At 37.9% G+C, this 144,179-nt stretch overlaps 5 protein-coding genes across 6 annotated transcripts in view; 2 read left to right on the top strand and 3 right to left on the bottom strand.

Annotated features, from left to right (window-relative positions):
- Positions 1-7,181: 7,181 nt before the first annotated feature.
- LOC140137708 (ketimine reductase mu-crystallin-like) lies at positions 7,182-17,478 on the bottom strand. The gene is made up of 7 exons (XM_072159472.1): positions 17,323-17,478; positions 12,375-12,437; positions 11,589-11,690; positions 10,757-10,934; positions 8,083-8,204; positions 7,828-7,912; positions 7,182-7,284 (listed from the first exon to the last, which is right to left on the bottom strand). Exons 1-7 carry the CDS (start codon positions 17,452-17,454, stop codon positions 7,214-7,216), a joined length of 753 nt encoding a protein of 250 aa, XP_072015573.1. The 5' UTR covers positions 17,455-17,478; the 3' UTR covers positions 7,182-7,213.
- Positions 17,479-22,743: 5,265 nt separating this feature from the next.
- On the top strand, positions 22,744-23,924 carry LOC140145022 (uncharacterized). The gene is made up of 2 exons (XM_072166813.1): positions 22,744-22,917; positions 23,418-23,924. The coding sequence occupies exons 1-2, from the start codon at positions 22,744-22,746 to the stop codon at positions 23,922-23,924; spliced, it is 681 nt and encodes a 226-aa protein (XP_072022914.1).
- Positions 23,925-32,842: 8,918 nt separating this feature from the next.
- Positions 32,843-53,285, bottom strand: LOC140172139 (monocarboxylate transporter 13-like). The gene is made up of 4 exons (XM_072195480.1): positions 53,102-53,285; positions 44,728-44,868; positions 37,029-38,012; positions 32,843-32,964 (listed from the first exon to the last, which is right to left on the bottom strand). Exons 1-4 carry the CDS (start codon positions 53,283-53,285, stop codon positions 32,843-32,845), a joined length of 1,431 nt encoding a protein of 476 aa, XP_072051581.1.
- Positions 53,286-53,843: 558 nt separating this feature from the next.
- Positions 53,844-83,273, top strand: LOC140172127 (sodium- and chloride-dependent taurine transporter-like). The gene is made up of 10 exons (XM_072195471.1): positions 53,844-53,985; positions 55,692-55,823; positions 57,080-57,380; positions 58,292-58,430; positions 62,220-62,354; positions 65,091-65,194; positions 77,820-77,944; positions 80,091-80,203; positions 81,460-81,597; positions 83,157-83,273. The coding sequence occupies exons 1-10, from the start codon at positions 53,844-53,846 to the stop codon at positions 83,271-83,273; spliced, it is 1,446 nt and encodes a 481-aa protein (XP_072051572.1).
- Positions 83,274-140,511: 57,238 nt separating this feature from the next.
- Positions 140,512-144,179, bottom strand: part of LOC140137693 (uncharacterized) — a 6,114-nt gene continuing 2,446 nt past the window's right edge. For both annotated transcript variants that reach the window (XM_072159461.1, XM_072159452.1), the window contains exon 4: positions 140,512-142,439. In XM_072159461.1, coding sequence (XP_072015562.1) covers positions 142,281-142,439 — 159 coding nt within the window. In that variant the 3' untranslated portion in view covers positions 140,512-142,280. The remainder of the gene's footprint in view (positions 142,440-144,179) is intronic.

Below are 144,179 nucleotides of genomic sequence, written 5' to 3'. Positions count from 1 at the left end.
CTTTTAAAAACGTTTTATATGAACAAAAAATTATTGCAAAATATTTTTTGATATTTAACACAATGATGAAATGTTTGCAGCAAGTTTTCAAAAATGTTTATGAATATGATTAAAACGTTTTATACCCTCTGTATACTCCGATATTTAAAAGTTTAAATTAAACGTTTTGTGTTTGCTGGGTGCGTGAAACTACGCGAGGGAAAATCGGGGGGAAAATGTGCAAATTTCGAAAGAAATTGGTCAAATATCGGTTTTGAATTTAACATGCCTTTGAACCCTGTGATATGTGTCACAAGCATAACATTTCATTTTACATGTTAGAATATCTGCTTGTTTTCTGTTGACAAGGGGCAATCTTCAGTGAACGGCTCTTTTCAGAGCCACCAAATCTTTAATTTAGCAGATAGGCGAGTTCTGCTTGTTTGTTCTCTGTTGGCAAGGGTAGTCTTCAGTGAACGGCTCTTTTCAGAGCCACCAGTAGGCAAGTGGCGGCCTACATGTCTCATTCTTAGGTACTTTGTCCTGAAGAAGCCGGAGCTACTCCTGACGAAAGCTTGATAGTTTTAAACTTGTCCGACGGCGAACCCGCTAAAAACCCATTAATTGTTATGAACTCCCGTCGTAAAAGCCTATCCCACAATTCAATTAAAATATCCTTTATTTGACGAATTTGCTGAAAATGTAAATTTCAGTGCCGAAAATAATCATTGTGCAGAAAAAATACCAAATGCTGCATGCGCGAAAATCATTACTGCATTACTTATACCTGAAAACTATCACGATTACTTTAAATTTAGCTTATAAATAAACACATCAAAAGAAATAAGTCCCCCTCAGAACATGTCGTCATAACATTGTAAGGTTTTGTTTTTTACCAATAAAACTAACTTTGAAATAATTATATGACTGTTTACTAAGTGCTGTGTGAAAATGAGAGATTTCCATGAATTCAGGGCTGAATGAGCCTAAATTGAAGGCAAAACTGCCCTTTTCAAAAGTCACAAAGTAGGCCTATGCTTGTCACAAAAGTTGATTCATGGCTTGTTACTAATGGGAAACCCCATGTGTTTGAGTGCAGTTTAAAATCCTCACCAAGTGAACATTTACTGTAATGTGTATAGATTCTTGATCATTCAGCCATGCAAATCCCCTTGGTGCAGAGTTCAGCATAGTGAGTTGTAAGATGGCCAGTTCCATTCCTTGTCCCAATACGCCTTGCAGTTAACAAGCATAGGCCTACTTTGTGACTTTTAGAAAGGGCAGTTTTTGTCTTCAATTTGGGTTCATTCAGCCATGAAGCCATGGACATCTTTAATTTTCACAAAACACTTAGTAAACATTCATATAATTATTTCTAAGTAAGTTTTATTGGTACAAAGTTTTACTTTACGATGTTATGACGTAATTTTCAGAGGGGGACTTATTTCTTTTGATGTGTTTATGTGTTACTAGTCAGTGACTATAGTACTTTGTGCGAGTATACATAATTCAGAATGAGTTTTGACAAATTATTTTGTTAACTTGATTTTCTCCACTCATTGATGACAATGTGTGCTGTGTATTAAGTTTTCTTGTAAGCCGAGGTGGGGGTGTACTGTACATGTATAGTGGTGGGAGGGGTTATGGGGGTGTTTATTTTTGTTTCACCTACCTGAATTCGTTTTCCAAAGTATGATGACAGATTATATCTATCTTGTATTGCCTTCACAGCTTCCCGTTTGTGTTGAGAATGACTTGGCGAATTGTTCCCGTTCATTTTGAGAATATATGAGAATTGCCAATTGGTCAATATTTTAGTTGTTTAAACTACATTTGTATATACATGATCACAGAAACGGCGCTTATGGTTGGTGTTTAAAAGAAATTGAATATTGTGTCCAGTATTTTATAGAGTTGTCTTTTTTGTGCTAAATTTATCCACTTTCTATCTTAGTAAACTTCCTGCTGCATGTATTCCCCTGTACCATAGTGTGAACAAAGTATTACAGTGTATTAAAGTTTTGATCTGGATCTGGATCTGAATGAAGTTGATATGATTCTGATTTAAGCGATGATCACATCAGAGTCGTTGGCAATATGGCCGTTACTGATGGTTGATAGGTTGTGAGTCCCGGTTGTGAGTACTTCTTTCTTCTCTTCTTCCTTCTTTCAGTGTCCCAGAGTCCTTTGTTTGGATCTGTATAATTTGATTCGATTTCCAACTAAACAGATCTACCCTCACACATCAGCTATCAGAGTTGTTGTAGATCTATTGTACCGCTGTGGTTTTAGACCCAACTGAAGACTGTTAAACTGGTTGTTGATGGACCGCAATTCGATTATTAAAGTCTTGTTTACCGGTTTACCGGTTGGTCCGGTTACACTGTGCCAAGGTTGGCCAAAGTTTCCAACACCGCAACACGAAATGATCACACTTGATCCGAGTGTGTATTTGGTTTTATTTTGTGTTTAATTACTTAGGTTTCTGAAGTAAATTTTCCGCTGCATGTATTAATTTTGTTCGTATCTTCCCGGGGTATCTTCTCAACTACATTAACACAACAAGAAGAACACGATCATGACCAGTTAAAACATAGTAAGTTATGCTTATTCTTATATGAGCCAATTTTCAATGTTTCAACCACAGGTTTCAACACAACAAATCGAAATGATCAAATAGTTACTGATTGGAAAACACTTGAGTTATCTGACATACTTGAAGTGAGGGATTGCAGCTGGCAATAGCTGGATATAGCTGCCTCGTGAATGACGTTCACTTAACACTAACAGTGGCTCCTGAACCGGGGTCCGCCCCCCTCAATACTTTTGGTGGGGTGAAGTAACCATTAGCTTTCTTAAGAATAAGTGCTATTACACCTTGCTTTTGGGAGTTGGTTAGCTCACCTTCATTGTAAGTAGTGTTAAGACTAACCTAACCCACCCCCTCCCCATAATCTAAGGTAAATTTCATAATTTTCGGGTAAAATTTTATTATGATAAAATTCAAAGTTTTAAGGTAACATTCATAATTTTAGAGTATAATTCAAAATGTAATTCATGTAAAAATGTACCGGTATATGCATTTCAAAAGCTTTCGCGCTTCCGCACCCACCCCTTTCAGCGTTTCGCCAAAAATTGCCAATTTCAGAGCCCACAGAAGTGTCAGCAAAACTAAAGTACACTGGAGCAGACAAACAAAGCCAGTGTTGTCTGCTCCGTTGTACTTTTGTACTGTTTTGCTGACATTAATGTGGGCTCTGAAATTCGAACTTTGCCTGTTTTTGTGCCTAAATTGGTTGTTTGATTTACCGAGTCTGTGTAGTGATTTTCATCACTTGTTCTAGAGTACCTTGTTGTCGGCAAAAAATCTAATTTTTTTGATTTAATTTTCAATTGGACAATTTAAGAGAGCATTATTCGAACGGACAGTATTCTCATTGAAATCCATACACTCCATGTGGATAACATGACCTTAATCTCCCAAGGTCATGTTTTCCATAGGGGGTGTATAATGGATTTCAACTGGAATAGTCTGATTTGTGAAGTTTATCCCATCGGACTATGGGCTGCGGCGGTACCTTCAACTATTTTTGTCCATAATTACAGAAAGCAGCCTTATCGTGCGCGATAGCTTTTGGTGAACTAAATTTAACAGTTAAAAGTCGCTGTCCTTTTCTAGTAAACAAATATTCGATATAGCCTCATCCATTTATATTGCTGTGCACGGTTCCAGCACTTTTAAAAGGTCCATGAAATATCGAAACGAGCAAACAATTTCGGATGTGGGGTCGCGGTTTTTATATACGCCGGCCTTAATGTAGAGTAGCCTGCCTGTGCAAAGGTGTTTTTGCCCATTCAATGAAGTATCAAGAAAGTCAAATATTATATGATCGATCATCACGCCCTGAGTGTAGTCGTATTCAAGCGAGTGTTTGAGGTGCTCTTATGTAAATCGAAATAAGCAAATGAATTTGAATCAATATATGTTTTCTTATAGCGATTAATTGACAACTAATTGCTTGACAAGATGACAGGGAGGTAATAACAGGTTAACTGGGTGGGCAACATGCGGCATGCCCATCCTTATTTTGCCCACCAAGTATAAGTTCAATGTGGCCTATATAATTGCCCAGCCAGTATAATATTTGCCTACAAAAATGGGCACCGATGGGACCGCATAATTCAAAAACAGGTCTCATTTTGCCCTAAACTTTGAAAAATAAAATGAAACGAAGAAAAAAAAACCGCGGCAAGGTTAGTCATAACACGTAAATAGAGAAAACACTATTTACTACAAATCTATTGAAATCTACCATTGTATTTATGTTCAGGTTTTAACGCTATGCTCGATTGTACTTAATCGCCCGGGTTTGGCCACTTTTTTTTACCAATTTCGCACATCAATTTTGTACCGCGTAAAATGAACTCTCATCCTTATATTCCAGAACAAAAGTAGAGATTTTCCACATTTTTCTTTCAATCATAAATTAGAATACCACTGACTTCAAATACCCCATTGTTTAAAATTACCCATCATAAGAGCACCGACCAGATGGTTCATGATTCAACGCAATTACCCATCATAAGAGCACCGACCAGATGGTTCATGATTCAACGCAATTACCCATCATAAGAGCACCGACCAGATGCTTCATGATTCAACGCAATTACCCATCATAAGAGCACCGACCAGATGGTTCATGATTCAACTCAATTACCCATCATAAGAGCACCGACCAGATGGTTCATGATTCAACGCAATTACCCATCATAAGAGCACCGACCAGATGCTTCATGATTCAACGCAATTACCCATCATAAGAGCACCGACCAGATGGTTCATGATTCAACTCAATTACCCATCATAAGAGCACCGACCAGATGCTTCATGATTCAACGCAATTACCCATCATAAGAGCACCGACCAGATGGTTCATGATTCAACTCAATTACCCATCATAAGAGCACCGACCAGATGCTTCATGATTCAACGCAATTACCCATCATAAGAGCACCGACCAGATGCTTCATGATTCAACGCAATTACCCATCATAAGAGCACCGACCAGATGGTTCATGATTCAACGCAATTACCCATCATAAGAGCACCGACCAGATGGTTCATGATTCAACGCAATTACCCATCATAAGAGCACCGACCAGATGCTTCATGATTCAACGCAATTACCCATCATAAGAGCACCGACCAGATGCTTCATGATTCAACGCAATTACCCATCATAAGAGCACCGACCAGATGGTTCATGATTCAACGCAATTACCCATCATAAGAGCACCGACCAGATGGTTCATGATTCAACGCAATTACCCATCATAAGAGCACCGACCAGATGGTTCATGATTCAACTCAATTACCCATCATAAGAGCACCGACCAGATGGTTCATGATTCAACGCAATTACCCATCATAAGAGCACCGACCAGATGCTTCATGATTCAACGCAATTACCCATCATAAGAGCACCGACCAGATGGTTCATGATTCAACGCAATTACCCATCATAAGAGCACCGACCAGATGGTTCATGATTCAACGCAATTACCCATCATAAGAGCACCGACCAGATGCTTCATGATTCAACGCAATTACCCATCATAAGAGCACCGACCAGATGGTTCATGATTCAACTCAATTACCCATCATAAGATCACCGACCAGATGCTTCATGATTCAACGCAATTACCCATCATAAGAGCACCGACCAGATGGTTCATGATTCAACTCAATTACCCATCATAAGAGCACCGACCAGATGCTTCATGATTCAACTCAATTACCCATCATAAGAGCACCGACCAGATGCTTCATGATTCAACGCAATTACCCATCATAAGAGCACCGACCAGATGGTTCATGATTCAACGCAATTACCCATCATAAGAGCACCGACCAGATGGTTCATGATTCAACGGAATTACCCATCATAAGAGCACCGACCAGATGCTTCATGATTCAACGCAATTACCCATCATAAGAGCACCGACCAGATGCTTCATGATTCAACGCAATTACCCATCATAAGAGCACCGACCAGATGCTTCATGATTCAACTCAATTACCCATCATAAGAGCACCGACCAGATGGTTCATGATTCAACTCAATTACCCATCATAAGAGCACCGACCAGATGGTTCATGATTCAACGCAATTACCCATCATAAGAGCACCGACCAGATGCTTCATGATTCAACGCAATTACCCATCATAAGAGCACCGACCAGATGCTTCATGATTCAACGCAATTACCCATCATAAGAGCACCGACCAGATGGTTCATGATTCAACTCAATTCAGTCACTTGCTACACAAAGACACGAGAGTGGCCCAAGCTGTTTTAGGACTACTTTACACAATTGGCCAAAATGAATATTGTGTCCAATTTTGAACCAATCATGGAGGGTTCTTGCCCCGGGTTCTTGCTCATTTCGGCAACACGGTTTTCACTGAGCCTACTGATCGCACTATGCCCCGGCCTTTTAATTTCGAGCCAAACAAATGAGGTAAAACGAAGGAAACTGGTATTTCACTCCAGCGCCTACAATGCGTGTATTTAGCTCGCCGATTATAATATCATGATTAGGCGACGAAAAAAAGAAACCCTGTTTTACGTGCGGACGGACCTTTCAAGTAGGGTCGGTCGGTCGGTCGGCCATATTTATTTATTTATTTATTTTGGAAATGACCCCAAATTTTTCCCAAATTTTTTCGAAATCTGGGGCGGACGGGTCCGTAGAACAGGGTTTTCTTTTTTGTCGCGTCTTATCGGGAGCTTCACGCAGCTGACGGGATTCAAACAAGACGTATTTAGACGAAATGGCGATAAACACACAGTTTACGCACAGCTCCTATAATGCGTGTATAATCTCGTCCAATCGTATTATTTATCATTATGCATACAGTATACGGTACGTCACTTATTCAATGATTCAATATACACACGCAGGCGACGTATTTATTTAGCATTCGATCGGTGAGCTCAGAATAAAACCGGGATACCCGGTTTTATTATAAATGTTAATATTTACTGTAATTAAAGCACTTCAGGTTTAGTCTTCACAGGGCATTTATGTACACCAATGGCCATTACAATGATGCAAAAAGTAGAAATTCGAAAAATTGAGGGCGTTGTGAGCAAATCACACATTATGGCTCCAAGGTATAGTTATGTGCCACTAATGTCACAGAAGGATATTCCCCCTTTCTCTCCTACTTCACAGATTTGGTTTGGTGAGACTTTTATCGTATATCAGTTTCGAACAGGCGACATCTTCAACGGCCATGCCTAAAATTGAAAGAGAAAAATAAATCATCGTTTTTATCTTAATTATAAGTACTGATAACCATGGTATGATAATCAAAAGGAATGCTGTATCTTGATTACTTGCAGCATTATTATTATTCACCCCGCCAATACAACTCTTCTGGGGTGAACTAAACCTGCCTGGTAATCAAATTAATCAGTGACAATCTCTGAATTTGACAAGTGCTAATACGCGGATGTAGGGTTTCTCTACCGGAAGTAAATTTGTACCGAAATTCCTTCCCACAATGCAATAAGCATATTGCATAACAATAGATACAGTTCGGAGGTTAATCCATCTCCTTTGTTATGCAATACGCATATTGCATTGTGGGAAGGAATTTCGGCACAAATTGACTTCCGGTAGAGAAATCATATGATCCGCGTATTGATGAGTTGCATCAATTAGTACCTGTCAAATTCAGAGATAACATTGTCACTAATTAATTTGATAACCAGGCAGGTTTGGTTCACCCCAGAAGAACCGCTCTGATGGGGCTTCCTCTTTTAGATTTAAATACGCACCCATAGATTTAAAGACAATGGTAGCATTCCTATCAACAGTCTTATTCCCCAGAATCAGTTCGCCAACTTCACCTTTGATATCAACCTTCGCATAAAAAACAGGGAAAAATTAAAGCAATTCATTTTATTCTAAATGTATATATTCACACATGCTAAAATGAGCCAAAATACTCTACCGGACAGTGGCTTGCCACTGTCAGACAAGGTGGGGTTGACTTCAATACTATCATTCTAAAAAAATACTAATACACTCACTCCCGACAGGATAATATCGCCTGATCCTTTCAGTGCTTCTTCTTTAGTATCAACATAAACATCCGCCATTTTCATAAGGTCTGGGTCCAGTTCCTGCCAATCTTCGACTACTGCACCGACACCTATAAACAAACCAGCCAAACAATGTGATTATTTCACAGGAATTATAGGAGGCGGTTAAAGACATACCCCAACAAGCACATATTAGGAATACACCCAATGTAAAAGCAATACACCCAAATGTATTAGAAATACACGCAAATGTATTAGGAATACACCCCAAATGCATTAGGAATACACCCAAATGTATTAAGAATACACCCAACTGTATTAGGAATACACCCAAATGTATTTGATATACACCCAAATGTATTAGGAATACACGCAAATGTATAAGGAATGCACCCAAATGTATTAGGAATACACCCAACTGTATTTGATATACACCCAAATGTATTAGGAATACACCCAAATGCATTAGGAACACACCCGAATGTATTAAGAATACACCCAACTGTATTAGGAATACACACAAATGTATTTGTAATACACCCAAATGTATTTGTAATACACCCAAATGTATTTGTAATACACCCAAATGTATTTGTAATACACCCAAATGTATAAGGAATACACCCAATTGTATAAGAAATACACCCTAATGTATTAGGAATACACCCAAAATGTATTAAGAATACACCCAAAATGTGTGAATTTTCGTTTTGAACGATTTACTCACGTTTTAGTGACGTTTCACCACTACACTAGTGGTTTCATCAGACTGGCAACTCATCACATATGACTGCTTCCTTTTATAGGCAACAGGATGTACCGTAGAGGGTGTGATGAGATGTTGTTGAGTGTGTAAGCCCCCTCGTTCTTCGGATGAACGAGCATACCGCGGATGGTACGGTGTGGCTTCATGGCTTTGGAAAACCCGTGTTTTTTAAACACCCGGGAGACTCGCTCGGGTACGCCCTCTACATAGGGGACCACAACCATGCATTTGTTTTTTTCCACTGTCAACTTTTCGTTTTGAGAATATTCCATCAACCCTACCAACAGTGTCAAGTTTACTTACGAGCAAGAACAAGAAGGTTCGATTCCATTCCTCGACACCCTAATCACCAGAAAACCGGATGGATCAGGGAAAATCTGCATCTACCGAAAAAAAACGCACAATGACCGATATCTTCAGTTTTGCTCCCACCACCCCTTACATCAAAAGTGTTGTTAGAATGCTGCTAGACAGGAGTGACGCGTTAGTAACCGAGGAAGCGGACAGAAAAAAAGAGGAGGGTAACATCCGGGAAGCGTTGACACGTGAGGTTACCCGGATTGGTCAATCAAGAAAATAATAAAAGACAGATCTGCTCCTAATAAAATTTTCCTCAAAACGAAAAGATGACAGTGAATAAACCAAAGGCATGGTTGTGGTCCCCTATATAGAGGGCGTATCCGAGCGAATCTCCGGGATGTTTTCGGGTTTTCCACAGCCATAAAGCCACACAGTACCATCCGCAGTATGCCCGTTCATCCGAAGAATAAACTTCTCCCTCAATAAAAAGCGGAAGCCATTAAGAGATCCCCTGCGGACAAATCGCAAATCTTCTGTCACAGACATTCACAAACTTGCCATCACTGATCACGTGGCCTCTACAAATCACTCCATCAATTGGGAGGACTCTAACGCTATTAATTGTGAAGCCGATAAGACCACCAGGTGGCTGAATGAAGCCATTTGGATCCGCCAAAAAGGACACGACACTCTAAACAAGGACGAGGGGGCCTACGCACTCAACAACATCTTTGACCAACTCATCGCGCCCTCTACGGTGTATCCTGTTGCATATAAAAGGAAGTAGTCAGATGTGATGAGTTGCCAGTCTGATGAAACCACTAGTGTAGTGATGAAACGTCACTAAAACGTGAGTAAATCACCATCGTTTTTGTTGGAATTGTTCAAAACGAACAAAATTCACAGTTTAAATCGACATTCCTGATGAACTTGTTCAAAGACCCCCCTATTTATTAGCAATACACCCAAATGCAGTAGGAATATTGGTATACAACCATTTTGTCAAGATTTAGGCTAAAACTAAAATACGTTTTACCGTTTTACATTTGTGTTTGCCGACAAGGACAGTATAATGAGAAAGTTACACTTAATTTAAGTGTACTGTATCAAATGCCAAAATTCAAATCTGTACCACTAACAACTGTAACAATCCGCCCACACTTGGTTTTGTTATGTCCCATTTGGAAGGAATGATTCAAGACCACGAACCCTAACAAGGTGCTATGCCGTGACAAAATTGGTAAGTAACATGATGACAAGCTGGCAATGTGAATTTGCTTCATTTGCATATTCATTACAGACATGACAGATGCGGTTGAGTTAGTTGACAAGCTTGGCTGAAATGGTAGCAGGTGAGTTGACTTCTGACGTCAATGCCTGGCAGTATGCGCACGCATCATCACAATTTCCATTGTGGTTTACCTGCTATTGAACAGTGTAGTGATTGCATGGGGTTTACTTAAGCATATCGATCTACCAGTCCATTGCCTTTGTTGATAAACATTGAAGTCAACTCATCTCTACGGTAGCATGCCGTGTGTTCGTACGTTCGGACGGACGGCCCAAAGGCGTAATGCAAAAATGAACAATAATTACAATTAACTAGTGCGCCCTTCTTAACCCATCTGGCAGCAAGTATTGGTGTCTTGGAATACGTGGCTGTAACGATGACGTCAGCATTCATGGCAGCCTCTTCGACAGTCTCACAAGGTACGCAATCATGTACATTAGCAAAGTCTTTTGCATTTTGATAGTTTCTGCTCCATACACGAACCTATTGACGGAAATAAAGACACGAACATACTTGTATTGCATTCATAGATTGGGTACTTTTTTTTCAAAATCGAAGAAACAAAATACTTACACAGGAGCTCGTTTTCGAACACCATTGGATTAAGAATGGATAAATATTTTGTCATAACATTTCACATTCCTAGAATATTTGGCTTTGTATTTTCACGTTTAACCAATGGCGAATTCAAAATGTGTAAATATCGTGTCCTGTACCGCCTGCTTCGTCAGTGGCTCTTAATAAATAAGCTCTTAATCGGAGCCCTTATGAGACGACACAAATCTAGACTAGAGCCACTGACCCTAGAAAAAGACTAAAAAGGGGACGCAACTCCTCAGTCGCTGAAGTTCCGTGACTGCCCTTGATTAAACAAGTCCATTGATTGATCTTTATGACAAATCCTATTACCTGCACATCGACGTGACGTCAAATAATGACGACATCTCAGGTCTATGGAATTTACCGAAAAAGCCAATTGCGAAAGTTCAGTGCCCACTATCCAGCACAGCTTGATTCCGACTGGATCGTACACCTCAGAGAGGTGTGCCACCCGGATTTAAGAGAACTTTATTTCATCACATTTAATTTTATGGTGTGATCCTTGGGCATTGTGTTGGCATGAAAAAAATATCTTACCTGCTTAAATTGGCAAACATGACGAAGAGCTTGCACATGAGCTATACCTTGTTTACCAGCACCGATGATGGCCAAAATGCTGCTGTTATCAGGGGCTAACAACTGTAATGTAATATGCAAAGACATTGATTAGAGAGCTCGCGAACTAAATATACAAGCACTACAACAAATCCGCCATTGTGAGCTATTATGACGCATGGCGATCAATTTCTCTACCGAATGGCCCGTTTCGGGTCAATTAGACCCGAAATCTTACGATTGGTGTTTAACGTAACTTACAAAGGCGAAACACTAGTATATACAATTCATATCTGAGACGAATATACCAACAGGGATCGGAAAGCGCAGTGTATATTCATCTCAGGTTCATAATGAGCGACATAGGCTGAAGACGATAAAAAGACGATACTGCATCTTCTTTTTAAGGTATTTGCTGCCTGCAGAATGAGTGCTCAGAAGGAGGCCTACTGACACTCAACAAAAGGCAAACGTTATTATAATAGTATTAGCCTAACTGTAATATCATTTGCCCCTGAGAGAAGGCAACTTTTAAAACATTTAATGATTTTAAAATACGATGCTGCTAGCGCATTGCAAACAAGGAAATTATGCTTAGGGCTTATATATATATTTTGTACTTCTTTTTAAAGCGTAAAAATAAAATCGTGATCCTCCCGCCTTGTGAAAGATATTTTACCATCCCCAATTTTACCCTCCCCTATTTTGTACACTCCACAAATTAACGTCCCCAATTTATACATTTTGTACTCAATATGGCAACCTTACTTTGGTAGCTGCTGCTGTTGCCGCCGCAGTTCTCATAGCATTCAGATGGCCGCTGTCCATAACCTTACACGGTATTCAGAAATAAAAAACAGGAATAAAGAAATATAAGAAATATATTATGCATAGCGCAATAAATGTGTGCTGATGAGTTGTAATATTGTTGTTTTGAACACACAATTAAACGTTTACGAGGGCACTTATACTCAGGTATTTCCTATTCACTGCCAGGGAGGGAGGGTAATAAGGATAATTTACTGGTGAGCATTAATAGTTTATGTTTGCCCTCAAATCAGGGAAAATGATTTACTGGATGGGCAGTTGTAATTAATGCACCAGCGTTTAGATATTTCCAAATGTAGTCACTTGCGGAAAATCGACATCGGCTTCGATGTGAAAAAAAAGTTTACCCCCCTAAATGGACCGTTCGTGGCTCTTTTTATCATAATATCCTCAAGGAATAGATACCTTTTGTGTATGTTACTTTTTGCAGGTGGTAAAAGTGGGTAATGGTGAATCCAACGGACGAAGACATAAAACGCATCAAGGATCAATAAATAAAGAGGATACATTGAATATACGAACAACTGGAAGGGAAAAGAGCAAGGTACAGGTACAGACGAATCCAATTTCACGTATTCCTACACCTCAATGGCAGCCATAGCTGGGTCCCTGTCGGGTATATCAGATATCGATTTTTAAGCGGCTTTAATCTACCCAATTGGGCAATCACAACACCAGTTTGGTGCGCCGGGGACTCAGTCATGGCCGACTAAATTATGATTATCTGCACTTGGCTCGTTGGATTCGTCTTATACTTCAGTTACTGTCTGTTTTCCTATACACAATACACAGTGCTCTCACCATTGACGCGTGACCTCTACAAACAGTGTATGTTAGAAGTATAGGCAATTGCCTAGTTAACGAATGTGTGAAAATAACCGGCCAATATTTAAAGTATTCTCTGAAATTCTAGAAAATATAGTTTTGTAACATGTCCTAAATTTTAGCTAATTTAGGTGTTTGGAAATATTCGCACTTTTGTGTTTTAGGAAGGATATGTAAACGACAGATAACGCCAAAAATATGAAGAAATTATTTCCAAACCGTGTTAAGCCTGCAACCATTATGCTCCTCATTTTCAAGAATGCTGGTTAACAATAAGCAGACTATTGTCTCATTTCGTAAACAAAAGCCCACACAGTATTGTTACCTTTCGTTTGCTTTATAATCGTTCACCCAACTAAAACTATAATACCAGCTCATTGCTCAGGTAAAACAGTGTGGATTTAACCAAAAGATCTGATTTAATCAATTGAGCTGTCTTCAATGGGTGTTATCTTGGTTTAATAGCTTTTAATGGGGTTTAAGTCCTGCAAAGGTCGTGGTGAATTCTACTGTAGGCACATTCTCCGATAAAGTGTTCAAAAAGCCAAATATGTGTCGCCCATAGTTTCAAGTCGTATTCAGACTTGTTTCATCAGAAAGAAATGACTTTTATTAATATAACTAATACTTAGGAGTTGCTTTCTAAAATGTGTGGGGCTAGAGGATGTAACATGCCTAGAAAGTATAAAACAATAAAGCTGATTATGCATATCCAATGTTTTCCTCCATGTCGCCAGCCAAGGTGCGTTCCGTATAATGTGTCCCTGTTCGCTATACATGCGCGCATAGTAATGGATTATAGGTACTTTTCATTAGCTGGTATCATGCCCTAATTATAAAGTATAAAACATCACAACGCAGGTTATTAAATTTTTCCAACAGGTATTTGAGACTGTGTCGCCAATATTGTTCACAGATACGTTACCATATTTCTAATGGATAGCAATCTGTCAAAATAACTAGCTATATGAATGTTCTCATATGTGATGGATCAAGCAGGCTCCATAGTTATATTATATATGTGGTACATAACACAATGGTTTCAAAGTAAAAAAAATCAGGTCTATTAATGGCAAAAAATCCTGACGTTACGTTCATGTCGTCACAGATACGTTACCTACATTTTACTCCCCTCGGAAAAAACGCTGTGATAAATGAAGCCAAATACCATACCAGACTTTAGTACATTGGGTGATGACTGATCAAGTATCAGTATTAAGTCGGTAAGTTTTTACACTTGCACGATTAAGACAAAAGTGTGAAAGGGCTTCACAGATACGTTACCACTGATACGTTACCACCGATGCGTACAAGTAATATTGCTCAAAAATGAAGTATTGTTGAAAAATCACCCATGCATTGTTTTATGCTCTGAAACTATTAAAGTTTACGATTCTGAATGATTTTCATGAATTCTTCGTGGTTGGAATTTTGCAATTACCGAGACCAAACTTGAACGCTTTATCGGAGAATGAGCCTATAATATTAATGCATCATTTGCTTTGGTAGATTATTAGATGACCTTTTCTTGATCTCAAATGAAATTTCTATTTACATGCATGCGAAATACAGTACCTAAAAATTAAAGTCTATGCAGGATGGTAATCCAACATGAAAGTCTACAGAGGTTTTGCCATTGAAGCAATTTTTGATGGTCATTTAGTTGAAACTTTTTAATAATCAGATATTCCCTAGATTTGAGAGGTCCCTAGTGATATAATATGAATTCAACCTTCGGAAGTCCAAAAGCAAAAAATTAAAGTTGGTAAACATAACCAAAAAACATTCTTGACTTGAATATCTAAAAGTTGATTTCCTTGGTTTAAAAAGGTAGAAAGGTGTAAAAAGTAATGAAAAATATTCACAACAGACAATATCAATGTATTCTTTCATCATTTATAGTGAAGATCGATTGCAGAAAAACTATTGTCACAATAATAATATCATAATTATAGTTTTGCATAATCAAAGACTTCAAAATGAGCAATATATAGTGCAATAAGATTGAAATAATGTTTCAAATCTATTAAAAAAACACATCTATGCAATATGTGTACTGTGTGATATTTATTCCTGCTCCGAAGTTGTAACATACAATACTTTAAACAAGAACGTTGAATTCAAGAGATGCACCATGCTACTTGTTTTATGGTAATGTTTATAATGGTGCCCAATGTTTTGTGAGTGGACATTTTTGGCATAGTGCAGTTATATCTACAGTAAATTTTCCATGACCTTTACAACACTTACCGGGTTTTTAAAAGTGCTGTTCGTCAAGTGCCAACAATAACCCAGTGATAAACTAGTTCCATCTACCACAGTCACAGCCAATTAGCGCCTAGAATGGGCCACTTGACTGCCATGGTTACCATTTCCGGTTGGCTTCACACTGGTTTGGGCTCTCTCTGACTTGAGTTTCACATGATGCAGTCATGTCTACAGTAGAATTCATCTCGACCTTTGCAGGACTTAAACCCCATTAAAAACTATTAAACCAAGATAACACTCATTGAAACAGCTCAACTGATTAAATCGGATCTTCTCTGGTTGTGCACATGTGTCTGTTTTACATGTGCGATATCGCAATAAAGCTGGTATTATAGCTTCAGTTGGGTAACCGATTATAAAGGAAACGGCAGGACACGATGGTATGTGGACCTTTGTTCACGAAATGAGACAATGTCCTGCTTTTTGTTAACCAGCATTCTTGAAAATGAGCAACATAATGACTGTTGACTTAACACGGTTTGGAAACAATTTCTTTATATTTTTGGTGTTATCTGTCGTTTACATATCCTTCCTAAAACACAAAAGTGCGACCCTCTCCAAACACCTAAATTAGCTAAAAATTTAGGACATGTTACAAAACTATATTTTCTAGAATTTCATAGAATAGTTTAAATGTAGCTTGTACCGTTTTTTTGTGGCATCCTTCAGAACGGAGCGGTCCGTTACCAATATAGCTCAATGTTTTCGGTCAAATCTCCATTCAATTAACACGGGGAGTTGGCTAGCTATGAGCTAGCTATGCTTTGCCCTCACTCATATTCTACGAAAGTGCGACCCCTTCTGAACATCTAACCTAGCTGTAATTTTAGGTCATGTTAGAGAAATATATTTGCTAGAAGTTTGGAGAATAGTTTAAATATTGGCCGGTTATTTTTCACACAGTGATGTTAACTAGGCAAATGCAATATACTTCTAACATAGACTATTTGTAAAGGTCGCGCGTCAATGGTGAGAGCACTGTGTATTGCGTATAGGAAAACGGACAGTAACTGCAGTATGATGCGATCTCCTGTCATTTTACTTATCAAGGCGGTCCCCCGTTATTATAATGAATATGCCAATGAATTAAAGGCTGGCATAAAGAGTATAGATCAAGCTTGATTGACAGAAAGTACTAAATTCGCACCTCAAACAGTTTCGCGACACCCGTCTCCCTCCAACTGCGGCAAACCCAGGGCGGTTCGGTTAGGTAAAATTAGCATTGAATTTGCACGGGACTTTGGACAAGATTTGGGTTTTCCTTTCTCACACAAATGTATGGTCCCCGTTACCAAAACTATACATGTATACTGAGTATGAATGCTCCAAGCCTGCGGCTTCAAGTTAATCACGACTTTATACAGGGCTAAAACAAAAATCATTCAGACTAATTACATGAGCCATTACTTCAAAACAGTTATAGGCCTAATTATATAAAAAAAGGAAAAAATACATCATACAAAGGGTAAAAATTTGGAGAAAATCATAGACGGTCTATCTATTTCTTTGGGATACATGATAAAAAAGAGCCACTAAAGGCCCATTTAGAGCGAGGGGGCGTAAAGTAAATTATGTTCCCTGATTTTGAGGCAAAAAATAAATTTATAGGTTGCCCACATTGTATATTATCCTTATTTACCTCCCTGTCCCTCACAGGGGCGCGTGTAGATTACAAATCACGTATAAATCCCAATTGCAATACACACTCCCTGTGTGGAAGATAAGGTCATATCATCCACAGGGGGTGTATGGATTCCAACTGGAATAGCCCAAAAATAATAGAGCATACACTTACAGCCAAAGGTTTGCCAGTGTCTAGATCCGAGTATATCAGAAGCTTATGGGTCGGTGGAAATTGTTTTGGACATCTCGTCACGATTTTGGTAACCAGTGCATTCGATTTGACGCTCAAAGCAGACATCACCATACAAAAACTGAAAGAAGGTGGTACCGTAGTCATTTATGATTAAATGTTTTGCTTTTGTGATCGGGACAACTATCACGTCAATTTGACCTAGCCCTACAAATCACCATTTAATAAATGTAAGTAAATATGAAATGAAAAGATAAATTAATTAAGGGCTGGGGTATGAACGTTTGGACAGTATTTATTGTGGGACATTAGAGCACATCAGACATATCGAATTGCATTCTGAATACGAAGAATGTCATTCTGATATCAAATAATTTTTGACATTCGCAATGTAATACACATTTTATGGCAAATCATTAAAAATTGATATTTTTGATATTTAACAGTACTTGAAGTAAACTTTATAAATCTGATGATTTATACTTAACGTGTATGTAGGTGGGATGAAAAGCCGACAATCAATTGAAAATTTTGACCTTTCGTATTGAAGATATGGATTTTTTTCCCAAAACACCAAACAATATTAGGTCTTTTTGGGGAAAAATCCATATCTTCAATATGAAAGGTCAAAATTTTCAATTGATCGTCGGCTTTTCCTCCCAGCTACATACACTTTAAGAATATATCATTAGATTGATAAAATTTACTTCGAGGACTGTTATATATCAAAAATTTGAAAAATATGAAATTTTTATAATTTGTCATAAAATTTGTATTATATCGTGATTTTCAAAAAATGAAAATTATTTGATATCAGAAAGACATGCTTTGTATTCAGAATGCAATTCGATACGTCTGAGGTGCTCTCATGTTCCATAAAAAATACTGTTGCGCTCAAAACGCTCATTCCAGATCCCTTAAGTAACGTAATATCAACTAGAAGGCCTTATATTTGTACACAAATACGGCTATACCCGCATGTTATCGGTGTACCCAAACTTACAGTTTTTATTTGCTGAGAACTTAAAATAAAGAAGGAAATCATAAAAAGTCGCCCAATTGGGCGGAAAATGTGTAAAAAGTGAAAGTCCAAGTCTTAATTTAATGTAGGTTGCACTCTCGTAGCACTTAAAATAAAGAAATTGTAACAAGTCCCCTCCCAGGGGACGCGTCTCTCTTACTCTGCATAGGTTGCTGTTGTCAGTCTCTCTTATTCACAGTGAGGCTATGCAATATGATTAGGGGAAACTATTCCAGAGGGAGTATGTAAATTTAACGGAACAGTCTATTTTGGGGCCATTTCAGAGGGAGTATGTAAATTAAATGGAACAGCCAATGGATATGTAATTTAACTGGAACAGCCTTAACGCTTCACGCTGGTATTTTCAATTATTATATTATAATACGGATCTGCCTGTTTAGTCCTATGTGTGGGGGGTGTGTGGATGTTAGTAACAATACAATTCTCAGGTGCTATCTGTGTACAAATTCTGAGGCCGCAAGCTGCTTTATTTGATGAGAAACGGTCGGCCCTTTGTTTTAACATTTGGGGCCCTGGGGCCCATAATATTTGACTTATGAGGCCCATGTACATATATTGAAGTATAATTCTCTAGTGTTATCAGTAGACTCAAGCTGGGCACTGTAGCTGCTTTATTTACTGAGTAATGGCCGGCCCTATGTTTTAGCGTTTGGGGCCCTGGCCCCATATTATGTGATATATGGGGCTCATATGTACATATAACAATGTGATTCTCAGGTGCAATCTGTGTACAAACTCTGACAAAGGTCTCCACGCTTTAATTGAATGGCGAGGGCATTGGTTACGTTCTGCCTGCACGGGCTAATTCATGAATTCGCATAGTGATAATATATACAATGAAACAGGTGATAGGTATGAATGGTGGTGGAATCGAACTAGTGACCTGTCCCTCTGTCATCTTAGAACTGTCCCCCAACATGGCTGCCATTTTAATTGTTATAGGCCTACAGTTCCGGTTGGTTTATTGCATAGGTCTATAGGGACTTCTGCACCGTTTTGAAATCCGACCATCGAAATTCTTGTAACTTTTTTAACAAGATCGCAGAGCAACAAATAAGGTGTCAAAATTCGCATTATGAATTTATTAATTTGGTCAATACTCTTTTGATTTTTAAATCATGGCGACTTTTTCAAGTGTGTGTCTCTGAGTAATTTAATTTAATTATTTAACTTTGTTTACAATCTGAAAGTATTGCATGAGATGGGAAACCCCCTTGCACAAGAGTGTGTGTGTTATGGCATGTTTTAGGGGAATTCCCTTTCATACATCAGGTGATCAAAACAAGCTGAATCAGAGTTATTAATATCATAGGGGATTTTCCATATTGCTCAATGTTCAGTGCATGGTTGTACCATCAGGGGAACCCCTGATAGCAGATTGTGAAATGGACATTTGGAAACCCCCCGGGAAGTGATGTAATGAGAAAGGTTAACGTGTATAATTAATCTTGGGAAATCCCAAGCTTGCATCATCTGTGAAGATGTGAATGAAGTGATGGTTTATTAATAGATGATGGGTTTTGCATGAATACTGGTATAAAAGCTGGAGGCTTGAGTTTGGACTTTACAGAATGTCATGGGAGATTGTGAAACTCCACATATGTGTGATGGTCTTCGTGCTACAAAAAGAAGTATATTTTAACCAGTTTACATTGCCAATAGAGCTATTTTAATACAGCAACGTGCGAGCACACAAAATGTGCTCTTCCTTATCAAAGTTCTTCTGTCGAATTGCTGGAGTTTGCTGGGTTTATTAAAACCACACATCTGTCAAATACAGCGGAGCTGTGTTAAAGAAACCTGTTCCCTGTAGAAAGAGTGATTGGTAAAAGAAACACCATTTTTGGAGAAAGCAGCGCAAGGAGATGAATATTTGGAGAAAGCAGCTCAAGGAGATATATTTTGGAGAAAGCAGCGCAAGAAGATAAGTGATTGGAGAAAGCATCATTTTCGTGTGAGGATTTCATTTCAAGGATATTTATAAACGCAAGTGTACACTGGACTTCGCTGATTTTCGCAGGACAAGTGAATAAGGATATATTACATTAGTCGTCCAGAACATTGCAAGAACTCTAGGATCACCAACAAGAAAACCGCTGGTTAAGTACTGATAGAATAAAACTGTGATTGTGTGATTTTATTATATGCAATTGTTGTTATACGTACCAATCATACTTTGTTTTCAATTAAAGACTTAGATCATGTAGATTTTGTTAGCTTAATCAAACAGTGTATTTGTGTTGTGCATTCGTGTGAGTTCGGGTAAAAGGTGATTTTGGCCCTGAGTCAGTACGACTCGTAACAAGTGTGACGATAAACGTAACGTTTTCTACAGTACCAACGGGAATTCCAAATGGCATTAATGTGTGGATAGACTAGTTCTCTGTACAAATTGTGATTTTATAGCAAAATATAGCAATATTCATCATACTTATTATCATCATGTGGATTAATCTGCATGTTTATTCTATCTGGCTGTATAACACCACTGCCTTTATTCTGAGAGTAATCAGCTAACACTTCTCCCATCATTGGTATTAGGTCCTCGTACTTCAGATATTTCTTGATGTCATTGTCGCTGATCCATCGTGGGGCCTCCATCTCTGCCACTGAAATATCTTACCTGTTATAAAATCAAACCATCAAATAATTAATATTGAGGCACAAAGGTTAAGGGTTCAGTTCCTCAGTTACCTCCAGGGCAAACTACAAGACCAAGACAAACTCTTCAACCCCTCGAACCCTTTGAACCCGTAATGCCGCTAAAGCGGCATTAGCGGCATTGAAATGACGCTATACACAATCTTGGACATTTGAATTAGGCCAATCAGGTTGTTATATCGTAGTTGGGCATCGATAATATATGGCTTGTTGAAGTTTTGAGCGAAAATAGTGAACAAAACCACCAAAATATGGCATCAAAATGTATGTCTGCGGCCGATGTTTTGGTTGGCGTATAAATGATGATAATGAAGATGGAGGCTCCTGAAATTATGTGAATAAAAGCGAAATTTTTATCGACGATTCGGCTGATACAGCAATTGGAAACCACGTAAAAGTGTGAGTGTATATAATACTGCAGTGGATAAAAGACTTGCGTTGTAATGCTGTGGTCAATGGAATATATTATACATGTACACACAACAATAAGTTCAACAAACGGCAAGCTTACTTCCGTGTTACTTCCGGGCAGTACAAAAGTAACACACGCGGTCACTATCAGATAAATAAATGATTGAATAAATAAATAAATAAATAAATAAATAAATAAATAAATAAATAAATAAATAAATAAATAAATAAATAAATAAATAAATAAATAAATAAATAAATAAATAAATAAATAAATAAATAAATAAAAGGAAATAAATAAATAAATTACAGATCCACGCATACAAACACGTATTATTGTAAGACCAATCTATTGTATCGGCATATTTAATTTAGCTTTCATCAAAAACACTATATATACGTGTAGACGAGGTTTTACGGTAATTGAGGGTCACGCCGTCATTGCCAATTTTAAATTTTAAAATACAACAATTGTTATACACTCCCTTTGAAAACACATTAAAAAGATCACCACCACCACCAACAACAACACCATCAACAACAACAACAACAAATCAGAAGAAAACGAGAAAAAGATATATAAAAATAACAATAAACACGATACCCAGCTCTGGATAGGTTTGCAGTAAACAGTATAACACGTAGGCCTATACGTTAACGCTCGATGAACAGTCACGTTAATATTGTACCCTGTTAAAGATAAGGCGAGCATAATGATTTTTATAAAAAAATAAAATTTGCATATGCAGGTGTTAATTTAATTTTTTCAGGTGTGGATATTTATTATATTATTAGTATTAGTATTTATTGACAAAAATTGACATGCAGGAGGTGCTGATAGTGTACTTTTATCCAATTATTTTCACTATGCCGACCAGAAGGTCGTTGTACAATTTAACAGAAATTACTGTGACAATGATCAAAAGAACATATGTATGATGATATAGTAGGTTTTCAATACTTTCCCAACTTCAAGCTGTGTATAAACTTACGTAAGTGGTTCTTAGGTTTAGGACATCAAAAACACTCAAGAGTTTGTTAACCGAAATAAGGATATCACTTAAAGCGAAGGTGAAACAATAACATCGTATGACGTAACCGCTTTGTTCACATGTATTCCACCAGACTTTGCGCTGAAAGTTGTAAAGGAGTGTTTGAACAATGATTCCACCTTGAGTGAAAGGACAAACTTTAATGTTGATCAAATCGTGGAACTCGTAAGCATCTGTTTGAATACCACCTATTTCTCATACCAAGGTAAATTTTACAAACAACAACATGGAGTTGCGATGGGATCCCCAGTTAGCCCGATAGTTGTTAACCTGTGTATAGAAAGTTTCGAGCAGCAAGCCTTGCAATCATACCCCGGTGTTAAGCCTAGACTCTGGTTACGTTTCGTCGATGATACCTTCGTGATTATTGAGCGCACCGAATTAGAAGGTTTCTTTCAACACATAGGAAAGGTGTAAAGACGACACGCTAGCTTTCTTACACGGTTGTTTGATGGGATCATTTATAAGTTTGTTTTTCAAACAAAACATCATGTATAACCAAATTTTAAGCTTAAACAGCTAAAAGTGATATCGTGCTAATGTATAGGCCCTACAGATGCTTTTGAGTCGTTCTCAACTTTAATTTCACCTCTTTTACAAAATTATTCACTTTTATAGTATTTTTAAAGCTTTTTCGGATATAAAATGTATCTATTAATGACAAAATTGGTGGCGCTATTTAGTTACTGTAAATTACCCTTTCAAGCTTTTAATACAAATAAGTCCTTTTATTGTTTGATAAAATATGTTTATAAAATGTCCTTGTTGCTTGTTTCACCTATTCCAGCTGTTTTAATGTCGGTATTAATCACCTAACACTTGCGAATAAAGAAATATGATTTAGGATAAATAGCGCCATCTATAGTTTGCATTTAGTTAATAATGAAGCCAATTCTATATACATCAAACAGCCGTGCTTAGACTGTCTGATTAGTGTGAAGAACGATGGTTCGCTAACATCAAAAGTTTACAGAAAACCCACGCACACTGATCATTATTTACAATTTGGATCACACAAGTTGGGAGTTATACGAACTCTACAATGCAGAGCCGAAACCATCATAAGCGAGAGCGAACTTATCCCAGAGGAGAAAGAACACATCCATGAATCGCTGAAGAACTGCGGTTACCCGAACTGGGCTTTTCTGAAAGCCAACAAGAGCAGAAAAGACCAAAAACAGTCTGACGGGGTTGGTCAACCGAACAAAGCTCGTGTCACTATCCCATATATAGCTGGACTGTCAAAACGTGTTAAGAAACACCTCAAAGCTTTTGGGATTTCCTCGTCGTTTAAGCCAAATAACACCCTACGTGGCAAGCTCGTACAAGTCAAAGACAAACAATCTAAAGAAAAACGCTCCAACTTAGTGTATGGATTAGTGTGCGGTGACGCTGATTGTTCTGCTGCCTGTGGCTAAACAAAACAATCCTTGAAAGCTAGACTCAATCAACATAGAAGGCCCAGCACAAACGAGGCCCAGAACTCCGCCGTGTACATTCACCTTAAAGACACTGGTCATAATATTGACACCGAGGACGCAGTGATTCTCGATAAGGAGGAACAGTGGCATAGGAGAGGCATCAAGGAAGCCATCTGGGAAAGAGTAGAGCAGCCGTCACTTAATAAGAAAGGGGGACTGAGACACAACCTATCTCACGCATGGGACCGGGCCATCAAGACGATCTCTAGCCGTCTCAAAGTGTCACATGACCAGCCCAGCGGGTCAGTTGCCTGATGAAGTCTGATGGTTTCAGACACAACGTACCAAGTTGCAAACAATGTAAGTTCCAGTATTTGATTTAATTCAAAACCTTGTGATTCCAACGACTGGATGACTGAGAATATTCACTATTTTGACTGAGAATATTCACTATTTAGGACTAGGTATTGCTGGTTGAAGCAGCCAAAAAAAATAAAATCATTATCTAAATCAAAATATTATTGAAAAATAACACTTTGATGTTTTGCAAAGGTTCATTATGCAAATCATATACTTTGAAAACTTGCTTGATTTATTGTTGTTAATGAGTTATGTACGTTTTACAAAAGTGTTGTTGTTTCAGCCCACTTGACAACATAACTCAAAAACCACAGGACCTATAAAAGTATATCTGTGATATTTGAATTCTTCTACCCACTCGCTATGAAATACAATTTTAGCCAAAGCTCACTACCATTCTTAAGACGATGTGAACTACCAAATCGTAACAGTTTAAAATAGTGTCTAACCTTAGTGGCGGAACCCTTTTGTGCGAAACAAAAGGTACCAGTTTTATGAATAGCTTGTGGGTAAATCAGATCTGCATCAAAGGAACAATGTTACGTAATCTATTGACTCTACATGATTATGACCTTCTTGGGGACTACAAATAATATCAAATGCAGAACTTTTTGGATAATTTGGTGACGTCAACAAAACCAGACAAGAGTGTTGCCAGATCTAAATACATTTAGAAACATCAGAACAAGATTCGTTTTAGATTCCTGACAGGAATTGAAATATTTCTGAGTGAGTATCAGTTTATTGGATCTGAAAAAGACCCTTTGACAATTAAATACCCTTTTAAAACACAATATTCATACAGTGCTTTGTTCGCTGACCTGTCCAGGTCAGCGAACAAAGCACTGCTGTGCGATTATTCCAAGCAAGATGCACATTATGACGGTCTGTTTTAGGCGCGAAATGTACCCAAACATCCCGAATTTGATACAATTTGCCGATATCCTAGGCCTATATGCACCTTTGTGTCACTAAAGATGCCGCATTTACATAAATCTAATCCCATTTTGAGCATTTATCGCTTAATGTGTGACATTGTATCAAAATATTTTGGAAAGAGTGTTTTTTTGTTATGATGTACCTAACAAATATTGCCAAAAACTCACTGTTTTGTGATTTTCTTCAGAATTGTTGTTTTTACCCCAAATCTGTATTTATATTAAGATTTATTGATGTCTTGCCTTCATACAAATGTATACTTTTATATGACTTGTGCGAATAATTACAAAGTTATTGCACTTTTACTACATGCATGTCTGAGAGTACACAGCCTCCTTAACAACAATTGGGCGCTATTAATACACATTAATGTTTTTAAGCAAATAAAATTCCAAAATATGGTACGTTTTCTGCCTTTGCTTGCCACGTGGTAAGCCTATGTTGAGGTTGCGATTATATGTAAAAAAATTCAAGATGGATACCAACAAGTCGTGTGGCCGAGCGGTCTAAGACCCTTCTTTTAAAAAAATCATATCGCATCGCGCATAGACACAATCTCGATAGCCTGAGTCTCGCTGGGAGTCTTGCTCTCTCGTGAAAGTCGAAAGTTTGCAAAAAAATATTTCAAGTTTGTAAAAAAAATATTTGAGTTTGTAGAAAATCATTTCAGTTTGCCAAAAAAATATTTGAGTTTGTGAAAAATTATTTTAAGTTTGCATGTCCCTCATGGTACACCGTAGTTCAGGGACTGTGCTTTTAAAAAACCCGCCAGATCGCAATCAGGCCATTGACCTGTGTAGTGGTCATACGTTGCTCGCTCAACCATAACATCATGACTGTCCCTAATAGCTACTCATTAATAATGCGTTGCGTCAGGTCATGGACTCTATTCAATAATTTTAATCCTTTCTTTAAGGTCAATAGATGAAAGGGAGACCTTGAAAAACAGATGCGTGTTTCTAGATAATATTTTATCATCCAAGCTGGTGATCTAAGATATTTCTAGGAGGCGACACTTATTAATTCATACCGCTCACATCTTTCTTCATCCAATGGACTTTGGGGAACTGCTGAGATAATAAGTGGATGTTACAATCTGATCGGCTACAATCGGCATAGTTGATGATATCTGATTCTGATAATTCACTAGTAGCAGCGAAATTACAGCGCTTTGTATCCTCTGGTGCACTATATAAATCTTATATGGATTCATGTTATTTATTTATTTTATAAATATTTCTTGTAAACACAATCTAATGTGGTGCTCACTACATGTAGAAGGCCTGGTCTGCAAATGTTCAGTGCATAAATCTAGTAAAGATAAAGCTTCATATGTTTAGTGTAATCAAATGAAATACCAAAGCTGGATATTATACAATCGTGATGCATTCCTTCTTGTTATGGACGACAAGTATTAACTTTGATATTATTATGGCAATATCCATTCCCTTCTCAATTGATTATGCTTTCTTTTCGAAAAATAAACCATGAGGCCTAGAGGCCATGATATAAACCTATATTCGGTATGCGGAAACCTTCCACGGTTGGGGCGGCGCTTGCACTCGCATATTCGCTAAACTGCCGCCTCCTTCATTTGCCAACCTTTATCGAGGGGCGTGTTTGAGGTTTTATAGTCATACATGTAGGCCTACCATTTTTCACCCTGATGTGGCAGTCAACGTCAACGCGTTGAAGCAGCTGTTTCGCTCGCGCATCTATGTGGCGTATTAAGCGTGTGCATGTGTACACCAGCGCTTTGACCGAACGCTAGTAATTATTTGGCTGTGCCCAATTAAATGCTCACTGTACTGACATCACAACCACATCAGGATGAAAAATCGCATATCGCAAACCAGCCAAATTTGTCATAAGTTTGAATTGTAATAGGAAAACCGTGAATATATGGTCTCAAACTCTGAAACATCTGAGCAGAAACGTGTCCTTTTTACTGGTTTAAAGTGAGTCTGTAGCTGTCGCCATCTTTGGAATATAATACAACATTCTCTGGCCAAACATCGGGTTAAATGTAAGTAAATAGTTCAATTTTTCCCTGTTGTTATGTTAACCTTTCACATCATAACAGAAGACGTTTTATGTTAACATTTTTATATAAAACATTGTTATAAAACTTTTGTAGATAATAGTTATTTAAAACATTTTCGTAATCATACCTAGAGGTTTTTTTATCATCAAATAGAAAGACTTCTGCTCATCTTCTCTGATGAGACAACAGGGCTAGGGTATCTTTCCATATCAAAGTTTAAAAAATCTGTCATATAAATTTCCTCAATATGTTGTTTTGATACAACTTATGAGGGGAAAAGTTTGATTTTACAATATTTCGATATTATATTTTAACTTTGTAACTTAATTTTGATTAACATAACTGTATTTCAAAGCGTCGAACTATATCATTATTTTGTCCCAACAAAAATAATCCAGGGAATAAAATATTCATTCATATGTTTATTTATTTTATTCAACCTGGGCCATTTCTACTGGTACACATGCATTCTAATAATTTGTATATAATACCTTATACAAGCATCAGCAAGCACTATTTGTCACAAGATTTGAAAAGTAAATGGCCTATGTACACACTGAACACAATGCACATACAAGCTGTATTTAAGTACGAAGCTATCAGTATAAAATGATATATATGACCTTCACGATGCTATTAATTTAGCCCAAAGATTAGGAAAACTAGCAAAACGGGTGAACTGGTACTGTTCAAATAAAAACATCTGCAAATCTTGCTGCAATTTCCAAATAGTATTTCTATTACTTAAATAATTATTTTTGTTATTTCTTTTAATACAAACACATTACTGCCTATGACGACTTTATCGTATTACTTTCATATCAAAATCAAGTAATAATTACAAAACTCGCCGTAAACTATCACCTCTGTGGGTGTTTGGGATATAACCGGCACGAATATTTTCTCAACACTGCGGCATGTGAGAAAGTAGGTCAATAGTCAGAGAATACAGGGCGGGTGCGGCACGCCGCAATCGCTCAAATAGATATTTTCTCAAATTATCAAGAGCTATCTAAAGAACCACTGAACCAATACTAGGTTTTTTCTTACTCATTTTAATGCGTTTTTCATGCTGATTCCAAATATCATTTTTGAACTTTCAAAGAAAATTTTCAACTTGTTGTCTGCAGTCGGAAAAGTTTAAATAATAAGTATTGACATCGGATGTCATATGTCTCGTGTTAGGTTGTTTGACATCGGATGTCATATGTCTCGTGTTAGGTTGGTTGACATCGGATGTCATATGTCTCGTGTTAGGTTGGTTGACATCGGATGTCATATGTCTCGTGTTAGGTTGGTTGACATCGGATGTCATATGTCTCGTGTTAGGTTGGTTGACATCGGATGTCATATGTCTCGTGTTAGGTGGGTTGACATCGGATGTCATATGTCTCGTGTTAGGTTGGTTGACATCGGATGTCATATGTCTCGTGTTAGGTTGGTTGACATCGTATGTCATATGCCTCGTGTTAGGTTGGTTGACATCGGATGTCATATGTCTCGTGTTAGGTTGGTTGACATCGGATGTCATATGCCTCGTGTTAGGTTGGTTGACATCGGATGTCATATGTCTCGTGTTAGGTTGGTTGACATCGGATGTCATATGTCTCGTGTTAGGTTGGTTGACATCGGATGTCATATGTCTCGTGTTAGGTTGGGTGACATCGGATGTCATATGTCTCGTGTTAGGTTGGTTGACATCGGATGTCATATGTCTCGTGTTAGGTTGGTTGACATCGGATGTCATATGTCTCGTGTTAGGTTGGTTGACATCGGATGTCATATGTCTCGTGTTAGGTTGGTTGACATCGGATGTCATATGTCTCGTGTTAGGTTGGTTGACATCGGATGTCATATGTCTCGTGTTAGGTTGGTTGACATCGGATGTCATATGTCTCGTGTTAGGTTGGTTGACATCGGATGTCATATGTCTCGTGTTAGGTTGGTTGACATCGGATGTCATATGTCTCGTGTTAGGTTGGTTGACATCGTATGTCATATGCCTCGTGTTAGGTTGGTTGACATCGGATGTCATATGTCTCGTGTTAGGTTGGTTGACATCGGATGTCATATGCCTCGTGTTAGGTTGGTTGACATCGGATGTCATATGTCTCGTGTTAGGTTGGTTGACATCGGATGTCATATGTCTCGTGTTAGGTTGGTTGACATCGGATGTCATATGTCTCGTGTTAGGTTGGGTGATATCGGATGTCATATGTCTCGTGTTAGGTTGGTTGACATCGGATGTCATATGTCTCGTGTTAGGTTGGTTGTTATCGGATGTCATATGTCTCGTGTTAGGTTGGTTGACATCGGATGTCATATGTCTCGTGTTAGGTTGGTTGACATCGGATGTCATATGCCTCGTGTTAGGTTGGTTGACATCGGATGTCATATGCCTCGTGTTAGGTTGGTTGACATCGGATGTCATATGCCTCGTGTTAGGTTGGTTGACATCGGATGTCATATGTCTCGTGTTAGGTTGGTTGACATCGGATGTCATATGTGTCTCGTGTTAGGTTGGTTGACATCGGATGTCATATGTCTCGTGTTAGGTTGGTTGACATCGGATGTCATATGCCTCGTGTTAGGTTGGTTGACATCGGATGTCATATGTCTCGTGTTAGGTTGGTTGACATCGGATGTCATATGTCTCGTGTTAGGTTGGTTGACATCGGATGTCATATGTCTCGTGTTAGGTTGGTTGACATCGGATGTCATATGCCTCGTGTTAGGTTGGTTGACATCGGATGTCATATGTCTCGTGTTAGGTTGGTTGACATCGGATGTCATATGTCTCGTGTTAGGTTGGTTGACATCGGATGTCATATGCCTCGTGTTAGGTTGGTTGACATCGGATGTCATATGTCTCGTGTTAGGTTGGTTGACATCGGATGTCATATGTCTCGTGTTAGGTTGGTTGACATCGGATGTCATAATGTCTCGTGTTAGGTTGGTTGACATCGGATGTCATATGTCTCGTGTTAGGTTGGTTGACATCGGATGTCACATGTCTCGTGTTAGGTTGGTTGACATCGGATGTCATATATGTCTCGTGTTAGATTGGTTGACATCGGATGTCATATATCTCGTGTTAGGTTGGTTGACATCGGATGTTATATATGTGATCCCTCGGCACAACTGAGCCACAACTGAGCCCTGAAGTCGCAAATCATCATTTTTGAGATATTCAACCAAAATATTCTGCTTGAAATTAGCTTTAAAATGATGGATATCATGTCTATAGTACTTGACATTTAAGTAGTGAAAATCAATAAAACAGTCAATAAATCCTTTGTTTCCTATTGTTTATTGTTAAGTTCGATGGAGCATATCTCAATAGTGGCACTGGCGACATCCGGGCTCAGTTGTGCCGAGGGGTCACATATGTCTCGTGTTAGGTTGGTTTCCTGGGGTCCATCATTCGTCCGAGTTCTTCAAAAAGTATAATTTAAGTTATAGATCGTTGCAAGTTCTTTGAAATCTCGTGGGCTTCCTGTGTAAAAAGAGAGTAATTCTTTATTATTGAAAAATATTAAACTTTTGTGTGCTGTTTGGCTTGAATAGGAGCTAAGCGCAACTTTCAAAATCCGACTTGAAGCCACTCAACCGCCCATAACTCGATCAAATGTTATCGTTGAGCAACAAAAGAGGCATCAAAATGCGCAGGAGAAAGCTGCGCTTTCTATACATTAAATACGTTTTTGCTATATATTTCAGTTCCCGATATATCTGAGCATCTATAATCGTTTCGATACTTTCTGGGTTGAGTTTAGATATATATTGCGAGCACAGCGAGCAGGAAATTTTGCATATTTAAACTGTTTTCCTAAGCCTTTTAAGAGCGTTTTATGTAAAAGGCGCCCCATAAATGTGTGCCAAAAATCGCTTTCCCCCTTTCAGCTTGACAAAAAGTGCTTGTCCCCCTCCCCCTTCGGCTGGCCAAAAAACAACCCCTTTCGGCTGGCCAAAAATTCTTGAATCCCCAATTTAACCCTCCCAGGGCTCATAATTATTGCACAGCCCCTTATTGATTTCATTAATGAAAGAAATTATGAACACTTTTGTCATTCATTTTTTGCTTGAAATATCTTATTTTTTGATTTCTCAAACTATGCGGTAAAGTTTCCCCTAAAGCAAAATGCGCACGTCCAACGGGAAATAAAACTTTTTAGCCTATAATGAAAGACGAAGATAAAGAGAATTTATCGCGTCTGACGTCACCTGTCAATCAAACTCGAACACAGTTTGTTTACAAGTGTCGTGATGATGACTTGCTGAACGCGGATTTATAACCGGGCGCCTTATTGTTAATTTTGCACCTTTCGACATGCAAACCATCTCAAAAGTTTATTTATAGTAGGAAACTTTCTTTGGCGAAGGCACCATGTCCACAATGCCTAGAAAAGCTGCTTTTTGCATGCCTTGTAAAAGTACGTAATTTTTCGCCATTTGCTGCTATTCCTTTTCTCCGATCAGCACCAAATAGATCGGTCTTCCTTTTACGCGCTGATTAACCTGTGTAAACCAATCAAGTATCGTAATTGACAGTGACATCAGACGCGATAAATTCTTTTTATCCTTGTCTTTAATTATAAGATGTGTACAAGTTATCCGTTAGATTTATAGTACAGCTGCTAAGCTCCCAAACTGGGAACCATTATGCAGTTCTTAGTAGAAGCATGAGAATTTCCACACATGATGTACAAGGTCCAATGTTGATTTTAAGACGTAGAGCCATTTTGGATTTGACCTCTGGTAACCGCTAGAGGTCACAATGTCAGAGGTCATTGGGTGGCAGATAGGTCACTGTTGATCTTGGACTTCCATACCTTTGACTTCCAGACGAGCAATTTGACACAATTTTTGCTCAAAATCGGAGTTAGTTGAAATATTTACCCCTGTACGACCAAAAATGTGACATTTTACCTAAAAATTGGGTTTTTTATTAGATAACTAGTAGGAAACTCCGTAACGGTAGGTTGCAGATAATTTAGTATATCTGTCAACAAAATCGGAGCATTTTAAATTTTTTACACCTGTATGACCTTTCGTGACCTCTAGCGGTCACCAGGGGTCAAATCCAAAATGGCTCCACGTCTTATAATCAACACTGGACCTAGTATTTTATGCGTGGAAATTCTTATGCTTCCACTAAAAAGTGCACAATATTTTAGCTTAGCAGCTGTACTTATGCTAAACATAATTTTTGTAACGTGACCTGGGGGTGGGGCCGGGGCAAGTTGTCCCTGACTCCAAATACCGGGACAAAATTAACCAACATTTGTGATACGTATCTGATCTCCGGTACCATTCTGCATGCATTTTGACCTGCTTTACCATTGTTTACGTCACAACTAGCTTCATTTTAGCATCCAAACTGCAAGTGCTAGTGCATTTCGTGTGCAGCATTTTCCCAGTAATGTTGGTAGCCCCAGGGTTGGTAGCATGTCACTGGGATGATTTTGCATTTTTCAGTTTATACAGATTATTATTTGCTTCCAAATATAACATGAATTATGTATTTACTCTTTTGTGCTTACCTGAGTAAGATATGGTGATTATTTCACTCCTACTGTAAGAGTTTGACGACCTCGGGTGTTTTTATTAACGCAAGTATTGCCGCAGTAAGTTCCGCTATGGCTAGTGATATAAATGCAGCATTGAAACCATGGGTGATATCGTAGATCAAACCTAGATAAACCAAACATAGGTATAAAATAATTCCCCTGTCAAACTTTCGTCCCACTTGCCGCTGGGCAAACGACATGACGTACGTATCAGCCAATGGCAAGCCTTGTTTGTGTCTGTTTGTTGACACTTTTGACCACATTGGCGCATGGGAATTTTAACATGGTTTACAAAAGTAGCTGTCATTTTCTTATTGATGGTCACAGGTCAGTGGTTTTTCAACTGTGAGACGTCAAGATGTTGGTTTACTTACACAGATGACAGCATAAAACGTCTAATTTTATAAGTTACAAGCATTTTTCATGAAGGCTTATCATGATTTATATCATTAATATAGTCAGTTTAAAGTATCTCAATATATTGATTGCTGTTGTTGATGTGGTTATCATCTTGAATTGACCTGTACCCTAAATTATCACTGGCAACTCTAAAATGCAACGCTCACTCTAATTCGAACTCTAAAATGTAACTCTAACTCTAAAGTGCAACTCTAACTCTAAAGTGCAACTCTAACTCTAAAGTGCAACTCTAACTCTAAATCGAACTCTAAAATGCAACTCTAACTCTAAATCGAACTCTAAAATGTAACTCTAACTCTAAAGTGCAACTCGAACTCTAAAATGCAACTCTAACTCTAACTCCAACTCCAACTCGAACTCATAAAAAGTAAACACTCGCGGCATGGCAGTTAAATCCAGCATACAAATAAATACGCTCTCCTTTTGTAACTTAGTTCAATTTTTGATGTAGACGGGTTCTACACTGGGCTATTACAGTTGAAATCAATACACCCCTATATCACGGTTGTCTGATGTGAATAAAATAGAATTGGCTTCATTTTTAAGAAAATGTAAACTATAGGTGGCGCTATTTATCAAAAATCATATTTCATAATTTGCAAGAGGTAGATAACTAATACTGCCATTAAAACAGGTAGAATAGGAAAACAAGCAACAAAGAAATTTTATAAACATATTTCATCAAAATGGGTGATTATAAGGATATGTCTTTCAATTTTAGTTTGTATCTCAACTAGAATATCCATGCCCCATTTGTGGTATTTTATTAAACCAAATGACTGTGCAGACTATATCGAGAAATAACGCGAATTCAGAGTTTCATCGCAAATATAGCAATATGCCGCAGCCATTTCCCACAAATCTTCGAAATATTTTCGTTTTTTATTTTGAAAAGGGATTGTTAGGGAAACACTTAATATTGAGTGCTACTGACTTATGTTTTTGAAAACAAAAACTTACAGACTGCGTGAGAGTGTACTCACTCAGTTAAAATATCAAACATATTTTTTACAGAATCAACCAAAATGTTCATTAATATTCATCGGAGATTAAAGCCCAGGTGCTCGTTGTTGAAGTGTAATAAATCATAGCTTTAAAACGATTAGTTCTAAGTCAGTGAGGAAGTGAGGTATATTAAACAATCGATCAAATCTATCATAATAAATTACAATCAAATATTATGGCATATATAAGCTTAATGAGTGCTCATATGTTATACCACATTAACTTAATGGGTGCATTCACACTTTTTAGAAAGGTTGTTATAATCCATACGCCTTGCGCCTTACAGCCGTATCATGGTATGTGTCATTTATTCGTTTGAACACTCGTTTACTATCACACCATACCGCGTGAGACTGTACACCGATCTCTAACGACCTATGCCTACTTTTGACGTTAATTAAACAGAGATAACATGCCCTAAAATTAACTGAATTTCAGTGCGACCAGTATATTATGGTTGCAAAAAAAAATCCTATGGGGCATATTGGCCAGTTTTCCAGTTAAGTGGGTTAGTAAAAGTAGCCAAATAGCTATGCAGCCTTTCCGCCCAAAATCAAAAAGTGCAAGCTATATAATCTGCTATATATTTAAATAATTATAATGGTCTGACGCCCAGCTTCGCCTTATACATGCAATGGAGATCAAATACAGATATTTCTTTTTCATATTCGTGAACATTCTTATGTAATTGACACAACAAGCCTGCAGCATAATATTGCAGCTTCTTTCTTTGATTGACACCCAAAAGCCTTGTAGTATCAGGGAGTGTTCATTAATATTTTGGTGGGTTGGAAAATATGGGGGATAAAAAAAATGGGTTCTAATAAGGACGATCCAAAAAATTCAGTCCTTAATAGGGGGGGGGGGGGATAAAAAAATTGAGGGTAAAAATCTGTAACATGTACGACACGAAATATACATTCCAAATGTTAAGTATTTCAATTGTGTACTTCCATGCTTCAAATCAACAAAATGTGCGCACTTTATAATTTGGGTGTAACACTATGACTCCAATGAGTAATTACCCCAAACGGTAATTTTAGCTATTAATGAGTTAATAATATATATTTTTGGTTTCATTTTTAGGACATGAAGGGGGGGTCAAAAAGTTTTAGACCATAAAAAGGGAGATAAAAAATCCACCTTTTTTAGGGGGATCAAATTTTTTTAATGTCCGAGGTTCCAACCTTATCTCAAAGTTGAAACCGTTTTCATATTGTGGAAATGATGCATATCAACAATAGTAGTGTAATTTATTATATTTTGTTCTTGAAAATACTATGTCTGCTTGTATCAAGGGGGTACTACACCCCTGCCTAATTTTGTGCCTATTTTTGCATTTTTCTCAAAAATTATAGCACATTGGTGACAAGTAAGATATGTATATTATAGGGGCAAGGACTACAACTACTGCCCTGGAAATTTTATTTCAGCACATGCAGACAACAGTTGTGGAGTTAAAGTCAAAAATGAGGGAAAACCAATATTTGATCAATAAATCAATAACTGCTTGCCTTGAGTTGCTGAATTTTAATTAATCTTAATGGCACATTAAGGAGTATCGTTATGAACAAAATGAAAAAATACATCACTCCCAAAATTACATTATCCAATACTTGACATTTTCTAACCTCTACATTGAATATGTTGGAAATTGCATTTTCATTTCCAGAGTGATAAAGCTTAGAACTTTGTGAATCAGGGCTCACACAAAAAGCTACATGCAAATGCAACATGAAATGTCTTCGTACAAATACAACAACTTTGTGAATCAGGGCTCACACAAAAAGCTACATGCAAATGCAACATGAAATGTCTTCGTACAAATACAACAACTTTGTGAATCAGGGCTCACACAAAAAGCTACATGCAAATGCAACATGAAATGTCTTCGTACAAATACAACAACTTTGTGAATCAGGGCTCACACAAAAAGCTACATGCAAATGCAACACGAAATGTCTTCGCACAAATACAACACCATCGTTTTTGCATCGTGTGGGCTACTTATGGAGGAAACCGTCACTCAGAAGACCCGTTACTCAGAAGGCCCACTATTCAGAAAATTCTGAATAGCGGGCTTGTTTTCATTAAAATGACCCGCTAATCAGAAAATATTTTTGAGTACCGGGTATTTTCTGTGTGGCGGGCCTTCTGATTAACTGGCCCTTTGCAGGGTTAAGGTTATGGTTAGGGGCAGCTTCGGGTTAGGATTGGGGTTAGGATTAGGGGTTGGGGGTTATGGTTTAGGGTTTGGGTTGGATACAGCCCGTTTGTCAGAAACAAAATTCTCAGTAGCAGGACTTTTATCATACAATTATTCAGAAAGTCCGTTATTCCGAAGGCCCGCTACTCAGAAAATTCTGAATAATGGGTTTTCTGAATAGCTGGTCTTCTAACTGCCAGGTCTTCTGAGTGATAGGCAAAATCATATTTACATGAAAGATCAGTGATGAATTAAAGTTAACTATTTCAAAATTGAGGGCGCACATCTCAAAATGTTTCTTTAACAATACTCATTTTGCAAGATTTTGCAAAGTGCCAAGAAGCTGCAACTTTCATTCCTTTGTTGATTTACTAATATGCTTTCAAATCGGGCTATTCCATTTAAAATCCATACACCCCCTATGGAATGGAAGACATGACCTTATTCCACCACACAGGGAGTGTGAAATTCAATTGCATTACCTAAATATACCCCCTCTGTGGGATATGAAAGTCTTTGATAGGAGGGATATGGAATTTAATTGGAACAGCACATACCTGTCACAGGTCCACCTGCAAATAGCCCCATTCCTTGAAACATGAAAAGCAATCCTAACGCACTCGAATAGCTCTCAGTGCTACTGATATCTTTGGTTATAAGAACCATTGCTGCAGGGGGTGTTCCTATTCCAATACCAGCGAAGAACGAGACTGCAATCAATGCCCATGTAACAGACGCAATTGGATGCAACATTAACGCCAAGCAACTTACAGCAGAGAGTACAGCAAATTGCATTTGCGCCGATACGTTTGCTGTATCACACAAGAAAGTAGTCATTACTCGTCCAGTTAATGTACCAAGACCTCCGATGGCTGAGAGCAAGGATGCAAATCGGGGAGTATACCCAAGTGATATCGCATACGAAAAGAGAAACAGCATCCATCCTGTGTAAGCAATGCCCCAAAGGATAAACGCCACAAAGTAAATACAAATAATTGGTTCTTCCACAATTATAGAAAATCCAAAAAAGTTTCTACATCTCTCAGCTAATGTATTATTCAATTTGTCTAATTTGCATTTCCCTAATTTGCATTTTTCTAATTTGCATTTCTCTAATTTGCATTTTCCTAATACGCATGAATCATGAGATGTTTTTGTAGGAGCTTCATCAGGTAAACATGGTAAAGGCTTCAATAGTGCCGCCCGATCTCCAGTTGAAGGCTTCAAAAGTGTCGCCCGCACTCCAATTAAATGTTTTAAAATTGCCGCCCGAACTCTAGATAAATGTGTCGCCTCACTTTCAGGTAAAGGCTTAAAAAGTGCCGCCCCAACAGAGATATTGAAGCATGAAGCCCCCATTAATATTGAAGCACTTCTCCATCCGTACATGTCGATAAAGAATTCAGTAACGGGTGGGAACAATGTCATGCCGACAGCAGAACCGACGAAGATCAAACCGACGGCCAAATTGTAGTTCTTGTCGGCAAAGTAATCACGGACGATATTTTGAACGGCCACAAGTGGTAATCCCAATCCAATTCCTATAAAAGATAATCATAATACATTGGATTAGCGTTAGTAGTTCGAAGGGGGAAGGGGTACGATTGATTGAGGGGTTGATGGGTCTGATTGAGGGGCACTGAGGGGACTACGCTACTGTCGTAATATCTGATTTTCCACAAGTAAAAGTAGCTTAACTATTAATATATATTTTAGAGCTTTTTACTTTAAAGGCAGCATGATGCAGTCCTGTCTACAGTAGAATGCACCACTGAGGTCCCGGGTTCAAGCCCAGGCCATGCCCAAGGACTATTTGTGCACTTGTAAATAAAAGTACAATACATTCAAAAATTGTTTACACCAATGGTAATTAATCCTGTTACATCACTACGACTAATAGCATACAACAAATCGACTGTTCAATGCACGAAGTGGGTAAGTGCAATAGCTGCCCTGCGAACATGTGACAATTTACACACAGTGAGTATATAGTGTAATGGCAGCTCATGACAGCAATTGCACATACTCACTTCTGGCACTGGGCAGTTGAAATTAGAATACAGCATCTTCAAATAACTGGACTGCTCAGTGGCAGAAGTGGGTAAGTGAAATAGCTGCCCTGTGAATATATTTTGGCAATTTACACAGAGTATATTGTACTCATCTACACCTAACCACGAACTGTAGATTGGGCACCAGCTGTTACTAATAATGGCATAATGCTGAACGCCGCATTTATTTTCAAAATTGTTGAACTAGTCAACTATAGTTTAAACTCTGCAATCGAGTTCACGCACTAACACTTGATACAAAGTAATGAAATTTACCTGTCAAAATTATCAGTTTTCAAACTTATTATCTAATAATGAAAAAGTTCAAACTCCCTATCTAAATGCATTGGACCATTTAAGTCGCCAGATTGAGAATCTACCACTAAGTTCTTTATCGGATGATTTTTTACAATTTGCTTTTGCTGGCTAATTACATGCGTCATATTCATGCTACGATCTAACAATAATGTCTGAAAATCCAAGGAGTTCAACTGTAGTTCAATCAGTCTAAACTGCATGCAAATGGTGTTTTTGGACATTAAAAAGTCATAATATAGTGTTTAAATTTGATATTTATTACCTAATAAAATAAGATATCGTAAGTGTATTCAATTTTTTTCTGTTGAATGTAAGACCATGTTTAGTACCACCGGTTGTGTTTGGTACAAAACTATCGTAAGTGGTCCTGTGTCACAACCTGGGGTACCTTTGTGTTACATAGTAAAAAAATGAAATGGTTCAAACATTTTACCTACACATCTCATTTGAAGTGGTTCATCCTTCTGAGCATTTTGACACCTTTTTTATGGGAATCGGTTTAAAAATGAGAGAGTGCGGGCAAAAACAATCACAAAGTAGGGAGGATGTAACCCCACCTCTTTTTTCCACATTTACAATCATTCTGAGCAAGTATTGGTCTTTTAAATGAACTTTTCTATTTATTCACTTGGTTTAGATGTCTGGGAGTTCATTTAGAAATTGTTTTACTAGATTCAAATTATTAAAGTGGGTTTTAGATCAAATTTACAATATGAATCCTCCCCTAATCCTCCTCCCCTAATCCTCAGCCACCCTTGGCACATTTCATGCCAAACGTCATAAGAAAATAATTGAAAAATATTTTAAAACAGGATAAAAACATGAGCAATATAGAATAAATTAGCCTCAATTTAAGACCTAATTGAATCTTCTAAGTGAAGGAATACTCAAGAGACAGTGTTTTGAAATCCAAACTGCACATCAAAATGTAACAAAGCCACCTTTTTGTGCACCCCAGTATATGGCACAGGATCAAGTACCACTTGTAGGATGATGGTCCTCCACTCCACAGCAATGACCATCCTCATATTATTTATCATGAACTTTGTTTGCAACAATTATAATATATATAAAGACTTTAACTTCAACACTACCCTATTATCGCTCACCAAACACATGATTAAAAGAACATCCCAATTGTAGGCATTACAGGGGAGTATACAGAACTCCATGAAAACAATATATAGCCGTGAAATGTGATCTGCATTTTGATCCGAAATTAAAGCCTAATTGAAGCCATTTGGTGCATCCTATTTTAGTTTTTCTGCCTCCGCAGGAGGTAGTTTGCTTTGAAATTGACACCTAAAATGCCGCACATTGCGCGGCATGTAGGCCGATTGTACAAATTTATATCCTGACAAGTACTCTAATTTCCGCCCAATATTGATAGCCCAATATATATCCCCCACCTCTCTGCGCCATACATAAATTCGCCTATCGCCATTTCCGAATGTTCAAAAAGGTAATCACGCTTCCTCAGCATGTGCAATAAATTAGCATTAAAATTAATCTTATTCTATAGGGATTCTAGAAACCCCTAGCACGTGGCGCCAATGGCGTGGGTCTATCAAGTTAATGAATTATGCATTAGAATATTTTCAAACTCATATGTTGTATAATTGAAGACCGATTAAAAAAAGACTAGCTTGCGTATGCCGTCCTGTAAACCAGACCAAAAATGCCATACTGCGCAGGTCAGCAACCAATCACGGCGCGCCTTTGTCATGACGTCAGACGCAAACTAGTCTTTTTTTAATTCGGTCTTTAATTATAGGTTTTAGCCTCAGCGCTCATCAGCAGCTTTATCGTAGTTGGAAAACCGTTATGCTGTGGCAATGGGAATACACATCAAACAAGGTTTAATTTCATGATTACATGAAACCTGATTATCAATGCAAAAACTTTGGCTGGAGAAGTTGAAGCTGACGTTCACGGCGACACTTTGGATGTGATAATTTGACATCATGGATTGTTTTGTGCAGAATTGGAGGTATTTTGTGCTGCGGCGAGTCAGCAGACCGACTGGTATGCATGCTAGGCTCGACTAGGCCACAATCATGATCATGATGCATTTGAACTGCAATGTATGGTATGATACGCCTAGCCGCGCCTATGGCCGGCTTCATTGCTATTCAAATACATGTACTAATGTATTGCAATTTTATTGCGTTGATATAATTCGGAATAATTCGTTTTAAAGTATTTGCTTCCCCAATTCCCATGCGTGGTTGGTCATGTATCAGTTTTTTATGTTCTACTGAGTACTGTTGCAATATTTTTGCATGCATACCCATGACCGATTCAAGACTTTGACTGAGAAATTTGCTTTTTGTTTGTTAAGATAAAAATAAAAATAAAATGCAAGAATCATCTTTCCCCACACAATACTTCTTACAAACAAGGTGTTGATATTGGCCCTTTCGATGCAAGACAAAGCACAAATGAAGGAAACAAAACAAAACAATAATGTTTTTGATTTTTTATTCAATTACACATACAAAAGAGTAATGGCCTCTAAAAAGACCCCCCTAAATATAATAATATTAATATTATTTTAGTCCTGAATACAAAATATAATAAACAAGCATAAACAAATCTGATACGCAAATTTGTTACTCTGAAACGTTACAATCGTAATTTTCAGTCAAAAAAATCCACGAGAAATTACTCTTGATACAACTTGGGCATATATTTAAAAAAACAGAAACGGCTGCCTGCATCTGGAACTCTTCATATCTGAAAGTTTGAAGGTCTTATTTCATACATCAGAATTATCTGCAAGATTGCAAGATGTCTTTAGGTGACCGTGGCCCTATTGGCTAATGCACAAATTTAGATTTTCTTTCTATTTAAATAATATGTGAAAGCTTTATGCCCTGTAGATTACATTCGGTTCTTGAGATATGGCCTGTCAAAATGGCGCGAAACCAAAATAAAAAATTGGCAACAACTTTATTTTTATTTTCTATATTTTTGACAAGTCCAGTTGCCAGATGATTTTCTAATTAGGCCTACATGCATGAATTTGCAAAGTAAAGATTTCAGATACAATTAAAAGAGCTATAGGCCTAGTACTGAGGCATGGTACATGAGTAGAACACACACTGTACTACAAAATTACGGTTGCGTTTTGGCAAATTTCAATTTGCATAATTAATTAGGGCCACTTATTAGAAAAGTTGATTAGGGCACTAATTAATTATGCAAATGGAAATTTGCATGGAAAAAGGCATCCATGGGTTTTATATCTTATTTTGTAGCCGATCTGAACATTTTACTTTGTACAATTCTTGCATATATAATTAGAAAATAAGGCCTACCTGACAACATTGCATAACAAAAATAAAAGAAATTTGTTGCCAACTTCTTGGTTTCGCGCCATTTTGACAGGCCATATATTTTGGTAACCGAATATCCGATTAAAATAAAATTTTCAGTCTTGTAATCAGGAGAGAATGGACTCACATATTTCAATCAGACAAAATCTATATCCAATAGCGTTACCTTAAAGCTAGCATTATAAGTGTCTCCTAATAACAAAAGGTGCCCACTGGTATCTTGGAGGCATTGTCTTTTTTAAAGACATTTCTTGTTTACACTATTATTGTTTTTGTTTTTTTAAATGTGTCCAAAACAGTAGAAAAAACAGTCACATAACACCCAGTCGTTAAAATGGCAATGTAGCCAACTTGGTCCTATTTTCAGTGCTTCGGGCCCTCAGCAATTTTCAGGGGGCCAAACTCTTTTTGCAAAATTTTAAATGTTACACTGACACTTTATAAAAGTGTCAGTGTAACATTTGAAATGGCGGCCCAACGCGTCATACCTGCGCGAAGCAGGGGGTGTCAGAGGGAGAATGAGCCCCCTAATAATTGGGCAATGTTTTAAAACTAAGGCCCATTAATTGAAGCCATTTGAAGCACATATTAATATTAATAAAACGATGCCCACTACTAAAACTTTTGGCCCAAATTCAACCTGCCCATTGCCAAAAAATGCCCACCCTGTTAATAATTGGCCTAAAACAGTTGGGCACATTACCATACAAATTTGATTTTATTAAAGTTCCGTTACAACTTCGAGCAGGAGTAAATATCAAAGAGCATGGAGAGTATGAAGCTAAAATTATTTTTGAGGAATTTGCACACAAAACCTGTACGTGGGAAAGTTCCCTTGTGTAAACATTGATAGCGGCCCTAACAAAAGGTTCTCACCAGCGTTGTTCATAACAATATGAAGCAAAAATATTATTGATAAGGCTGAAAGTCAAGAGCTGTTATTACTTGTTCAGATTTCTTGTTCATGGTTTATTAATGTTCAAAGCAGAAATAATGAACTTACAAACTGGAAAGTAGTTTTATGTAACCTAGAATAAGTGTGAATTGTGGTAACAACATTAACAAAGGGCATTATAGTTTTCTTTCAAAATGCCATTTAATTGTTGTGTTATCGGTGAATCTATAATTTAATCTAACAATTAAACTTCGTCAAAAGCATGAATTGTTTTCGTATTATTTGGCCAACGTGATTGATTGTGAATAGGGACCAATCAAGCATTAGATTCAACATTAAATCTTAGAGATTTAAAATTCAAATCTATAAGATTAATTTTAAATCCAAAATTGATTGATTCCTAATTGCAACCTTAAGGATTTATTTTTAAATCCTTGTAATTTAGAATGTAGTAGTATTACTAATAAACCAATACGGCAAATTGCTGCTATATGAGTGCTTATGCCGAGTATGAGTAAAAACTGTATCGTTGGAGGGAGCGATCACGCCAGGGGAGAACGGAGAATTTTCATATAGTTTCGGACAAAAATCCCCCCTCCATATCGAAAGGAAAATTTCACCCCCCCTTGATGATCCTCCATTCCTGGTATATATTTCATGTCCCCCTCCAATATAAAATGTAAATAAGAAATAATAATAGGGGTTGCATAAAGGTCCACATTTGTGGGTAAAATAGCAAAATTCATTTTAACTCCGTCCTAAAAAAGGCAACGTGACCGAATTGGCCCTACTTTTAGTGCTTGAAATGAGCCAAAATCTTCCAAGTACCGTTCGCTTCTCACGTTATTGACTATTTACATGTCACTGATGCTTACTGTAGCGTAGCATACAAACGAAAAACTTTAATATAACTCCTTCCTACGCAATACATAAATTCGCACAGTCCCATTTCCCTCTTTGGACCTGCTATAAAAGATGTACAGTTAATATTCATTCCTTTACCTATCTGACATTACATTTTTTACACAAAAATTTGAGAAACCTTACACTCGGCTTTTTCCGGGGAGGTCACAGGACAGGACTACCGTGACTACCGCGCCTAAAACATTAAAGCCATGTTATAAGATTTCCATAAAAAATAGATTAGTATTTCTTTTCCAAAAAAAGTTACCTTTTACTGTCAGATATGACCTTTTTTAATTTTGAGCCGGACAAATGAGGTAAAAGCAAAGAAAACGGAAATTAACTACCAGCGCAGATGTCGCCAATGCATGTCACTCCTTCGGTTGTGCTACTACACGGGCCTTTGATGTGTGTGTGCAGGCCTTGCCGTCTAGATTTTAAAGGCGAGTGGTTAATCACTCGCTAACATGATGCTAGGCGAGTGGTTGAATTTTCACAAATGCCATTTATTTAGGTATAATCAAGTAGAGCTTTGGTCTAGAAACGGTATTTATGAACTTATGTTGAAATTTGTGACTTTCTCTGCTTGGAGAAGGCACAGAAACGATTAAATGCTGAATTGGCTGATTCAATTGCTGATTTTGGGAGATTCGCAGCGAGTGATAGTCAGTGTCTATGGTGAGTGGGAAATTAAAGTCATGTTTTCCATAGAGGGTGTATGGATTTAATCTGGAATAGCCCAATGTCCTACCTGTTATCAACAAAGCTAATGATAAATCAACGGACGTGGTAGAGAATCCGACCCATAGAAATCCCAAGCCTGTAAGGACACCTCCTGAGAATGTAAGAATCCTGGAGTCAGCTAAAGTTGTAACTGCAGCCCAAATGGGACCTGTAATTAGATTTCAATGTCAGAAATAACATGATAATAATTAAACACCTCAAATAAAGAAAGTCCTCAGTTATGTAAACCCGTCATGCACCAAAACCTGATCTTGTTAAAATGACAATTTTATTGATAAGGTCGTGTGCATAATCGTGTTAGCTCCAATTTAATATCAAATTTGCTGCCAGACACTCTAAATTGACAAAGATTAATACCAGTTACGAACTTTCAAAAGTTGCAAATCAAAACGATGCACGCGGTAAATATCCCAAGTGGCGATGCAATGCGCGGTTTATTCAATTGTTAATTTGAAACGCATGGATGAATGATGAGAATGAAGTTTAGCACATAAAGGAACAATGCTAGAAGGCAACTTGTTATGATTACGGGAAAAAACAGTTAAAATAAAGTCTAGCCTAAAGTTTAAACAACCTTCTAAAACTCTTTCTAGAACTGTTTTACCTTTTAATTGGGATAGATGACTATCTGACATTCCTCATGACATAACTAAGTGAATTAAACTATCTTTAGCTTGTTTCAATCATGTTTCACCATTTTCCACCTCCGTTTAGCAACTCACGCCAGGCGCGTCTGCAGCTAACTTCGCTCGGGCAGCTAAGTTTGTTCGGTTTATATAAGGCGAAAAAATAAGACTCATAACACCGTGTATTGGTATAGAATGGCATGCACGCAGTTGGGCGCAATATTTACGCTAGTTGTGCGCAAGGGCTATTTTAACGTGCCTCCTGGCACGTTCGTGCAGTGAGAATAAAACTCCGTGCAGTGAGAATTACAAATCCGTGCTTAAAATATGTCTATACTTTTCAAGTTTCAACCCGACCAATGACTAGGAAATTAAGCTCCGTACAAAGTAAGACTGATGGAGATAGAATAATTCTCTGCAAAACAAGCTTGTGACAATCAATCAAACAGTCATTTTGAGAAACAATTCAAGCAAGTATCTCCTTACAACACATCTTGCAATGCCCCAATTTCTCCCCAGTTTTCGGTTACTCGTGGGTGAAAACCTCGGGAAGATCAGATGCGCAATATAGGCGACAAAAATTATACCGGCAAAAATTAACTAGAATATTATTATTGTATATCATGATTTGGGAGCAAAATATAGTAAATATATTTCAAATTGTCCCGTCTTTACACAACATAATCACCTTGATTTGGGGTTAAAATGGAAAGTTTTCTCGTGCTCCGTGCACAATTGTCCCAGTAGAACGGGCCAAAACGCTGCCAATAGACGAAATAAGAGCATAGACGAAAGAGCAACAGACCGCGTACAACCAGTCAAAGTCCCCGTGCATTGTATGATGTGAGTTCTCGCGTCATACAATGCGCGTGGGCGAGAGTCAAAAAGCAAGAGCTGCGCGAACAAGGTTTTGTCTGAAATTCCAGTTAGAAACGAGTGCGTACTACACGCATGGATTATCCCCCTTAATTGCACGCAGGACAGATAATAATAAATTCAGTGTAGTTGATCTGGATCTCTTCTTTTGGACCCATTTATGACCAAAATTTCCTTTAATTGGTGTGAAAGAGGTGCAAAAGCCTCACCATGCTCAAGGAAACCCCTTTTAAGACTTGCAGCGGCAGATTCGAATCGCGCTCGCTAATTTAATCCGGCTGGGTATGAATGGCCAAGTGGACCAAAAAACGTGTAAGATTATACGTGTAACCTTACACGTGTAAGATGGCATCTTACACCAGAGAAGATGATAAAAGAGGAGGTCGCTCGCTGCCCACATCAAATAAATAATGTGTGCATCCGCCTATTGATGGAAACAATGATCTAATCCGATTGATCAACTAATAGGATAAGTGGTTTTGCGAGTCACGACTGTCTAGCTCTAAACGACGCATGCCCGGATATCAATTTGTTACGTCAGTTGACCGCGAAATATAATTTTTGTATTGTTTGGCATGACTGGCTGCTAAGTTTGACCCGAGATCCCTGTGAAAAAGACCCGCATTTTGGATCCAAATAGCATTTTTGGACACGTTTGGACACAAAACGGGAGTATTATGGAGAAACTGACACGAGTTTGAATTACTGATTACACTGGTTTTATGTTTCCGTAAACTGCCGCAAATATTCAAATAGTTATCATTTAAATTTCTTTTCCTTTGACCTTATATTAATTTGACTGGAAAATTAATTATGCTTGACTTTCCATAACTTAACAATTTTTTTGATTTTTTAATGGGAGTTGCAATATATATAATGCTTCTTCACTCGTTTAAAAATCATGGTTAGTATTATTTTTTTTAAACAAAAAAAGCATGATTTGACTGCAAAATTGGGACTTTAACGATGTACTTCCGTGTGTGGAATATTTTCTCCACTGGAGAGAACTACCAAATCAGACGAGCGTGTGGCGGATGAACAGATTACCACAAAGGAAGTTTCAAGTGGTGTTTTAAGTACCCCAAACAAAGAAAAGTGAATAGAGGTTAACTGTGGGTAATCGGATTATATGTTCGAGCGATCTCCTCTTTTCTCATCTTCTCTGCTTACACATGTAAGATTGCATCTTATGCGTGTAAGATCGCATCTTATACGTCTTAGAATCTAGTGGGATGCTTAAATTGACGAATCATATATGAAGAACCCATATTTAAACCCCAAACAACCTATCATCTTACGCGTATTCATCGTCGACCAATGAAATCTCGCCATAGCATTTCTTATACGCGTAAGAATTGCCTATTAGGGATGGACGGTATTCCGATTTGACTAGTACGACGAGTGTCGAATAATCTCAACCTCGATATCGATCTGCACCGCGGTAGTTTTCGCAAACGTGATTATTTTACCATCACCTCTTGAAATTTAATTGATATGAGTATTAATTAACTCCAGATAACTGAAAAACGTAGCCAAAGGTGAAATAAATCGTGATGTGGCCATGACGGATAAACAGTCGGAATAATTCCTGACATAGATTCATCATAAAATACAGGACATTGTAGCACTCATAAAAATTAAGAAAATGCCTCATTTACGATTTTGGTGACGAGCTCTCCTTATCCTCATTACGTCGCCAATAAGGGCGCACACCACTAAATAATCGCCCCATTGAAATACGTGTAAAAACACCAGTTTTATTTGCTCGTTTTGAGGCCTTTTCGGCGCTTTCTGAGAAATTTAAGGATAACCAGTCGATTGCAAATCGATGAAAGTTTAACATATGTTTCAATGTATGGGTAGTCTTCCGTCTCGTTTTCCCGGTAGGAGCCGCTAAACAGCGCCCTCACTGTTTTCTCATGACTGTAAACCCGTTTCTGCATTTTTTAATACGCGGACCTATTTTCTCGATAATTATAAAATGCGACTTTTTAGTGATTCAAATTCATGCACAGGCTTTACACTTTTATTTAAGCTATAATTCGCTACTCTTTCTGATTAATAGTCCAAAGAGCAGCCCATTATACCTCAAAAACTTTCTGTATTTGACCGGAACTCAGTAGGGTTGCACAAATGGCGCATTGATTTAGTGGTGTGCTCCCATAATATCACGTATCGCCCATCACTGAAATCCAAATCTTACACGTATAAGAAGTCGTGGATGTTACAAATTACAAAACGTCTTTACATATTATTGGTTGAAGTTTGCTACGCATGAGATGATTGGTTGTTTGTGATTTCTTACTCTGTGATTCGTCAATTTAAAAATTCCGCTTCATTCTTACACGTATAAGATGCAATCTTACGCGTATAAGATGCAATCTTACACGTGTAAGATGCAATCTTACACGGGTAACCTTACACGTTTATCTTACGCGGGTTTTTTTTTTTTGGGGGGTTGTGTGTGTGTTTTGTATTATAATTAACATTTTTAAGCATAATACCGTTTGGTTAACTTGATATCAGTAAACCAGCTGTGTACTTTATTGCCCTGCAGCTAGGTATTAAACAAATATCTCATAAACATTTTACAGAGATTGTAATTTTATGACGTTGTATACACATGTGTGTATATTACTTTTATCGAGCTGTAAATTTTAAAGCATAATACCGTTTGGTTAACTTGATATCAGTAAATCAGCTGTGTACTTTATCGAGCTGCAGCTAGGTATTAAAAAACATTTCTGGTAAACATTTTACAGAGATTGTAATTTTATAACATTGTATACACCTGTGTACATGTTTACTTTTATCGAGCTGTAAACTTTTAAGCATAATACCGTTTGGTTATTTGGTTTCCTTTAAAAGGAATAGGGCGAGCAAATGAATTGTCAAGATAAAGGTGTAGTTCCATATTGATAATGCATAGGCCTATTACTTCGATTTTCACCTGTCATCATTAGCAGAGGAGTAAATTTTTGGTTGGTGTTGGAAGTTATCTAAATGACGAAAATACCAAGAGGAGCAATCAAATTAGGACAACAAAATAAAAAATAAATAAAAAAAACCAGGCTACACCACGGTAAAACATGTACCACTCAGCAGGCTACTTTTTAGTCACCCACCTTTGTAGGACTACACAACAAAAAAGCCCTCCACCATAGGACTTTACGGTAAAATATTTAGAGTAGGCCAATTAAACATTGAATCACCACTCATGACTTGAGGTCAAAACCATTATGTAAATAAGATAACGGTCACTAAAATGTGCTCACAGACATGAGTTCATTATTATGTAAATGAGATGTTCAATGTTTGCATGCTATCTCAAAAAAGGACATGTTGACATAAATTAATTGATGACTGTAAGATTGACAAATAAATCCTGTGTGTGAATAGTTGATTCGGTGACCGACTATCAGTGGGCACAGTAAATTAATCTGTTTACGCCCTCGTGGTACCTTGCGCCCAACGCTACGTAAAAACTGGCAATCATGCTTAACAAACAAAGAAATGAAAATAATCTGTTGCAACTTTCGGATTTGCATGCAAATAATTCTAGTTCTTCAACAACAGGTTTTATTATTTCTTTTAATACAAACACGTTGCTGCCTAAAAAAACTTTATAGCACTGATTAGATATCAAAGTGAAGTAATAATTACAAATTTTCATGAACTGAACACTATCGCCACCGTAATTTCCCGAGTATATAGACAGCACGAATATTTTTCTCGCCCAAAAGAATTCTGATAAACATTTTATAGAGATTGTAATTTTATGACATTGTACACCTGTGTGCATGTTTACTTTTAGCGAGCTGTAACTTTTTATAAAACATAATATATACTCCATCGTATGCCAATAACAAATTGACAATGATAATAAAAATTATTGACAAAAAATAATACACCATGACTTGTACACTTAAAAATTTTTTGAGGTTTTCACATATCTTAAATATAGAGATATTTTGCTCCACAATGCCGTTTTCCCCAATGTAATCGGACTTTCCTAAACGAAGATATTAAGTTCGTAAGTTATAGTATTATAAAATTGGAAATTGAGATATCGGCCTTAAAAAATATTATTGACAATGTTGAGAGTAGGAATTACCTTGAAAAATGTCTTTAAAAATACAAGATGCCAGTTATATTCGGGTCTGAAACTATCAGACAATACTTTTAACATTATAGCATCACAAATTCGCAACAAACCCAAATTGTGAAAAAATCACCCCGGCAGATTTTTGGCTATTTCTCCATTTACGATCCTGTCACATATTCCCCACTGGTTTTATATATCTCTCGACACCCAACGCTACAGCGGCCATAAAACGTGAAGTTTAAAGAAAATCGTCATATAGCCTAGTTCAAAACGATGACTGAAATTTGTAGAAAATTCATAAGTGAAGACACCGTGTATTGATTTTGGGAGTTCTAAAAGTTCTGTAGTCATATTGTGCACAACTTTACATGTACATGCACGTAAAAATGTCATATTGCCCGTATACCTTCCTAAAGCCAGTTAACTGCTCATTCTGTTATGCTAGTTGGATTCCTTGCATCAGTTCCGTTCTAAAAATATATACTTTTATATATTTCTCACAGTTGCATTTAGAGATTCAGTAAAAAACAATATCTAAAGTACTGAGTCGAGGAAGGTATTCATACTATAATAAGACCGGCACAAAATATTATCGCCTTCCCTAAATTGTAGTCAGTCTCGCTTAGGTACACGGATTATCTCCTTTATTATTTAAACAAGTGCGCTACGCAAAGGCACAACGCCCAGACGTTGATCCACAGGCCTCAGCACACTTTACATGTTGTCGCGGACCACTACGCCCCCACATCACTACATAAAGCATTTAACAACAATTCAGGGACTTTGCAGCTACAAGAGCGCACACCCAATACATTTCACAAATAACTTTCGCAACCAGGATCAGGGTTACAACGAGACAGTTAGCAGTAAGTTCCTTGTCCAGGGGAATTTCAAGCTAACTCATTTTTCAAGAGAGTGTACTAGGCACCGTCGCGTCAGGGTTCGAACTCGCAACCTCTCGGATCAGAGTCGAACGCCTTATCGATTAACTTGACCGCCAAAGAATTATTACAGAATAAAAAGATTCTTGTCAACTTATCAAGTTTGAGTAGTTTATCTTCTCAGAGAGAGGTATAACAAAATATTGACAAAATGAAATGGGTAATCATGTCAATTTGAATAGTTACTTGTTAAAATAAAACGGAAATTATTCATTTTGATGATATTGTCGTTGGTTCAAAGTGATAATATACCTCAAAATAAACAGTACATAATGATCAAAACGAACAGTTATGGGATTAAATATAAATGAGCAGCGACTTATGAATAGAACGAAATTAAATTGTATGTTCCGGTTTGAGGCATGAATCGTTTTAATTTGAACCCATTAGCGTTAAAATCGAATTTTTTTTGTGCGCTCCGCGCACATGTGTCTCGGTACAGATATAGCAGGTCAGTGAGTCCAGTGATTTGGATATACGCCCCCTGGACGAGAGTCAAAAAGCAAGCACGCGCGCAACCTATGTAATGGCATGTAGGTCTGATAATTAGGGAACTTGATAGACCCTCTGGCTCAATATCGGGAACAATTCACTTTAATTATGGAAAAAAACTGGTGCTTTATGCTGATTCCGAATATGGTCATAAAAATTTACATTTCTGGAATATTTGAATTTTTTTAAATGCTTAAGTAATCCTCTTTAAAGGAGTATTTCGTGATTTTCATTAGATATCCACGAAAAAACCTATTCCCAAAATTTCAGTTGATTCCGATTTTGCGTTCGCGAGTTATGCATGATTATGTGTATTACACTGCTCCATAGACAATGCGTTGTAATTTCGTTCTGGTGCACCAGAACGAAATTCAAATTTCGCGATATCTTTGCTAAACGAATATATTTTGTACATAAACATTATGTAGCCAGAGGTTTCCAGTGATATAAAAATCTCAACTTTTTTGGAGAAAAGTGGGGGGATGAGGCTGTGGATCACGAAATGCCCCTTTAAGACCATGATTGTCCTCTTTTGGGCCATTTTAGCATTAAGATTGCAAATTTGTTCCGGTGAAGTAATTATAGTAGTCAATTAGCGCGACCATTTGAAAATTTTCCTTACCTCAACTGCCTGGTCAGCCTATATCTCCCATGTTTAAAAGAAGTCTACGTGAGGTCACATGTATCATCAAAATGAGTGCTTTGAACGCGTGTTTAACACATAATCATGAAATCTTCACAAACAATTCTAAATTTGTATGTGGTGTCCAAGCAAAATTATGTTATTTTAAAACCGTTGGGGTACGACAAAGTACCCCACTGTAAGTATGTCAATTTTCCATTTGTAATTGCTAACCGTATATTTTGGATGGGGCTCTCAGCCCTGTATCTTCGTCAGCCTCGTACGTCACGTGTCGCGTGACCTATATCACCTACCTGGGGGTGGCTACCACCCCCTCTCTAATGCCCACTGCGGCAAATGTAACTGCACTGTCTTGCCAACGTACAGTCTTACCAACGTGCAGTGACCTTTTCCGCCTAAAATAGCCCCTGGTTGTGCGTTACATAATGCGTGACTGGCGCACGCTTATGTGAATTTACGCGAGCGTGAGTTGGGACTTTATAGCAAAAGCCGAATAATTTCCACCTTATATATTAAAGCCGAACAAACCTAAGCGGACGCATGTAAGGGGCGTGTTGTCTTTATTTGTCAAGTTCTATACCCGCAAATTTATCAATTTCAATTGGTTTTCAATCAAAGATAATCTTCCATATCGTTGTTTTCCATTTATATAAATAACTCATACGAATATATTTATCCTTGTTTGGTTTAAACCTTACCTAATAAAAATTTGACCCCAGCTCCTATGCCACAACTGATTCCCACTTGATACGCAGTCATATCAAGCCCGCTAATGAAGTAAGGAACAAATACACCCAATGCTTTGTGGGTTCCAAGTTGAAACATGTAAAACACGAATCCTCCAACAACGACCATATACGCATCCCATGTCGTCCGCGCCATTGTTACTTTTTGAGGTGTAATGACGTGCAGTGCATGAAGATTTAAGGAATTATGTCCTTTAGATACGATATGTGCATGATAGTTTCCCCTATGGTATTCGTTATGACGTCCCTTATGACAGATTCATCCTAATTTGAATAAAGTTCTGTCCTTCATAGAGTAACACCGGGCAATAAATAAAGGTGATAGTTATGGATAGTAATGGAATCGATCTAGAGACCTTTCTGTCTCTTAGAACAATCTTCCAATATAGCTGCCATTTCAGTAAATTGTTATACCCGTTCTGGTTGGTTCATTGCATACACTCCATATGTATGTATTTATGTATGTATTTATATATTTTGTATGCGCACTCATGAGTGAAATTTCCTCTGTTGATCCAATAAAGTATTACCTTAGCCTTACCTGTTTTTGTGTGGTGTGACGATTTACCACGTCCCGGGACCACGTCCTGGCAACACTGCAATTTCTGAAAATTATATACCAGAACATAATTATGTCACTCTGGTAGCGACCATAAGCCAGCTTACAGAGAATTGCTCGCTCATCGCACCAACCATGTCGAGTACCAATGGCGACGGATTGAAAGAAAGAGGCCAATGGGTTGGTCGTTTTGACTTTATATTTTCCCTCATCGGTTTTTCTGTGGGATTAGGCAATGTCTGGAGATTCCCCTACCTATGCTACAAGAATGGCGGTGGTGAGTCGTAATTTGCTATTATTACTTGTTGAAGTTATTAGTATACTACAAGTTGTCAATATTGCTCGAAGTACTCATTCGCACCTGCAACAGTATAAGTAAATTTCACCACATTTATGAAAACAGATGGCAAAGAGGCTATGCAATATTGACCATAATATACAATTTGCAATCGCCTACGTCCAAGGTTAGGAGTTGGGTGCCTGGTAGCCTTCCATATAATGGCCAAAAGACTAAAAACGTTTTTAAAAGGGTAGACACGGTAATGTTGGTCAAAGCAGTCAAAATATTATTGAAAAATAACACTTTAATGTTTTGCAAAAGTTTATTCGACAATTCATATACTTTGAAAACTTGCTTCACTATTGTTGTTAATGTACGTTTTACAAAAGTGTCGTTGTTTCAGCCATCTTTACAACATAACTCAAGAACCACAGGTCCAATAAAAGTATGTCTGTGATATTTGAATTCTTCCATACACTCGCTATGAAATGATCAATGCAATTTTTGCAAAATTCACTACCGTTCGCAAGATGCTGTGAACTACCAAATCACGACAGCTAATAACCTTAATACGCATAAGGCCAGTCAGAATAGTTACACTTGTGAATTGATCGAATATTCATGGTATATCATTGTATTGTAGTATCAATAACCTCTCGCGAAAATTGTTCTAGGTTTTTTGAAGCGGACTTTTGTAGGCAGTGATACAGTTACACTTTTGTAAGCAGTGGCGTAGCTATTTTTGTTAGAATGAATTTCAGTTAATTTCGGTATTAAATTGATCTTTCAAATGAGTATTTGTGCTGAATTGCGCGAGAAGCGCGCGAAAATGTTGACTTTCATCGTTTGGAGGGGTCACAGAATCAATGCTGAATTGGTGGTACTGAATTGGTGGTACCTAGGGCGCGCTCCCCCTGCTCCCACCCCGTCGCTACCTCACTGTCTATAGGTCTTTTGGCTCTTAAGTAATGGTGTAAATAGTGTTGAAACGAAACATTTTCACAAAACGACACATATCTCAAGAACAGTAGCGTAGTTCAGCGGTAGGGCAGAGTGCCCCCTCCTCCGACCAAAAAATGAAAGAGAAAAGTGCCCATCTGACAAAAAGAAAATCGGGAAAAACAAAGGAAAAGAAAAGTGCCAAAAACAATGAAAGAGCAAAGTGCCCATCTGACAAAAAACGAAAGAGAAAATCAGGAAAAGCAAAGGAAAAAGAAAAGGGGCAAAGAGCCTGTTTACCATCAGCCCGATCATGGGCCAAAATAGTGTAAAATACCAAATTGTTGCTCGCTACGCGCACACATTGTCAATAAAGTCCTTTTTTAGAAGCTCGAAGACTTTTACTTGTACAGTCTCTCTCTCTAAAAAAGTATATCCCACCAATAATACTGTGCCAAAATGATGCAACCGGAATATCTTTTTCGTCTTTGCCCCTAAATGATTCTGACCTCCTGACCAAGAAAGCTGGCTACGCCGCAGTTCAAGAACAACAATATATTAAATAATTTTTAAAGCGCATGTTTTGCATTCCGCACCCATTCAAATCTTCAAGTTGCACTTCTCATTAATCCCTTAATATATGATTACTCTGACACTGCCTTAAGGTCCGTTCAAGCACGTTTTGCGCATCTTTGTCAACTATATGAGCATGGTAAAAATTTACATGTGCTGATTTTCAACACTCCTACTCCGCTCTTTTGTAGGTGCATTTCTTCTTCCATATCTAATATGTCTTGCTGTTGGTGGGATTCCTGTATTATTGGTTGAGTTAGGACTGGGCCAGTTCATGTCGCAAGGAGGCATAACTTGTTGGAACTTGTTACCAGGATGGCGAGGTAAAACAGTAATTTATCATCGCTCGTAATTTAGTAGTAATGACAAATAACTGATTACTATTAGAGCCATATAGTAACATTGGCTGTGGAGGATGCCCTCAATGTTTTACACAATTATGTTTTTTACACTAATTGTAATGTACTAGTACTTTAGTAAACTAATATAACCTGAAAACCAAGGCTTTAAGTGCTATAATTGTCACAGTTGTTTGATGGGATCATTTATTTATTTTTCATCAAAACATCATGTGCAACCAAATTTTAGGCATTAACAGCTAAAAGTGATATCATGCTAATGTATACAGATGCTTTTGAGTCATTCTCAACTTTAATTTCCCCTCTTTTACAAAATGATTCCCTTTAATAGTATTTTTTAAAGCTTTTTCGGATAAAAAATGTATCTATTAATGACAAAATTGGTGGCGCTATTTAGTTACTGGAAATTACTCTTTCAAGCTTTTAATATAAATAATTCCTTTTATTATTTGATAAAATATATTTATAAAATTTCCTTCTTGCTTGTTTCACCTATTCCAGCTGTTTTAATGGCAGTATTAATCACCTAACCCTTGCCAATAAAGACATATGATTTAGGATAAATAGCGCCATCTATAGTTTGCATTTAGTTAATAATGAAGCCAATTCTGTATTCATCAAACAACCGTGTTGTGACAGGGTCCGAGATTTTGAATAAAACGTAAGTCGAACGCGTACGCGATGTTCATAACACAGTATGTTCATGACGTGCGGGACGGCCATAAACATGATAAACATCGAAAGAACCGACCCGAATCACATTCGACAAAAGGACATACCTGACAATAAAAATTTAACATATTGTGAAATAAAATTCAAATTTATTTATTTCAAAGTAATGGGATGTGCGGGCAGCAGTTCAAAACTAGCGGTCGTTCGGTGAGAGTTGCGTCTACATAGTTTTCTTAAAAAGGAAAAAACCCATCAGGGTAATACTATAGGTGTTTTTTAATAGCGATTAAGATTAAACTATAAATTAGAGGTAAATATCAAATAGAGTAAAATGCATTCTATTCGTATATTTAGATTTATTCCGTTACAGGAAACCTGTCACTCATAGCCCTGCGGGCTTCTTCTAAATTGGATCTAGAGAAAGCTGCAATAAAACGCTTATTATTAGCACTTTATACTAGATTTAAAGCGTTGTTAGATTTTACTACAAAATTTACCAGAGCTAGGATACTTCTTTTTACACAATCAACACAACATTTTTTACACAGGGATCGGTATAGCCAGTATCATAGTTGTTGGCTGGTTAAATTGCTATTACAACGTGATCTTGGCCTGGGACATCTACTACATGTGTCTGTCCTTTGCTAATCGACTACCATGGTCCCATTGCAACAATGACTTCAACACTGACATGTGTCTGGAGCCAGAATGGATCTACGGTAATACCAATGCTACGTCATTACAAGCGTGTGGAGTTGACGGAACAGCAGATTTTCGAAAACAAGTTTGCTTGAATGGAACACTCAGAAACCTGAGTGATTTCACACCAGCTGTAGAGGAATTCTGGGAGTAAGTATCATGGAAGAATAAAGCGCCACCATATTTATGTGACCTTATTGTTACTTATTACAATTAAATGATGAAAATCAAAGTCATACGATGTTGCCGAGAAGTGTCAAAAGAAAAATGTCACCATATCGATATAATGGCTCAAACAGTACATGTACCCGTAGAGGAGGCGAACCTGTATATAAACAATGAATGAAGTATCCATCTATCTCTTACAATTGCGATTGAGCCAGACTCATCCATGTAATGTTGCTGTAGGGGGATCGCTATTTCGACGGGACTCGAACCCACAATCTCACCAACATGTGCTGTAGCATACCTCATGATATAGCGAGACTATGCTGCTGCTCCCCCTCCTCCTCCTCCTCCTCCTCCTCCTCCACCACCTCCTCCTTATCCTCATCATGACCTGTTAGGTTGTTTCTGTGGTCACCCCAATGACAAACCAGGGGACCTCAAACTGTGGATTGAAAATGTAATGTATATCCAAATATACCCACATGCACCCAAATATATCACAGTATGGGAAGCATCAATTAGCATCAAAAATTAACAACCAATTACCCACAAGGTTATCTGATGATATATATATTGGCCCAGCTGGACCATGTAATATCTTGAGTTGACCTGTTTCTGGGGTGACCTCAATAAGAAATTAGGGGGACTAAAACTGTGAAGTAAAAATGCAGTGTAATGTTCGAGATGAACCCAAATATCTCGGAAATGCACCCGAATGTATCAGAAATACTAGCATATGTATTATAAATACACCTAATGTTTCAGAAATGCACCCAAATACCTAAAAATGCACCCAATTATATTAAGATTGCTCCCAATAGTGCAGTGAAATTGTAAATTTCGTTGAAGGCAGCGGTAACGTAATGCATTTTTCTCTGTATCGACACAAATAGACGAAAGTTACTGAAGGTGCATCTATCATCTGGTATAGACGACATGGGAGGCATTAATTGGCAGCTTATGCTTAGCTTAATCATCGCTTGGATCATTGTTTTCTTCATCATCTGTAAAGGGGTCAAAAGCTCGGGAAAGGTAAATGAGAGATCTGTCAGTACTAATGCATTTAAATAAATAAATAAATAAATAAATAAATAAATAAATAAATAAATAAATAAATAAATAAATAAATAAATAAATAAATAAATAAATAAATAAATAAATAAATTAATAAATTAATAAATAAATTAATTAATTAATTAATTAATTAATTAATTAATTAATTAATTAATTTTTTCTTTTCTTTTTTGTTGTTGCATATTTTGTTGTCTTTGTAGGTCAACAGAGCAAAGTTCGACATAAAGTCATAATTTTAAAAATTATGACTTTATGTCCTCCCATAGAACTGCATGTTAAATGGTCAAAATAACCAGTGGGGTTTCGTTCACTTTACCATGTTGTATCAGCTTAAAATGGACAGCAATTCTTCCCGGCAGTTATTACTAATATTATTTCAATTGATTTTTAACGGAAATCGTACATTAAGGCTTTAACAGGCGCTACACCTAAGTACCAGCACACTTCAACAATTATTCCACTGCCATTAGGATATATCAGAATCATTTCCGCTTCCATTTAAGGGCTGGGGTATGAACGTTTGGACAGTATTTATTTTGGGACATTAGAGCACATCAGACATATCGAATTGCATTCTGAATATGAAGAATGTCATTCTGATATCAAATAATTTTGATTTTTTGAAATTCGCAATTTAATACACATTTTATGGCAAATTATTAAAATTTGATATTTTTGATATTTAACAGTACTTGAAGTAAACTTTATAAATCTGATGATTTATACTTAAAGTGTATGTAGGTGGGATGAAAAGCCGATGATCAATTGAAAATTTTGACCTTTCGTATTGAAGATATGGATTTTTTTACCAAAACACCAACAAAAATTAGGTCTTTTTGGGAAAAAATCCATATCTTCAATATGAAAGGTCAAAATTTTCAATTGACCGTCGGCTTTTCCTCCCTGCTACATACACTTTAAGAATATATCATTAGATTTATATAATTTACTTCGAGGACTGTTATATATCAAATATTTGAAAAATATCAAATTTTTATAATTTGTCATAAAATTTGTATTATATTGTGATTAAAAAAGAAGAAAATTATTTGATATCAGAAAGACATGCTTCGTATTCAGAATGCAATTCGATAGGTCTGAGGTGCTCTCATGTCCCACAAAAAATACTGTCGAAACGCAATAAACGCTCATTTTGGATCCCTTAAGAATAGATTTTTTTTTAAAGCAAGCCAATGCCTCCCCAGCAAACACTAGCAGAAATATATTATCGATTTTACGTCATCAAACATTCGTTAGAACTTAAACATTACTGGAAATAGAATGGCAATAGATTAAATAACGTAGATATGTTACATACAATATTTTACGTACAATAAAAAGTCTGCATGCTGCTTTAAGCAGTAGATCTGCGCACACTCGAGTTGAAAGTATATAATGTCCTTTAAAGTTTTTCTAAAATTCTATAAAGGTCTATAAAGGTCAATAATTTCTGACTGCCTCAATTAGATATCATGGTAATACAAGTAGCTTACAATGATTATTCATAACGGATATTAATACATTCATTATTACAACCGGTAATTGTCAGTGGTGATGGAACGGACTATTGAAATACAGATATCTGCAGTGTATTTTGAAACAGGTTCATCAGGTTTGGTAATAACGAAATAAACAGGTTTTTAATTTGTCAAAACCAGTGAAGAAACTTACTATTTTCATGCTGACAGTTTCGTCAGTGAACCACTGACTTTATCGAAACTTGTTGATGTTGTGATCCAACAGCTGATGACTGGCGGGAATTTATGTCACTTCCGGTAGTGATGTTAGTCCTACTCGCAGTCTCCAAAAGTGGATCATAAACATGACTCAGATTGTAGACCCCCTCGTCTCTGTTCATCACTCCTCGTCCCCTCCTCTTGATCTGATGCTTTTCTGTCACTCTCTCTCTCTAAGATTTTAGACGCCCCCCAATTGATAATATGATTAGCCCTGGCTACATGGTCACTAATAGCTGAGTTCTTAAAATGGCTCTCGGATTCTTTGCGTTTAGACCGGGTGTATTTCTGTTGACTCGCTTTTTCCGCCTCCCTTCGGTGCTCGTCTAACAGTGTGCCGAAAGTTATTTGGTTTCGCCTACGTAAGTTAATTCGCAGCTACCACACGGGACTTCATAAACACAATTAGGAGTTTTGACCGGTTCTTGCTTGTCTTTGGGGTGGACCACCATTTACTGATTGTAATGTGTGGTCTCATTGCGGTTGCGATGTCGTGTTTCTTTAAGGTTCTGCTGATTCTTTCAGACACACCTGCTGCATATGGAATAACCACCAGGCCTTTGCTTTTATACTCAGAAGTTGCGATCTTATTTTTATTGGTCTTTCCTTGGTGCTTATCTTCCATTTGTTTCTTAACTTTGTCTATAGTCCATTTAGGATATCCACACTTGGCTAGAGCCTGTCTAATATGCTCTTCCTCTTTGATCTTGTCCTGCTCTTCTGTAACTATTCTGTCTTTCCTGTCGAGTAAAGTCCTGACTACACCCATTTTCTGATGAAGCGGATGGTGGGATGTAAAGGACAAATACTGATCAGTGTGGGTTTTCTTCCTATAAACCATGAGTTTGACGGAATTGTCAGGTTTGCGGACAATGAAAGTGTCTAAGAAAGGAATCTGGTGATCTTGTTCTTCCTCATAGGTAAATTTTATACTAGAGGTAGTATCCACTTGATTCAAGTGTTCTGTCAAGGTTTCGGCAGTGTCTTTATTTACAATTTCCAGAATATCGTCCACGTAGCGTTTCCAGAGGCGGTGTTTGCATTCAAGCGGGGCAGTAAGGATGGCGTTTTGCTCCAACCATTCCATGAAGATGTTAGCAGTAAGTGGGCTGACCGGCGAACCCATGGCAGCGCCAATTATTTGTTTGTAGATGGTACCGCGAAAAGTGAAATATGTGGTCGTCAGTACAAATTTCATTAACTGCATGATGTCTTCCACCTCCAGGAGCGTGCGTTTTTTCAAGTCTTGATCTTTTTCTAACCTATTGCGGATTATGTCAAGGCACTCGTCTATGGGAACATTTGTGAATAGCGAAACAACGTCATGTGAAATGAATTGCTCATTTTCTTCTATCATCACACCACATAATTCCTCCGCAAGATCATACGAGTTCTTAACATGGTGCTCTGTTGTACCCACTATCGGATTGATGATGTCAGCCAATGCCCTAGAAGTGTTGTATCCAATGCTACCTGTGTAGTTTACAATAGGTCTGAGCGGATTATTTGGCTTATGGATCTTAGGCGTGACATACAATCTAGGAATCACATCCCCTGAGGGCCTCAGGTGGTCATACTGAGCTTATGTGATCTTTGATTTATCGCAAAGACTAGTGAGAATTGACATAAGGTCTTTTTTGTATTTATTGGTGGGGTCTTTTTTTAACACCTCATACGTTTTGACATCTCTCAAAATATGTTTCACTCTATCCTCATAATCTTGAGTATCCATCACAACTGTTGCTTTGCCTTTATCCGCGGGTAGGATAGTGATGGTCTTTTCTTTTTGTAAATCAATTAATGCACTTCTTTCCTCCTTCGTTATGTTGGATTTTGGGGGTTTGCAGCTCTTAACGTATATATACCAGCGATCTCCGCGCGAAGCACCGTGGCTTCCGAATTTATTTATAACCTAAAATTTTCATGTTTTAGGGCATCATGTCTGCCCTTTCGTTTTGTGTTTGCTGAGATGGGTCTTACTGTACTAAAGTCAAAATACCTTTTATTTCAGGTAGTATATTTTACAGCGTTGTTTCCATACATAATCATGACATGTATTCTAATACGGGCAGTAACACTTGAGAATGCCGTGGAAGGAATCAGATTTTACATGAGGCCTGATACGAGTAGACTTGCCGATGGTCAAGTAAGTATGTCCAGGAGGGTCAGAGTTCAGAGGTCACCAAAAGACCCCCCTTTTCAAAAATTTTGTGGAAAATTCTGATAAAATCTCAAAATTTTTCCCAGTCTCACTGAATGACCCCCTTTTTTGGTCAGAATTTCCCCAGTCTCACGGAAAGACCCCCTTTTTTTTGGAACCTTCTCACTGAAAGATCCGCCCTTTTTTCGGTGTCTAGGCTCTCACCGAAAGACCCCTAGTTTCGAACTGCTGTCCGCACATCCCCATTACTTCAAAGGTCATATATTCATTTGTTTTTATTTGGCTTGGTGCTAGATATTATTAGAATGAAAATATATATGACCAGTGAATTTGATTTTTCACGGTTCTTTCTGCTTCGATTTGTTAAGGCACTGCCCACGTCATGAGAAAATGCTTAACATGCATATTTAAAGTTCCGCATATAATATGCCTCACTAAGTCCTATTCAGCATGTTCAGTGATCCCAGCAAATGTGTAAAAAAATGAATTTTCGTATTTGTTGCTTAAATGTGAAGTCATTAGAATTGTTATTATGTCACGCGTACTTGGGAAATGGAACATTTGGCAAAAAACAAGGAAAACAGCAGTATTGACAAAGCCCCATTCAAATACATTTCGCTATGTACTCTACTTATTACATGGATTTTTCGAAGCTTGATGCCAGAGGCAGGGCGTAAGTTAATAACAGAAACGAAACAGTCATGCAGAAAAGTATGAACTCAAGCTTACTTAGTATATCAGTCCAACAAGTTTATACGTCTTTTTATACGTTTTTTATACGTTTCTTCTAGTATCCTTAAAGGGCATTTCGTGATCCACAGCCTCATCCCCTCACTTTTCTCAAAAAAGTTGAGATTTTTATATCACTGGAAACCTCTGGCTACATAATATTTATGTACAAAATATTTCTTGCAGATTAATTCGTTTTGCAAAGATATCGTGAAATTTGAATTTCGTTCTGGTGCACCAGAACGAAATTACAACACATTGTCTATGGAGCAGTATAATACACATAATCATGCATAACTCGCAAACGCAAAATCGGAATCAACTGAAATTTTTGGAATAGGTTTTTTTCGTGGATATCTAATCAAAAATGACATAAATAGAGGATGCTAGGATCACGAAATACTCCTTTAAGTAAGATACTAGAAGAAATAAAACTGAACTGAACTGAACTGAACTAAGATATTACAGTTTCATGTCAAATGACATATTTGTTCCTGAATACGAGGCTTTCTGTTTAACCACTAGCAGGTTATCACATATGATTATCAGAACGAGCAAATCACTGAATGTGCCTTTAAAATAAATATATTTACTTTGTTTTGCTAATTTGCGCCTTTGTAATGGGTATGAGTTGAAAGGTGGCTGGTCCAACTCACTTCACGCTATATAGCTACAGCACTAACTAATAGATCAATTCAACACCACATTTCCAAACCAAATATGCCGATTAAAATTGATGATATTTTGTGAAGTTCATCAGTTAAGTCAAATTATGATTAGAATTTTATTCAAAACAGCTGGAAAGCCAGCTGGCATTTTGAGGTGAAAATACGACTTTCTGAATGTGTGTACATCAAAAACTTAACAATATAATATGTGTACAACGCTGTATCTCATCAACTGAAAAAATCCAACATTGGATAAAATTCAGATTATGGCACATTAGTTAGCGTCATAGATGTGCTAACATATCACATAGCACATAGCCAAAACCTGTTTATTAAAGACAAAATAATACATTTTAGATGAATCTGTAATTTCTCTACTTCAGTAGAGAATTAACCCATATGTATTTCAACGGGTTTCAACTATGTCAATACTGTTGTTTTCCTTGTTGTTTGTTATTTTTGTTTCATTTCAAATATACATAATGCCAGTTGTCATGAATTATCTTATACTGGATACTATCTTAAGGGATCTGGAATGAGCGTTTTGAGCGTTTCGACAGTATTTTTTGTGGGACGTGAGAGCACATCAGACATATCGAATTGCATTCTGAATACGAATAATGTCTTTCTGATATCAAATAATTTTCATTTTTTGAAATTCACGATATATACAAATTTTATGACAAATTATTAAAATTTGATATTTTTCACATTTTGATATATAACAGTCCTCGAAGTAAATTTTATAAATCTAATGATATATTCTTAAAGTGTATGTAGCTGGGAGGAAAAGCCGACGATCAATTGAAAATTTTGACCTTTCATATTGAAGATATGGATTTTTTCCCCAAAAGACCTTTTTTTATGTTGTTGTTTGAAAAAAAAATCCATATCTTCAATACGAAAGGTCAAAATTTTCAATTGATCGTCGGCTTTTCATCCCCACTACATACACTTTAAGTATAAATCATCAGATTTATAAATCATCAGAAGTTTACTTCGAGTACTGTTATATATCAAAAATATCAATTTTTAATCATTTGCCATAAAATATCAGAAGGACATTCTTCGTATTCAGAATGCAATTCGATATGTCTGATGTGCTCTAACGTCCCACAATAAATACTGTCCAAACGTTCATACCCCATCCCTTAAGGCTATTTATATACAATTCTAAATTTACTTTCGCTGGGATGACTGAATGCGCCTTTACAAGTTTTTGATCTGTTCTGATGTTGAATTCTGATGTGTCAGACTCATCCATTATCAATGATGAGTACCAACCATTTTGATACAGCTTGTACTTGTTATTTCATGTTTGAAGGTTTGGTTGGATGCTGCCACGCAGATTTTCTTTTCTTACTCTATAGGAGTAGGGACAATGACAGGCCTCAGTAGCTACAACAAGCAACATCACAATGTTCTCAGGTAAATACTGTGCGTGCTAGCCATAGGCTTCTACACAGATCTTATTTTCTTACTCTATAGGAGTAGAGACAATGACAGGCCTCAGTAGCTACAACAAGCAACATCACAATGTTCTCAGGTAAATACTATGCGTGCTAGCCATAGGCTTCTACACAGATTAAAAACCTCGCGTCGAGGTTTTGCCAAGTTTTAAAAATAACGGTTACTTAATGAAATTACGGTTAGTTCATGAAAAAGAAGAAGTGAAATTTAGCAAAACGCGACGAGGTTTATTTACCCGTAAGAGAGCTCTATTGTTCCGCTATTGTATCCGCTATTGTATACACTATTGTATTCTATTCATAAAAGCTACTGCAAGAATCGCGGCAATCCCTGATATCGCTGGTGTCTACCGCCGGCGTTTCGTATTTATTAACATTCAAAATGATCCGATACTCTTACATTTATAGACTTATTCCGCTTTTTATATAATATTCAGAAATTGCAATTATGAAAACTACAAACTTTGAAAATGAAAATATATTACCATCGAAAATATATCATACTTAAATTCTATAGAATCTATAGAGGCATTGCATGTGACGTACCATCCCGTAAATTATGGCAGACTACTCAAATGCATTCAACAAAAGCATGATTGCAATGTACCGTGACAGTTCGTCTCACACACATAACCCTGCACTACGATCAAATAGGTTGATGACAACATTTGATTGAATGGACTGTACTCCGCCATAACTACGGTGAAGGACACCGGTTCAAATTCTTTGTTTGGAGCCAATGAATAATATCATGCAGGGCCTCTATAGATCCCCAACCCAGAAGTGCCCATTTATTTTCTAATTTTTTGTAATCGCGCCCAAATATCCCCGCAAATATCTTATACACGGTTTTATTGATTCATTTTGGGCATTTCAAAAGTTAGGGTCGGTTCATAGTGCATATTCGAAGGCGAATATTCGGCTTCGAATACTTTTTGTGACGTCAAAATATATACGGCAACGAATAAAATATGAGTTGGATCGGATTAAATATCGCTCAACTGATAGCGAGATACTATTGATTTATATGAAAGGCTCGAGGTCACCTGAATATCGTTCGACGAACGATGATTTCAAAATCCCCAATGATTTTGACATCCTCTCAAGACTGCAAACCCGATTCTGCCATTTTTTAATTCGCGGACCTATTTTCTCAATAATTATAAAAATACTTTTGTTGTAAATGCGACGAATTTATGTATAGGCTTTCCACTTTTATTTAAGCTATAATTCGCCACTCTTTCTGATTAATAAGTCTAAAGACCAGCCCAAAATACCTCAAATAGTTTCTGCCTCCACCCCGGTTCAGAGGATGATTTAAGCACTTCCCACCACGCCACTGTGTTGACTCGCGGTTAGCACAGCTGTGTGAGTGAACATGACACCACTGCTCGCACATTGCATTGACGGGCATGGTTAAATTTGAATTTGGACTGATATATTTACAATAAAAACGCATTCAAAATGCTAGCCGAGTTCACATTTTATGTTACCTACAGAAGGTGTGAATTATCCTTTATGCATACATCACTTTTGTTCTGAAATCGACCAAGTAATAATGACACACGCACAATATTCTTAAACAACATCTTTTGCACAGAATTCAATGGGATTTGAAAAGTAAAGTGGCAGTTGAAACTCTAGTGATAACACGTTTGCAGTGCATGATGGGGCTTCCTTAAATCATCCTCTGACCCCGGTTTTACATAAATAATGTTTGGCCCCAGTTCTAGGTCCCCATATGCATCTGCCCCTGGCAGAGGATGTGTGAGGGTCTGGGGGTGGTAAATCATTGGTTATTGATATAAAATGCGTTTGCCACGGAGGTTCACCCATTTTTGTAATCTTTTCCGCAGTAGCGGAATTCTTGACGTTTTTGGGCACCTATAAACGATGTTATTTTGGGCGGAATAAAGATGTAATGCGTTCAGTCAAATTCATAATTACAATTAATAATTAAGAGGGCAAAATAAGTAACATGTAGGAATGGATATAGCGCTTTGCAATGGATATCTTCATAAACTATGCAGAACAACCAAAACCACGAGCGTTGGTACCCTATCATTGCGTGTTCTTTTAAAAATATTTCTTGTTTATTTCTATAATTTGTGAATCAGTCATTAAAACACACTTAGGCCCTAGCAATGTAGGCCTACACAAGTTCGGAACGAGACTTTTTATCTTTTGACGCGTATTTCGGTCGAATGCCAAAATTGATTGCTCAATGAATCATGAAATGAGAGCAATACTACTTTGATGATACCGATCTCAAGTGGATATCAGCCAATGAAAAAAGTATTTACCGGAAATATATTTGTGGGAGTTGAATTTTGTTGAACTCGACAGATATATATTTGGTGGGTCACCGTTGGTAGTCTCATATATAACACTTGTGAGGGCTGTCATATTTGTCGTCGCTTCAGTCACATCTTATGATATTTATTTATTTATTTATTTATTTATTTATTTATTTATTTATTTATTTATTTATTTATTTATTTATTTATTTATATATTTATTTATTTAATTATTTATATATTTATTGACTTATTTATTGACTTATTTATTTATTTTTTATTTATTTATTTATCTATTGCCTCATTCATTTCTTGATTTGCTTTGCAGTTGAAACCTGCAAGAAGGTATGGCTCAACCTCCGCGCCGGTTACAGGCAGGTCGTAAATGCCCCGAAAAGCAAATCTTTTTGACTCTCAGGGGCGTAACCAGACCTGACCTTCCGGGGGGCAAGATTGAAAAATTTCCCAATTTCTGATCAAAAGTTTTAGCATTTATGTTCGAGAGAAAGCTCGCTTGCCGCGAAGCGTTAAACGGGTGGAGTCGGTGGGGTCCAGGGCAAAGCCCAGGCGGGGTCAAGGGGCTGAGCGCCATGAAGCTCCTGGTTTTTGGCATATTAGAAAATATCAGTGTTTCAGAGTACAAATTTCACAATGATAGATATAGATCTTCTTCTCTCTTTCTTTCCCTTTTCTCTTCTCCCTTGAGTCCCTTCCCCTTTTCTCTTCTCCCTTCCCCCTTTTCTTCCCTCTTTTTTCTTTTCTTCTTTCCCCTTTCTCTTCCCTCTTTTTTCCCTTTTTTCTCTTCTCCCTTCCCTTTTTTCTCTTCTTTCCCCTTTCTCTTCCCTCTTTTTCTCTCTTTCCCCCCTTTCCCCCTTCCCAATTTTTTACTCTTCTTCCAGGTTTTTTGTGTCCGGGGCAGCTTGCACCCCGGCCCCCACTGGTTACGCCACTGCTCCTATTTAGACCCATTTATACAGACATTAAATCATGACAATAGTTAAATGGAGTTTATCTATTATGATTTTATTAACTTCGTTAAAGAAATTCTCTAAATTTTGCTTACCTTGGTCAACGGGCAATACTTGTTAACAGTCGGGCAACGCTGTGAACTGTAGAAATATATCTTTCTCCGGTTCATAGTTTTATATTCGAAGCCGCATATATATTGACGCCCAAAATGTATTCGAAGCCGAATATTCGCCTTCGAATATTCACTTTGAACCAGCCTTTAGAAGTCGTCAAAAATGGCAACATCCATTGATAGCAATGGTTGAGTAAACATTGTCTAAACACTAGATAAAAAGACAGCTTTGTACTACAGAGAAGATGTGAGGAAAAGCAGATAGATCCAGCTATCCTCAAACAAAATATGTGTGCTGCCGCTCATTCAAAAGTAATCACGCTATTCAGGTTTAACAATAAAATACAATTAAGGGGTTCGAACCCATGATGGGTGTGATACACAACTTGCTGCTTAATAGTTTTAGGGAAAGGTCAGTGTCTGTATCATCATACTATGCATACCATGCATGCAGACCCTAACATCCAGTTATATTTCAAGTAAAATATGACCGAAGTTCCATGGCAAATTATAATTTCTGACGCTTGTTGACTCTTTCAACCTCTACGATTTATGATACAGACTATTTTCAATTATCAAAATATCTTTATTAGGTTTGCAGGAAATGACAGGAAAATACATACAACAATAAAATAAACATGATCAACCATCAGCCCTTTTCTAACAAAATCCTAAAACACTCTCACTAAATAATTATAATTCGAAATAGTAAACACCTATTCATTTATTCATTATAAACCTCTCGCAAACTGGAATGTGTATGTGGTGAATTGTAATTTTAATAACCGATATATGGAAACAGACAGGTACTATAATATTATTCAAAATCAAGAATAATATCAAACAAATCCTCTACTTGAACAGTACACTTAATTTAGGCCCGGGATTTAGGCCTGCATTATGATTATAGACCTAAGGTAAAAAATACTTGAAGAGATAACAAGAAACCTTTCGTGCTTGGCCACTGTAGTGCTTGGCTGATCCTTGCTGGATGAAGGTCAATATTGATCTATTATGTGAGTGAAATCAAACACCGTGTCCTCGTTGCTACTCCCATGTAATCGAAGGTCGTAAAAATTAATCCGATAACAATAGATTACAATACATCATTGATGTGGTTGCTCAATGCTCATGCATAAAATTCTTCCACATAGGCTGTTTAGCTTAATCATGTTAATCGGGAAGTGACCTCTTGATATGATATCATCACACTGATCAGAATGATCTTTATGTTATTACAGTGCGGCCCACATAAAATGTTCAACACAAAGTGAACGATGTTATAACTTGGAGGGCTAACAAACCAACACCGCCAAATTCGACTGACGTGTGTACAACGTGAGAAGCTATGAGGAAATGGAACACTCGTTGTCTGATAATGCATGTGTTTATGGTTCGGATAGCGGTTACTTAGCAGCTCTCTTTCCGCTTGGGTTTATTGAATACACTCTATATATAGTCATCAATATGTCGTTTCCAGTCCCTGGCTGAACTATAGGGTTCAGCTATTATTTTTTAAATAATTCTTTTACCCCATGCAGCTGATTGGGGTGGTTACGGGTCGTTTAAAAACCACTATCCGTGAAATGAGGATATCGAACATAGGCCACCGCAGGGCTACAAAAAACTGCTAACCGCGAAATATGGATATCCAACTAGTTTGCCCCTCGAAGCTGTAAAAAATCACTCATCGCGAAATATAGATATCCAACTAGTTTGCCCCGCAGGGCTACAAAGAACCACAAACCGCGAAATATGGATATCAACAAGTTTGCCCCGCAGGGCTACAAAGAACTGCTAACCGCGAAATATGGATATCCAACTAGTTTGCCCTCGAAGCTTCAAAAACCACTCATCGCGAAATATGGATATCCAACTAGTTTGCCCCGCAGGGCTACAAAGAACCATTAACCGCGAAATATGGATATCCAACTACTTCGCCTCGCATGGCTACAAATACATCAATATGTCGTTTCCAGTCCCTGGCTGAACTATAGGGTTCAGCTATTATTTTGTTTAATAATTCTTTTACCCCATGCAGCTGATTGGGGTGGTTACGGGTCGTTTAAAAACCACTATCCGCGAAATGAGGATATCGAACATAGGCCCCGCAGGGCTACAAAAACTGCTAACCGCGAAATATGGATATCCAACTAGTTTGCCCTCGAAGCTGTAAAAAATCACTCATCGCGAAATATAGATATCCAACTAGTTTGCCCCGCAGGGCTACAAAGAACCACAAACCGCGAAATATGGATATCCAACAAGTTTGCCCCGCAGGGCTACAAAGAACTGCTAACCGCGAAATATGGATATCCAACTAGTTTGCCCCTCAAAGCTGTAAAAAATCACTCATCGCGAAATATAGATATCCAACTAGTTTGCCCGCACTACAAAGAACCACAAACCGCGAAATATGGATATCCAACAAGTTTGCCCCGCAAATGCTACAAAGAACTGCTAACCGCGAAATATGGATATCCAACTAGTTTGCCCTCGAAGCTTCAAAAACCACTCATCGCGAAATATGGATATCCAACTAGTTTGCCCGCAGGGCTACAAAGAACCATTAACCGCGAAATATGGATATCCAACTACTTCGCCTCGCATGGCTACAAAGAACCACTTACCGCGCAATATCTTTTTACCTCAAAAAAAGAATTAATATCTACCAAAACACGTTTCAAAACGTAAAAAGGGGCCAAGTTTAAAAAATCTTTCCTGTGTGGCTTTTCACCCTTTTTTAAACTTTTCACCCTTTTTTAAAGTTTTCACCCTTTTTTAAAGTTTTTCCGTAAAGACGTTATAATGTATTTTGATTTAAGCAAAAGTAGCAAATACTCACTTTGTTAAATTCTTCATCGTCTTGTGCGATCCTGCGCCTTATGTACAGATGTAGGGCCTATAATATGTAACAGGTTGACAGACAGTCAATTTGCTAAGTATATATAATACTCTACTACTCTTTATGAACACGCAATATAATGAAACATAAACCTTCAAATGTTTTTGATAATACATAGCCTACGTCATATTGCAGCGCTTTCGAACAGTCTTAAACCTAATTGTTGCATGTAGAAATTAGGACTCATTCTTCATGTTATTACGGTACCACTTTACTGAATGGGACCAAGTTTAAAAAAGGGTGAAAAGCCACACAGGAAAGATTTTTTTAAACTTGGCCCCTTTTTACGTTTTGAAACGTGTTTTGGTAGATCTTCTTTTCTTATAGGAGTAGGGAAAATGACATGCCTCAGTAGCTACAACAAGCAACATCAGATTCTACTCAGATCTTATTTTCTTACTCTATAGGAGTAGGGACAATGACAGTCCTCAGTCATGTCAGTAGCTACAACAAGCAACATCACAATGTTCTCAGGTAAATACTATGCGTGCAAGCCATAGGATTCTACACAGATCTTATTTTCTTACTCTATATGAGTTACAGTAGGGACAATGACAGGCCTCAGTCGCTACAACAAGCAATGATATAATAATAAAATGGTAATAATATTTATAATCGTTAATTTTGAAGTTCTATCTTCATACATATAAAATAATATTTTATGATGTGATAACGAAACGTTACAATTTCCTTATGTTCAACCAATCCTTTAACGTTTATGATAAAAAAAATCAATGAAGTAATTAAAAGTTTAATATCAAAAATATAACCATAAAAAAGTAAAAGCTTAAGAACTTGCTTGCACGTGCAATCGAAAATTATCATAATGATATTTATTTATTTATCATATTGATAACTACAACAAGCAACATCACAATGTTCTCAGGTGTGTTCACAGTAACTGCAACAGGATGTTTTCATGAAGAAAATGAGGGCGCATCCTGAAATTGGGGAATATGAAAAGTTGATAAAAATTTGTCAATTTTGCCAAAAAAAGTGCGATTATCAGTGATTTTTTGTTCAGTCATTCAGACTGACAGGGCACAACCTATGTGGCTAATTCCAAAGTAGTGGGGACAAAGCAACAAGCACAATCTGGTCTATTTATATATATTGTGTACGGTATATATGAACCCGGGATATGAACCTTTTGTTTGTTTTTTATACAGGCTGTATCAAAATATTTGATAACATGCCTAGAATTTATATATAGTTTTATGACCATATTACTAGTGCAACATTCTTCTATAAATAAAGTAGCTTCTCTATTGTATTTTGATGTGGTAGTCTTGTCCTGGAATCTGATGTAATAATGCTAAGGCGGCATCAGGGTTGTAACGGTATACCAAAAAAAAATGCAGGTCGGTGCCAACGAAAGTCGTATCTGCACATTTGAACCCATACGACCCGGGCATACGACGTCGTACAAAAGATCATCAGGGGTTTCAGCTGAAGTTTGTAGATACAACACAAACATGCATGTATTAAAATACGCATCTCTGGGCCACTTTAATATGCTTTATGTACTTATTTATGCCTGGTATTCTATCAGGAAAACAGTGTTGAGAAGTCCGCGCATCAATCAGCTCTTTGTGCAACATGGAAATGGAAGTATTATATCTGTTCAAGCCATATTATAACATTTGCAGAGGAGAACGCCCTCACAAAAATTGTAATCCTGTTTTTTACACGATTGTAATGTACTTTAGTCAATAAAGATACTCTGCAAAAAACAAGACTTTAGTTGTTGTAGTTTTGTCAAAATCCGAGATTTTGAATAAAACGATGGAACCGGCGTTTTATTATTACGATGGAAATATTTGTCGAACACGTATGCACAGTACGTACACGGCGTGCGGGATACACATACACACACACATGCACCCCGAGGATCCATATCTGCCGAGGATCGTACCGTATTACAACCGCGGGAGTAACATGCATTGGCGCCATAGTAAATTCCAATTTTCTATGATTTACCTCACTTGTTCGGCTCAAAATTAAAAGGGGACATATCTGACAGTAAAAGCTAATATTTTATGGAAACTAAATACTAATCTATTTTTACAGAAATGTCATCAAATTATGAATCTTCACCCACCACCGCAACAGAATCCATTTCATGTGCGTCCAACTCCCAACTTTCTCATCGCGCGGTGGAAATTTCGTCGGCGATAAGAGCTGAACTTTGTTCAACTGTCGGCAGAATGGCCATAAAAGAAGATGCAGATCCCACATGATTTTACAAACTCGCAGCATAGCGCAATGAAATTAAAATGTAAAAGCGAGTTAAGCCCAATCCTGACTCCACATCGCAGCGCGATTCGATGCTGTAAAATCTGAGCCAGGTTTTTACGAGCTCAGCGGTGAAACTTCTCATCGCGCGGTGGAAATTTCGGTCCGCGATGGAGTTGGAAAATATTCTTTTTCTCATCTCGCTGCGATATCGCAGCTGTGCACGCTTCTGATTGGCTGCTGGAAAATCAAGGTCGACAGGATGCCCATAAAAGGAGATGCAGACCCCACATGATTTTAAAGCATCGCGTGATGAAATTGAAATGTACATTTTAATTTCATCGCGCGATGCTGGGATTTTTTCAAGGTCCGTTCATACTACCACCGCATTTGCGATGCATTGCTTTACGATGCCGATATATCGATTATTTTTGCTGCAACTCAACGCAACTCGTTGCATTTCCAAGTTGAAATGTATTTAACTTAATTGCGATATCGCAATGCAGTAGTTTGCAGTACTATGCAGTGCGACAACGCACCGCATCACAAAGCAACGCATCGCAAATGCGGTGGTAGTATAAACGGACCTTAAAAGCATCGCATCAAGTCCGATGTATACTCCACTTCGCGACCGCGATTTCGCAGGCCGCGAAGTAATTTGAGCTGAAATTTTACGACTTCCGCGAAGGAATTTCCTTCGCGGAGCAGGTTTCTTCAAAGATCTTTTAGTAAAGCTAAATGAGAATAAGTATATGGTCGAATCCAATGAAAAGTGTACACGGCATGTTCAGGGCCATAACTTAAAAGTATTAATCAATTGACATTCGTGTTTATATTGTGTTTATTCGCCTTGATCATACGCTTCGCGCCATATATAATAAGACCCCCTTCTGTGAAAAATTTAGACACAGAGACCCCAAAAACATGCTATTTTTACCCATTTTTTCAAACTATTTCTTAAGGTATTTTTAAAAACATCTAAATCAGTTATGAAAAGAAGTCATTGGATTGAATCTAAATTGATTTCCTGAAAGGTGTGTATTCAAAGATTGCCTGTTCAATTTTTCACATATTTGTACATAATTATGAATTTTTTGTGATCATTTTTTGAGTGGTATTTTTTTACATTACCTACGAATACAATTTTTCATAGCACTAGATATATCTTTAAAAAATGGAAATCACTAATAAATGCGCAATTGATACAAGCTTTGATATGTCCAATACTGAAATGCATTGTATTCGGACATCTTTATTATTGTGTTTAGCTGCCAGAAATTCTAAATGGCACAAAGGTAGGTTTGGTAAAAATATGCATTACCTCCGAATACATGTTAAAAGCTGTGTCATTTCCACAAAGTGAGAGAATAGTAAACAATAGTTAAGCAATAGGTGCAGGGTAATACACTCTTTAGTTCTACCAAGTTTCAATAGCCTGCGTTTAAGTATTTCTGAGATGTCAAAATAAAAGCAAGTATTCGTAGGTAAATTTCGGTAACCGAATATTACCTACGAATACAATTTGACATCATGACAGTATTGTGAAACACCGCCATTCATGCCAATGCCCATATTGGTACATAACGAAGGCCTGTATGTTTGCTATCAAATCATATGTCAATGAAAGTTGCGAATTCACATACATGCCCACCATGCAAAACCGAATACGGCTTAATTGTTGAAAAATATGTACTGAAATAGACGACGGTCTGCTCATTTGAAAGAAAAATCAGATTCGAAGAAGATTAGAAGGGGATAAATACTTGGATTTGTCAGCTGTCATGTGTGTTTCATTTTAAACGTTTACCGACCTTCTGGTTTCTGAGTAATTTGTGTCCAAATTGGTTTATTCGAAGGTAACATTTGACGTTTTCGCTAAGTTTACCTACGAATACCATGTGCAAAAACGACTTTTCTCATTGTCTCATGATCTAGACAACGCAGTGGTGGACCCAAGTATAAAGCTAATTATTGTTGCCCTCAAACGAAAGGCCACAAGACGTAACGAACTCCAAGATGGACTTCACAAGTCTGCAATAACGGTTTTAAGCGATTTGTGTGCAATTAAGCAAATTAAAGTCACTTTAGTGCCTTTGTTTCTTACTTCAATCCTCTTTCAACCGCTGTGAACCGACATTATTAATACATGATAGGGTCTTAAGTATCAATTAACGCACATAAAGAAAATATTACATTCAAAGAGCTTTATAAAATGAGGTTTTGATTGCGATATCCACCAAAAGTCTAATTCTTACCTACAAATACTGAAATGTTACTTACGAATACAGCATAATACATGACATGTGTAATGAAGTGTCCCTACCAATGGAAATTAATTGTCAAAAACTTTAAGCGGTACTCCAGGACACTATTATTACCCATATACGGATTCATTCAACAATTATTTATTATGTAAAATTGCTGATTAACTACTCGTATATCAAAATGAAGTGGTCAAAATCTTGCTAAAAGCATCAAAAATGTTTGATCTAAGGTAATAGCATTTATTCATTTGGACGTACCATCTGAAAGAGATCTAAAACTACCATTTTATTAATTCATTACCATAATAGGCAAATTTAAACCTCTAAACTCAATATAGATATTGTTAAATCGCTCATGTTACCTACGAATACCCGGGTTTCTTCACCTTTTCATTGTATAAAGCGTTAGGTGTATGCGTATAATTCCTAATATTCTTGAAAACATATATCCTACTCGTTCTTATACAATGTGTAAATTGATTCATACTCATTTGATAAATAAAATACAGAAACTGACCTAAACTTCATTTTCAAAAATAAACTAGCATAAATTGACAAAGATCATATTGATCGCGTTATAAAAATAAAAACAAATATTTTCTGGTTGAGCTAGCATTTTCCTGACACCCTGTGGTCTACATTACACGAAAAAAAGCGTTAATGGGAATATTCCATTTGTTTTAGGTTGATTAGTATTGCGATATTGAAAGCATCCTAGTGGTATTCGTAGGTAACATTGGGTTTTGATATCACATTTACTATCACACGTCCTGGATTTATTTTTCAAGATTAGTAATGGCACTTTTGGTTCCTATAAGGCCAATATGTCATCAATCAATGGGCAAAAGGAAAAAATTGTGGAGACATTTTTATTTCGGACTTTTATTTTTGGCCCGTGGACACTTTTGGTTGGATTCGACCATATGTGTTCACGTAACCGCCTCAACTCATTTGCATAAGTTTGGAGGTGGGCTGATCGTATTCTGATTCGTCGAACACCTAATTTGCATAGGTTTGGAGGTTTCCATATTTGGGTTTACCTAATTAATTATTAATGACCCGGACGTTGTTTACATCATGACGTCATAGAGCTTGTTACTCGTCCGATTCGAAACACGAAAAGCATTTGCACTTTTCTTCCCATTAATGTTATATCATGAAATACCATATAGCGGAGGTGTTAGTTTTTTATATAAGGAAAATATTCAAACCGATAACCCCATGTTGACAATGGCTAAATATGATGTATTAGTTCTGGAAAGGGTCCGGCGACGGTCCGCCATTTTTTTTCTTCAGATTTTGATGTCATTTAGTAGACTTGCTTACCATTCGTTTTCATTATCCTAACTACAGTTTGCACATTGAAAAGTGAACTTCGACGTACGTGATGCGAAAAATTCTTGCCGTACCTTTTTTGATTCATTTTTCAGCCGGGACGGTTACGTTTGCGGCCACGCATCGGAATAGGGATGACCAGATCTTGTGTATATAGATTTCTGTGGTTTCTTCGCTTCGCGGAGAGTTGGATTTGGTTCAACCTTTGGGGGGGGGTAGGCCAGTGAAGTTTCTATATGAAAGCACAGAGCGGGCAACAATTCTTCGCGATACTCGGCGATATTTTGATGAAGTATACATGAATGCCTTCGCGCGAAGCTGCGAATTAATTTTTTCATCACAGCTTATCACGAAGTGGCGAAGTGGAGTATACATCGGACTTCCCGCTGCGATGTGGAGTCAGGACGCACGTACTGCATGCGTTGTTTTTTTCACTCACTATTATAGGTCCTACTTCTTTGAAACAGGGACGGGTTGCTCTTCGCCTGTGTGAACAGTGGTACAAGTTTTTACTCTGGTTTTGTAATCTTCGCTGTGCTTGGATTTATGGCGGGAAAACAAGATGTAGGCGTAGGAGAAGTGGCTAAAGGAGGTGAGTCTATAGGTCCGTTCATACTGCCACCGCATTTGCGATGCGTTGTTTTGCGATGCGGTGAGTTGCCTACAAACTACTGCATTGCGTTTTCGTTTGGAAATGCGGAAATGCGACGAGTTGCATTGAGTTGCGGCAAAAAGTAATCGATATATCGGCATCGCAACGCATCGCAAATGCGGTGGTAGTATGAACGGACCTTATGTATGCTAGCCATAAGGTGCGTTCATACTACGCCGCAATTGATTTTCGATGGGGTGTGCATCGTACTGCAAAATACTGCATTGCAATATCGCAATAAAGTATTTTAACTTCAAAATGCGACGAGTTGCGTTGAGTTGCGGCAAAAAGTAATCGATATCGGCAACGCACCGCACCTTAAGCTTCAACATAACATAAAAAGTCCAATTTTTGAGATATTTTCCAAAATATTAAGAGCTATCTCGAGTACCACTGAACCAATACTGGGCTTGTTTCTACTCATTTAATTGCATCTTTCATACTGATTCCAAATATGGTGATAAAAATTTCCAATTCTAAAATTTGTGCATTTTAAAAACAAAATTGAAACTGGTCTGTAGTCGACACCCACGAGGAGAGTTAAAAGAATTCAACAGCCTTTATTTTCTATATTCCTATATTGATAAAGATATGTTTACTTCGTTGAACATTTACTTGTTACAAATCTTACAAGTCGCCATCTCGTAGAAGCTCGTTGAAATTCCCCAAATATAAAATAAATAGCGCCATCTGTTGATGGTATTGTGCCTCTTTTGATTGGACGAGAACTGACACATGCGACAGTCCCTCATTTCAAATATATAGTTTTGGTTTCTCTTTTGTTCAGAAACCAAAAATCAAGGGATTAAAAAGTAGAGCTGATCTGATCTGCAATCATAACACTATTATGCTGGGAGGACACAGTATAGGGTATATAACCAGAAGTATACAATAGCCTATTGTGCTAACATAATTATTATCATGATTGATATCGGAAATCTATCCCGCGGACGACAGTTGATGCTCTCTGTCGAAGATAGGTGGCATATTACACTCACGAGTTCTAGGCCTAGAAATCATATACATGCGCGTATACTGAAGGATGGGGTGGGGTGGGGGAATTTGTTTGTTTGTATGAAACATAAACGATGCATGGAGATGATTTGATTATGAATTAGTTTATTATCCCCGGGAAGCACAACCCATACCTCTTTAAGAGGGGGCTCCCCTCCCTATATAACCACCTCTTTCCTAAATTACCCCTTTCCCCTCCTCCTCCCCTACATTCGATATCTTCATCTCGAGCTCTCCTCCCCTTCTCTTTCACTTCCAATGCTCTCTCTCATATGTTTTCTCTCTCCCGGCCCATATCCCCTTGCCCTTCAACCCCCCCCCCCCCCACACACACACACCCCAATCTTCTCCCCTCTATCTTCTACTTTTTGCAGTAAAAATTGCTTCAGTAAAAGTCATTAGGTTATTAGAGGTCATATAATGGCCTTCCATCGATTCTGGTACATGGGATTAAGGACATGAATCGATTTTGTTTATAGCACCTATACAATTACAGTAGTGGCCCTTTTGTAATGTCGAATGCAAATATTTCGATGGTCTATATATTTTCACAGTGAAATCAGCTTAGGCTATTTCGTAGTCTCAAGCCAATGCTTTCAAACTAAATCAATGCTTTCAAATGTAGACTGTTTTGTTCGACTTCTCTGCTCGTGAATATTGCACTGCGAAATTTAAACATTTCTTTTGTATACTTAGATCAGGTAACTCGAAAATCCTGTAATTTTATTCGTCACACCACTTATAAGAAACTGAAACCAAAACCGAAACTACCTGTCACAAATGTTTAGTTTTAAACAAAAGGTAGAAACAAAGAGATCGATATCTTGTGATTCAAGTGGTTAGGCAGGACAATAGGAAACCACGTGACCAAAACCAAAACCAAAACTAAAACTATATATTTGAAATGAGGCAGTGTATAATTAAGCAACCGCAGTAGTTATCAATGTGCAATAGTCAAGATATCTGGATATGGATCATTAACGCCAATTAAGCAGTATAAAAGTATATTGAATGTACTTTAAAGTTTTTCTTAAATTCTATAAAGATCAATAATATCTACTGGCACTTTCAGGACCTGGTTTGGCTTTCATCGCCTATCCAGAAGCCGTAGCACAGATGCCCTTACCTCAACTCTGGGCTGTTTTATTCTTCATCATGGTTCTTCTCTTAGGAATAGATTCACAGGTAATCGCCGTGGTTATTTCATACTTTATTACGTCGCTAACATATAACCCGTCCTATATCATACACTTACGTCGCTATCATAACTATAAACCGTTCTGTCACAGTCTCGCTTTCACTTTTATGATGAAATTTGATCAGTTTCGCCCTCGAGCAATTATATATTAAAGGAAGAAATAGCAAAAGTGATCCTGCCTGAATTGAACCCAACACCTCTGGTGTACGAGACCAGTGCCTTAACAACGGGACCTTAAGATTAGAGTACGAGACCAGTGCCTTAACCACGGGACCTTAAGATTACGCAGATTGGGAATTCAACAATATTTCTTCATTTCTTTATTTGGATCCGAAGTTTTAAACTTTTATCCTCATCGTAGTAGGTTACTAACCCAGCAAACACAAAACGTTTTCGACATCATTCGCAAAATGTTATAAAAGGTTGTCAGAAAACGTTTAAATGTCGGGTTATATAAAGGGTACATTAATGGTATAAAACGTTTTCATAACATTAAATAACATTTGTTGGTAATTTACTGCACAGCAAACACAAATGTTTTACAGAAAACATTTAAATGTCGGGTTATATAAACGGTATAAAAACGTTTTAATAACATTCCAAAAACATTTTTGAAAACTTGGTACAAATCATTCTAAAGAGAATGTTATTTGGGGGTTGAAAAAATATTTTGCAAAAAATGTTTGCCCAAAATATTTACAATAACGTTTTTAAAATGTTTTCACGACCTTTATATAACCCGACATTTAAATGTTATTAAAACGTTTTGTAAAAAACATTTTAAGAACATTTCTGTGTTTGCTGGGTGCAAATATTCTAACATAATGTTATTTAAGTGTTGACACAATATTTGGCCAAAATGTTTGCAAAAATAGTTTACAATGACATTTCGAAAACATTTTAAAAATATTGTTGTAGTGTGTTTTCATACAAAACGTTTTAAAACGATTTCATGACCTTTATATAACCCGACATTTTAATGTTATTAAAACGTTTTTACCTAAACCAAAACCCAAAATATAACTTATTTAAAACGTTTTAAAAACGTTTTTGTGTTTGCTAGGAAGTTATCGTTTTGTAGACATGTCCTTAATTTCCACCCAAAAAAGCCAGTATCGGGGTAATACCACTGTATTAACGATGAAAAAGAGAATATCTTCATTTTGGGCCCCCCAAAATTTGGGGACCGTGACCCGGGCCCTCCCTTAGCTCTGCTTTTGGACATTTATCATCTGTTTTTTAGTTTTGTCAATGCGAAGGTTTCATCACAGCGATCACTGACACTTGGCCGAATGTTTTTCGGAAAGGACACCGACGTGAAATGTTCGTTGCTGCATATTGTTCCATATCGTGCCTTGTCGGTATCTCCATGACGACCTACGTAAGTACAAGAACCCCTGAAACGATGACCAGTGTTATTAAAAACCCGTCCTTCTCACACTGGATGGCTTATGTTGCGTGTTGAGAAAGTATAGCCAATTAGAAGTCCAACGTTTGTCCGGGTATTTTTCCGTTGCAACATCGTCAAATGGGGTAAAAATTATCAAATTGGGTTGATAATTTAAAAAAAAATGCGTACATATGAGTAACAAAACGGCTGAAAATGTAAGGTCTGAAATTGAAATTGAAGGCTAATTGACCTTTTCGGTAAATCCCATAACCCTTTGCGAGTACACCTGAGAACTCAAGTCGTCATTTTACGTCACGCCGACTTGCAATGTGTAGTAGTAACGATGTTCGATAAACGATGTGCGCATCGGCGCAGAGCGGCGTGACGCAAAATGACGAGTTCTTAGGTGTACTCGCAAAGGGTTATGGGATTTACCGAAAAGGTCAATTGACGTTACATGCGTCACGTCTTAGCATCGCGTAATACGCGGACAAAAATTTAATCATATCGAATACCCTACCGTAGAGGCCAGTCCGGTATTCATAATTTTACCTTCTGATTCTATTACAAGATGAGTCAATAACGTTTTCATCAACGTTATTCAGTATATTTATATAAATTGCTTTTGTAGTGTAACACATATTAAACGCCTAGTACCAAAAAGTAATCACCCCTTTATTACGATATAAAACTCAAAATGTATGCATCAAATTTAAAAACTGAAATAACAAAAACAAACCCAGGTTAATGCTGTAAATTTTGATACCTCATTAACTGGATAGCTGAAAGTTTTAGCCATTGCGACTCCTTGATGAAAAAGATGAATTTGCACTAAAAAGCTACTCAAGTCAGTGTACTATACGCCGTAGAAGTGACGTCATAATCGGATTAACTACCATAGCAATAGATGAATACAATTTTGAATAGACCGCCCTGCACTACAAGCAGATTGCACTAATCACCTGTGTATGTCAGCAAACATAGATTGAATACAATACCGCTCTTTTCAAAGATACTTATCTTACAGGTGCAAGTGATCAGCCTTTCTTTGACATATATGGTTCAATGCATCGGTACCGCGTGAACGTTGTAGTGCAGGGCGGTATAGTCAAAATTGTATTCATCTATTGCCATGGTAGTTAATCCGATTAACTACGTCACTTCTACGGCGTATTACATTCTCTACATGACTGGTCAAGGACGCCCCGCGGTGACCAGGCATTCTAGCAAAAAAGGCAACATTTTCAATGGGTTTAGGTGCAACTTTTGAATGAGAGTCTTTTTCATTCAAAGGGTCACCAAGACAACAAAAAAGACAAGCATCAAAATTTGCAAAACAAAACTGGATTTCGTTTTGCTATTTCAATTTTAGATTTAGATTAATTGTAAACATTTGTATTTCTAACTTTAATATTAATTATACCAGTTTGTTTGGTGAATGTTAATAAAATATTGATTATTGAAAAATATTGATTCATATTATCTCATAATAAGGGGGAGGGGTAATTACATTTTGGTAGATGTTTATTTTGATGGTCTCTTTGTCTCAGGGAGGTATCTATCTGGTGCAGCTATTCGACTACTATTCAGCAAGTGGATCTGCATTACTGTGGATTGCATTCTTTGAGACTATTGCCATATCTTACTTCTATGGTAAAGCAGAATAACCCTGCGACAAAAAGTATCCGAACACTTGGAAATAATCCTAATTTTAAACCTAAATATAAACTAATTTTTTAATAGATACACTAAGGCACCAGAAACAAATTTGTTCGATCTTTGGATCGACCGTCGATGCTGCATCGATGCTGGTTACTAATGAAATAACAACTAATTAATCAGAATTAATGCTAAATTTATACTTTTCAATATCAATACAGGCAATTATTTGTATGTTATCATAATTAATAATGGCCAATTAATTGACTTCGTAAATAATAAGGATCGACCAAGCATCGATGGTCGATCGAAAGGTCGAACTAATTTGTTTCTCTTGCCTAATCCTGCTCATTAGGACACCCCTTTGAAGTTTTCGGATACGTCTTGGCGCAGTATACTAATATTTATCATGTTTGTCAAGCCTATATGTGTTACCTTGTTACTTATAGGCATCATATCCCCTTTGCTCGATCTTAGGATCTTTGACGGCCAATGTTTGATTGATCCCTAGTATTAACAGTTAATTTGTGCAAACATTTTAACATCTTTTTGCCAAACTAATGTATTAAGGAATCGGATATAAACGTTTGCACAGTATTTTTGTGGAAGCTTTGAGTACACCAGACATATCGAATTGCATTCTGAATGCTAGGAATGTCCTTCTGATATTAAATTTTTTTTGAGTTTGTGATATTCGTGATATAGGCCTAATACAAATTTTATGACAAATTATAAAAAGTTGATATTTTTAATTTTTTTTTATATTTAACAGTCCTCAAAGTAAACTTTACAAATCTAATGATATGTACTTAAAGTGTATGTACCTGGGATGAAAAACTAACAATCAATTGAAAAATTTGACCTTTTTTGAGGGAGGGGGAATGTATATCTTCAATAATTAGATTGAATACTTCTAATAAATTGGAATTCAATCTATTTCAATTCAAATGTTTTAATCCAATTTTGGATTTGTCCATGCAATCGATTAGATTGAATTTTGAATCTAAGGGATCTATAGACTTATAGATGAGTTGACCTCATTGTTTATCAACAAAGGCAAGGGACCGGTATATCGATATGCTTGAGTGAACCCCATGCAACCACTGCACTGTTCAATAGCCTCATTGTGATGTGGCGGGAGTTTTAAAAACACGAGCCCTAAACAAAAATATGATGCGCGTGCATACTGCCAGGCAAAAAACAAAGGAAATTGTGATGATGCGTGCGCATACTGCCAGGCATTGACGTCAGAAATCAACTCATCTATAGATCATTCCTATAATTGGCACCTTCCTGCCGTTGATGTGGTGAACATTGATATCACGTATTATAGGGTAGCGAAAGCGGGATCAAGAAGGGTATCACGTAATTAGTCCGTTATTTTATAATCATTTAATACCCTTCTCGATCTCGCAGGTGGTATAATAGAACACACGACACGTGAGTGATTTACGAGGCTGCCGAAACTGCAAAGCTGACAGCCCGTTCAAGACGGTTAGCAGTAACAAATTAAACTAGACTTAGCTGTGGTCTAAGACCACAAACACAGCCGTGTTGTGACCCCTTAATCACATTCGACCCCAAAATATATGAAAACCCCATAGACATTGGCTAATGTCAATGCACGTGTCCACGTGGCATCACTTTGCTATGCTTTTGTGGCAGAAGGGGCATTTTGAAGGTATATCGTTTTATACCGGAAGTGACCACTTAATGACCTTTGACCCCAAATCTGTGTACACCCCATAGACACTGGGTAATAACAATGCATGTATGCAAGTGGCGTCACTGTCCTCCAGAATCTGTGGAAGAAGGTGCATTTTAAAGGTATTTACACAGCCGTGACGTTAGTCACGGCTGTGTCTTTTTTCTTACAGGTTCTTACACAGCCGTGACGTTAGTCACGGCTGTGTCTTTTTTCTTACAGGATCTTCTTCTTCTTTCTTCTTTCTTTCTGTCAACCATTACATTTGCTCTAGCACTCACATGCTTACATCGATTTTGACTTAACTTGGTCACAATGATCATTGACCGTGCCCCTACATGTCACATGAAACTTGTGGGGTCAAAGGTCACGCAGGGGTCATAGGGGTCAAAACGTGATTTCAACTAAAATGCATCTTCTCCTACAGATTACGTACGACAGTGACGCCACTTGCACACATGCGTTGTTATTAACCAGTGTCTATATGGTGTACACAGATTTGGGGTCAAAAAGGTCATTAAGGGGTCACTTCCGGTATAAAACGAAATACTTTCAAATTTTTTTATTAGCTAAGGAAAACATAGGACAGTAACGGTATATTCACATATGAGTTGCAGTTACCCAATGTATATGTGGTATTTTTTTATTTGGGGTCAAAGGTCATTAAGGGGGCACTTCCGGAATAAAACGAAATACCTTTAAAAATGCATCTTCTCCCACAAATTACGTAGGACTGTGACACCACTTGCACACATGCATTGCTATTACCCAGTGTCAATGTGGTGTACACAGATTTGGGGCCAAAGGTCATTAAGGGGCCACTTCCGGTATAAATTGAAATATCTTCAAAAAATGTATTAGCTAAGAAGAACATAGGAGAGTAATGGTATGTTCACACATGAATTGTGTTTAACCAATGTATATATGATATTTTTTTTATTTGGGGTCAAAGGTCATTAAGTGGTCATTTCCGGTATAAAACGAAATACCTTTAAAATGCATCTTCTCCCACAAATTACTCAGGACAGTGATGCCACTTACACACATGCATTGTTATTACCCAGTGTTTATGGGGTGTACACAGATTTGGGGTCAAAGGTCATTAAGGGGCCACTTCCGGTCTGAGACGAAAAACGTTCAAAATGCCCTTCTGCCACAAATAACATGGCAAAATAATGCCACGTGCACGCATACATTGACATTAGCCAATGCCTATGGGGTTTTCATACATTTTGGGGTCAAAGGTCATTAAGAGGTCACAACACGGCTGTGTTCGTGGTCTTAGACCACAGCTAAGTCTAGTTCTTCTTTCTTCTTTCTTTCTTCTTTCTGTCAACCATTACATTTGCTCTAGCACTCACATGCTTATATCGATTTTGACTTAACTTGGTCACAATGATCATTGACCGTGCCCCTACATGTCACATGAAACTTGTGGGGTCAAAGGTCACGCAGGGGTCATAGGGGTCAAAACGTGATTTCAACTAAAATGCATCTTCTCCTACAGATTACGTACGACAGTAACGCCACTTGCACACATGCATTGTTATTAACCAGTGTCTATATGGTGTACACAGATTTGGGGTCAAAAGGTCATTAAGGGGTCACTTCCGGTATAAAACGAAATACTTTCAATTTTTTTTATTAGCTAAGGAAAACATAGGACAGTAACGGTATATTCACATATGAGTTGCAGTTACCCAATGTATATGTGGTATTTTTTTATTTGGGGTCAAAGGTCATTAAGGGGTCACTTCCGGAATAAAACGAAATACCTTTAAAATGCATCTTCTCCCACAAATTACGTAGGACAGTGACCCTACTCGCCGCTCTTGCGCTCTTGCTATTACCCAGTGTCAATGTGGTGTACACAGATTTGGGGTCAAAGGTCATTAAGGGGCCACTTCCGGTATAAATTGAAATATCTTCAAAAAAATGTATTAGCTAAGAAGAACATAGGAGAGTAATGGTATGTTCACACATGAATTGTGTTTAACCAATGTATATATGATATTTTTTATTTTGTGTCAAAGGTCATTAAGGGGTCATTTCCGGTATAAAACGAAATACCTTTAAAATGCATCTTCTCCCACAAATTACTCAGTACAGTGATGCCACTTACACACATGCATTGTTATTACCCAGTGTTTATGGGGTGTACACAGATTTGGGGTCAAAAGGTCATTAAGGGCCACTTCCGGTCTGAGACGAAAAACGTTCAAAATGCCCTTCTGCCACAAATAACATGGCAAAATAATGCCACGTGCACGCATACATTGACATTAGCCAATGCCTATGGGGTTTTCATACATTTTGGGGTCAAAGGTCATTAAGAGGTCACAACACGGCTGTGTTCGTGGTCTTAGACCACAGCTAAGTCTAGTTCGTTTTATACCGGAAGTGACCCCTTAATGAGATTTGACCCCAAATAAAAAAATACCACATATACATTGGATGACTGCAGATCATGTGTGAACATACCGTTACTGTCCCATGTTTTACTTAGCTAATACACATTTTGAAGGTTTTTCGTTTTATACCGGAAGTGACCCCTTAATGACCTTTGACCCCAAATCTGTGTACACCCATAGACACTGGGTAATAACAATGCATGTGTGCAAGTGGCGTCTCTGTCCCACATAATTTGTGGAAGAAGATGCATTTTAAAGGTATTTCTTTTTATACCGGAAGTGACCCCTTAATAAGCTTTGACCCCAAATAAAAAAAATACCACATATACATTGGATGACTGCAGATCATATGTGAACATACCGTTACTGTGCTTTGTTTTACTTAGCTAATAAAATTTTTGAAGGTTTTTCGTTTTATACCGGAAGTGACCCCTTAATGACCTTTGACCCCAAATCTGTGTACACCACATAGATACTGGGTAATAACCAATGAGGTAGAAAGGATAGAGTGCCCTGCTCGCCGAATCTGTGAAGCAGGTTTGGGTCCCGGTTTGGGTGCTGTATAAATACACAAAGTTGAACAAATCATGTATTAAAACGCATTAAATTTCCCAGTATACCATTGTTTTTTATCAAAAAATTGCTGAATTATAAAGGCAAGCACGCCTGAATCTGGTATATCACCAGTGTTGCCACGCTAAACAACTCTACTACTTTACGAAATTTCGCCTTCAGTGGTCATGGTAGTAGAGTTGTTTAGGGTCCGCATGGCAACGGGCGAATGAACTAGATTTAGGAGCGTGCCTGCCTTTATTATTCAGCAATTTTTGGTTTATTACATGGTACACATGTCAAGTTGAATATGCTAAAACAAGTAATTTATTTAAGTTTATTAATCCATACATGCTAGAGTAAATTTAGTTCCCATTTTAGTTGCATTTGATGCTGATTTTGTTAGGTCCCTTCATTTCATAATGCCGTATTCAGTGTGTGATTGTCAATGAAACGGCAACGTACCAGTTCGAGCTCAGCGATCTATGTTTTTCTACGTCATTGGTAATAACAATGCATGTGTGCAAGTGGGGTCGCTGTCCTACGTAAGTTGTGGGAGAAGATGCATTTTAACCCCTTTTTTGACCTCTGTGACCCCTGCGTGATCTTTGACCCCACGAGTTTCATGTGACATGTAGGGGCACGGTCAATAATCATTGTGACCAAGTTAGGTCAAAATCGATGTAAGCATGTGAGTGCTAGAGCAAATGTAATGGTTGACAGAAGAAGAAGAAGAAGAAGAAGAAAGAACTAGACTTAGCTGTGGTCTAAGACCACGAACACAGCCGTGTTATGACTCTTTAATCACCTTTGACCCCAAAATATATGAAAAACCCCATAGACATTTGCTAATGTCAATGCACGTATCCATGTGGCATCACTTTGCTATGCTTTTTGTGGCAGAAGGGGCATTTTGAAGGTATATCGTTTTATACCGGAAGTGAACCCTTACTGACCTTTGACCCCAAATGTGTGTACACCATATAGACACTGTGTTATAACAATGCATGTGTGCAATTGGCGTCACTGTCCTACGTAATTTGTGGAAGAAGAAGCATTTTAAAGGTATTTCGTTTTATACCGGAAGTTACCTCTTAATGATCTTTGACCCCAAATAAAATAATACCACATATAAACTGGGTAACCATAATGCATGTGTGAACATACCGTTACTGTGCTACGTTTTTCTTAGCTAATAGAAAATGTTGAAGGTATTTCGTTTTATACCGGAAGTGACCCCTTAATGACCTTTGATCCCGAACCTGTGTACACCCCATAGACACTGGGTAATAACAATGCATGTGTGCAAGTGGCGTCACTGTCCTACATAATCTGTGGAAGAAGATGCATTTTAAAGGTATTTCATTTTATACCGGAAGTGACCCCTTAATGAGATTTGACCCCAAATAAAAAAATACCACATATACATTGAGTGACTGCAGATCATGTGTGAACATACCGTTACTGTCCCATGTTTAACTTAGCTAATAGAAATTTTTGAAGGTATTTTGATTTATACCGGAAGTGACCCCTTAATGACCTTTGACCTCAAATCTGTGTACACCCCATAGACACTGGGTAATAACAATGTATGTGTGCAAGTGGCGTCTCTGTCCTACATTATTTGTGGAAGAAGATGCATTTTAAAGGTATTTCTTTTTATACCGGAAGTGACCCCTTAATGAGCTTTGACCCAAATAAAAAATACCACATATACATTGGGTGACTGCAGATCATATGTAAACATACCGTTACTGTCCCATGTTTTACTGAGCTAATAAAATTTTTTGAAGGTTTTTCATTTTATACCGGAAGTGACCCTTAATGACCTTTGACCCCAAATCTGTGTACACCCCATAGACACCGGGTAATGACAATGCACGTGTGCAAGTGGCATCACTGTCCTACGTTATATGTGGGAGAAGATGCATTTTAGTTGAAATCACGTTTTTGACCCCTATGACCCCTGCGTGACCTTTGACCCCACAAGTTTCATGTGACATGTAGGGGCACGGTCAGTGCTCATTGTGACCAAGTTAGGTCAAAATCGATGTAAGTGCTAGAGCAAATGTAATGGTTGACAGAAAGAAGAAGAAGAAGAAACTAGATTTAGCTGTGGTCTAAGACCACGAACACAGCCGTGTTGTTACCCCTTAATGACCTTTGACCACAAAATATATGAAAACCCCATAGACATTGGCTAATGTCAATGTATGTGTGTACGTGGCATCACTTTGCCATGTTATTTGTGGCAGAAGGGGCATTTTGAAATTTTTTTGTCTCAAACCGGAAATGACCCTTAATGACCTATGACCCCAAATAAAAAAATACCATATATACATTGGGAAAACACAATTCATGTGTGAACATACCATCATTCTCCTATGTTTTTCTTAGCTAATAAAATTTTTTGAAAGTATTTCGATTTATACCGGAAGTGACCCCTTAATGACCTTTGACCCCAACTCTGTGTACACCACATTGACACTGGGTAATAACAATGCATGTGTGCAAGTGTTGTCACTGTCCTACGTAATTTGTGGGAGAAGATGCATTTTAAAGGTATTTCGTTTTATACCGGAAGTGACCCCTTAATGACCTTTGACCCCAAATAAAAATACCACATATACATTGGATAACTGCAACTCATATGTGAACATACCGTTATTGTCCTATGTTTTCCTTAGATAATAAAAATTTTTGAAGGTATTCCGTTTTATACCGGAAGTTACCCCTTAATGACCTTTGACCCCAAATCTGTGTACACCTTATAGACACTGGGTAATTACAATGCATGTGTGCAAGTGGCGTCACTGTTCTACATAATTTGTAGGAGAAGATGCATTTTGAGTCGAAATCACGTTTTTGACCCCTATGACCCCTGCGTGACCTTTGGCCCCACAAGTTTCATGTGACATGTAGGGGCACGGTCAATGATCATTGTGACCAAGTTAGGTCAAAATCGATGTAAGCATGTGAGTGCTAGAGCAAATGTAATGGTTGACAGAAAGAAAGAAGAAAGAAGAAACTAGATCTGGTTACAGATCTGGACCTAGCCGGGGCCGGAAATGCCAGTCTTAACTTAAAGTTTGACCTTTGACCGGCTATTATGGACATCTCACACCATTAATGGTGCATCACTGTAGCATATAGGGGCTTTATCCGTTTTCCATATGCTGAGATACAGCTACTTTTCCGTAATTTTAAACATTTTTTGCAAATTTGACGTTTTGACCTCCTTAATGACCTTTGACCCCAATATAAAAAAAAACCTCATTTACACCGAGAAAATGCATTGTTACAGTTTAAATTAAAAAAATCTACTATGTTTAGTTATGGAGATAAAAATTCTTGAAGTTATTTAGCTTAAAACCGGAAATGACGTCTAAATGACCTTTGACCAAAAAAATAAAAATACTGTGCATACATCGGGTAACACTAATGCATATCTGAAGTTTATGTCACTCTGGTCTGGTTACGTTTTGAGATAAAAAAAAAATGAACATATTTGATGATTTTTGGGTTTTGACCGGAAGCGACCCTTAATGACCTTTGACCCCAAAACTGTAGACACCCCAAAGACCCTGGTTAGTAGCAATGCATGTGTGCTAATGACAGCACTCTGCTATGTAATTTGTAAAAACAGTGATTTTTGGAATATTTTTAGCTCTCAGACCGGAAATGACCCCCTTAATGACCTTTGACCCAAAATCTGTGAATAAATTATAGACACCGACCAAAGTCAAGTCACATGACCTAAGCATGTCACCATCACATGTTATTTGTGGAAGAAGAAGCATTTTAGAGTAAAAATCACATTTTTGCCATTGTCAGCAGGTCAAAGGTCAAATGGAGTTCAATGTCATGTCACATATGGGGACATGGTCAGTGGTGTTTGTGACCAAGTATGGTCAAAAACTGTCAAAGCATAACAGAGCTAGGGCGAAACGTGGCAAGTCACGCACGTGTTGCCAGAAAGAAGAAAGATCCGATAGCATCACAAGACCTAGCCGGTGTCCCGGCTAGGTAAGAACTAGATCTGGCTACAGATCTGGACCTAGCCGGGGCCGGAAATGCCAGTCTTAAAGTTTGACCTTTGACCGCTTAACTTTGACCTTTGGGGTCATAAATATTTTCAACATGTTACCCTTAATGACCTTTGATCCCGAATCTAAAAATCTACTGCAGGCACTGGATAGTAGCAATGCATATGTGAAAGCAAAGTCAATTTCCTGTTTACTTTTCGAAATAAACAAAATTCATTTTTGGTTTTTGACCGGAAGTCACCCTCACATGACATGATCTATCATGGTAAATAATGAGTTCTGTTTTGGTAAAATACATTGTATACCAGATATTGCGATAGGCCTACATAAAACTACAACAAACAGAATACAAAGAATACATGAGTATGATTTTCTGTGATAAATGTCTTTGGTACATTTAATCAGTCATTTGTACGGAATTGAAATGTAACAACAACAGTAATAATAATATTTGATAATAATAAAATGATAATAATAATAATAACAATAATAATAATAACACTAATAATAATAATAATAATAATATACATTTCTCAGTAACCATGTAGGCCTACATCACAGTTGAAAATGGGAATTTGCTTTAAATTTTGCCAAAATCCGATGAAAATTTTGGTGAGTGTTGACAAGTTGTTGATTTAATTGTAAAATTAAAAGTAAAACTAGATCTGGTTACAGATCTGGACCTAGCCGGGGCCGGAAATGCCGGTCTTAACTTAAAGTTTGACCTTTGACCGGCTATTATGGACATCTCACACCATTAATGGTGCATCACTGTAGCATGTAGGGGCTTTATCCGTCTTCCATAGGCCGAGATACAGCTACTTTTCCGTAATTTTAAACATTTTTGTGCAAATTTGACGTTTTGCCCTCCTAATGACCTTTGACCCCAATATAAAAAAACCCTCATATACATCGAGAAAATGCATTGTTACAGTTTAAATTAAAAAAATCCACTATGCTTAGTTATGGAGATAAAAATTCTTAAAGTTATTTAGCTTCAAACCGGAAATGACGTCTAAATGACCTTTGAACAAAAAAATAAAAATACTGTGCATACATCGGGTAACACTAATGCATATATGAAGTTTATGTCACTCTGGTTTGGTTACGTTTTGAGTTTTAAAAAAATGAACATATTTGATGATTTTTGGTTTTTGACCGGAAGCGACCCCTTAATGACCTTTGACCCCAAAACTGTAGACACCCCAAAGACCCTGGTTGGTAGCAATGCATGTGTGCTAATGACAACACTTTGCTATGTAATTTGTAAAAACAGTGATTTTTTGAATATTTTTAGCTTTCAGACCGGAAATGACCCCCTTAATGACCTTTGACCCAAATTCTGTGAATAATTTATAGGCACTGGATATAGGTGATGCATATGTGCAAGTGACGTCATTGTAGGATGTAACATGTAGGAGAAGAAGCATTTTGAAGATATTTGGTTTTATACCGGAAATGACCCCTTAATGACCTTTGACCCCAAATTTGTGAATATCCTATAGACACTGGATATAGCCGATGCATATGTGCAAGTGACGTCATTGTAGGATGTAACATGTAGGAGAAGAAGCATTTTGAAATTTGTTGCCAGAAGAAGAAAGAAGAAGAAAGATCCGATAGCATCACAAGACCTAGCCGGTGTCCCGGCTAGGTAATCACACTTATTTCCCAACATTTTGAAAATCAAAATCCGCATTGGGACCGATTTACAACTCCTACACATGGTACACGCTACAGGAACCCGTCGGCTGTTTGTTTGTTGTTATTGCAGCGGCAATGTTTTAGCCCCGCCCATAACTTTAAGTTTCGCTGATGACTGTAAACAAGTTCAGTATACACGGTCCCCGAGTAATGCGGCGCATACATCGGTACGTATCGCGGCAAAGATCAGAGCAAAATGGTGAATACGATCCAGGACTACGCATGACAGTCGGAAGCGAAAAGATGAAAGGAGGGTACCGGGTATCAGGCGGGGTAGCAGGCTATTTCTGGATGGGGAGACCCCGTCTGGACATGCATGCCGTGCGCGTAGAAAACTGAGTGAAATGCAACGTTCTACATGTGAATTTAATAATAATGCATAACATTTTCAAAACAAACAGAAAATTACATATTTAAAACTAAAATTTTCTGGTGCAAGCAATTTAGCACACGTTTTCTTAATCTTTTTATCACAGTTACATAATTATAGTTATCAACACTTTATAGAATTGTTTTGGATTATAAAGGTTTTAGTTTTATATTTGTTGGGAATCTGTAATTTGTCAAGAGTAATGTAATTATGTATTATACAAAGTTTGTCATCGTTGCCTGTGAAGGATTATGTTCAAGCACTAATTGTTTACAATCAGGAGCAAAAGAACAAAGAGAATAAGAAGACCGATTGATACCAATTTGTACATAATATACACATACACCAAACCCATTTCTGAGAAGTGCACCTTATAATTTCAAAAACACCCTTGTTTGTGACATAAATAGGAGCGCAGCATTTGATACACAGCTAAATAGAATTTTATATTTCATTCACTCACTAGTGGGGAGGTTTTTTTGTTAAAAACTTCCACGTCCCCTCCTGAGTATCAAATGGTGCGCCCATAACTACGGGAGTGGTGTACCAAAACACAGGTGTACATCATTTCCCCAGACAATACTATCCGTAGGTTACTAGACCTTATATATGCACAAACGCACCGCGCACATAGCAATGCTCTAAAAAAATTAACTCTCGCAGATGGTCTGTGAACATAGTCATCGAAAAATATAACAAAATCAAAACAGCTGATTTTACATAATTATTTTGCTTGTTTTATGACAAAATGTATCGCAAAATATTTACAAAACATGTGCAAAACAATTTTTTTTGTTTTCCCAGTCTCATATCAAGATGTACAGTTTTTTTACAACCTTATCAAAGTTTCATAAAATAAAGCATGGCTTTAGAAAAAATTATTCAGTTTAATGACATTAAAAAGTCCCATGCAGTCATCCGAGCGAAATGGAGCTATAGAGAAATTACATTTTCATGTAAAATGTCATATTTTGTCTTGAATACACAGCTTTTGGCTCAACCACTTGCAGTCTATGTTAGCACACGTATGCTACTAACAATGGTGTAAATAACTGAATTTTGATAATAATCTTCTGAATGAGCAAATCACTGAATGGGTCTTTAATATCAACCAACATTTTACAAGTCATTCAATGTAATTATTACATTCAATAGGATCACGTGAAATATACAGCTGTATCTTAAAAGATTAGTAACAAAATTTCTAAGTACAGAGTTAGATACAAAAAGATACATTTGTTAAAATAACAACAGACGCTGGACGTGGGCTACAGACACTCGGCTGTGGCCAGAATAGATACTTTTCGTCCCCGGTGCAAATGTCATTCACCATAGTTTATAATTATTTCAAAGCAGAAATAGGCAAATAGCACTCAGGTAAAAAGAAGTGCGAACGTTTATGACGTAGAATACAAGCTCACCTTTTAGCTTCCATGATTCTAATGTCCGTTCAGGAAACAAACACGAAATATATTCCAGCCTCGGAAATCATTCCCATGCATGTAGTAAAACTTTTACGAAACAAAATTACTGCAAAAGTCCACACACTGCTTTGTTCTAGTCTCAGGCTCTGTCCGACATATTCAAGCTCAAAAGCACAAGAAATCCATTCAGCAAATTGAAGCACAAAAGTAATTCCAGGTTAGAAAGTCTAGTTTCCAGAATAGATCCATAACCGCGCTCGCACTCCATCAGATGCAGTTCAGTCTTCTGGATTTTGGTCAGGATATGCATGGGTTATTATCCGAGTTTGACGGGCGCTTTCAGCGGCAAGTCCTGGCTCTTGGTCGCCGTAACCTGTTGCCTAACTTAATGGTGGACGGGTCACGGCATATTTTTACTATTTAAAAGTTATATATAAATTCCAATGGTAAAAAATCCTTTTAAATTCATATTGTTCCTTGCCACGTTCATTGTTGCTATTTAAAGCTATTTTGATAACCAACTTTAGTGCATACACGACCCTTAGTGGATTCAGGAGGATTCCGCCGGTGGTGTTTGCGAAAGATGCTGCAAAGAAAATGATAGAAAAACAAAAATAGAAATACTTTTTTCAGACAATAAACATTTCCAATGAATGAATGAAAATCAATGGTCATCCCGGAGTCATCCGAATTAGTTCAACATGTCGAACATGCCCGCGAATATTCCATGTTTTCAATATCTAGTCACTGAAAGGTGGTACTGGTCTTAACACTGGAATTATGGAAAATGTTGTGCCTCATAACTGCTAAACTGATAAAAGATATACATATTTTAATAGAAAGGACTTGATGAATCCATCTAGGAGGTCACATTTGGGTAAAAATGCTAATTTCTTGAGAAAAAAAAAAAAAAATTATTAAAAACTAGAAGTATCTAGGATCAACTTCACAAAAAGATATTTGAGCAAAATTTAGCATTTCTTGATGACTTTTGGTGGAAATTTCGAAAAGTTGGTCAACATTTTTTATTGACCTTGAAAAGAAACTGGATGTCTTGAAGGTTTCACTGAGGAATTAATCATATCAATCAATTATAACTGTAATTAATCAAATGAAAAAGTGTACTTACAAAATATTTTTGCAGATCAAGCTGGGTTTTAAGTCTTGGTACTGATGTGCTATAGGAATTTGGTCCTCGAAAGTCTGATTTGTAAAACATTCCTCGAATCTTTGGTTATTCTTTTGTGACAGATTTTCTTGAATGATCTTGAAATCCCAATTTGAAGACTTACTTCGCATATTCCGTAAACGTGGAAAGGCTAACATAGGGACATATATTGACCGAATTCTCATCAAGTTTGTCGCCTAGTAGGCCTATAAATTATAGGACCTATATTCATGATAAGGCCTTGGTCTGGTTCATATGAAGTTCTATAGGCTTAGCCCTGGTCCCATGGACGTGTGTTGGTCTGGAAAACCTTTAACGAAACCTGCAAAAAAAATGGTAAATGTAATATAAAATTTTAACCAATATCAGGGATTTGGACACAAATATAATTTGTTTAATGAGAACAAATCTTATGAAGAGATTCATTTTAGTTTTGGAAATGGACAATGTAATTCTTTTTGTATCTATGATTTTTATTAATCAAAACAACGAAGTATAATGGTCATTGCAGCCTCTATACTGTTTAAGGTTTTAATCAGGGCTGCAGTTGGACTATTCATTGAATATTAAAAGAAAGAGTATTTTGTAAGTTTTAACTCCCGGAATTGGTCTTGGTATAAATTAGTCATATCAGTCAACATATTCAAAATGTACTTACAACATACATGTAAATTGGCCATTGTTTTCTTGGTACTGCATGCGTCGAAACAGAATTTCATCCTCAAATCTCATTCCAGTATGTTATTGTCAATGTTTGTAGCATGTTTGGTCGATCGTTGACAACTATTCCATAGTCTTGGTGTGGCCTTCTTCTGTCCGATGAGGTAGAAGATCGTATATAGCATCGTGCGATACCAAAGCTGTCGACTGTGCCATGTCCCCTGGGAGCTGAGCCGATATGTCTGTGGTTGTTATACGTGAGATGTTGCCTATACTCCTTCTGCCGCTTCAAGGCTAAAAATCTTGCCAGGTGATGGGGTCCTCGTTGTGGCGCGGCGGTGGTGAATGGAAGGGAGGGGGGGGGGTAGTGGAGTAATTTCCACTACCCTGTTCCTGTTCTTGACATTTCAGAGCTACTATTATCTTTGAGAGGGATAGAAATAAAATATCCGTTTATTTTATTGATAATTCAGGCTGACATTTTGCCTACATTTTCATATGAAGTAGGATTTTTTTTTATGTTTCTGTGTTTTTTATTTTTGTTATAGGCGCACTAATACGCGCAAATATAACTTTCACTAAACTATATTGCATTACATATTTCACTAAGCATGTTAAGTATTATAGGTTTAATTTCACATATTGTATACTAAATATTGCACTAAACGTGCTAAATGTTACAGATTGCACTTAATATGCAGGTTCAATTTATTGCATTAAATATTGCACTATAAACTTGCTAAATATACAGGTTGTACTAAATATTAAAGATTTACTTTCAAATATTGGAAACTAAACATTGCACGAAACGTCCTATATAAAATGCTACAGATTGCACATAATAATTTATACAGGTTCAATTCCGAGGTTCAATTTCAGACATTGCATTAAATATTGCACTACATATTTATAAATTGCACTAAATAATTACTATAGGTTAATTTTCAGACATTGCACTAAATTATACAGATGTGATGCTGCAGATGTGGGTACTTCTTCGTATAGGCCTATGGGTATCGATTCCCAGATTACTGATACCTAAAATGCGATGAAAGTCGGATTATGATATGAATAATACGTATTAAGTACCTGTGCATAATATAATGCAGGACATGGTTTTACATAGATATGATCAAGAAGAGTGCCGCCAGCCGTGGTAGGATCTGTGATAACTTGATGGTATTGGCTTAAGGACTGGAACTCATTTGCTCTACCTCCCATTAAATTGTGATTGAAGTCGCCAACAAAGACTGTATAATCTGTATCAAGTAAATCAGTTTGTGCAGTGATGTTATTCATTTCTGTACAAAATGTCCCTGTACTAGTTCCAACGGGTTTGTATATGACGGTAATTAGCATGTTTGTGTTTCCATGTGTCCTAATTGCAAGTGCATCACATACATCGCTTGGAATGGGCACTACTGTGTAGTTGACACCATTTTGAATGTAAATTGCCACACCTCTGCCTCGAGTAGAATGTATTGCTTCTAAAGAGTAGCCTTCTATTGCAAGAGAGTCTAGGCTACTATTGTCTGTCAACCATGTTTCTGATAAACAAATAACATGTGCTTTCCTAATTTCTGTATTGCTCTTCATGTCTTCGATGTGTCGACGTAAGCTCTGTATATTATGATGAGCAATTATGAAATACTTATTCTGATCGATGGGTAGCATAGGATTGGCATTGGATAGATCACAAGTAGGCATCTCTGCAACATATCGTGCTACATCTGGATTGCAATAGATCCGGGAAAAATCACAGTTGGTTAAATGCATTCCCTCTAAAGTTGTCACTCGACTAAGCGCAACGTATGCCATTGATTCTTTGAAACATTTCATAGAAATCACAGCTTGTTCAGTTGTCAGTCCCTGGACTTTGTGAACAGTAACAGCCCAAGCAAGTTTCAATGGAATCTGTTCTCTTGTGGTACTGAAGTTTCTTCCTTTCAATTGAAATGTTTCCTTGCGTGGCATTATAGCGACACACGATACATACTCAGGTGGTATAACTTGTGATGATCGAGCCTTCCTTCCAATTTTGTCACTGTCAAACCTGACATAGACAGCCTGTGGCATGTTCTTGGAGTTACCGAATTCAATTCCTTTAATGGTACCAGATACTCCATTACAAAGACCATCGGGAACATCAATGTTAGCTATTAGCATAGTTCTAGCACCTACTGCTAACTTCAGATAAGGTACAAGTGATGTGTCGTCTTTTCGACGTGATGTGTCATGTGGTGTTTCGTGGACTTTGATCACTCTGCCACCCTTTTGGTCAACGTCTTCTGCTTTGATAGTAAATGTTTCCGTGTTTAGTGAAGCTAACTTTGTTTCATTGTGACTGTCAACATCCACGTTGAGGTAAAACAAGTGTAACGCGTCAGAAGGTGCTTGACGAATGTGCTCATGAACTATGCGGGAACGTAAGAGTTCCTTGTCTGCTTCTTCTAGTGGTTCGTTTTTTTCCGCACGCGAAGTCGGTTCAACATTTGGGCAAATATTGCATCATCCCGCTGTCGCATTATTTCAGTTAGTTCAACTTTCTCAAACAGTGAATTCCATAAGTCTTTCAAGGGTTCTTCGTGTGGAAACACAAAGGTGTGGGTGGACTTATCGGTGGTAATTGAAAGAAATCTCCTACTGCCAGGATAGAGACATTGCCAAAGTAGGAAGTGTATGATGTTCCTTTGATTTGTTGTAATCGTCCGTGAATGTACGATAGCTGAGTAGCACTAACCATAGATATTTCATCTATAATTACAAGCTGTACGTGTTGATACTTTGTGCGGAGCGTGCTGAGACTTTGTTCTCCAAGAGGTTTGTAATCTTTGGCCATTCTAATACCTGTTTTTAAGGCTGTGCAGATGGTTTGACCAGAAATGTTATATGCAGCTGTTCCAAGATGTGACATTAATAGCACAGTTACATCATCAGCGGACTCGGTCATTGTTGCAAATTTCTTTTGAGCATAGTAACTGATGCATCTGATCACATGCGATTTTCCAGTTCCTGCACCTCCAGTGAGGAAGATATGAAATGGGTCTATTCTGTGATTTCTTGCTTTTCATCGCACCATTTAGCAACATGATTAAATAACTGTCGTTGTTTATCATTAAGCTGACGCATCATAGTCTCTGCCTGTTCTTCAGTTATATCTGGATTACGGGTTTCAATAGCACACCTTGGTAAACCTGCATCACGTTGGCCAGGTCTATTTCCTGGTTGAAGTTCAGGAACTTCAATTTCAGCTAAGTCATCATCTGAGTCTTCGATTCTAACATCTTTTAATCTATCATCAATACGTTGCTGCTCAGATTGTGGAGCAATTCCTGCCCAAGCATCTTCCATATTTTCTACTTCTTGAAGTACTTCCCACGCTTCATCTAGTTCATCTGTTTTCGGTTCGAATTCTGACATGTTTTGTTCAACCACGTCTTTAACTCGTAGTCTGTCTTTGTTGATAGTTGTGTATCCAGTCATATGATAACTTTCGTAGGTGGGAAAACTATCTGGCTTGATATTTGGACTCCTATGAGGAAGGTATAAACGTAGCATATTCATATGATACCTCTCACTGTCTTTCTTTTTTGATACCCTTGGGTAACGAATGACAGCTGGCTTTCCTTTACGTTCTTTCATCTTGATGCCATGGGTGTTCAACTGTATTAGTTTATCTCGACGATCAGACGCTTCGTCATCATCGGTTTCATCATCTACGTTATCATCTGGGTCTCTATTGATATTGTCCGATTTGGCCGACACTTGATAGTGAGTTGAGTAAAACGTGGCCATGCACATGTTGTTGTACTTTGGCGTACTTGGTCTATCAAGATATTTTTCAATTTGAGTAGTCTGCCATACTTGCTCAGAATTACCTGCATTTGCTTGTAGTTGTGTCAGAGGCAGAGATATCCGTTGTCCGTCTAACGCAGTTTGCAGAAACATTACTTTTCGTGTGCTATTTCTCAAAGGCATACTACAGATAAGGTAGACTGCTCCCATGACACTAACTTCTCTGTTTTGGAGGTAGATACTTCCAAGCTTTCGTAATTGCTGTATGGCATCATTGTTTCCTTGTGCTGCTTCTTTCTGAGCATTTCTGAGCAAGTCACCCATTTCTCTTTCTGATTTAGTAATGTAGGATACAATATACATAACGCATGCATATGGATCGAGTACATATTGAATATCCATGTTGCCATTCCAGCAGCGAATCAGGTCTGGGTTGTAATTGTTGATCCATTGGTCTTCAAGACGCCTTTTTAGGTACATGGTTTGCCGCTTTGAAAGCGTCTCTAGTGCCTGTTCAAATTCGTCTTGTCCAATTCCAGCTAAACAAAGAACGTCATAAAAATCTGCAAAGTCCTGATCAGGATTCTGCAAAAGTTCCCAAATGTTGTTCAGCATATTTTTTGCTTTCGTTTCACGATCTAGGGTTTTCTGATGTTCTTCATCATTTTCATCTCTTTCTGCTGTTGGCATGGTTGGAGTGCAAATGAATGTTCTGTCTGATGGTGGTTTTGGAAAATTAAACCGGCATGTTTTCCCTGTTTTTCTGCACGATCTTGTGTGAGTTTTACTGTGAACTTGCACACTCGTAACAATTTCATGTAATTCAGGATCAGTTTCTGGTGGAATTTCGCATGATATGTATCTATCAACGAATTCTAGGACCTCATTATCTGGATCTTCACCCATTTGGGGGCATTTTCAACCCACGCAATCATGTGAATATGCGGCCAGCCACGTTGCTGGAATTCTGTCCTGTAGAAGTAGTCTTTCACTTTGCCAATAGGATTAGCTGGTGACATAATCACGTCATTGATAAATGTGTGTAATCTTTCCTGAAACAGTTTGGCAGCTGCAACTGGATTGGACATGATGATATCGCAATGTTCATCCCATGACATATTCTTATGTTCCTCTGGTGTCATTGGTGGTTTTCCTAACATCTTAAGGATAGAATTATGTATTTCGATCCATCGTCTATCAGCAGCACTAAATGTCACAAAGAAAGTAGGAATTCCTAGTTGACGAATCATTGCAAAGATATCTTTCTTCGATTTTTCCCAGTATGCAGGGGTTCCTCTAAGTTGAGCCAGGAATCGGTAACCTTCGTCTCTTTTAATAAGTTGCTTCACCTGTTCGTGGTCTCGTAACATAGATGCTGTGATTTTTTTCCATCTGAAGTTTTTGTGCAACCTATTCTAGTAGCAATAGATACATTTGAATGAATTTGATGTACTTCTGTGCAGTAGAGAGCAAAGAATATATATTCCGGGTTCCTGGCAAATCTATTATCAGCTGAAAAGAGCCTGGCATTGAAATATCTAGAAGGCGAAAGCTTTTGTTCTCGGCTCTCGTTATACGTATTAGAACCATCTGGAAATTCTACTGGGAAGCACTTCGGTTCCATTTCTAAAACGTGTTCTGGCTTATTGCCTTGTCCTGGAGCCACTGACAAAATAGTGCTATCACTCTTGTCTGCTGCGTACTGTGCAAAATCTACAGCATGTAAGAATGAATACAGCGGTGCTGACGTGTTTGTAACATCATGTTCATTTTCATTGACTTCATTACTTGGGATGTTATCTCGATCAACAACATTGTCATCTCTGGTCTGATCTTCATTATCAGAATGATCGTCTTCATTGCTATCATGGGAGTGTCGCAAACTTGTATCATCTCCACACTCATCAGTGACAGTATCTACATTCATACTATTGTCATCAGCATGATTGACCGATTCATCATTGAGATCGTTGTCAAAGTCATGAACATTAGCAACATCATCATTATCTTGGATATGATTGACATTGGGGGAGGTATCACTGTCACCTTGTGTACATTCATCTCCTGAATCTGGTATGTCATCTTCATTATCATCGGAGTGGTCACTGTGAATTAACTGGTCATCTAACATGTTGTCAAAAGCTTCAAAGTTAATGTCAATATCTTCGTATTCAGGGTTGTTTTCTTTCAACCAAACAAGTGCTGATCTTATTTTACTTGGATTGACATCTTGGCACATGTGATGTCCTTTATATTCCAGTTTTCTTTTCAGTTTTACTCTGATCAGACTATGGTCCGTTGGCAGTCTTGGTAAACTTTGGGCAACTGAGTTAACATCAGCTTTTACACACACTATCTGGCCATGAACTCCTTTTTGAGCACCCTTAATTAGAGATATCATCTTCATAAAGGGTATTGCTGGAGCTATTAGGTGCCTTTCTAGCATATTCAAATGCGAAAGTTCGGGAGGCTGATCCTGTATTTCCAACCCGTTAACTGTTGCTATTGTTGGCATACGTTTAGCTTTCATACTTCCATGACAGGTATTACATATCCATATTTTGCTGTCATCCCTATCTTCCACTACATTTATATCTTCAATGGACATGCCAGGAGGGAGACTTTTGAGTAGAATCCGTTGATTGTAGTTTTCTTTTCTGAGTATTTTAACCTGGTGTCTGAAGTTAATTCTTTGACATATTTGACATACAAATACCAGCTGCATACCTTCTTTGCAAAATAATTTGAATCGTGATATTACCGTGTCAATATCAGAAGGCTTTCTTGATCTACGTAATTGGTTTTCCTGGATTTTTAATACCTTCTTTTGAGGGTCGTTATAAGCATCTTTAGATCTTTCGCGGGCTTGAGTACGTTTACGTCGTCCTTTCTCTGGATTTTGGTATGCTTCATGTGAATGTACACGTGCTTGTTGTTTCTTTCTTTCAGCTATATCTGGATTCTGATATGCTTTACGTGTTTGTTGTTTCTTTCTTTCAGCTATATCTGGATTCTGATATGCTTCACATGCTTGTTGTTTCTTTCTTTCACGTCTTTCTATCGACGCATAATCTTCTCTTGCACGTTTTCGCTTTTTGGCAAGAAGGTCACTTTTCTTTTCTTCGGAAAGCCCTTGGTACCAAGTTTGCCATCTCGAGAGTCTGGGACTTGGGTCACGTATTTCATTTAGAGAGCTTGTGTTTTCCGTATCCTCTTGATCTGATGAGTCATTTGTCCGTGTTGGAAAGAAGGAACACCCTGGGTCACTTTCTGTATGTGTATCTTCATTAGTAGCAATGGGTATAATGTAAAACATTCTTTCAGCCAAGTGCAATTTGTTAGCCAAACCACTCAAGTATGCATGCAAATATTGAAGGTCTTTAAAACACAATGCAATGGCAGTGCCGTCTGCAATAGGGAAACCAGACTGATCTCGTGAATGAGAATCATAAAATATAAAACCGCCTGTCTCTGAATTCTTGTAAATGGCCATCATGTAACAATCAACATTGAAAATTACCTTATTTGTAATACTAAATGATGTTTCCAATTCAATAGTAAGCGGGTCGCGTTCAATGTTTGGGTTGTCATCAAGCCTCCGTACCTTACAGTATCGTACCGAACTGTGTAAGTGCTATTACCAAGAGCAAAATTAGTTGGCAATTGATCATTGGTCAAAATTCCGTCATTAGCAAGCTCAAAACATGCTTCTAGTTTGGTAGCGGTAGTCTTATATAAGGCATCTCCATGTATCAACATTTCGTCTATATGAGATGAATTCAATATGCTCTCAACATGCTCGATACTACAGAGCATTGCTAAACTGTTACACGAGCATTGTTTTGCTCTTGATAGTGGGGAAAAACGCTCATCACCTTGATGGAAGTTTCCAAAGACCTTATTTGTTAACCCTGCTTCATGCCTTTCTAAAGTTGTACCAAGTTTTTTCTTTGCCTGCTGTTCCGACATCGCACGGGACCTTCTCGATTTGCGTGGCATATTTGTTAGTTAGGCCTAGCCTATTCAATTATTCAAATACAATAGTTTTGTCCTTAAGTATAATTGTAATCGCTATACAAATGAATTTCTTGTAGTAGTGAAATAAGCTGTGATATAGTATACAGCGTTATTAGATATTTAATGGTATTTTCCAGGTAACCAAAATTCGTATATAGTAGGCCTAGGCCTACCGGGCAGTAGGGTGAATATAATATCAAGCACTGATTATAAGTGATATTGAGTATAGTGTTCTTTATTCAAGTTCATATGTTCGTTCGTGATCTTTTTTATGGACGAGGAATTTTCACAATATGAATTATAACAAAGTTTACTCAATAACTTACTGCAGTAAATCAAATGTATATCAGTTCTTATAATATATAAAAGTATATAAGTATGTATACAGTATAAGTATATATCAAGTTCTTGCACTCAAGTTGGTTATCGTCCTGGCTACGTTATGTGGCCCCACAGCCTGGGGTAGGCACCCGAAGCTAGGCAACTTCTAGGTCTCAAACGGAAAGAAAGAAGGCAGAGAAAAGAGATGAGAAGAATAAAAGAATGAAGTAGATGAGTAAATGAATGATTGAATGAATGATCGGGTAAATGAATGAATGATAGAATGAATGAAGGAAACAAGCAAGAAATTAAGAAATAAGAAAACAAGCAAGTAATTTTCTTATTTCACGTTCTCATATACGAGGTTTTTATACGAGCAATCACAAACGTGTCTTGTTCAGAGCAACGCCACAGACACACTGGGAAAATAATTTTCCCGTGGCTTTCAAAGCAAGTGCATGCACCAACCTGTTTTCACTCACCCAAACCACGCCCACATCACTGTACCCACATAGACATTGTATTGTGTACCACGCACCTATGCACGCACACAGCCCCTTTGTGTTTCGCCGAATGTACCGTAAATGCGTGATGTCGGCTGTAAAATAACACTAAACACTGCATTGTCCACTACACACACACCCCACACATATAAATACCTCCCATTCCCGCACACATCAGATGTCGTGAAATTGGTAAAAGATTTATCTAATTGAGCAAAAGAAAAACTGAGAAGAATCATAGCCGTACTGCTAGAAATGATGAAGTAAATAATACACGTAAATAAGTAAATGATAACTAAACAAAGAAATAATTAAATGAATATAAAAAGGTCAGGTATAAAATAAAACTGAATTGTGTGATAGTAGGCTTTCAACGACGGAAGTTCATAACAAAAAAAAAAAATAAGGTTCTTCATATCTCTGTTTATACTTTCCTGGTCAAGAAAGTTCATAATTTCACTTTTTCAAAATCCCCCCCCCCCCCCCCCGCAAACATTCATGGCTACACCACTGAAGAGGTTGCATGTTTTCTGTAATAATTTGACTTTCCTGATGATACAAATAATAGTTCTTCCGCTTGTTTTTGAGATTTTTTTATTTAGCCCAGCCTATGATATCATCATCATCATCATCATCATCATCATCATCATCATCATCATCATCATCATCATCATCATACATGTGCTATAGAAGTATAAACAAAAATGTTAGCATTACGACATAAACCAGAATCAAGACATACAATAATTAGACACTTTCTCTCAGTTTCTTTCAATTTCTTCACCAGGGACCCCCCTCCTCACACACACTCACACACCCCTTGGATGAACCATACATCTTTAAATCTATGAGCGAACACTTTATATTTATTTTTTTAAAAATTGCGTCTTGTCATCCTGTTTTTAATTATTGCATCAAATTTAAATTAGTTTAGGGACCGTTCACAAACACTTGTAAGGGGGGGGCCTGATGCAAAAAGGGGGCCCTGAAAATTGTTGACCCTCCTAAGGGGGGGGGGGGCTGAAAAAAAATGGCCACCCCTTCCTCAACAGCCCGAAAAGGTTGACCGCCCAAAAAAAGGATTTTAGGCGCTAGCGCCCTAAAAGCAATGTAGAGTGCCATTTTTTCACAATTTTTTATACTTGTTCAACTTTTTCCGCCCTTTTTTCTTTACTAATGCTTTTTGCCGCCCTTCTTCTTCCGCCGCCCTTCTTTTTGCCGCCCTTCTCCTTCTGCCGCCCCTTCGTTTTTGCCGCCCCCTACTTTGACCCGGGGTGCTGACTAACGTAATTGCGTGTGGGTTTGATTACTCATGTCTTGACACTGTCAGCTCTCTCTCTCTTTTAAGTTTGCCGCGACGTGTACCATGTCTATATACTACCGGGTATGCTGTTGTCACAGATTTGGAGTCAAATGGCAATAGGGCCATAATTTACTGGTGTCCGATAAAACTACCTTAAAGCCTTAATGTACGATTTCCGTCAAATTTTAATTTTGTTATTCTTTATTCAAAATGTTGATATAATATTAGTAAGACAGGAAGGGTTGATGTCCATTTTAAGTTGAAATAACAAGGTAAAGGGAAAGAAACCCCACTGGTTATTTTGGCCATTTAACATGCAGTTCTATGGGAGGACATATTGTCATAATTTGTTGCCAGAAGATAGAAGAAGAAGAAACCAGAACTAAATCGCGATCAAGGACTGGAATTGCCAACCTTATACAACGCCCTCATTAGACCAAAAGTTGCCAATGATCAACAAAAGGGCAAGTCCATCACAACATCTTAGGACTTCTTCTGATGAAGATGTGTGTCACACATCGAAAATTCAAGGTTAGTGAATTTTTGTGCTGAAAGTCAGTTTAAACTTTTGGAAAAAGAAGAAACCAGTCTTAAAGTTTATGGTGTAGCATGTAGGGGCTTTATCCGACTTCCATAGGCTGAGATACAGCTATTTTTCCGTAATTTTACACATTTTTTTACAAATTTGACGTTTTGACCTCCTTAATGACCTTTAACCCCAATATAAAAAAAAAACCTCATACACACCGCTAAAATGTATTGTTACAGTTTAAATTAAAAAAATCTACTATGCTTAGTTATGGAGATAAAAATTCTTGAAGTTATTTAGCTTAAAACCGGAAATGACGTCTAAATGACCTTTGACCATAAAAATAAAAATACCGTGCATACATTGGGTAACACTAATGCATATATGAAGTTAATGTCACTCTAGTCTAGTTACGTTTTGAGATTTAAAAAATGAACATATTTGATGATTTTTGGTTTTGACCGGAAGCGACCCTTAATGACCTTTGACCCCGAAACTGTAGACACCCCAAAGACCCTGGTTGGTAGCAATGCATGTGTGCTAATGACAACACTCTGCTATGTAATTTGTAAAAACAGTGATTTTTAAAATATTTTAGCTTTCAGACCGGAAATGACCCCTTAATGACCTTTTGACCCAAATTCTGTGAATAATCTATAGGCACTGGATATAGCCGATGCATATGTGCAAGTGACATCATCGTACTATGTAATTTGTGGCAGAAGAAGCATTTTGATGATATTTGGTTTTATACCGGAAATGACCCTTAATAACATTTGACCCCAAATTTGTGAACATCCTATAGACACTGGATATAGCCGATGCATATGTGCAAATGACGTCATTGTAGGATGTAACATGTAGGAGAAGAAGCATTTTGAATTTGTTGCCAGAAGAAGAAAGAAAGATCCGATAGCATCACAAGACCTAGCCGGTGTCCCGGCTAGGTAAAGAAGAACCTGTAAGAAAAAAGACACAGCCGTGACTAACGTCACCCACCAGCCATGCCGCGACATGGCACACAAGACGGCCCGAAAATGGATTTTCAACTTTTTGAACTTTGACCTTAAACTTTGACCATTTGGGCCGAGGCTATTATAGACTTCCCCCCCCATTAATGGTGCATCACTGTAGCATATAGGGGCTTAATCCGTCTTCCATAGGCTGAGATATAGCCACTTTTCCGTAATTTAAAATGCATTGTTACAGTTTAAATTTAAAAATCTACTATGCTTAGTTATGGAGATAAAAATTCTTGAAGTTATTTAGCTTAAAACCGGAAATGACGTCTAAATGACCTTTGACCAAAAAATAAAAATACCGTGCATACATCGGGTAACACTAATGCATATATGAAGTTTATGTCACTCTACGTTTTGAGATAAAAAAAATAAAAATATTTGATGATTTTTGGTTTTTGACCGGAAGCGACCCTTAATGACCTTTGACCCCAAAACTGTAGACACCTTAAAGACCCTGGTTGGTAGCAATGCATGTGTGCTAATGGCAACACTCTGCTATGTAATTTGTAAAAACAGTGATTTTTTGAATACTTTTAGCTTTCAGACAGGAAATGACCCCCTTAATGACCTTTGACCCCTTATCTGTGAACACCCTATAGACACCGACTTAAGTCAAGTCACATGACCTAAGCATGTCACCATCACATGTTATTTGTGGAAGAAGATACATTTTATAGTAAAAATCGCATTTTGACCCCTGTGACCAGGTCAAAGGTCAGATGCAAGTCAAAGTCATATGACCTGTGCGGGCAAGGTAAGTGGTTATCCTTACCAAGTTTAGTCACAATCCATCAACCAACGACTGAGCTATAGGCACGAACGTGGGGGGGGGGGGGGGGGGGGGGGGGGGGGGGGGGGGGGGGGGGGGGGGGGGGGGGGGGGGGGGGGGGGGGGGGGGGGGGGGGGGGGGGGGGGGGGGGGGGCACAAGCCGTTTTCGGCAATTTTCCTATGGGATTTTTAAATTTTTCAGATCGATTGGGAGGAGGGCACGTGCCCCCCGTTCCCTATGACGCTACGCCACTGAACAACATAAATACTTGCAGTGGGGCACTTTTCGGGGCTTCAACGGTTTTAGAATAACGTAATTTTGCTTTGACACCACAGAACATATTTCGAATTGTTTGTGAAGATTTCATGATTACGTGTTACTCCAATGTTGACGTCAAAATGTAGATATCGCATCGACACCCCCCCCCTGTTTATAGTACGTGATATCGATGTTCACCCCATCAGTGACAGGAAGGTGCAAATTATAGGAATGGTCTATAGAGCGTCATACAGATAAATAAAATAATAAATACAAATTCAAAGTATAGAACTCTGGAAAAGGCAACCGTTACTACTAGTTTCACTGCATACCCTCACTTACGATCATTGGATATGCCGATCATCAGACGGATAATTTGTCATGGTTTCAACTTAACAGAAATACATATACATGATGTATATACATTCTGTGGTATCAGAATCATGACAAAGCTACCTCCAGCACAGCCTCTACTCCAAAAGTAGTCGAAAGTGCTCAACCGCTATAAAAAGTGGGGCGCAATAACAAGTATTATTTTTTAGGTGACTAATTTTGGAATTAAAAGTGCTCAAACCCATTACACATGAGCGTAGAAAACAAATTCAAAGTATTGACCTCTGGAAATGGCAACCGTTACTATTTGTTTCACAGCATACCCTCACTTTACGATCATTGGGTATACCGATTATCATCATTTCTGTTAAGTTGAAACCATGACAAATTATCCGTCTGATGATCGGTATACCCAATGATCGCATGAAGTGAGGGTATGCTGTGAAACTAGTAGTAACGGTTGCCTTTTCCAGAGGTCTATACTTTGAATTTGTTTTCTACGCTCACCTGTAATGGGTTTGAGCACTTTTAATTCCAAAGTTAGTCACCTGAAAAATAATACTTGTTATAAAATAATAAATATATATTGCAGGAGGTAATCGTTTTCTTGATAATTTGAGGTGCATGTTGACGATTGATGCAGAGCATTCAACATTGTGGAATGTGTTAGAAAAATATTTGAAGATTTGCTGGTTCGTTGTTACACCAATCTCAATAGCGGTGAGTTCTCAAGAACCCTGTTAAAATAAATGGTCAATGCTGGCCTTATTGGCCTTTCGACCATTCCCTCCATGATAATTTCGTTTGATATTTCTTGGCAATGTATTATACGTATTTCGTCGGGCTTTTTTATTTTGAAAATTATGGTAAAAGGTGAATAAATAAATATCAACCTATGAATATGGGCTATCCATTTTAAGTCCATACTTCCCCTGTGGATAATTTAGTTACAGTCGTCCACAGAAGGAGTATGGGTTTCAAATAGACCACCTGGTTGGGTTCCATTTGAAATACTCTAGCTGTGGAAGGTAAAACCATATCAGAGGAAGTATGGTTTCAAATAATTAACCTCCTCACAAATTCTATTTGAAAACTTTAATACTCCCTCTGTGGAAGACAGTTCTTAAATCTTCCACAAGGGACAGAGGTATGGCATGGATGTCTTGGAATAGCCCAACGGTTTTTACCTCTACATCATGTCCCAGAGGTCTAGATGATAAAAAGGTTAACCTTTTGTCTTCAATGACCTTTTTATTTGTTAGTTATACGATTTACTATTGGGTGGGACCAACGCCCAATCATTACCCTCCTCTTGTCCTTTAGTTAACCACGAGCGTCTCACTTCTTTCCTTGAAAGTGCAGGCATCACATGTGCGACGACAGACGCACTGCGTTTGTGCACGGTTGTTTGATGGCATGAAGAGTTGTATTAATATTTAAGCAAAGTTGAACACTGATGGCGCTATTTACCTTAAATCTTTACAAGGGGCAGATACTTGTATAATTACATTAAAACATCAAAAATTGAGTAACAAATAGGAATTTTCTAAAACAAAGTATCATTAAATGAAAATAATATCTCATATTATTGGGATAAATTAAACCTAATATAATTATATGTAAATAGCGCCCTCAATTTGCACACAAAATATAATTTAAAGAATAAAATATACCCCAAAAGGCAGAAAAAGATGAAAATGGGATAAAGAAAGGAAAATCTATGTTTAAAATAGTTGAAATATATATGAGTATTAGAATAGGGCTCTAGCTGTTGGCATTGTCCAAGTCTAGAAATGAAAATTATTTGAAATGAAAAATTAATTGTTAAAACAATTAACAAATGATCACATCAAACAACCGTGTGTGCGCATGTGTCGGTTCAAAGACGACAGGAACTGAAGACTGGTGCAAAAATATATACGATTTACCCTTCTGTTGCCTTTGTGTATTTTCAGGTGATTTTCATCTTTAGCTTTGTAAAACACGAGCGTCTAACCTATCAGGGTTATGTGTATCCATGGTGGGGCTACGGTATTGGTTGGTTTTGGCATTGTCATCAATGGTTACTTTACACCAGTGTTTTTCGTCATTTCTTTCTTATCTGCTAAAGGAAGTTTCAAGGAGGTATCTAATTATAACAAATTACATATTTAGAGGATGAAAAACATATGTTATCCTGTCAGTGGCGTACCGTGGCCACCCCAACCCCGGGGGGCTGAAGAAGAAACAATTTTGCCGCCCCTTCCTTAACAGCCCGAAAAGGTTGACCCAATTTTTTTCACGGTCGTTTGAAAAAAAGAAAAAAAAGAAAAGGATTTTAGGCGCTAGCGTCCCAAAAGCAACCTTTTTCAAAATTTGGTATGCTTTTTTCAATTTTTGGCGCCCTTTTTCTTTGCTAATTCGTTTTGCCGCCCCTTCGTTTTTGCCGCCCCTGTTTTTGCCGCCCCTTCTTCTTCCGCCGCCCCTTCGTTTTTGCCGCCCCCTACCTTGACCCCGGGGGGCTGGCGCCCCCAAAGCCCCCCAAAAAAAAATACGCGCATGCCTGTGGAGCAAAATGTTGTTTTTCCTTTTCTGAATATATGATGTAGCCATGGGCTTTAAAAAAATAAACCCCCTGGTGATTACATTTAAGTGACTATTTAAGTGAGTACGGGAGCTAAATAGCCTCTGGCTCCCGTTTATTTCCAAGCCTGGCCAAGCTAAAGAATGTGACAACAACGTTACCCCACGCATTCTCATTTCAATTAGCGCTAATTTCCCAGCCCGGGCGCAAAGCAAAAGAACGTGCCATGTAACCGCCACGCATGCTCATTTCAATTAGTACCTGGTACCGCTTATTTTCATTATTATGTCTTCAGAATCTTGCATCCTATACTTTTGTACATAACCTGGCTGACTGATAAATTTGTGTATCGGTCACCTGGAGCTACAGGGTTTTTTCGTATCTGTAGCCTCTTCATAGAGTGCACAGTTCATATACTTTATGTGTAAAAGTCTTTTAGGGCGATTTTGTTGTTGTTAATGTGACAAGCCATGACCAAAAATCACATTTTTGACCAAAAATCACATTTTGACCAAAAAGCTAATTTTGACCAAAAAAGCTAATTGTTGACCAAAAATCACATTTTTGACCAAAAATCACATTTTTGACCAAAAATCATATTTTTGACCAAAAATCATATTTTTGACCAAAAATCATATTTTTGACCAAAAATCACATTTTTGACCAAAAAATCATGTTTTTGACCAAAAAAGATTCTGAAGACATAATAATGATAAAATTGGACGGATAATTTCGCATGATACCTGAATTTATCAGTCTCGCTAGAGTTTTCAAATATCACGCTCGACTTCGTCTCGCATGATATTTGAAAACTCTAGCTCGACCGATAATTTCAGGTATCACGCTCAATCCGTCCAATTTTATATCAAACCTGGTCATTTCCAAGCCCAAGTGTCATGCAGTATTTAGCCATATATACATGTCCACCAACTTACAGTAATAGTATTTCTAATTTCAAAAAAAATTGACAACTTCAATATTCGGGTAATACCAAAAATACATGAGACATCAGTTCTGTCCCCGAAATTACCGAAACTGAAGATTCAACTAATACAACATTATTGTCATTTATCTTGTGCAGAGATGGCTCACCCTGACGACTTCAAATGTTCCACTTAAGGTTGGAGTTAATCAGAGTATGCTGACGAATCTATAGACCGCACGCAACAACTGTAGTCTTTGTTCATACTCTCACACGACTGTCGCGCTGACTGGCGTGACGTACTTTGTTGAGCTTGTTACTGATATGTTTTTCGTGAGGAAGTAAGGGGTGGTGCAACAAATCATGTGTACCTCCCGAGGTGAGCAATAATAGGGGGGGGCAAAGATTTCTTGGCACGTCAAAAAAGGGTGGCAAGGGTTTTTGGCATGTCGAAAGGGGGGGAGCAAAGGTTTTTGACAGACCATTTTAAGAATTGACCACTCCCGGGTACACATGATTATTACACAGCCCCTAATCAACGGGCCTTTTAGAAAGGCTACAACTGTAGACCTACTTTATTAATTAAGCCTATATTACGCTGATTTAAGTTCAAGTTCAAGTTCAATTTTATTAAATACAATCAGGCCTTTGGCTCATAGTATTACAAAATATTTTGCATTATAAAGCATCACAAATACACAAACAACACCACAAATTATTTTAAATAATTATATAACTTGTATGAGAAAAACAGTATACTGATGAATAATTTTTACATGTAAAGTATTACCATTAACATGATTAAGTTTTAACTACACTATTTCTTAGACTGAATGCATGATAAACAAATGCAGCTAAGCTTGCCAAAGTGTTCGAGTCTTGAGTATTTATTAAAGAATAAAACTTTTGACGAGTTGGACGAGTCAAAACCCAAACAGGCAGGTATCTTAAACGCAAGCTGGTGAAAAATTGCAAATGAGAACAAAATGGAATTCGTCCTCGATATCCCCTGTTTCACAAAGGACACAAATGCGACATTCTCTATCAATATTTTGAATTCTACCCGTCTCAATAAATAATGAGTGACTCGAACACCTCAACCGGCTAAGGGCTTTTCTATGAGATGAAATTTCAACAGAAAACAAATATATTTCAGGATTAAGGAGAGTTTTGAATTCTCGGTATGTACATAATTTATCAAGTGTGCAAACATCGGCGAACCACTCTTGCCTGGCTGTGTCTCTTAACCTGGTGAAAAACCTTCCTGAAACGTAAGTGTGATAATTTCAACCTTAAGATGAATATTGACAGACATCTTGACTAGTTTTTGGAGCAGCGCCCCCAGGCGCGCTCCCTATTTAATTTCACCAAAACAACCTACATACGAATGGTGGTTCTCCGTGACTTTTTCTGATTTACTATTGAACAAATACGCGATAAATGAGCTTAAAATGAACCCAAAAAATACAGGTTAGTCTCATCCCCGCTCTGTATTTGCCACTATCAGAAACAGCACGAAATAAACCGAATGATAAGGAGACTGATAATCTCTGTGACAACATTTTTGTGACCCTTTAGTGAATGTTATTAATAACTTAAGGGTGTTGTCGAGTAGCTTCGAGTTGTCTGTATCATGATGTGATTGTTTCCTCATGGTCATGTTGTGTAGTATTGGGTCAATTAAGATAAAATTCGTTAGAAGATAAGATGTGTTTCGTGCAATATGATTCATCTGTCTTAACTAGTACATGATTATGGCCAGGGTACGTGTTAAAGGCCTATATGTTGAATTGCACCACAACAACTAATTGCATGATTATATTAGCCTACTATTCCTCAGCCATATAAAGAAAACACTAAGTGTGTTTTGTCTATTAACCATGGCAAGAAAGTCTTGGTGAAAACTATGCGCCTTTCTGAATGGTTTCAAGTGGGTTTCAAGGATCCAAGATGTGACTACTATACGGTTTGACTAAAAGAAAAAATCATGAAATCCTTTATATCCAAATAAATTATAATGAAGAAGGAGGTGGCCTATATGCTTCACCCTAGCAGGGCGTAAGACAATGCGAAACACAAATGTGACGCGATCAAGCAAAATCAGTCGGAACTCGGCAATATTGATTTTGAGATATAGCCAAACAAAGCGAATATTTCCTTTTGTTTCCTCCTGTTTTGGAAACACTTTAATTGCTAATATCTTTGGAACTGGTTGTGCAATTTCAATGGGTTTTTCTGCAAAAGCAGCTTTGTAAATGCTATTTAGTAGCCTATAAGAAACTGAAAATTTAATATTTCCGAGTTCCGACTGATTTTGCTTGATCGCATCACAAATTAATATATGCGAGGATCAGAAATAAACGATGCAAGCCCGAGAAATTATAACTTAAATGGCGTGATTGGGGCTCGAGCAAACTGGCATATGAAAATATTGAGAGAGAAAAAATCAGTTCAATCAATTGGTAAAGCTCTGGACCGGTAATCCAGCGACCGGGGTTCAATCCCCGTTGAGTCATGATTTTTTCTCTCTCAATATTTTCATATGCCAGTTTGCTCGAGCCCAATCACGCCATTTAAATAATAATTTCTCGGGCTTGCATCGTTTATTTCCGATCCTCGCATATATTAATTTGTGTTTCGCATTGTCTTACGCCCTGCTAGGGTGAAGCACATAGGCCACCTCCTCCTTCATTATTTAATATATAATTGGCCGCTGAGACACAATGAGAGAGTTATCATGGGGACCTAAGTTGAGATTGCCCGAGTACCGACTGTGAACTCAGGTAGTACAGTGGTAAAGCTCTGGACCGGTAATCCAGCGACCGGGGTTCAATCCCCGCTGAGTCCTGATTTTTTCTCTCTCAATATTTTCATATGCCAGTTTGCTCGAGCCCCAATCACGCCAAATAAATTATAGTTAGCTTGTACTGTCGTTCGAAATATTGACATTTGATCCTGATGTGTCAAAAAAAATAGCAAAGATTGTTGAAACACATATAAATGCATACAGTTCACTTTTACTGGTCATTTAAACATGGCATTTGCCGTGATAAAAACTTCAGTGTAGCACAAACATAGTCATTTTCAAGACGAATAAAACATAGGCAACTTTGGCTCATGGGGCCCAATAATATTGGATTGGACATTTACTCCTCATTAGTCATTAATATTCTTCGCAAGTTGGAATTTTTCTTCAACATAATCACATATAAATATATTTTGCATCTGGACCTATAAACCATTATTTTTCTTACTGTTGTGAAAGGAATAGGCCTATTAGTACGTGTAAGTCAATGTTTGTCGGGATGTGTCAACAGTCCACACCTTTGTTGGTGGGGTGTGTGTGTGGATGCGGATTGGGGTGTGGTGGTGCGTGTTTGGTGCGAGCTGAGGGTATTACCAGTGTTGTAGGTCTCGAGACCGGCCTCGGTCTCGAGACCGGTCTCGAGACCAGCTAAGCCTGGTCTTGGTCTCGGTCTCGGTCTCAGACATGCTGGTCTCGGTCTTGGTCTCGGCCATCCTGGTCTCGAGGTCTCGGTCCGAGACCAGTCAAATAGCACCATTTTTGGTCATTAATTCTGCTTAATTCTGCACAAATAGTTTTCATAAATTGAATCATTAAAGATGAACTAACTCTCTAATTAACATTCTCATTCTTACCTCAAGACCTATTCAATTATTTATAATTAGGCCCAATTATTAATTGTTAAACATTCTGTATAAATTCATCATAAACAAACTCTATCTCAATCTCTAGAATCCTAGATTATATTTACCACTCCGTTAAAATCTATTTTAAGCAACACGTCATATTTCTTTGCATTTGTCCAAATAATCATACGTACATCACTTAAAAAGTAGCAACATTACAGTTAATCCCAGCAAATCCCAGCAAACAGGTTACCAAATTGATGCTAGGAAAGGTTATGAAACATTTTCTTTTTTTTACAATAAGGTTTCAGAATTTGTTGTACATAATCAGTGATAATGATATTATAATTTCAAGTTAGCAAAACATTTATTTAATAACGTTTGGCAGAAAATATTTAACAAACAGCATTTTTATAGTATTTTCATAATAGTTATTTTAAAATCTTTCCTAAAGTCCACATTATAAACCTTACGCTTTAAAAAGCGTTGAACAACTTTTTGGGTAAATTTTATTATAATTTATTATTAAGTGAATTTATTATCTTTTTTAAAAGGAACATTTGTGTTTTCCGAGAATCTGTTTTATTTTTCCTTCAAATTCCGTTCATAGCGGATAACGCTAGATAAAACTTGCAACATGAATCATATAATGATCAAAGGCGCATCATAAAACTCTATGTGTATTTTGCGCATTTCGCGCGCACAATAAATCGACCAAAATAGGCATAAGGGGATTGCTCGTTCCCGGAGACACATACATTTTAATTTTAATGCTTCCGGCACCACTGTTCATTTTTCAAGCCCGGTCTCGGTCTCGGTCTTGGTCTCGGACCTGCCGGTCTCGGTCTTAGTCTCGGTCTCGGACCAGCCGGTCTCGGTCTTGGTCTCAGACAGGCCGGTCTCGACTACAACACTGGGTATTACTACAAATGATGATATCACACAAAACTTCACACATCAGTGGTTTCGTGCAACAAAGATTACTCTAAATTTAGCAGCATGTAAACTGATATTTGACTCTGTCATATTGACATAAGCTTAAAAAGTTACCTTTTCAGAGTCTGAGTTGAGCAAAGACGTAACTTACGTTACGGCAAGTTAATGAAGACGCCGTGATGGCGTCGCAAGCTATACGTCTTTGCTCAACTCAGACTCTGATAAGGTAACTTTTAGCTTAGCTTACTCTATATTTTTTCCCATATAGCCAAATGATGAACTTTGTCGCTGCTCATCCCTTTTTAAGGGATTTTTTATTTACCAAAGTAATCGAACTGTTTGGCCGATCCTCCATAACGAAAGGCAGTACTCAGTAGCGTAGTCAGGATTTTGGTGGAAGTGGAAACCCGGGGGTGGAAAACCAAATTTTCGTCCCCATTTGTAATTTTTTTTGTCCCATTTCAGTCATTTTATCCCTGATTTTTTTTTTTTGGGGGGGGGGCATTCTACGCCATTGACGAAAGGACGTTATCTTGCTAGAAATGATAGCTTCTTGGAACAAATCAAAACGTCATTAGTTTGACAAAGTAGTCCCATGTTACAGTAGACTTAGCTCTATATCGCATTTTATATAGGCCCTACATGGTGGACATCCATGAAACAATGAGAAAAATTATAAAAAATAATAATGACTGCCATCATCATGCTATAATTTTTGTCGGAGGGGGATCCCAAATTTTAAAAAGTCAGCTTCAATAAAATTTTATGCCCCCCCCCCCCACCGTTTACAAACCCAAAAAAAAAAAAAAAAACAGGCATCAGTCTTTTTGAATAAAATAAACACAATATCTGTAGGCATCGTGTGACTCCCTACAATTTGGTCATCAAAATTTTTTATGACACCCCCTATTTTTCTTTCCGTATATTTGGGACCCTTTTCCCTAATCATCTTATAAAATCCAATTGCATGCCTTTCTGTTATCATGCTTATAGCTTAATAAATTTCATCTCCATCTACATCCAGGGCCATATACTGCCCTAACTGAACCCTCTGGAGGGTTAACATTTGCTCCCCTGCCCCCTAGAAACTCATGTAGGTCATCCCAATAAGGATTGTCAATTGCCCCTGCTCCTGAACTTTTCATTTTCACCCGATCATGGAGGGTGCGATGGAGAGTTTTCAGTGCCTTTATCTTAGCATGTATCTGCTCCCCCGACCGTACGGGGAATCCCTTGCCATGTAATAGCGTGGCTATCTCCTCCCAAAGCTTCATTTTAGCCCAGGAATAATTTCCGGGTCTCTCCAGATTTTGTGGAGAGCCAATGTTTCCTTGTCATTCCATTTGACCCCTCAGTTGCGTTTATTTATATTAACATTTGCAGCTGCAGCCATGATGATATCACGCAGAAAATTACTCTCCTTAAAATTTTACGCGACTGATATACTCACAGTTATATCGGACAGCCCAAAAGTGCTGTCCACACGTAATTACTATTACCGGACGTAACGTTTCGATCGGTCTTAACAGCTCTTAACCCTGCTCATCTTCGGCTTTGCGGATTTAAAGCACACTCATTCACACTGCCACTTATATCCGATACTATTACCGACGTAATTTAAGTCCGGTAATAAGTGATTTAAGTCCGACTGTGTGAACACGACTTATGAGATATAAACGATGATATTAGACTAACTGGTTATTAGACCATAAGGGTATTCGACCTAACGGTTATTAGACCAAATGGTTATTGAAAAAATATTAGACCAAATGGTTTTTAGACTATATGATTAGTAGACATACTGGATATTAGACCAAACAATATTAGACTAAATGGACATTAGACTATATGATTATTAGACTAAATGGCAATTAGCCTTTCTGGTAATAGACCAATTGAATATAGACGAAACGGGAAATAGACCAAATGGTATTAGACCAAACGGCAATAGACCGATATCTTCACACTATTCCATTTCTCCCCCTTCTTTACCTTCCCTCTTCAAATTCTCTCTCCCCTCTGGTTTCTCTTTCCTCCCCCTCTCCACACGCACTTCCATCTCTCTCCTCTTTCGAGCAATAACTTGAATAAAAGTCAACAAATAGATATGTATACATTACTCGAGTGTCTTTTCTTTTGTAATCTCGGAGGAAATATTTAGATGGTCTATATTTTTCACAGATAAATAATCTTAAATCTAAGGATTACGTTTTCAAAATTCAAAAACTGTGCGTACTTTAATGAATTAAGGTAACTTCAAACCTGATATTCTGCGGTCACACGATTATTTAACAAACTGAAATGAAAACCGAAACTGCTTTCTACAAGTTTTAAGTTTCTAACGAAGGGTACAGACAACGATATCGTTAATGACGTTAGTCAATAGGAAACCATGTGACTAAAACCAAACCAATCCTGACACTCATAACTTAAAACAACCGATAGTATCCCGGCTATCAAGTTGATTCGGACAAGGTCAAAATCCTTGACCGGGACGCAGTATTTTTTTCGTACATCATTTTGTTGATATATCGGGAACTGAACGCAGGTTACTTTGAAAAGGGTGTGAAGAAATCATGTACATCAGGGTCAACCTACCATCACTTACCCGCGACCGGGGTTGATACAAGTTACCAAGTAGTACGATCAAGTTTTAGGGTCAAGTTTCTAAAACACCACGGACACTGATCATAAAAGTTTGGTTGAGTCTCCATTTTTATAACATTTGGCACAACGCCAGGCAGAACAAATATTGAAAAGACAATAAATTTAAGGATTGCCCTTACATTAAAATTCGACCATTGTGGGACGTTTTTCAGGCTACCGGGCGATCATGCATATCACGCTAAAGACGATGTACAAATGATTGACCGGCAGCCTGGATTTGTTGGAAAAACATCTCACGATGGGTTGAATCTGATATAGTAAGGGTTATGTTCAGACGGGGGCTCTGGGGCAATATTCTGTGACCTGAAAGGCTGTTGGAGCAGTTTGGTAAGTCACAGAGTATTGTCAGCTGTAGGACATTTTCAATAACACCAGCCTAAGTCTCCAGGATTGTCCACAGAAGATGGAGAATAAGGGAGAGGTAACCCTGACAGAAACCTCAATCGACAATACGCCCTGCCAGCGTGTCGATTTAAGGCAAAATACCCTTCAAGCATTATGGATAAGTCTGACAAGAGGCCGAAATGGGCAACGAAATTGTAGCAACAGATCCAGGGACCGGTCAGGAGCGCAGGCTTCGGATGAAACCGTACAGCCAAAGCCGAAAGGAAGCTGTGAGGTAGAAGGGAGTATGGAAACTGGAAAACTGACTACAATTCACCTGTGTACATATAATGTGAGAACGTTGAAAGATGAAGAAAAGCTGGAGAACCTAATGGAAGATCTAGACGGTTTCAAGTGGAATGTTATTGGTCTGGCAGAAACAAGACGGGAAGGCGAAGGACTAATACAACTAAAGGGAGGCGCATGGTTTTTCAACCATGGTAAAACAGAGGACAACATAAATGCAAGAGGAGTGGGTTTCCTCATCCACCCTAATTTCAAAGATTATATAAAGGAAATTAAAAGCTATTTAAACAGGGTGGTAGCTTTGAATATTCAGCTTGCCAGAAAGGACCAGATGTGCGTAATACAGGTTTACGCCCTACCACTGACTACGAAGACGTAGAAGTAGAGGAGTTCTATGAAGACATTCATAAAGCCATTAAAGACAACAAAGGCATATACACCATTGTTATGGGTGATCTCAACGCCAAGGTTGGAGAATGTAAAAATGGAGAAGAATCAATCTTGGGCAAATTCGGAGTGGGAGAAAGGAATAGGTGAGGAGAAATGCTCCTTGAGTTTGCTGCAGAACAGAAACTAATGATAGCCAACACATTCTTCAAAAGACAAAAAGAGGTAGGCCTACTGGACATGGGAAAGTCCAAATGGAGTAACCAGGAACCAGATAGACTTTATATTATGCAGCCAAAAAGGAATTGTGAATAACTGTGAAGTTATCACCAAGGTAGACATTGCTAGTGACCATAGAATGGTCAGGGCAACAATATGCATCAACACTAAGCTTGCAAGGCTTAAATTCATCAATAATAAAAAGAAAAGAATTGACATTCTTAAGTTGAAAGAGAGGAAAGAGTAATTCCAACTGAAGTTGAAGAACCGCTTTGCGGGTCTGGAGATACAGGACATAGATATGGATACTAGATGCGACCACCTAACTACATCATTGTTAGAGGAAGCAGCAAGTATAGCACCATCAAAGAAAGAGGATGAAAGCAAATCTGAGGAGGATAAAGCAATTGAAGACCTCGATACAAGAAGGAAAGCTCTGAGAAAAATAACAACCAAATCAAGAGCTGAGAAGATCGAATATGCTGAAATTGTTAAAACAGTAAGGAAGAAGAGAAGACAACGAACTAGAAAGAGAAAACATGCAAGCATACTCAAGATTTTACAAAGTGGAAAAGGCCCGAAAACTATCATAAAACAAGACCGCAAAAAGTCAAGAATTAATAAATTAAAGCACAAAGATGGAACTGTTACATCAGACAGGTCAGAAATTCTGCAAATATGTGCAGAGTTCTACCAAGACCTGTATACTTCAACAAAAACTCAAGAGAAAGGCAAACCAAAAGACACCAATACAAGCGTTAAAGCAACAGAGGTACCTCCAATTCTACACAATGAGGTAGAAGAGGCCTTAAGACAAATGAAGGACAACAAGGCACCAGGCATTGACGATGTTACAAGTGACATAATCAAAGCCGGGGGAGAAGAGGCAATACTACAGCTCACAAAACTTTACAATTAAATACTGGAAACAAAGAAGATACCAAAGAAATGGAAAGAAGCTAAAATTATTCTACTTCACAAAAAGGAGGACAAGGCAGATATCAAAAACTACCGCCCAATCAGCCTTCTTTCTCATGTATACAAGATATTCACAAAAGTCATCCAAAGCAGATTAAAAGCTACATTAGACCAAAATCAACCCAGAGAGCAAGCAGGTTTTAGGGGAAGATTCTCAACCACAGATCACCTACAGGCGATAAATCAACTGATTGAAAAATCAAATGAATACCAGCTCTATTTATGTCTTGGTTTTATAGATTACCAGAAAGCATTTGACTCCATAGAGCATACGGATATGTTTGATGCACTGAGGAAGAGCTGAATAAACGAAAACTACATCTGCATCCTAGAAGATATATACACAGATACCATCGTCAAAATACACATAGATAATGATGTTTCCAAGAAGGTGAGAATAGAGAGAGGAGTGAGACAGGGAGATACATTATCACCAAAGATTTTCACAGCAGCACTGGAAGAGGTTTTCAAAAAGTCTAACCTAGAGAGAAAAGGAATCAACATCGACGGGGAGATGTTAACAGATCTTAGATTTACAGATGACGTTGCACTAACAACAACATCGGTGAAGGATATGCAAGATCAACTGCAGCTTGTGCAAAGAAAGTATACATGTGGGACTGCAAATGCACGAAGGAAAAACACAGTTTATGACAAACTTTCAGACAAAAGAAACAATCGCAATAGCAAATCACCAGATCAAGAAAGTTGACAACTATAAGTACCTAGGACAGACCTTGAGAATGGATACAACACAGCTGAAGAGATCCTAATCCGTGTAAAGGCAGGGTGGAGATGCTTTGGTATGCATAAAGAACTGAGGCGAAGAGTTTATGACCAGTGTGTGCTAACAACTATGACCTATGGTGCAGAGACTTGGTCAACAACAAAAGAAATGGAACAGAAATTGGTAACAGCACAGAGAGCTATGGAAGGAAAATGCTCCACCTCTCATTGCGTGATAGAGTCAGACATACACAAATCAGAAAAGTAACCCAAGTTAAAGACATCTTGCAAAAGATTAAAGAAACAAAATGGAGATGGGCAGGTCACTTATCAAGAACTGACGATAACATGTGGACGAAGAGACTTACAGAATGGCAGCCAAGGACTGGAAAGAGGAGAAGAGGAAGGCAAAAACGAGGATGGGGAGATGACATCACCCCCTTCATGAGGGCATCAGCGGCTAGGAACAGGAGATGGAAAATGCTGGAGGAGGGCTTCACACAGCAGTGGGTGAAACAGCCTGATGAGTTGAGTTGAGATGTTCAGAGGATACCAAGTAGCACAACCATACTCCAGAATGGGGTGGACCAATACCTAGTACAAATGCTGAAGCGGGCTGATTTTGCGAGCTTTTTTGCACATGTGATCAATGTGAAGATTCCAGTAAAACTTATCAGACAGCCGAACACCAAGAAATTTTGCAGAGGACACACGTTGCAATTGGCAGGATGTTGAGAGTGAAATTGAGGGTCCTTCGCAGTGGAAATGACCAAGACTTTTGTTTTGGAGGCATTGACAGAAAGATGATTAAGGGAGAAGCAAGAATGGATGGAATCAATTGCGGATTGGAAATCAACCAAGTCTTCAGGAGCAGAGATAGGTTTGAAGAGAGTAGTATCATCAGCATAAAGAACAAAATAACTGTTTACAGAAAGGATGAAAGACACATGTCATTACCAAAACCAAGAAACAGAGGCCCCAGGATAGAGCCCTGGGGAACTCCAGAAAGCACAGGAGTAGATTGAGAGTCCTCACCACGGATTGCAACCAACTGGGACCTGTTGGAGAGGTAAGACCTGAGCCAAGAGAGGAGTGGATCGGAAATACCAGCAGTTCTGATTTTTTGGAGCAAAAGACTGTGGGGGCCAGGGTCAAAGGCTTTGGATATATCAAAAAGAGCCATGGTGTTGCTTTTGTGATCTTCGAGGTGATTGTACCATTCAGAGATTGTACCATTCAGAGAGTGGTTGTGAGTGCATCCATGGTGGAAGACTTTTGTAAGAAACCAAACTGTCGGTGAGGATTGTATTACTAATCAGGTGCAGCAGAACTTGACTATGAATAACTTTCTCCAGAAACTTACTGCAAATTGGTTACAATTAGATAGGGCTGCAGTTAGAGGCAGCATGAGGATCCCCAGACTGTTTCCATGCAACAGGAATCCGGCCAGTAATAAAGAGTCAAGTTTAAGAAGATCAAAGAGAATGGGAGGGACAGTAGCCATCGTGCATTTCAGCCTGATGCTCGTGGTTCCATCAATCCCAGCAGCTGAGTTGTTGTTGAGCTTGGAGATTAAGGGGTGGATGTCATCACAAGAACAACTGCAAAGAGAAATGAAGGAATAAATGTCATAATGGGAGTTGGATTGTCACAAGTATTCGAATTATTGAAACATTAAGAAAAGAAATTGCAGAAAATATTGGAAATTTAAGCTGAAGTGGTACCAAACATGCTGTTATTGTGAACACTATCAGGAATGGGAGATTGCAATAACTCCAAAAACGTTTGCTTTCGGAGAATCATTGTCAAAGAAAATTTGTTTAGCATACTTAATGGGTCTGTCACCCACCTTTGCAGTTTCTGAGAATACATCAGACATCAAATTGCATTCTAAATATGAAGAATGTCCTTCTGATATCAAGTAATTTTGATTTTGTGAAATTTGCGATTTAATACAAATTTTATGGCAAATTATTAAAAATTGATATTTTTGATATTTAACAGTCCTCAAAGTAAAATTTATCAATCTAAAGATATTAACTAAAAAGTGTATGTACCTGGGAGGAAAAGCCGACAATCATTTGAAAATTTTGACTTTACGCATTTAAGATATTCCTCAACAAACGTTTGGAAAGTTTTTTCAGGCATCTATATCTCAGATTATTTGTGACATGCTCATATTGTGTTGCATATCATCGAAGAGCTAATTGATTCCCCCTTTACAATGACACCAGTTTTGATATAATAAAAAAACCCAAAAAACGGTTGAGTACACATCTGGTGCATGCATTGGGGTCTCAAACAGAATGTGCCAAATTGACCATTATTCTATGCAGCAATTAAGCTGCAATCCCATATCTTTGCAATCTGTATCCTCTAGGATAACAACGCCCGCCCCCACAGAGCCAGGGTAATCAAGGACTACTTACAGAATATGGGAGTAGAGAGAATGTAATGGCCTGCTATCAGCCCAGACTTGAACACAATTGAATACCTGTGGGACCAGCTTGGTCGTGCTGTGCATGCCAGAGTAGCCAAATAATGCAACCACATTGAATGACCTATGACGAATCCTGGTTGAAGAATGAAATATGCCACCCCACAGCAACGTGTGACCAGGCTGGTGAGCAGCATGAGGAGGTGCCAGGCTGTTTCAAATGCGGCGTCATTGCCCGGCGTCATTGTAAAGGGGAATAAATTAAAAGTCATTTGATATGCAAAACTATATGAACATAAAAAATAATCCAAGATATAGATGCTTGAAAAAACTTTCCAAACTTTTGTTGAGCAGTTTACATTGTTTTCCAAAAATACCTAAAAAATTGTATTTTTTCATTCATTTGGGACCAATTTTCACACATAAGGAAGTACTCTTGGCTAACAATACAATGCTTGGTGTAACTCAATTTGGCCAAAATGGTGGACTTGGACCCTTCAATTATCTGGTAGTTGATTTGTGTAATTGGCTATTCCAGTTGATATGAGTTTAATCTACCACACAGGGGGTGTAGATTTCAAATGGAGTCAATCATATTTTAAGAAACCCCATTTGAAATGAAATGTACACTCCCTGTGGAAGTTTAAGGTAATGTCTTCCATAGGGGTGTATGGATTTCAACTGGAATAGCCTAATTTAATAGTAGGATGAGAGGCAAAGATACCACAGTAGTGACATCAATGACTGCACTTTGGTTAAAAGTTATTTAATCAATGTTTTATATAATATCAATACCACAGAAATGACTGAAACATAAAGACTGCACAGACGTCTACATATTCTTTTAGTTTTTTCCTTTATTAATATTGCTATATCTTCACCAGAGATGTCTGAAACATACAGACTATGCAGAAGTCTACATATTCCATTTAGTTTTCCTATATCTTCACCACTGAGATGATTTAAACATGTAGACTGCACAGTAGTCTACATAATCCTTTAGTTTTGTCCTTTGTCAATATTTATATAATATTGAATGGCTTAGGTGATAAAAACAAATTATTTTGATCTTTCGATCGACCATCGATGCTTGGTCCATCCTTATTATTATCATTAATTGTGATAACATATGATTTAAGTATGTATTGATTTTGGCCAATATAAATTCAGCACTAAGGCCTAAAAAATGTTTGATTGGCGCAAGATAAAAAAAATTAGGGTAGGTCGGTCGGCATTAAAAAAAAAAAATTACACACACATTTAAGCTGTAAATTGCATATGATAAAGGCCTTGGAACTTTTTTGTTCCATATTTTTTTATTTCATTTTTTTTTTCCTTCAATTCTTTGGCAAAAAAATAAAAAAAAAAGTCTAGGGTTGGGCCTATTTTTATGGTCGGTGGGGTTATGTCAATCAAACATTTTTTACGCCTAATTCTCATTAATTAGTTGTTAGTTCATTAATAACAAGCATCGAAGCAGCATCGACAGTCAATCCAAATATCAAATCCAAATATACAAATTTGGTTCTGGTGCCTTTGTATTTTTCTATCGAGTGCAATATATACTTGTATCACACGAAAATATGCCTCTCAAACTAATCAAATTTATATCAGACTGACTTAGTAAAAATGAATAAAATTTGATTGATTTGACCTAACCCAGTTTGAGTGTGATGCCGACACAGACTACTACAGACCATGTATCAACAGTCAAATTCCCCGTGTATTGTATAGTGTGATTTCTCGCATATTCATGAGGGCCGATTGTTCGATTGTGCCGTGTCTAACAATCACGCAAGCGTTGCGTGCTCCGCGTATACGCGATAGAGCATTGTGTGCCTTCGCGGTTACGCGATAGACCATAAAAATACGCGGTTATTGCGTAGTAGTTTTGCCTGTCGCATTTCATGGAACAATCGGCCCTCATTATCGGGTGATGCGGAGACTTTGACTGCTTGTACTTCGTCTGTTATCTCTTTCGTCCATGGATGCTGATCAGCGAAATGTATGCATGCACACATCATCTGTGTATACAATATTTTTTAATATTGTACAAAATAATACATGCGTACTGAGGTGTTGATGCGTTTCAGGGCTCGTGCATTAGACGCATCAACATCTCAGTAAAAGTGCATTATTTTGTACAATTTCAGAGCAACAAGTGATACGGATTTATTAACCTATTTCATACACGAGAAAAAAATCCCATGATATTTGCTCTCTTTATAACAAAATTGCCACAATAAATGTGGAAAATGCAAGATAATATAAATGCATCCCCTTGCAAGAAAAATGAATGCGCCCCAAATCACTGCGCGTACTATGCGCCCATGCAATTTATACAACATTTATGCATGGCTGGTAATTTACTAACATGAATTACATTCTCTTTCCAAGGTGAAGGAATTTAGTTTGATAATCTTACTGGAAAGCAATTTTCTTTGCTTTGAATGTGCAACTCTACCACCTGTGAAGAATACGCAGGTAATAAATAATTTTTTTATCTGCCTGTGACATGTCCTAAATATTAATGAGGAGTACACAGGTAATGGGCTATTCCAGATGTATTCCGCACCCCCCCCTATGGAAGACACTTCCGGAATTCGGGGCTAAATTGTCAGCCGGAATTCACATGTCAGGAAAAACCCATGGAAGACACTGCCGGAATTGTGGTAATATGTCTAATATGGCCAGCCGGAATTCACGTAAATGTAAATGTCTTCCATAGGGTTCCAGCTGGAATTAGAACATTTATTGTTTCCAGCCAGAATTCAAGTAAATGTCTTTCATAGGTTAATCGAGATGGTGATCATAAGTGAAGATTCTGCTGGAATTGGAGCATTTTTGACCATTTTCCAGCCGGAATATTAAAAAATGTGAATGTCTTCCATAGGCACATCATGGCCTTTCACAATCCCCACTCTTGTTTTTTCGTTTATTTTAGCAGCCGGAATTTCACGCCCTGCCAGCGTGTCGATTTAAGGCAAAATACCCTTCAAGCATTATGGATAAGTCTGACAAGAGGCCGAAATGGGCAACGAAATTGTAGCAACAGATCCAGGGACCGGTCAGGAGCGCAGGCTTCGGATGAAACCGTACAGTCAAAGCAGAAAGGAAGCTGTGAGGTAGAAGGGAGTATGGAAACTGGAAAACTGACTACAATTCACCTGTGTACATATAATGTGAGAACGTTGAAAGATGAAGAAAAGCTGGATAACCTAATGGAAGATCTAGACGGTTTCAAGTGGAATGTTATTGGTCTGGCAGAAACAAGACGGGAAGGCGAAGGACTAATACAACTAAAGGGAGGCGCATGGTTTTTCAACCATGGTAAAACAGAGGACAACATAAATGCAAGAGGAGTGGGTTTCCTCATCCACCCTAATTTCAAAGATTATATAAAGGAAATTAAAAGCTATTTAAACAGGGTAGTAGCTTTGAATATTCAGCTTGCCAGAAAGGACCAGATGTGCGTAATACAGGTTTACGCCCCTACCACTGACTACGAAGACGTAGAAGTAGAGGAGTTCTATGAAGACATTCATAAAGCCATTAAAGACAACAAAGGCATATACACCATTGTTATGGGTGATCTCAACGCCAAGGTTGGAGAATGTAAAAATGGAGAAGAATCAATCTTGGGCAAATTCGGAGTGGGAGAAAGGAATAGGCGAGGAGAAATGCTCCTTGAGTTTGCTGCAGAACAGAAACTCATGATAGCCAGCACATTCTTCAAAAGACAAAAAGAGGTAGGCCTACTGGACATGGGAAAGTCCAAATGGAGTAACCAGGAACCAGATAGACTTTATATTATGCAGCCAAAAAGGAATTGTGAATAACTGTGAAGTTATCACCAAGGTAGACATTGCTAGTGACCATAGAATGGTCAGGGCAACAATATGCATCAACACTAAGCTTGCAAGGCTTAAATTCATCAATAATAAAAAGAAGAAAAGAATTGACATTCTTAAGTTGAAAGAGAGGAAAGAGTAATTCCAACTGAAGTTGAAGAACCGCTTTGCGGGTCTGGAGATACAGGACATAGATATGGATACTAGATGCGACCACCTAACTACATCATTGTTAGAGGAAGCAGCAAGTATAGCACCATCAAAGAAAGAGGATGAAAGCAAATCTGAGGAGGATAAAGCAATTGAAGACCTCGATACAAGAAGGAAAGCTCTGAGAAAAATAACAACCAAATCAAGAGCTGGGAAGATCGAATATGCTGAAATTGTTAAAACAGTAAGGAAGAAGAGAAGACAACGAACTAGAAAGAGAAAACATGCAAGCATACTCAAGATTTTACAAAGTGGAAAAGGCCGAAAACTATCATAAAACAAGACCGCAAAAAGTCAAGAATTAATAAATTAAAGCACAAAGATGGAACTGTTACATCAGACAGGTCAGAAATTCTGCAAATATTGCAAAAATTCTGCAAGACCTGTATACTTCAACAAAAACTCAAGAGAAAGGCAAACCAAAAGACACCAATACAAGCGTTAAAGCAACAGAGGTACCTCCAATTCTACACAATGAGGTAGAAGAGGCCTTAAGACAAATGAAGGACAACAAGGCACCAGGCATTGACGATGTTACAAGTGACATAATCAAAGCCGGGGAGAAGAGGCAATACTACAGCTCACAAAACTTTACAATTAAATACTGGAAACAAAGAAGATACCAAAGAAATGGAAAGAAGCTAAAATTATTCTACTTCACAAAAAGGAGGACAAGGCAGATATCAAAAACTACCGCCCAATCAGCCTTCTTTCTCATGTATACAAGATATTCACAAAAGTCATCCAAAGCAGATTAAAAGCTACATTAGACCAAAATCAACCCAGAGAGCAAGCAGGTTTTAGGGGAAGATTCTCAACCACAGATCACCTACAGGCGATAAATCAACTGATTGAAAAATCAAATGAATACCAGCTCGATTTATGTCTTGGTTTTATAGATTACCAGAAAGCATTTGACTCCATAGAGCATACGGATATGTTTGATGCACTGAGGAAGAGCTGAATAAACGAAAACTACATCTGCATCCTAGAAGATATATACACAGATACCATCGTCAAAATACACATAGATAATGATGTTTCCAAGAAGGTGAGAATAGAGAGAGGAGTGAGACAGGGAGATACATTATCACCAAAGATTTTCACAGCAGCACTGGAAGAGGTTTTCAAAAAGTCTAACCTAGAGAGAAAAGGAATCAACATCGACGGGGAGATGTTAACAGATCTTAGATTTGCAGATGACGTTGCACTAACAACAACATCGGTGAAGGATATGGAAGATCAACTGCAGCTTGTGCAAAGAAAGTATACATGTGGGACTGCAAATGCACGAAGGAAAAACACAGTTTATGACAAACTTTCAGACAAAAGAAACAATCGCAATAGCAAATCACCAGATCAAGAAAGTTGACAACTATAAGTACATAGGACAGACCTTGAGAATGGATACCAACACAGCTGAAGAGATCCTAATCCGTGTAAAGGCAGGTTGGAGATGCTTTGGTATGCATAAAGAACTGAGGCGAAGAGTTTATGACCAGTGTGTGCTAACAACTATGACCTATGGTGCAGAGACTTGGTCAACAACAAAAGAAATGGAACAGAAATTGGTAACAGCACAGAGAGCTATGGAAGGAAAATGCTCCACCTCTCATTGCGTGATAGAGTCAGACATACACAAATCAGAAAAGTAACCCAAGTTAAAGACATCTTGCAAAAGATTAAAGAAACAAAATGGAGATGGGCAGGTCACTTATCAAGAACTGACGATAACATGTGGACGAAGAGACTTACAGAATGGCAGCCAAGGACTGGAAAGAGGAGAAGAGGAAGGCAAAAACGAGGATGGGGAGATGACATCACCACCTTCATGAGGGCATCAGCGGCTAGGAACAGGAGATGGAAAATGCTGGAGGAGGGCTTCACACAGCAGAGGGTGAAACAGCCTGATGAGTTGAGTTGAGATGTTCAGAGGATACCAAGTAGCACAACCATACTCCAGAATGGGGTGGACCAATACCTAGTACAAATGCTGAAGCGGGCTGATTTTGCGAGCTTTTTTGCACATGTGATCAATGTGAAGATTCCAGTAAAACTTATCAGACAGCCGAACACCAAGAAATTTTGCAGAGGACACACGTTGCAATTGGCAGGATGTTGAGAGTGAAATTGAGGGTCCTTCGCAGTGGAAATGACCAAGACTTTTGTTTTGGAGGCATTGACAGAAAGATGATTAAGGGAGAAGCAAGAATGGATGGAATCAATTGCGGATTGGAAATCAACCAAGTCTTCAGGAGCAGAGATAGGTTTGAAGAGAGTAGTATCATCAGCATAAAGAACAAAATAACTGTTTACAGAAAAGGATGAAAGACACATGTCATTACCAAAACCAAGAAACAAAGGCCCCAGGATAGAGCCCTGGGGAACTACAGAAAGCACAGGAGTAGATTGAGAGTCCTCACCACGGATTGCAACCAACTGGGACCTGTTGGAGAGGTAAGACCTGAGCCAAGAGAGGAGTGGATCGGAAATACCAGCAGTTCTGATTTTTTGGAGCAAAAGACTGTGGGGGCCAGGGTCAAAGGCTTTGGATATATCAAAAAGAGCCATGGTGTTGCTTTTGTGATCTTCGAGGTGATTGTACCATTCAGAGAGTGGTTGTGAGTGCATCCATGGTGGAAGACTTTTGTAAGAAACCAAACTGTCGGTGAGGATTGTATTACTAATCAGGTGCAGCAGAACTTGACTATGAATAACTTTCTCCAGAAACTTACTGCAAATTGGTTACAATTAGATAGGGCTGCAGTTAGAGGCAGCATGAGGATCCCCAGACTGTTTCCATGCAACAGGAATCCGGTCAGTAATAAAGAGTCAAGTTTAAGAAGATCAAAGAGAATGGGAGGGACAGTAGCCATCGTGCATTTCAGCCTGATGCTCGTGGTTCCATCAATCCCAGCAGCTGAGTTGTTGTTGAGCTTGGAGATTAAGGGGTGGATGTCATCACAAGAACAACTGCAAAGAGAAATGAAGGAATAAATGTCATAATGGGAGTTGGATTGTCACAAGTATTCGAATTATTGAAACATTCAGAAAAGAAATTGCAGAAAATACTGGAAATTTCAGCTGAAGTGGTACCAAACATGCTGTTATGGTGAACACTATCAGGAATGGGAGATTGCAATAACTCCAAAAACGTTTGCTTTCGGAGAATCATTGTCAAAGAAAATTTGTTTAGCATACTTAATGGGTCTGTCACCCACCTTTGCAGTTTCTGAGAATACCTCACCTCACCTCACAGGCTGTGTCACCCACTGTCGGATGTAGCCCTCCTCAAGTAGCTTCCATTTGCTTCTGTTCTGTGCTTCTCTTGCCCAGGTTGTACCCAAATAGGATGTGAGATCATCACGCCATCTTCGTTATTGTCATCCGCTTCTTCTCTTTCCTGTTCTTGGCTGCCATTCCGTTAACCTCTTTGTCCATCTATTGTCCTCTCTACGAGCTATGTGTCCCGCCCATCTCCACTTTGCCTCCTTGATCCTTTCCATGATATCTTTGACATTTGTTTTGTCCCTGATTTCCACATTTTTACTTTGTTACGTATGGTGATATGCAGCATTTTCCTCTCCATAGCATGCTGTGCTACCTTGAGTTTTTGTTCTAAAAACTTAGTTGTTGTCCAGGTTTCACAACCATAGGTCATTGTAGGTAATACACACTGGTTGAAGACTCTCGTCCTCAGTGTCATTGGTAGTCTTTTGTCACATAGGATTTCTTTGTGTCTGCCAAAGCAACTCCAGCCAGCCTTTATTCTTAGCATGACTTCTTCTCTCGTGTTGTCTTCCATCTTTACTGTCTGGCCTAGATACTTATAACTCTCTACATGTTCTATCTGCTCATTCTCTACTTCAATGGACTTGTTCGTCTGGTAATTTGTCATGAATTTGGTCTTCCCCTTATGTATATTCAGTCCTATCTTCTTACTCTCCCTGTTCAAGCTGTTTAGTTGCACCTCCATATCCTCAACTGATGCAGCTGTTAATGCAACATCGTCTGCAAATCTCAGGTCTGTTAAATAATCTCCGTCAATGTTGACTCCTCTTGGTTTTAGGTCTAAATTCTTGAACACTTCTTCCATGGCGGCTGTGAAGATTTTTGGAGAAATTGTATCACCCTGTCTTACACCTCTTTTTATGTGTATTGGTTTGGATACATCATTTTCAAGATGAATAATGGCTGTTGCGTCTGTGTATATGTCCTCCATGATTTGTACATATCCTTCATTTACTCCAATCTTTCTTAAAGCTGTGAATAGGTCTCTGTGCTCTACCGAGTCAAAGGCTTTTTCGTAGTCTATATACCCAACGCAAAGCTTTAACTGGTATTCATTTGCCTTTTCTATTAATTGATTTAGTGCATGAAGATGATCTGTAGTTGAGTAGCCCTCTCTGAATCCGGCCTGTTCTCTTGGTTGATTCTCATCCAGTATTCTCTTGATGCGGTTTTGTATTATTCTTGTAAAGATTTTGTACGCATGGGACAGTAAGCTTATAGGTCTGTAGTTCTTAATATCTGCTTTGTCGCCCTTCTTGTGAAGCAGTATAACTTTAGCCTCTTTCCAGGTTTTGGGTATCTTTTTCTGGTGTAATATGTCGTTATACAGTCTGACTAGTTGTATGTTTATCTCTGCACCGCCTACCTTGAAGATGTCACTGGTTAGGTCGTCAGTGCCTGGAGCTTTGTTGTCTTTCATTTGTTTCACTGCCAATTCCACTTCTCTTATTGTTATACTTGGGAGGTCAGTTTGATCAGTTGATTTACAGTTTGTATCTGTCTTGTCCTGATTTGATTTTGAACTGTACAGATCTTGGTAAAATTCTGCACATACGTCTAGAATTTCTTCTCTAACAGTTGTGATGTTGCCATCCTTTTGTCTCATTTTGCTTATTCTGGTTTTCTTGCTGTTCAGTTTTGAAATCTGTTTTAGTCCTTTTCCGCTCATCAGGATGGTTTCAATTTCTTCATTTCTTCTCTTTCTGCTTCTCTGTCGCCTCTTCTTTCTCACTGTTTTGACAAGCTCAGCGTATTCGGTTTTTTGTTGGGGTGTTTTGTCTTCCACTTCACGAAGTTTCTTTCTTTTCACATCCATATCCTCTATCACTTTGTCCTCCTCAGATGTTTGCTTAGTCTTTCTTTCTCTTGGTGCTATTTCTTCAGCTACCTCTATAACTGTGCTGGATATGAGGTCATACATGGTATCCATATCTGCACTCTCTATATCTAAACATGCAAAATGATTTTTCAATTCAAGTTGGTACTCTTGTCTCCTCTCCGTAGTCTGTGGATGTTCAATTTATTTTTCTTTCTGTTTCTTATGATCTGAAGCCTTGCTAGTTTCCTATTGATGCGTATCTTTGCTCTGACCATCCTATGATCACTTCCAATATCTACACTTGTGATGACTCCACAGTCTTCTACAATTCCTCTCTGGCTGCTTAGTATGAAGTCAATTTGGTTTTTAAACTTCCCTCCTGGGCTTTCCCAAGTCCAGTATCTATTTTGTTCTTTTTGAAGTAAGTGTTTGCGATGACTAGTCCTTGTTGTGCAGCAAACTCCAGCAGCATGTCCCCTCTATCGTTTCTCTCTCCTATCCCAAACTTTCCCATGATGGACTCCTCTCCTGGTTGGTAGCTTCCTATTTTGGCATTGAAGTCTCCCATTACTATAGTGTACTCGGCTTCACTTTCTTCTATCGCCTTCGCTATTTCCTCATAAACTTCTTCCACTGCCTCATCATCATACTCGCTGGTGGGGGCATACACCTGAACTATGCGTAGTTGTTTGTTTCCAGTGAGTTGCACTGTGACAGAAATGACTCGGTTTGAGTGACATTTCATTCCCTTCACAAAGTCTTTGAATTTTGGGTGAATAAGAAACCCAATTCCTTTTGCATCCTTGTTGTCCTCTGTTTTTCCTTGGTTGTATAACCATGCTCCTCCTTGAAGTTCCACTACACCCTCTCCTTCCCTCTTCGTTTCACATAATCCAATTATGTCCCACTTGAAGTTTTGTAGTTCATCCAATAAGGACTCTAGAGATTCATCTGTTTTCAAGGTCCTAGTATTATACGTACAAACGTTGAGTGTTGTTTGTCCATCCTTGTGACCCTTATCGATCACACAGTTTCCTTTTGGCTTTGGCTGTGTGACGTCATCCGCAGATGTCACTCTTGGGTCACGATTCATAGGCAATCTGCAGTCACCAGGTCTTTGATGATTGCGCCCATTTTGGCCTTGGGCTTCACGGCCTCCTTTAGCATTCTCTTCCATTTACTTGAGGGATTTTAGCCATATACCGACGCGCTGGCTGGACGTATTGTCAGTAGAGGTTTATGTCAGGGTTACCTCACCCTTAGTCTGATGTTGATGATGAAGACTAAGCAACCATATATGGCCATTCAGGGCTACTCCAATAACCCCTGTGGCCATATAGTGTTGCCCCCATTGCCCCATCTCTGTTTTACTCTGCCGCAAAGCTAAGTGTATCCAGGTAGTACGCGATTGACATGCACTAATTCTAATGCATGTCAGTCTTCGAGGACGTGGGGGTTGGGTAACTGCAGATAGGCGATTAGGGACAGGGGGGCTGATGGAATTGCCACCTGTACCTACAACCAAGGTTGAAGTTGCGCTTCATGCAGTCAATTTACTACCCACATTTACTGAGAATACATCAGACATCAAATTGCATTCTAAATATGAAGAATGTCCTTCTGATATCAAGTAATTTTGATTTTGTGAAATTTGCGATTTAATACAAATTTTATGGCAAATTATTAAAAATTGATATTTTTGATATTTAACAGTCCTCAAAGTAAAATTTATCAATCTAAAGATATTAACTAAAAAGTGTATGTACCTGGGAGGAAAAGCCGACAATCATTTGAAAATTTTGACTTTACGCATTTAAGATATTCCTCAACAAACGTTTGGAAAGTTTTTCAGGCATCTATATCTCAGATTATTTGTGACATGCTCATATTGTGTTGCATATCATCGAAGAGCTAATTGATTCCCCCTTTACAATGACACCAGTTTTGATATAATAAAAAAAACCAAAAAACGGTTGAGTACACATCTGGTGCATGCATTGGGGTCTCAAACAGAATGTGCCAAATTGACCATTATTCTATGCAGCAATTAAGCTGCAATCCCATATCATTGCAATCTGTATCCTCTAGGATAACAACGCCCGCCCCCACAGAGCCAGGGTAATTAAGGACTACTTACAGAATATGGGAGTAGAGAGAATGTAATGGCCTGCTATCAGCCCAGACTTGAACACAATTGAATACCTGTGGGACCAGCTTGGTCGTGCTGTGCATGCCAGAGTAGCCAATGCAACCACATTGAATGACCTATGACGAATCCTGGTTGAAGAATGAAATATGCCACCCCACAGCAACGTGTGACCAGGCTGGTGAGCAGCATGAGGAGGTGCCAGGCTGTTTCAAATGCGGCGTCATTGTAAAGGGGAATAAATTAAAAGTCCATTGATATGCAAAACTATATGAACATAAAAAATAATCCAAGATATAGATGCATGAAAAAACTTTCCAAACTTTTGTTGAGCAGTTTACATTGTTTTCCAAAAATACCTAAAAAATTGTATTTTTTCATTCATTTGGGACCAATTTTCACACATAAGGAAGTACTCTTGGCTAACAATACAATGCTTGGTGTAACTCAATTTGGCCAAAATGGTGGACTTGGACCCTTCAATTATCTGGTAGTTGATTTGTGTAATTGGCTATTCCAGTTGATATGAGTTTAATCTACCACACAGGGGGTGTAGATTTCAAATGGAGTCAATCATATTTTAAGAAACCCCATTTGAAATGAAATGTACACTCCCCGTGGAAGTTTAAGGTCATGTCTTCCATAGGGGTGTATGGATTTCAACTGGAATAGCCTAATTTAATAGTAGGATGAGAGGCAAAGATACCACAGTAGTGACATCAATGACTGCACTTTGGTTAAAAGTTATTTAATCAATGTTTTATATAATATCAATACCACAGAAATGACTGAAACATAAAGACTGCACAGACGTCTACATATTCTTTTAGTTTTTTCCTTTATTAATATTGCTATATCTTCACCAGAGATGTCTGAAACATACAGACTATGCAGAAGTCTACATATTCCATTTAGTTTTCCTATATCTTCACCACTGAGATGATTTAAACATGTAGACTGCACAGAAGTCTACATAATCCTTTAGTTTTGTCCTTTGTCAATATTTATATAATATTGAATGGCTTAGGTGATAAAAACAAATTTGTGACATGATCAAGGGGAATGGGTCACATGTCGGCCCTGGTCGAAAATGAGTTTTACACATGTTTCTAAAGAGGACATTTAGAGCTTTCTGAAACTGAAAACCCCATGTTGATACGACTTTTCTTTGTGAAGTTACATCAATTTATCAATCACTGAAAACAATATAAAACAAAAGAATTTTAACACTTTCTTTGCAAATATCTCAAAATCAATATTAGCGACATCCGACTCATTTCCCTTGATCGTGTCACATTTGATCTTTCGATCGACCATCGATGCTTGGTCCATCCTTATTATTATCATTAATTGTGATAACATATGATTTAAGTATGTATTGATTTTGGCCAATATAAATTCAGCACTAAGGCCTAAAAAATGTTTGATTGGCGCAAGATAAAAAAAATTAGGATAGGTCGGTCGGCATTAAAAAAAAAAATTACACACACATTTAAGCTGTAAATTGCATATGATAAAGGCCTTGGAACTTTTTTGTTTCATATTTTTTTATTTCATTTTTTTTTTTTTTTCAATTCTTTGGCAAAAAAAATAAGAAAAAAGTCTAGGGTTGGGCCTATTTTTTATGGTCGGTGGGGTTATGTCAATCAAACATTTTTTACGCCTAATTCTCATTAATTAGTTGTTAGTTCATTAATAACAAGCATCGAAGCAGCATCGACAGTCAATCCAAATATCAAATCCAAATATACAAATTTGGTTCTGGTGCCTTTGTATTTTTCTATCGAGTGCAATATATACTTGTATCACACGAAAATATGCCTCTCAAACTAATCAAATTTATATCAGACTGACTTGGTAAAAATGAATAAAATTTGATTGATTTGACCTAACCCAGTGTGAGTGTGATGCCGACACAGACTACTACAGACCATGTATCAACAGTCAAAGTCCCCGTGTATTGTATAGTGTGATTTCTCGCATATTCATGAGGGCCGATTGTTCGATTGTGCCGTGTCTAACAATCACGCATAGCGTTGCGTGCTCGCGTATACGCTGATAGAGCATTGTGTGCCTTCGCGGTTACGCGATAGACCATAAAAATCGCGGTTATTGCGTAGTAGTTTTGCCTGTCGCATTTCATGGAACAATCGGCCCTCATTATCGGGTGATGCGGAGACTTTGACTGCTTGTACTTCGTCTGTTATCTCTTTCGTCCATGGATGCTGATCAGCGAAATGTATGCATGCACACATCATCTGTGTATACAATATTTTTTTAATATTGTACAAAATAATAAAGGAGTACTGAGGTGTTGATGCGTATCAGGGTTCGTGGATTACACACATCAACATCTAAGTAAAAGTGCATTATTTTGTACAATTTCAGAGCAACAAGTGATAATGGATTTATTAACCTATTTCATACACGAGAAAAAATCCCATGATATTTGCTCTCTTTATAACAAAATTGCCACAATAAATGTGGAAAATGCAAGATAATATAAATGCATCCCCTTGCAAGTAAAAAAAAATGAATGCGCCCAAACCACTGCACAGTACTATGCGCCCATGCAATTTATACAACATTTATGCATGGCTGGTAATTTACTAACATGAATTACATTCTCTTTCCAAGGTGAAGGAATTTAGTTTGATAATCTTACTGAAAGCAATTTTCTTTGCTTTGAATGTGCAACTCTACCACCTGTGAAGAATGTGCACATTAAGTTAGGATTACGCAGGTAATAAATAAATTTTTTATCTGCCTGTGACATGTCCTAAATATTAATGAGGAGTACACAGGTAATGGGCTATTCCAGATGTATTCCGCACCCCCCTATGGAAGACACTTCCGAATTCGGGGCTAAATTGTCAGCGGAATTCACATGTCAGGAAAAACCCATGGAAGACACTGCGGAATTGTGGTAATATGTCTAATATGGCCAGCCGGAATTCACGTAAATGTAAATGTCTTCCATAGGGTTCCAGCTGGAATTAGAACATTTTTGTTTCCAGCCAGAATTCAAGTAAATGTCTTTCATAGGTTAATCGAGATGGTGATCATAAGTGAAGATTCTGCTGGAATTGGAGCATTTTTGACCATTTTCCAGCCGGAATATTAAAAAATGTGAATGTCTTCAGGCACATCATGGCCTTTCACAATCCCCACTCTTGTTTTTTCGTTTATTTTAGCAGCGAATTTCACCTAATCTCAATGTCTTCCATACCCTCCGGCATAAAATCTTTGCTAAAAATAACTGCTGGAATTCTAGACACATCTCAATTCCAGCTGGAATTGTATTTTTTTTAATTGTCTTCCATAGGGGGGGGTGCGGAATACATCTCACGTTTAGATAACTGTAATTGTGTTCTCGCCGGCCTACCAGAAAAAGAACTCCAAAAACTTCAACGCGTCCAAAACACTGCGGCCAGAGTCGTTACGCTGACAAAGAAATCTGAGCACATTACGCCAGTTAGGTACCAGCTACACTGGTTTCCAATCAGGGAGAGAATAGCTTACAAAATACTGCTATTGACTTTCAAGATCATTCATAGTCAGGCGCCGGTATATCCCTCTGATCTAATTGTCGCGTACACTCCAAGTCGGGTTTTAAGATCATCCTCACAGAACTTGCTTCACGAGCATTCCAGCCACACAACTACCTATGGAAGGGGTTTCTCTGTGATTGCACCCAAGTTATGGAACAGTCTTCCTTCTCATATTAAAAACTCCGGCACAATTTACCAATTCAAAACACATCTCAAAACTCATCTTTTCAACCAGGCTTACAGCTGAACTGCTCGCGAACCATGTTATTTCATGTTATTTCTGATTATTTCTGATTATGTACTCTATGATTGATTCTTGTGTTTTAATGATCTCAGCATGTGTATATTTGGCTGATTTTAGTTTTTTAGCTTTAAGTGTAAATTGGCTCAGCATTATTGATGTTTGTGTATTAGTTATGATTACTGGTTTTATCCTGTTGTAGATTAAGAATTGATATTAATTTTGTTGGGTTTTATGCTTTTGTAGTTTTTAAGATGTTTGTAGTTTAAGGTATTTTCCTTTTGTGCAGCGCCTAGAGACCATTTGTTTTGTGCGCTTTATAAATGTCCATTATTATTATTATTATTATTATTATTATCTGGAATAGCCCAATACAGATTTTCATCCAAGTGGTGTTTGACCAATGTGATTTACAGAAATTAAATGATAAGGCAGTATAAAATTAATGTTTTGGTTCTCGTCCAGAGGATTTCCATGAATTAATGAGGGAGGGACATTTCTTTTCCCATTGTAAAATTAGCATTCTTAGTAGTTTTCAGTCTTTTCCAACAGAGCTTCAGGAAAGGAGGAGGCCCTTTTTTAATGTGAGATTCTGAGGGATAAACCCACAGAGTACCACAAAAAGTCTTGGAAATGATCCATGTTATCTAATTAACTTATTTATATGTACAAGGTTTTCCTAAAGTATTCCAATTTTTTTGAAAAATAAACAATCCCAGAAATTGAGGAGGGAGGGGACGAGAGCCAAAACATAAATTTCATACGGCCTATCTTCCCCACAGAGATGTATGACACATAAAAACTGCACAAAAGTCTACATATTCCGTAGTCTTGATCTGCCATCAATATCACTGTATCTTCATCAATAGATGAATAACACATGTATACTGCGCAGAAGTCTACATATTCCTTAGTCTCTGCCGTATCAATGTTGTAATATCTTCATCACAAAGATGCATGACACTTTGGTCAAGATTTTGTAGGAGACTAACTGGACACCTGGTGATGTAGTTGTGAAGAAATTTGTTGCAAGACAGATGAAATTCCAGAGAGAGAGGCTGTGAAAAACAAGCAAACATGGCATGAATTATCATATAATATCATGTACATATTTTTTCCTTCCTTCCTTACCTCAAATGAGTATCAACACACGGGCTTTACGTGCACAGTTTGCCTATGCACGATCCTGGAACCTAGGATTGATTGCAGATATCAGAACTGGGGATTGTCCCCCTTCTCTTTTCGAATAGCTCTGACACTTAACGTGCACAGGGTTTGACTCTTCCTGTACACGGGACCAACAGCTTTACGTGACTTTCGAATCACGGACGTCGCACATACACTACCTATATCTGCAAGTGCTAAGCAGTGTATGGGGGTGAGAAGAAATTCTACAATTAAATTCATTCTGTGATGGAACTAACTTAATTGAAGGATTTCTGACCATATAGGAACTTTTTGGGAGGGAAGAGAATTTTCACCTAAGGCAAGCCCAAGGCTTGAACCCTCGCCGATCGTATCTCCCGGCCGGCAGCGCAATGCCTTAACCGTCATCTTGCCCTTTTAACTGGATATTTATAAGCTTTGAGGCTAATATGACTATCATTAGCATACATAACAATATCAAATATATAAACACATCAATTATATCATTTACATAATGTTTACAATAGTGGGCCCAAAATGTACCCATGTGGAACACCACAACTATAAGCACTGATTCTGCATTGGTTTGTGTAGAAATTGTCCAGGGTTTCTAAATCCTGTTGGAACACTGTAACATTGTAGATTAATTGTTCCTATTATTATCTTGATGTGAACCTGTTTTTGGTTCATCCTTCATGTGATGTTTGGTTTTAGGGTTAGAGTTTAGGGTTTGAATTAGGGTGCAGGGTTAGGGATAAGGTAAGGGTTAGGATTATACTATTCAGCAAATTACTTCAGTGGTGTCCGTCTGCTCTGTCTGTTCATCGCGTAAAAAGAACTAGGTCAAGCAATGCTACGCAGCTTGACTAGCGAATGAGGTACCGGTGAGATGATGACGTGATCCAATAATCCAACGCCATAAATTGCGCCCAATTGGCAGACCGCTGAAGTACTGTGATGAAAACTATAAAATTTTGTGATGCTTACATGAAGGCAACACCCTGTTTTTAACCCTGCCTGGCAATGTAGTTCGACCAAAGATGGATACATCTTGAGCTCCGTACCCAGCAAACATTGCTTAACTGGGCCAATATTGGACCCCAGTGATTGGTCCAATAAATGTTTGCAAATCAGCGTCGGACTGGGCCAGTACAGGTGCTAAACTGGACAAGTAAAAGTACCATTTTAAGCTTGCTCTCTCTTTGCCCCCTTTCTCTCTTACTAATTTTCACGACTCTCTTACCCACATACTGGCAAGTTCAGCCAGAAAATATACTTGTCCAGCTTAGCACCAGCACTGGCCCAGTTTGATGCCGGTGTGCAAACATTTATTGGCCCAATCCCAATGTCCAGTATTGGACTTTATTGGCCTAGTACGGCTATGTTCACTTGAGAATGATTGATTGTTCTTATTATTATCTTGATGTGAACCTGTTTTTGGTTCACCCTTCATGTAAGCATTATCACAAATGTTTGGTTTTAGGGTTAGAGTTTGGTGGTGAATTAGGATGTAGGGTTGCAGATAAGGTAAGGGTTAGGATTAGTATTAGGTTTAGGGATCTAACATTTTGTGATGCTTACATGAAGGTAAGACCCTGTTTTGTAATCTTGAGTTACATATGCATGAACATGTACAAGTGGACCTAATATTG

The sequence above is a fragment of the Amphiura filiformis genome, chromosome 2 (assembly GCF_039555335.1).
Source record: "Amphiura filiformis chromosome 2, Afil_fr2py, whole genome shotgun sequence".
NCBI classification, from domain to species: Eukaryota; Metazoa; Echinodermata; class Ophiuroidea; order Amphilepidida; family Amphiuridae; genus Amphiura; species Amphiura filiformis.
This window is presented reverse-complemented; position numbering and strand designations above follow the sequence as displayed.

Excerpts from the sequence above, each read along its gene's own strand:
- LOC140137708 (XM_072159472.1), bottom strand. The coding sequence starts at position 17,454 with ATGGTGATGTCTGCTTTGAGCGTCAAATCGAATGCACTGGTTACCAAA. Across the intron at positions 10,935-11,588 it reads ATGTTTGCCAATTTAAGCAG|GTTCGTGTATGGAGCAGAAA; the intron begins GTAAGATATTTT and ends TTCCGTCAATAG. Across the intron at positions 7,913-8,082 it reads GCGATATTATCCTGTCGGGA|GTTGATATCAAAGGTGAAGT; the intron begins GTGAGTGTATTA and ends TTTTATGCGAAG.
- LOC140145022 (XM_072166813.1), top strand. The coding sequence starts at position 22,744 with ATGGGATCCCCAGTTAGCCCGATAGTTGTTAACCTGTGTATAGAAAGT. Across the intron at positions 22,918-23,417 it reads TCTTTCAACACATAGGAAAG|CCGTGCTTAGACTGTCTGAT; the intron begins GTGTAAAGACGA and ends TACATCAAACAG.
- LOC140172139 (XM_072195480.1), bottom strand. The coding sequence starts at position 53,285 with ATGGCGCGGACGACATGGGATGCGTATATGGTCGTTGTTGGAGGATTC. Across the intron at positions 44,869-53,101 it reads TGGGGTCAAATTTTTATTAG|GTCCCATTTGGGCTGCAGTT; the intron begins GTAAGGTTTAAA and ends ATCTAATTACAG. Across the intron at positions 32,965-37,028 it reads TGCAGGTGGACCTGTGACAG|GTTTGATCTACGATATCACC; the intron begins GTATGTGCTGTT and ends TGGTTTATCTAG.
- LOC140172127 (XM_072195471.1), top strand. The coding sequence starts at position 53,844 with ATGTCGAGTACCAATGGCGACGGATTGAAAGAAAGAGGCCAATGGGTT. Across the intron at positions 62,355-65,090 it reads GTAGACTTGCCGATGGTCAA|GTTTGGTTGGATGCTGCCAC; the intron begins GTAAGTATGTCC and ends TCATGTTTGAAG. Across the intron at positions 81,598-83,156 it reads GTATCTCCATGACGACCTAC|GGAGGTATCTATCTGGTGCA; the intron begins GTAAGTACAAGA and ends TCTTTGTCTCAG.